Here is a 144,179-nt window from a genome sequence, read left to right as displayed (position 1 = left end):
TCCAATACCTTGACTTTGTTGTCCATAAGCCATTTTGCCACAACTTTAGAAGTATGCTTGGGGTCATTGTCCATTTGGAAGAACCATTTGCAACCAAGCATTAACTTCCTGACTGATGTCTTGAGATGTTGCTTCAATATATCCACATAATTTTCCCTCTTCGTGATGCCATCTATTTTGTGAAGTGCACCAGTCCCTCCTGCAGCAAAGCACCCTCACAACATGATGCTTCCACCCCGTGCTTCACAGTTGGGATGGTGTTCTTCGGGCTTGCAAGCCTCCCCCTTTTTCCTCCAAACATAACAATGGTCATTATGGCCAAACAGTTCTATTTTTGTTTCATCAGACCAGAGGACATTTCTCCAAAAAGAACGATCTTTGTCCCCATGTGCAGTTGCAAACCGTAGTCTGGATTTTTTATGGCGGTTTTGGAGCAGTGGCTTCTTCCTTGCTGAGCGGCCATTCAGGTTATGTCAATATAGGACTCGTTTTACTATGGATATAGATCTTTTGTACCTGTTTCCTCCAGCATCTTCACAAGGTCCTTTGCTGTTGTTCTGGGATTGATTTGCACTTTTCACACCAAAGTACGTTCATCTCTAGGAGACAGAACGCGTCTCCTTCCTGAGCGGTATGACAGCTGCATGGTCCCATGGTGTTTATACTTGCGTACTATTGTTTGTACAGATGAACGTGGTACCTTCAGGCGTTTGGAAATTGCTCCCAAGGATGAACCAGACTTGTGGAGGTCTACAATTTTTTTCTGAGGTCTTGAATGATTTCTTTCGATTTTCCCATGATGTCAAGCCAAGAGGCACTGAGTTTGAAGGAAGGCCTTGAAATACATCCACAGGTACACCTCCAATTGACTCAAATGGTGTCAATTAGCCTATCAGAAGCTTCTAGCCATGACATCATTTTCTGGAATTTTCCAAGCTGTTTAAAGGCACAGTCAACTTAGTGTATATAAACTTCTGACCCACTGGAATTGTGATACAGTGAATTATAAGTGAAATAATCAGTTTGTAAACAATTGTTGGAAAAATGACTTGTGTCATGCACAAAGTAGATGTTCTAACCGACTTGCCAAAACTATAGTTTGTTAACAAGACATTTGTGGAGAAGGTTGAATAACGAGTTTTAATGACTCCAATTTAAGTGTATGTAAACTTACAACTTCAACTGTACATTGTTTTAGTGGCATCCATCCTGCTCCCCTTAATAAACAAAGCTAGTCATTTTCTGAAGGGAGAGAGACCATAGTGACTCGTTAAAGGTATCGCTATGCACTGTAGTGGGACTAGGACGGGTAACTTTTGTTCAACAAAAAACTAGACAAAGCCATTTAGGTAAGCTTTGAGTCAACAAAACCAGAGTCTTTCTCTCACTAGGGTACATACATTGGTGAGCAACAAGTTCTCCATAAAATAAACTGGAACACACTAAACACGCTAGCCAACATTTCACAATGTAGGAAGACGGGGTAAATCCAAATCTTGCCCACAATAAGCAGATGTGTACAGCTCAGATAGAGAATGCATTGCAGGAGTTTACAGAACAAGAACATCAATGTGGGTAATATTGCACCTCAAATAAATAATACATTTTCTCTTTGGATAAAATGCAAGAGACATTAGGTATACAGTAAGACAGACGGACACTGTTAATGTATAAATAATAAACAAAATATATAAATACATACAAGTAAACAACACCTACAAGATTTCAAATATACGATTGCTTAGTTCAGCCAGGGTTTCTCAAACTCGGTCCTGAGGACCCAAAGGGCTGCATGTTTTGGTTTTTGCCCAAACAATACATAGTCAATTAAAATGATCAACTCTTGATGATTAGTTGATTATTTGAATCAGCTGTGTAGTACTAGGGCAAAAACCAAAACGTGCAACCCTTGGGGTCCCGAGGACCGAGTTTGGGAAACCCTGGCTTATTTCTCTTCCATGGACAATAAATAAGCATACACTTTATATACAATATGAACAGTATTCTGTGGCTGAACTGAAACACTATTCAGCTATTGAGTTTTTATCATCCAGGCTGTATTCGAGGACATTTTGATTAAGAAAATCCTAGTTTTCCTGCTCTTAATCCTTCCCCTCTTCCTCAAGCTTCCCTGTCTGATGACGGATATATGGAAGAACAAATTGTCTACTAGCAGTTGCATCATTGACCCTAACAACAGCACAGAATCTCACTGCAACATTAAGCATCATTGACCCTAACAACAGCACAGAATCTCACTGCAACATTAAGCATCATTGACCCTAACAACAGCACAGAATCTCACTGCAACATTAAGCATCATTGACCCTAACAACAGCACAGAATCTCACTGCGACATTAAGCATCATTGACCCTAACAACAGCACAGAATCTCACTGCACCATTAAGCATCATTGACCCTAACAACAGCACAGAATCTCACTGCAACATTAAGCATCATTGACCCTAACAACAGCACAGAATCTCACAGCAAAATTAAGCATAATTTTTTATTTCTTTTATTTAATTTTACTAGGCAAGTCAGTTAAGAACAAATTCTTATTTTCAATGACGGCCTAGGAACAGTGGGTTAACTGCCTTGTTCAGGGGCAGAACGACAGATTTTTATCTTGTCAGCTCGGGGATTCGATCTTGCAACCTTTCAGTTACTAGTCCAACGCTCTAACCATTACTAACGCTCTAACTAACTACTAGTCCAATGCTCTAACCACCGCCCCATTGACCCTAACAACAGCACAGAATCACACTGCAACAGTAAGCTTATTTTCCTTGACTTGATTCACTGACAGTCTGCTTCTCTTCTTCCATGGACCAGAGTATGGGACATAAAGAAAAGTGATTGTGGTTTTGAGAGAGGCTGGAGGCTGAGAGGGGGGGCTGGGCTGGGCAGTGGGGTGATGGTTTAAACCTGGTTTAAACCTGAAAACAGAGAGAACAGAACAGGGCTCATATACGCATCTTTATAACACAATACAACTTAATTTGATGCACAAGACAGGGGTCCAGGACCAATTTCTACAAAGGACCACCCTGTTGGAGTGTATTTGCCCTCAGAAAAGATTTATCTCCAAAACAAACAGCCACAGGCAGATGTAGAAAACCCCATCCAAAAAGTAACCCATCCAAAACCCAGTCCTCATAATCCACATGCTGAAATAATTTAATTACAGCAACATTACTGTTTACAGGAGAAAAACGAGGCATTGTTGTAATTAGAGGGAGGATAAGCTGAGAGACACATGATCTATGTTATGAGTGAACCAAACATCATGGGAACAACAGAATAGCGGTAAACTATGAAGTGAGAGAGAGAGAGAGAGCGAGAGAGAGAGAGAGAGAGAGAGAGAGAGAGAGAGAGAGAGAGAGAGAGAGAGAGAGAGAGAGAGAGAGAGAGAGAGAGAGAGAGAGAGAGAGAGAGAGAGAGAGAGAGAGAGAGAGAGAGAGAGAGAGAGAGAGAGAGAGAGAGAGAGAGAGAGAGAGAGAGAGAGAGAGATGTTTTTGTGTACGTGGCTTTGACACAGAGGCAACTAAGTAAGGGATAAAAAGACGACGTTCTGTACATTACATTGGAAGCCTACATTACCTTGAAAATAATGGACAGAGGTAATGTAGGCTTGGAGTTCCAAGTTAATGTAAGCTACAGAACAGAGGCGTTTATCCCGCTTACAACCAAAGTTTTCAAAGAAAACAATATTCAGCACAAATTCTTCAGTAGTAATATTTTTTGTTATTGTTGATATTTTTATTTTATAAGCGAATTCATACTTTTTCATGTTTTCTTTGATTAGTTTGATATATATGGATGCGACCCAGTCGCTTGTTCTTTACGTTCTTATCCCTTGCTTGCTAGCTAGCCAACTAGCTACGGCTAACAGTCACAACCTCTGCAGTCAGAATAACAGAAAAGTAGCTGCATTTGCATTTGTTTTAAGCTGTTTCCTATTGACATGAATTTGGATACATCCAAATGAATGACGGTGCCTGATTTGGCCTGGCATAGCTATAAACGTTTGCCTTCTCGTCAGGACACTCAACATAGTTCATTACGAGGAGATTGCATTGCATATCAAACACTAGGCTAGAAGCTAGCTAAATAGTTTGTTGCTAGCAAACCTGCCAATATGACAACCTAATTCAAAAATATCAGTTGCTGAAAACAGCTGGCCGAAAATTCGGCTTAAGTGAAAGTTAGGATTTAACCCTCAATTATGACTTTGGGTAAAGTGACTGAGGAAAAGCCTGTTTTGGAGTTTAAGACACTTTCTCATAAGTTCTCAGTGGGTGCGTCGCTGTGCTGCACAGTGTAGGGAATAGGGTGTCATTTCACGCATCAACCGTAGACTTACAGTTGCAGGATCCTGAGTGTTTGACCTCCAGGTGACGCTGCTGAGCGCATGCGCCCTGCCTCATGGAACACTCGCTGGGATAGGTGTTGTTGTCGCTGGAGCACACACTCTCACCCGGGTGACTCTCCGGACATGGCTCGTCACACACAGAGCAGCGTCCGCGGCCACTCGCTTCATCCCACAGACACCTTTTCGCTCCCCGACACATGATGTCGCCACATGACCGGGCGTCTAGAGAGGAGACACACACAGAAAGCATCAGACAATATTATCACACTCCCACACAGACCCAGGCCAGCGCTGATCTATTTCTGATTCACACAGACACCATGATTCTGGTGATGGAGGTAGACCTAGTGTCCTGTCTGTGTGTATGAGAACAGACAGAACAGACATGTTTTGGATGCTTAGTAGGCCTACTACTCTGGTATGTTCTGACAAAGGTCTTGGCGCATCAAAACACTGAAATCTTCATTGATCTAAGTGTGATGTATCAACTTTACAAACGGCACCCCATATTGATGCTCCAGTACTTACCGATGCATTTCCCTTCGTACGCCACGCCGATGGACCTTCCCAGGATGCACGTGGCTCTCCTCAGATGACAGGCGCTGGCATAAACAACGCCGTCGTTGCCACACAGGTACTGGTCAGGTGACTTCACCTCTGGACACTGGTGATTACAGGTCACACAGTAGGCATTGTTGGTCTGGTCCACGACACATGACGCGGAGCCAGGGCAGCGAACTCCATGACACGTCTCTGTGGATGGAAAGACACACACACACATGTAGAGGCATGACTCACATGTGACACTATTCATGTCATGTGAAACATTAAAATTACACACAATTTAAACATTTCACTTCACAACTCTCAGGTTACACCAGGTAAATATTCCCCCACCTGTGATGTTCATTTTTCCTTGCTGATAGTCTATCTATACGCTTTCTTACTGCCTAAGTTTGACTTAGCCTATCTGTGATATCAGATGGCAGACTCCACCTCACACTTCTGGTCTTTTTTGGACCTGCAGACAGGGCCGGCTCCAGGCATAAGCAACATAACAGGTCTATTGAGAGTAAAAATAGTCAAATACACCAGGTGCAATTTCGAAATTTGGTTGTGGATCAGTAGTTTTTCTCTTGTTATGTCAGTCATTCAATTAGCTGACAATTAGCCATGTCAATTTTTGATTGGTAGTTAGTCTAGCCAGCTATCTAAACTTGTAGCAATCATGGCTGAGTTCCGACTGTGCCCAGGGGCCCTGACTTTCAAGGGGCCCCCATTGATTTTTTTGTCATTTTCACTCAGATATCATATTAACATGGCATAAGTCATGGCAGAATGTGTAAAGTTATAGGAATTTAGCTTTAAAGGCCCCCAATAGAGGGCAATGTCGCCACTATTTTGACATCATTCCTGTCCAATAGCAGAAATTCTTGTTTACGTTCCACCTCCGAAGAATGACGCAGGCTGATAATACATATTCACGAATTGAGGGATGGAACATTGTGGTGGTTTCAAGATGGAGTGGAGAAATAATAGCAAGCAGGGCACTGACATCCATCAGTGTACCTAGCTAGCATGCTAACCTTATATAGCTAGCTAATGTTACTAATTGCCTCATTCAGCGCGACACATCTCCTTCACATAGAGTTGATCAGGCTGTTGATTGTGGCCTGTGGAATGTTGTTCCACTCCTCTTCAATGGCTGTGCAAAGTTGCTGGATATTGGCGGGAACTGGAGCACGTTGTCGTACACGTCGAGCCAGATGATCCCAAACGTGCTCAATGGGTGACATGTCTGGTGGGTATGCAGGCAACGGAAGAAATGGGACATTTTTAGCTTCTAGGAATTGTGTACAGATCCTTGCAACATGGGGCTGTGCATTATCATGCTGAAACATGAGGTGATGGTGGCGGATGAATGGCACGACAATGGGCCTCAGGATAACATACAATTGTGTTCATTGTCCATAGCTTATGCCTGCCCATACCATAACCCCACCGCCACCATGGGGCACTCTGTTCACAATGTTGGCATTAGCAAACCGCTCGCCCACACAGTCTGCCATCTGCCCAGTACAGTTTAAACTGGGATTCATCCGTGAAGAGCACACTTCTCCAGCGTGCCAGTGGCTATCGAAGGTGAGCATTTGCCCACTGAAGTCGGATATGACGCTGAACTGCAGTCAATCCAAGACCCTGATGAGGACGACAAGCAAGCAGATGAGCTTCCCTGAGATGGTTTCTGACAGTTTCTGCAGAAATTCTTCGGTTGTGCAAACCCACAGTTTCATCTCCGGGTGGCTGGTCTCAGACGATCCCGCAGGTGAAGAAGCCAGATGTTTACACGTGGCCTGCGGTTGTGAGGCGGTTGGACGTATTGCCAAATTCTCTAAAATGACGGTGGAGGTGGCTTATGGTAGAGAAATGAACATTCAATTCTCTGGAAACCGCTTTGGTGGACATTCCTGCAGTCAGTATGCCAAATGCACACTCGCTCAAAACTTGAGACATCTATGGCATTGTGTTATGTGACAAAACTGCACACAAGGTGCACCTGTGTAATGGTCATGCTGTTTAATCAGCTTCTTGATATGTCACACCTGTCAGGTGGATGGATTATCTTGGCAAAGGAGAAATGCTCGCTAACAGGGATGTAAACAAATGTGTGAAATTTTTGGGGGAGAAATAAGCTTTTCATGCATATGGAACATTTCGGGGATCTTTTATTTCAGCTCATGAAACATTGGACCAACACTTTACACGTTGCGTTTATATATTTTTTCAGTATAGATAAACAAGTTTGTGGAATCTGCACCAATCAAAGCAGTGGAATGTGGTCAAAACCATTCATCTTCGGGGGTGCGGGGTTCCAAAATGCAGTCATATCACACGCAATTTTACAATTTATAAAATGGTCATATATATTTTTTTAATACAGACTAGCTCAAAAATAAGTAAAACTTGACAAATTATCCAATGGGTTATGATAAAAAAGTGGAGTTGCAAAAACATAAGTGTGCACACCCTATTTTAATTTGCTCCATGGCTCAGGCAGCCAAATGTAGACTACAGCGAAAAACTGTTCGGCTCAGCCAAACATGATCTATTGTATTGCTCAGCTCAATCGCAACTCGTGAAGAGGAAGAACTTTGCAGGTGTTTCTGATTAGCCATGCTGGTGGGTGGTAACATTCAAACAAAACCCAGCCCTGAAAAGAAATGTAGACAGGAAAGTATTAGCACGTCCTATCACAGGGGAAACACACAGCATTGGTACTGAAAACATCCAAAGTTACTACTTCAACCCAAAATATATCATACTTTGACTTAATGTTTTACTTATTGATTGAAATCGTTGTGCAACATCATGGGCATCGTATTTCAGCTGAAAAAAAAGTGAATTTCCGCGCTTCTGGGCCTTTAAAACTGCTAAAATGTTCTCTCCACCCCATGGCAAAATGGTTTGAATTGCAGGAAATTAGCTGTAAAACTGCAAATTTCTTCTCTCTGCCCCATGGCAAAATTAGTAGAGTTGCATAAAATGTGTTATAACATTTCAAAAAAATCTCTCCGCACCAAGGCAAAATGTGTAGAATTGCAGGAAATTAACTTCAAAACTAAAATGCTTCTCTCCGTCGTACAGAGAGGGACCACTAAAATCTCGGTTAGGGCCTCCAAGTGGCTAGAGTGGCCTAAGTGTAGTCTACTGCCTCCAAACCATGTTACTGTAATGTCTAGTCTACTGCCTCCAGAGCACGGTACTGTAATGTCTAGTCTACTGCCTCCAAACCATGTTACTGTAATGCCTAGTCTACTGCCTCCAGACCATGGTACTGTAATGTCTAGTCTACTGCCTCCAAACCTAATGTCTAGTCTACTGCCTCCAGACCATGGTACTGTAATGTCTAGTCTACTGCCTCCAGACCATGGTACTGTAATGTCTAGTCTACTGCCTCCAGACCACGGTACTGTAATGTCTAGTCTACTGCCTCCAGACCACGGTACTGTAATGTCTAGTCTACTGCCTCCAGAACACGGTACTGTAATGTCTAGTCTACTGCCTCCAGACCATGTTACTGTAATGTCTAATCTACTGCCTCCAAACCATGTTACTGTAATGTCTAGTCTACTGCCTCCAGACCATGGTACTGTAATGTCTAGTCTACTGCCTCCAGACCATGGTACTGTAATGTCTAGTCTACTGCCTCCAGACCATGGTACTGTAATGTCTAGTCTACTGCCTCCAGACCATGGTACTGTAATGTCTAGTCTACTGCCTCCAGACCATGGTACTGTAATGTCTAGTCTACTGCCTCCAGACCATGGTACTGTAATGTCTAGTCTACTGCCTCCAGACCATGTTACTGTAATGTCTAGTCTACTGCCTCCAGACCATGGTACTGTAATGTCTAGTCTACTGCCTCCAGACCATGGTACTGTAATGTCTAGTCTACTGCCTCCAGACCACGGTACTGTAATGTCTAGTCTACTGCCTCCAGACCACGGTACTGTAATGTCTAGTCTACTGCCTCCAGACCATGGTACTGTAATGTCTAGTCTACTGCCTCCAAACCATGTTACTGTAATGTCTAGTCTACTGCCTCCAGACCACGGTACTGTAATGTCTAGTCTACTGCCTCCAGACCATGGTACTGTAATGTCTAGTCTACTGCCTCCAGACCATGGTACTGTAATGTCTAGTCTACTGCCTCCAAACCTAATGTCTAGTCTACTGCCTCCAGACCATGGTACTGTAATGTCTAGTCTACTGCCTCCAAACCATGGTACTGTAATGTCTAGTCTACTGCCTCCAAACCATGGTACTGTAATGTCTAGTCTACTGCCTCCAGACCATGGTACTGTAATGTCTAGTCTACTGCCTCCAAACCATGGTACTGTAATGTCTAGTCTACTGCCTCCAGACCATGGTACTGTAATGTCTAGTCTACTGCCTCCAGACCATGGTACTGTAATGTCTAGTCTACTGCCTCCAGACCACGGTACTGTAATGTCTAGTCTACTGCCTCCAAACCACGGTACTGTAATGTCTAGTCTACTGCCTCCAGACCATGGTACTGTAATGTCTAGTCTACTGCCTCCAGACCATGGTACTGTAATGTCTAGTCTACTGCCTCCAGACCATGGTACTGTAATGTCTAGTCTACTGCCTCCAGACCATGGTACTGTAATGTCTAGTCTACTGCCTCCAGACCATGGTACTGTAATGTCTAGTCTACTGCCTCCAGACCATGGTACTGTAATGTCTAGTCTACTGCCTCCAAACCATGGTACTGTAATGTCTAGTCTACTGCCTCCAAACCATGGTACTGTAATGTCTAGTCTACTGCCTCCAAACCATGGTACTGTAATGTCTAGTCTACTGCCTCCAGACCACGGTACTGTAATGTCTAGTCTACTGCCTCCAGACCACGGTACTGTAATGTCTAGTCTACTGCCTCCAGACCACGGTACTGTAATGTCTAGTCTACTGCCTCCAAACCATGTTACTGTAATGTCTAGTCTACTGCCTCCAGACCACGGTACTGTAATGTCTAGTCTACTGCCTCCAGACCATGGTACTGTAATGTCTAGTCTACTGCCTCCAGACCATGGTACTGTAATGTCTAGTCTACTGCCTCCAAACCTAATGTCTAGTCTACTGCCTCCAGACCATGGTACTGTAATGTCTAGTCTACTGCCTCCAAACCATGGTACTGTAATGTCTAGTCTACTGCCTCCAAACCATGGTACTGTAATGTCTAGTCTACTGCCTCCAGACCATGGTACTGTAATGTCTAGTCTACTGCCTCCAAACCATGGTACTGTAATGTCTAGTCTACTGCCTCCAGACCATGGTACTGTAATGTCTAGTCTACTGCCTCCAGACCATGGTACTGTAATGTCTAGTCTACTGCCTCCAGACCATGGTACTGTAATGTCTAGTCTACTGCCTCCAGACCACGGTACTGTAATGTCTAGTCTACTGCCTCCAGACCACGGTACTGTAATGTTTAGTCTACTGCCTCCAGACCATGGTACTGTAATGTCTAGTCTACTGCCTCCAGACCATGTTACTGTAATGTCTAGTCTACTGCCTCCAGACCACGGTACTGTAATGTCTAGTCTACTGCCTCCAGACCACGGTACTGTAATGTCTAGTCTACTGCCTCCAGACCATGGTACTGTAATGTCTAGTCTACTGCCTCCAGACCATGTTACTGTAATGTCTAGTCTACTGCCTCCAGACCATGGTACTGTAATGTCTAGTCTACTGCCTCCAGACCATGGTACTGTAATGTCTAGTCTACTGCCTCCAGACCACGGTACTGTAATGTCTAGTCTACTGCCTCCAGACCACGGTACTGTAATGTCTAGTCTACTGCCTCCAGACCATGGTACTGTAATGTCTAGTCTACTGCCTCCAAACCATGTTACTGTAATGTCTAGTCTACTGCCTCCAGACCATGGTACTGTAATGTCTAGTCTACTGCCTCCAGACCATGGTACTGTAATGTCTAGTCTACTGCCTCCAAACCTAATGTCTAGTCTACTGCCTCCAGACCATGGTACTGTAATGTCTAGTCTACTGCCTCCAAACCATGGTACTGTAATGTCTAGTCTACTGCCTCCAAACCATGGTACTGTAATGTCTAGTCTACTGCCTCCAGACCATGGTACTGTAATGTCTAGTCTACTGCCTCCAAACCATGGTACTGTAATGTCTAGTCTACTGCCTCCAGACCATGGTACTGTAATGTCTAGTCTACTGCCTCCAGACCATGGTACTGTAATGTCTAGTCTACTGCCTCCAGACCATGGTACTGTAATGTCTAGTCTACTGCCTCCAGACCACGGTACTGTAATGTCTAGTCTACTGCCTCCAGACCATGGTACTGTAATGTCTAGTCTACTGCTTCCAGACCATGGTACTGTAATGTCTAGTCTACTGCCTCCAGACCATGGTACTGTAATGTCTAGTCTACTGCCTCCAAACCATGGTACTGTAATGTCTAGTCTACTGCCTCCAGACCACGGTACTGTAATGTCTAGTCTACTGCCTCCAAACCATGGTACTGTAATGTCTAGTCTACTGCCTCCAAACCATGGTACTGTAATGTCTAGTCTACTGCCTCCAGACCACGGTACTGTAATGTCTAGTCTACTGCCTCCAAACCATGGTACTGTAATGTCTAGTCTACTGCCTCCAGACCATGGTACTGTAATGTCTAGTCTACTGCCTCCAGACCATGGTACTGTAATGTCTAGTCTACTGCCTCCAGACCATGGTACTGTAATGTCTAGTCTACTGCCTCCAGACCATGGTACTGTAATGTCTAGTCTACTGCCTCCAGACCATGGTACTGTAATGTCTAGTCTACTGCCTCCAGACCATGGTACTGTAATGTCTAGTCTACTGCCTCCAAACCATGGTACTGTAATGTCTAGTCTACTGCCTCCAAACCATGGTACTGTAATGTCTAGTCTACTGCCTCCAAACCATGGTACTGTAATGTCTAGTCTACTGCCTCCAAACCATGGTACTGTAATGTCTAGTCTACTGCCTCCAGACCATGGTACTGTAATGTCTAGTCTACTGCCTCCAGACCATGGTACTGTAATGTCTAGTCTACTGCCTTCAGACCATGGTACTGTAATGTCTAGTCTACTGCCTCCAGACCATGGTACTGTAATGTCTAGTCTACTGCCTCCAGACCACGGTACTGTAATGTCTAGTCTACTGCCTCCAGACCATGTTACTGTAATGTCTAGTCTACTGCCTTCAGACCATGGTACTGTAATGTCTTGTCTACTGCCTCCAGACCATGGTACTGTAATGTCTAGTCTACTGCCTCCAGACCATATACAGGCAGTACAGTTACCCCCTTGTGCCATACATGGGAAAACAATCGCTTAACCCAAGTCTGGAATAGTCTCACAAGTCAGATAATTATTTCAGAAATATCAGTTATATGTGATAGACTGGAAATGAAAACCAAGTCTGGCAATGGTACTCACTGACCCTTATACACATACTTTATAATCAATTGCAAAATTCATGAAACGTTCCCAAAATTCTTAGAATCAGGATGGAATAAACAGGGATGGAATCCTCCAACCGGGATATCTGGAAAACTTGGGAATTTTCGGGAACGTTTCATGAATTTTGCTACCTTAATCCTGAGGGGGACTTACTGCGGCATCGCCCGTGGTATTGGACCTCCAGGTCAGGATGGTTCCTGCAGCGGGCCCTGAGCATTGTACACTCATCCTTGTAGGATTTTCCATCCGACCCACAGATGGACCCCCTCCTTGTGACGTTGGAGCAGTCCGGAGCACACACACACCTGGGCTTGTTCCTCTTGTTCATCTTGCATCTCTTCCCAGGACCACAGTCAACGCTATCGCATGTTTCTGGGATGGATGGATGGATGGATGGATGGATGGATGGATGGATGGGTGGATGGATGGATGGATGGATGGATGGATGGATGGATGGATGGATGGATGGATGGATGGATGGATGGGTGTATTAATTGAGGAACAAATCAAGTCATCATACATAATGAATATGATATAAGGCCAAATTCTTTATCAAAACCCATTATAGCAGAAAGTAATTATAGTTCATTAACATATGACATGCCATACACATGATAACATGTTGGAATTTTTTGTAAGAAGTTCCACCAGAATAAGTTCCATCAGAATAATGTTGCACCACTTAAAGTAATGATATTGATCATCACTCACCTTTACAAGGTATGCAATTAGGCGCGCCTCCATTGAAGATCATCCATCGGAACAGCGTGCTGTTGGGCACATCTTCCTCGGTCCATGCGGTGCCCAGACGGCCACTCCGGCAGCAGTCCTCCCGGGTCATCCCGGACATGTAGAGCACTTGGCACCGGCCGTTCTTTCCCTGCTGCAACCAGCAGTTACCCGCTGGAGAGAGACGGTCCGTGTCCAATTAAAGTATCGTATGCGCACGCGTATAACGGTAGAGTATTGCCTTATTTGAGCATGCTAAATCTTAAACAACGCCAACTTTTCCCCATAGCACCCTATATCCATTTCTACTTTTTTGTTTAGAGAAAAGTTCTACAATACAGGTTATGCCAAATGTGTTCTGATTGCGTAAAGACCAATAAATCCCAATGCAGCGGGATTTCACCGGAGGACGCAAGGGTGGAGCAGCGTGTACTCACTCACTCACTCCTTGGGACCCACCAGTCCATCTGTCTCAGGCTATCAGCTCAGCTTGTAGGAGAATGACCCACTTGTAAGAGGTATAGGAAGTCACATTGACTAATCTCCGACCTAATTATGCAATAAAGCTTGTACATGTCCGTTTACCAATTGGTCATAGATTTTCTTTCAGACTAGGCCTACCCGTGCGTCATTTTATGATTGATCGCATGTTTTGATGAACTACATTAGATCCAACATATTTTGATTTAGACACAATCCCAATCATTCAAGACAAATATGAGCACACAACCCACACAACCCACACAACCCACCCTATAACCCATATTTTCTTATGAGGTATTTGGAAGATACATGTACTGATCAGCTTGGCTGATGCTTCAATGTCGCCTACAATTTGACCTTAAAAAGTTATACCATCCCTACTCAACAATATAACTGGTCACATAATCAATCACAGCATACTCACCCTGAACTTTGTAGTCGTCCATAAAGTGAGTGAACCACATGAAAAGCGCAATCACGCCTTGACGGAGCTGTGGTGTTTGTAGCATCCTAAACATGGGAACGGATGGCATAGTGGCGCGAACGACTGCAGTCCTGACGCGCAGCGGAGAAGTTGTGTCTGTGCGCACGCGATGCAAAGCTCAGTGAGTGACTGTCAAACTGTCTGACTCCGTCTCTCTTTTAAAATCTTTAAGGGTCTCTAGCTAAATATCTGAAGTGGGCGGTCTTCAAATTGGTAGGGTGGGGGATATCTTTTTTGGTATAGTTCTCCCTTCATCAGGTCCTGAACAGTAACTAGACTCTATAGAGTTTCTCAATAGTGAGTGTGCATTAAAGGATTTTAAAGAATGGTTTCGGGGCAGGAGTACTGACGACATTGGTGGGTAAAGAGATTGTCAAGAACACAATGTTGATCAGAGGGCATTCAACACACATGTTTAATTCTGATCGACGGTTGTACCTGTGTCATTAATTGTACACCTACTGAAACGACATTCATTTGCTGTTGTTTGCACAAATATTTTAGTTGCGTAAAATTTCATAACAGCTGTTTTGAGATGTCATTAAAAGTTCGTATGATGCAGTATATTCGTTATCAGAGTTATTCGCAAGAAATACAAATACAATAGGGTTAAATATATGTGAATTTCTTTCTCCAAGTGGGCTAGTACACCCACCGGCCCACGCCGGTTTTGGTTATGCGTTAATCTTTCTAAGTTCTCCATTGCTGTGGATAGATAGCCTATAAGAAATGATAATAATAGCCACAGGAATACAACCATTCCAATAATAGATTGGTGAGTAGTTTGGCCCTCGCTCTCTGGGGTCAAACATATAAATATAGGCTGTCCAATCCCGTCTACAAAGAGGCTTTTAAAGATAAACATATACATTAGCCAACGCTTAGCTGTTGAGCTGCCTTAGTGTGAATAGCTTCCCCCATATGTCGCAACGCCTTAACAGGTGGCATCTCACATGTGCCACCTCTGGACAGGTAGACTAGATTTACGTCCTCAACCATAAAGGCTCTGCTTTCAAATTGTGATATCGTGCGCCCTCCATTGGTAGACATCTAGAACTGCACCTCACCTGGTCCAGTGTCTGAGTGCTTGTGCCAAGGGTGTGCCAAGAGAGCAATGATTTTGTGATAGTTGAAATTATCGAATCGAATGACCTAACCTCTAATAATCAGTGAAATGGTTAAATTGACATTTCTAACGTTTTGCAACCGATACATAATAGTCAGAGTTTATATACAAGACCATGGTGCTTGCCTACGGAGCTGTGAGGGGAACGGCACCTCCGTACCTTCAGGCTCTGATCAGGCCCTACACCCAAACAAGGGCACTGCGTTCATCCACCTCTGGCCTGCTCGCCTCCCTACCTCTGAGGAAGTACAGTTCCCGCTCAGCCCAGTCAAAACTGTTCGCTGCTCTGGCACCCCAATGGTGGAACAAACTCCCTCACGACGCCAGGTCAGCGGAGTCAATCACCACCTTCCGGAGACACCTGAAACCCCACCTCTTTAAGGAATACCTAGGATAGGATAAAGTAATCCTTCTAACCCCCCCCCCCCTTAAAAGAGTTAGATGCACTATTGTAAAGTGGTTGTTCCACTGGATATCATAAGGTGAATGCACCAATTTGTAAGTCGCTCTGGATAAGAGCGTCTGCTAAATGACTTAAATGTAAATGTAATATAGGCTAAACCTCAAATAGCAACACAACATAGACAGAATAAAAAGTGAGCATGGCATATCAACTATGCATGATAGAGGGGAAAATGTGGTTTCAAATTTTCTTTATGGCATAATTTTGATTTGTTTGGGTCTAGCCTACATGCGTTAGGGGGACATCTAGTGGTCTGTCCGCTAGAATGATATTGGAGTGAATGTGTACGCCTCCTATTTCCTGCATACCAGTCAGCTGACTGCGAGGATGAGCGACTGGGGAGGTAAATACACATGGTCCAGGGTCTGGCAGTAATAACATAGTAGCCTACATTAATTTGATCAATTTTGCGGATACAACTTCATTCATGACTACCGAAGTAAGCGCAACAGGCTGTTTAAGAGTGTTGAGCTGTCACTGTCATGTTGGAGAGTTCTGCAAATACTGGTTTCAAATAGCCTGGCAAATGAACACTCTTAAACAGCCTATTGCGCTAATTTGAAACCAGTATTTGCAGAACTCTCCAACATGACAGTGACAGCTCAAGGTTTATCTGAATTGTTTGCGTCTCTCTGTCATGAGTGGAACTACAATTGATTAGTGTCTTGCTGTCTTTACGTTTATAATAGATGTCAGTGTTGTATTTCGCCAAAAGTGCTGAGTTGACGGGACACAAATCAGAGACGATCAGGGTCCTTTCAGAACTGATGAACCTTGAGCTGTGGGAGGACCTTGTCAACAGACACCCCAGGTAAATAAGAGACCATACAAGTTGAATTCGAAGAGCTATTTTTCGTTTAACTCATGATGTAATGTATTGTCTTTATTCCCCAGACTGTTTGCAGTGCACCATTCATTTGTTTTGGCTGTGCGTCAGGAGTATGTGACCCTTGGGGACCAGCGCAAGAGCCTGAGGGACGGTGGCGAGGTTGCTGTCATTCCACCTCTAAGGGGGGGGGGGATAAATAGGCCTCTTAATTCAGGTGAGACATGTTGCTGTCAACAATAGCCTACCAGAACTCAAACACACAATAGTTAATTACACCATCTCAGAATATCGAGGTGAATTCTGATCTCAATTTCATCTAGTGTATAGTTTATTTTTCCAGCAGAAATCTATCTATCTCCACCAATTTCAGTTTTACTTATATGACCCCCTGACTGCTTATTTTTAGCTTCCTCATCCCTCATTCCTAACACAGAGATGTCTGAGGAAGGAGGAAGGGGTCCGAGGGACCTGGTCAAGGTGACCCATGACAAGCTCTCTGTGGATGCAGTGTCAGACTCCTCACCGGCCCCTCCTGTGGTGCTATTTCCATCTTCATAGGTGAGTAGGGACTTTACACATATCTCATCTTCATATACAGTACCAGTCAAAAGTTTGGACTTCTCATTCAAGGGTTTTTCTTTATTTTTACTATTTTCTATATTGTAGAATAGTAGTGAAGACATCAAAACTATGAAATAACACATATGGAATCATGTAGTAACCAAAAAAAGGGTTCTCACGAGGACTGCTCTCACGAGGACTGCCACAGGAAAGGAAGACCCAGAGTTACCTCTGCTGCAGAGGATAAGTTCATTAGAGTTACCAGCCTCAGAAATTGCAGCCCAAATAAATGCTTCACAGAGTTCAAGTAACAGACACATCTCAACATCAACTATTCAGAGAAGACCGTGTGAATCAGGCCTTCATGGTCGAATTGTTGCAAAGAAACCACTACTAAAGGACACCAAAAAGAAGAAGAGGCTTGCTTGGGCCAAGAAACACAAGGAATGGATATTAGACTGGTGTCCTTTGGTCTGATGAGTCCAATTTCAGGGACGACAAGGAACAATTTTGAGGGGAAGAAGGTGGTGCAGTTGGAGTATGAAGCCTATGTCCCCATGGCCCAATCAGAACTCAGGAAGATCTACACAGACATCAGGGCAAGATGGCCCACTGTCAGGAACATCTGTGTCCATCATCGACTGGGGTGAGCTTCACACCACTCTCCTTGTCACATTCCTGGTAAACTAACTAACTAACTAACTATCTACCTAATAACAGTGTTGTAACTCTGAGACAGTAACTATGTTACTATGTGAGACTATGTGTGGGGAACTGTAACTTTATGAGAGACTGCTACAAGACTAAGTTTATTCTTCTGTTTTCCAGGCTGGTGCCTGTGAATGAGGCCAGTGTGATCATCGGCATCTCATCTCCTCACCGAGGGAACTCTCTGGAGGCAGTGCAGTTCTGTATAGACACCCTGAAAGCCACCCTGTCCATTCGGAAGAAGGTAAAAACACCCTGAAAGCCACCCTGTCCATTCGGAAGAAGGTAAAAACACCCTGAAAGCCACCGTGCCCATATGGAAGAAGGTAAAAACACCTGATCATGTAGTTACAGACAGATAATCTAATATATAATAATAATATAATAATATATGCCATTTAACAGATTTTTTATCCAAATGCGACTTAGTCATGCGTGCATACAGTATGGGTGGTCCTGGCAATCAAAGCAACTTTCCTGGCGTTGCAAGCACCATGATCTACCAACTGAGATACAAACACCATGATCTACCAACTGAGTTACAAACACCATGATCTACCAACTGAGTTACAAACACCATGATCTACCAACTGAGTTACAAACACCATGATCTACCAACTGAGTTACAAGCACCATGATCTACCAACTGAGATACAAACACCATGATCTACCAACTGAGATACAAACACCATGATCTACCAACTGAGATACAAACACCATGATCTACCAACTGAGTTACAAACACCATGATCTACCAACTGAGTTACAAACACCATGATCTACCAACTGAGTTACAAACACCATGATCTACCAACTGAGTTACAAACACCATGATCTACCAACTGAGTTACAAACACCATGATCTACCAACTGAGTTACAAACACCATGATCTACCAACTGAGTTACAAACACCATGATCTACCAACTGAGTTACAAGCACCATGATCTACCAACTGAGTTACAAACACCATGATCTACCAACTGAGTTACAAGCACCATGCTCTACCAACTGAGTTACAAGCACCATGATCTACCAACTGAGTTACAAACACCATGATCTACCAACTGAGTTACAAACACCATGATCTACCAACTGAGTTACAAACACCATGATCTACCAACTGAGTTACAAGCACCATGATCTACCAACTGAGTTACAAGCACCATGATCTACCAACTGAGTTACAAGCACCATGCTCTACCAACTGAGTTACAAGCACCATGCTCTACCAACTGTGTTACAAGCACCATGATCTACCAACTGAGTTACAAACACCATGATCTACCAACTGAGTTACAAACACCATGATCTACCAACTGAGTTACAAACACCATGATCTACCAACTGAGTTACAAACACCATGATCTACCAACTGAGTTACAAGCACCATGATCTACCAACTGAGTTACAAGCACCATGATCTACCAACTGAGTTACAAGCACCATGCTCTACCAACTGAGATACAAACACCATGATCTACCAACTGAAATACAGATGACCAGTTATTGTCATCACGGAAATGCTATATGTGTTAATACAATGTTGTTACAGTATTATAGTAATAATTACATTTTTACTACACAGGTATAAGAGCAACTTAATGTAAAGTGTTTACAAAATGTATGTATGGTGTACTTGGTACAATGCTCTGCATAATGATCACAAGGCATAGGTTATTCATTAAGTAAGAGTTGCGTGAAACTAATCATTGTCAAGTGACAGACACGGCTCCAGAGCCTGTCTGAAGCCTGTCTGACACAGTTTGAATATGTGCATTATGCTGAATTCATAACCAAGTGAGAAGGTGGTATTTACCACATTGGACTTGGAATAATCTAATTGAACGCCCCTCCAACTGGTAATTACTAGTGGGTAACTTCTATCATCCTGATCACAGACTTCTCCTACATGCTGACCTCTGACAGGACCTACTAAAGAAATTACCTCTATAACAGAATTCTCGGCAGTTTAATGTAACAACAAAACATTTAGTCATAAAAAGCTATCTATTAATATGTTTTTTTAACATTATAATTTGTTTAATATCATAATAGCTGTGGTTTAAGGTTGACGCAGCTTGTTGGCCATTAGCCAATCAGCGTTTCTCAATGAGTTCAAAGCACATGAATGCATCCAACTGCTATTTACGAATTCTCAACTGGTAATTACCACCTTCCACTTGGTTATGACGCAGCATTAGTTCAACGGGAAGCTAATACTGGGGGATTTTTTCTGTCTTTGATAGGAGGTGTATGAAGCTGACGAGTCCTGTTGGAAAGAGAACACGGAGTGCCAGTGGACAGGACAGAGTTGACCTCTGACCTCATCTAGGAGCTTTTCTATGACAAATATTATATCACACACAGTATCAGTAAATCTAAAGCTGTCCAAAACAATACAAAAATGAAGTCATTCACACCTTTATGTATGTAAACTTTTAATGAAATAAAATTCCCCATCAGCATATTTACAACACAAAATCAAAAGGTTCAATGAACACAATAACATTGTCATTAAAAAAATGAATGCTCGAAAATCGTAATGAAGGAAGTGGTATGTACCCTTTGAAATAACACCTGTAAAACTATCAGTGCAAAAATATATGTCATAAACATTATCTCAGAGAGTTTACTCTTTGCTACCGTCTGTATCCTACAATGAATTAGTTGCTGTTGTTTCTCTCAATCATGATACAATGACTGTACAAAATAAACAGATTAACCGGTAAGTGCTTCAAACATTGCATTTTCACCATAGCTATGTAAGGAATAAGTAAAACACTTGTTTAAGTGTTATGTTTTATCTATTGATAATAAAATATTTGAATGATACATATTTAATATAGAAACCACACAATAAATATACTTATTTTCTACACATTCAATAACTCTGCCTTTCTTTGATTAATATCACTACATTTTTACAAATAGTACAATGAATCAATTTTTACATTAATCTGATGTATATTCTAAAGACAGCATCGTCACAGTGTCTCCCAAGGCAGTTGTATGGCTGGGGTAATTATACAGCGTTGTCTCTGTAAAACAGTGACTGAGATACTCAAAGCCAGGAAGTGCCTCAGTGAAAGTAGAAAAGATTGGTTGTTGATGTTCTGTTATTATTTTGATATTCAAGTAAATTTCTCCTTGACAAATAAGGATGCCTCGGCATCAACATAATGCCAAACCCCTCCCACTGCAATGTAAAGCACCGAGAACGTCATATGCTAGCATATGATAACATGCTATGATATGATAATGTCCATAATCTCTCATGTGTAAACTATTGTCTATATCCATTTGAAAGGCTATTTACAGTGTACTACTGTGCTTTTCAACAATTGATATCAATAACATCAATTGATATGACAAATTACTCTACACAAGCTTCTTACTCAACAATAGGCCTCAACAAAGGAATACCAGTACTGAAGTATGAATTCAGCCAGCAAAAATGCACTGTAGATAAATAACTTCCCTATGGAGGATCCAAGATGGCCGACATAACGGGGTCTTCGCTTGGAAGTGTTTGGTGGTTAGAGAATCATGTTACCTCCACTAATAAAATCTGTTGTCTCTTTGGTCCCAATCAAGACACACTCTCTAACATGCTCAAACAATGTGTTTCTGTTCACTCCACAACCAAAACCATGTTAAAGTCACCACCCAAACAGCCCCTTCCACTAACAAGCCATTTGATCAATATGTATGAACAAATCACGTTTGTTCAGTTTGTGTGTGGTTGTGGTCTTTGGTCATTGTGTTCTCAGTCTGTTGGCACATTGTGGTTTCTAAGATGGGTTCTTTCCTGCGCCTGGTTCTCACGCTGCTGCGTTCTCCTGCAGACCCTCGGTCTCCGCCTGGTCTTCATCAGTGTTTTTCATCAGCTGCTGGTACTTTCTCCTGAAGAAACCAAACTGGGAGGAGAGACAGAGAGAGACAGAGCGAGAGTGAGACAGAGGGAGAGAAAGGCACACAAACAGAAGACGTGAAGGAAGAATAAGAGATGACGCAGGAGTATTTCATGTTTCACGTTTTTAATGACACATGCACAAGTGCCCGTGAAATGCCTTTCTTGCAAGCTCCAAACCTAACAATGCAGTAATCAATATCAATGTAACACTAAATATAACAAGGTAGAACAAAAACACACGCTAAGCAATAAGAACATGACAAAGTAAGAAGCTACGCTGCCCTCCATAATAATTGAGACAGTGAAGCATTTTTTTTATTTTTTATTTTGGCTCTATACTCCAAAAGTTTGGATTTGAAATCAAACAATGACTATGAGGTTAAAGTGCAGACAAATCCAAACCTTTGGAGTATAGAGCCAAAACAAGAAAAAATGCTTCACTGTCCCAATAATTACGGAGAGCGCTGTATATACAGGGTCAGTTCTAATACCATATTTACAATGTGGAAGGATACTGAGGTAAGGCTAGCTGGTCTTGTTAGGATAGCTCAGAGCATCTGCTATTTTTCAGTAGTTCAGTATAAGAGAGTTTTACATCATAAAGTGCAAAAGACTGGCACATACCTTCCAAAGCAGGCCAATGACGAGAGCCAATAGAAGCAGGCCTCCAATCACACTGCCCACAATAACGCCTACAGGGATCTCCCCTTTCACCCCTGGTTTACTGATGGTGACGCCAACCTGCAGACAGGTCAGGAGACAGATGACAGTGTTCAGGAGAAGACAGGATGTTTCACACCAGCAGTCAGGCAATACAAGGAGTGTAGCTGTTAATATGCTGGTCATCTAAACACATTGAACTTGTACAAATTAACAAACTCTGCCTGGACATCAAAGATATAACATTAAGGTGTATTGAAATGTATTTGATATATTAGTCCAGTACCGTCAGGTGCTTGTGAGAGATGACCAGCAGTTCAGGTTGGGAAGTCTCTATCTCTGTGCTCACAGTCAGCACAGTGGACTGGAATGAGGACTGCTCAGAGACAACACAAGAGGAGGATTAATGAGGTGATGTCTGGACACCATTAAAGAGGAGGAGAAGCAAGCATGTAAATGATGAGGAACAGATTAATTTGTCTATCTATACTTACAGCAGCAAAGGTACCGTTCCATATCCGTGTGGTCACGTTCACAAAGAAATCGCTCATCATCCCCATGTCTTTCAGGACACATTTCATAGGCTGGCACTTGGCTGTCTTACAGTTCTGGAAGAATCCGAAAACAATAGATGGGTAATTCCAACCATGCGGGGCCTTTTCTGTCCCGAGGAAATATCACTTCTGTTTTTAGTGTAAAATGTAAAATATATTTAATAAAATGTTAAATATAAGGTCAGGTGTCCTTTACCTTAAAAAAACAAAAATAAGGATCTTGAAAGGGAATTTTCTGCATTTTGAACACTTTGTTTCAGTGGATGTTGGTGTTTTTGCCATGTCCTCGCGTGTTATTCATCAACTTCCACAAGAAATATAAGCCTTAAAGTAATAACATAATTCAAATCTTTCTTCATTATTTTATAGCCCTATTTACATTCTCTCTCATCAATAATGTTTTTTCCTTCATGATTATTGTATTTATTATTATTTTATTTAAGATTTGCTGAGTGTCCCTGATATCCCTTTCCACCCTGTTAGTTTGTTTTAATTCTCAATTTAAGAAAACAACCCCTTCCTACAATGACACCACATTCAGGAAGTGTCATCATTTCTTTGGTGGGAAAACAATAGTGCTGTCACCCCGACCTAACCAAATAGAGAATAAAACGGCTCTCTAAGGGCAGGGCGTGACAAGTGCAAAGCTAAATAAATGTAAACACTCAGCTTTATCTATTCTTCCATGTTTCATGTTGTTAGTCTGTATGTCCCACTCATACATTTACACCCTGCTAGGCTTAATTATAGAGAAAAATCAACCACATTTCAAAATGTTAAAATATGTTTGATAGAGAAGTTAAAATCCTGTTCAAGTGTTCAACATTATGCTAGCTCAAACTTGCTTGCTCACAGAGCTATGGCTAATTTGAACAAAGATGGCGTTGACAGACATGACAGCACTGCTTCTAGCTCCTAAGCAACTTTGCAGTATTTTTCTTTTTTGTGTGTCATTTCTTGGCCATCACTAGCCGGCTACCACCTGGTAACTCAACCCTGCACATTAGAGGCTGCTGCCTTATGTACATGGAATCACTGGTCACATTAATAATGGAACACTAGTCACTGTAATAATGGAACACTAGCCACTGTAATAATGGAACACTAGTCACTGTAATAATGGAACACTAGTCACTGTAATAATGGAACACTAGTCACTGTAATAATGGAACACTAGTCACTGTAATAATGGAACACTAGTCACTGTAATAATGGAACACTAGTCACTGTAATAATGGAACACTAGTCACTGTAATAATGGAACACTAGCCACTGTAATAATGGAACACTAGCCACTGTAATAATGGAACACTAGTCACTGTAATAATGGAACACTAGTCACTGTAATAATGGAACACTAGTCACTGTAATAATGGAACACTAGTCACTGTAATAATGGAACACTAGTCACTGTAATAATGGAACACTAGTCACTGTAATAATGGAACACTAGTCACTGTAATAATGGAACACTAGTCACTGTAATAATGGAACACTAGTCACTGTAATAATGGAACACTAGCCACTGTAATAATGGAACACTAGTCACTGTAATAATGGAACACTAGTCACTGTAATAATGGAACACTAGTCACTGTAATAATGGAACACTAGTCACTGTAATAATGGAACACTAGTCACTGTAATAATGTTACATACTGCTTTACTCATTTCATATGTATATACTGTATTCTACTGTATTTTAGTCAATGCCACTCCAACATTGCTCGTCCTAAAATGTATATATTTCTTAATTCCATTCTTTTACTTTTAGATGTGTGCGTATTGTTGTGAATTGTTAGATACTACTGCAATGTTGGAGCTAGGAACACAAGCATTTCACTACACCCACAATAACATATGCTAAATATGTGTATGTGACCAATAACATTTGATTTTGATTTGATTTGAATTTGGGCTCCAAATGTCCACCCTGTTAGGATTATGCACCTGACAGGTTATAAAAAGAACCTGAAAAAACAAATAAGTGCCTGAGCTTGACCAATATGTTTTTCAATATGTCCTTTTTTCTGATTAGAATGCTATTTTTCTTTTAAATATATATACCTTTTCCTCAAAAGTTATGAGTTCCAAAAGGCACCTCATCGTAGGAATGACCCTGATATGCATTCAGAGGATATCATTAGATGTAAAACTGTGAACCATCGTAGGAATGACCCTGATATGCATTCAGAGGAGATCATTAGATGTAAAACTGTGAACCATCGTAGGAATGACCCTGATATGCATTCAGAGGAGATCATTAGATGTAAAACTGTGAACCATCGTAGGAATGACCCTGATATGCATTCAGAGGAGATCATTAGATGTAAAACTGTGAACCATCGTAGGAATGACCCTGATATGCATTCAGAGGATATCATTAGATGTAAAACTGTGAACCATCGTAGGAATGACCCTGATATGCATTCAGAGGATATCATTAGATGTAAAACTATGAACCTATCTTTGTCTCTCTCTGTCACAAAAAATACACACACAAACGCACCAGCTCCTCTGTGCCCATGAGGTTCTCCTTGGAGAAGGATGGTGTGTAGGGCTTCTCACTGATCTTCAGAGGATTGACGAGGCTGGCTACTTCACAGCTAACATCTCCAGCCTGCAGAACAACAAGAGGGCAACAGTCAATCTCTTTCAAATATAACTAAGTCCATCAGAAAGGTAATTCTTGACAGATTCTCCCCATCAAACCTGGGATTTGAACCAGCAACCCTGGGCCATGCCTAGTTATTTAGAGACAGGTTGACTGGTTATTTTTACTCACAGGTGCAGTGTTGACTCCTGTCACATACAGTAATGGGTTGCCTCCTGCTGTATCGCTGGGCAGTGAGACTGTGAGGTAGGCAATATTCACTGGGAAATTCCCTGTAGAAACCTGAACAGAAGAGAAAACACTTGTCTTACCATTTCTACCACAAGGGGGGGAAGTATTTTACCACTGACTGACACATTATGACTGTGTACCTGTTTGTGCATTATTTCTCACCTTCAGAGAGAATTTTAACTCAGGGCCGATGTCATTGAAAGTATTCACTGTGGTCTTCACCTCATTGTCCATGTCAACCACGTAGAAATTGAGATTTGCTTCCCTGGAGAGAGCGATCTCTGAGTCATAGTGGACAGGGATGGAGATAGAGGCGTGGTTGTCTGAGGGGTTCACCTCTGTGCTGTCACTGTAATAAGCACATGCAATCAATCAATCAGTCATGTAACAGAAGATCCATAGGACTAAGAGAGATTACTATGTAATCAACAAACAAGCAAGTTCTGTGTACTCCTACCTTAGAGCTTCAAAGCTCACGTCGGCTTCGGTCTGCAGTTGATTCAGGTTGAAGTCAAAGTTGATTACAAATGTCACCTGCAGGGAACAGATGTGTATTGTTTAGGAAACGACAACCCTGGCTGACAAGGAGAGAGAGAGAGAGCTACACACACGCTCATAGTCTTTCTGTTTGTCGTCAGGTCTTACCTCCTGGTTCTTCCTTAAAGCTGGGTATCCCACCTGGCACGAGAGGCTACGAGTCTCTCGGGTGGAGCTACACTTCACCTCTGTTTCATCACTCTGAAATTAATCACACAATTTTAGGGAATGTTTACTAATAAATATGCAAATAGTCATCCTATAGTGGGTGTCATGCTAAAAATCAAAGAGGCTGATCCATACTGGAGGAGTGATGGAGGCGTAGAAGAGGTTTTTGGAGTATGTGGCCATGACTCGGGTGTTGTATGCATTCTCCTTCTTGTTGGTCACAGACACAGTGAAGGACAGCCTCTTGTTCTTAAAGCTGACCAACATCTTAGATGAGCTGCAAAACACAACACTCATTTTACTCAAAACAATACAGAGGGGGTGAGAATGAATGTTAAAATATACCTGCAGTATGTGAGTGGGACTGTTCCAGTGCTTTATAATGAAGACAATATATAATGATGGGGTGAGACTGTTCCAGTGCTTTATAATGAAGACAATATATAATGATGGGGTGAGACTGTTCCAGTGCTTTATAATGAAGACAATATATAATGATGGGGTGAGACTGTTCCAGTGCTTTATAATGAAGACAATATATAATGATGGGGAATCCTTTAACAGTGTCACCATTAACTGGAGCAGTGAAAATAAAATATATCATGCTCTGATTGGCCGAGGTGCTGTCTGTCTGTACTGTCTGTCTGTCTGTCTGTAATGTCTGTCTGTTTGTCTGGTCTGTAATGTCTGTCTGTAATGTCTGTCTGTCTGTCTGGTCTGTAATGTATGTCTGTAATGTATGTCTGTAATGTCTGTCTGTAATGTCTGTCTGTCTGTCTGGTCTGTAATGTATGTCTGTAATGTCTGTCTGTACTGTCTGGTCTGTAATGTCTGTCTGTACTGTCTGTCTGGTCTGTACTGTCTGTCTGTCTGTCTGTCTGTCTGTCTGTCTGTCTGTCTGTCTGTCTGTAATGTCTGTACTGTCTGTCTGGTCTGTAATGTCTGTCTGCCTGTAATGTCTGTATGTCTGTCTGGTCTGTAATGTCTGTCTGTCTATTCTGTAATGTCTGTCTGTCTGTTCTGTAATGTCTGTCTGTCTGTCTGTCTGTCTCATCTGTAATGTATGTCTGTCTGTTCTGTCCTGTCTGTTCTGTACTGTCTGTCTGTCTGTCTGTACTGTGTGTCTGTACTGTCTGTCTGTACCATAATGACTCGCTGGGATTCAAACAAATCGCACTGCACTTAACTGTTAAAGGTAATTATGTTTGAGTCGACATCCAGAGTGTTTACTGTAAATGATATCATGTCAGGGAAATTGATTTTAAATGTCAAGTTCAGTACAATGTTGCTATATTGTGGTGTGTTTGAATCCTGGCCTCTGTCTTTCAATTTATGAAACAATCTGAATGTATTTTCTTTAACCAGCAAGGCTTGATAGAGGAAGTTTATTCCCACTAAAGCTGACCAGCAGAACAGAAAATGACTTATTTGTCCGGTCCCACAGAAAAACATTTTGGAATACTGTGTTTGTTATTCATGAGATCTTATGTTAATTTCTGATTTCTTATTTCACTTTTGTTTGTTGTGTTTCACATGCTTTGGCAATGTAAACATATGTTTCCGCTATGCCAATAAAGGCCAGGTAGCCTGCACCATTGAGCGCCGTGTTCAGTATGGATTTACTATGCTGGATTGAGAGTGTCAGATCTCACCTGGGAATCATCTCTCCTTTCTTGACGTTCAAGAGCAGGTCACTCTCACACAGCTCGTCAGAGCCACAGTCTTTGGAGAATGGGATCTGTGTTAAGTGTTGAGAGAGACATGACACTCTGTTTAGGGGTTGAATTGGGAATTCAGATGTGGAGGTGCCCTATCCCAGTTCTACATCCCAGTTCTACATCCCAGTTCTACATCCCATTTCAACTCTAACCTCAGCCTCAACCCAAACCCTCAACCACAACCCTAACCCTAGCCCTAACCCTAGCCCTAACCTCAACCCTAACCCTCAACCACAACCCTAACCCTAGCCCTAACCCTAACCTCAACCCTAGCCCTAACCCTAGCCTCAACCACAACCCTAACCCTAGCCCTAGCCCTAACCTCAACCCTAACCCTCAACCACAACCCTAACCCTAGCCCTAACCCTAGCCTCAACCACAACCCTAACCCTAGCCCTAACCCTAACCTCAACCACAACCCTAACCTCAACCACAACCACAACCACAACCCTAGCCCTATCCTCAACCACAAACCTAGTCTCAACCACAACCCTAGCCCTAACCCTAGCCCTAGCCTCAACCACAACCCTAGCCCTAACCCTAACCCTATCCTCAACCACAACCCTAACCCTAACCCTAGCCTCAACCACAACCCTAACCCTAGCCCTAGCCCTAACCCTAGCCTCAACCCTAACCCTAGCCCTAACCCTAGCCTCAACCACAACCCTAGCCCTAACCCTAGCCTCAACCACAACCCTAGCCTCAACCACAACCCTAGCCCTAACCATCAACCCTAGCCCTAACCCTAGCCTCAACCCTAACCCTAACCCTAGACTCAACCCTAACCCTAGCCCTAACCCTAGCCTCAACCACAACCCTAGCCCTAACCCTATCCTCAACCACAACCCTAGCCTCAACCACAACCCTAGCCCTAACCCTAGCCCTAGCCTCAACCACAACCCTAGCCCTAACCCTAACCCTATCCTCAACCACAACCCTAACCCTAACCCTAGCCTCAACCACAACCCTAACCCTAGCCCTAACCCTAGCCTCAACCCTAACCCTAGCCCTAACCCTAGCCTCAACCACAACCCTAGCCCTAACCCTAGCCTCAACCACAACCCTAGCCTCAACCACAACCCTAGCCCTAACCATCAACCCTAGCCCTAACCCTAGCCTCAACCCTAACCCTAACCCTAGACTCAACCCTAACCCTAGCCCTAACCCTAGCCTCAACCCTAACCCTAGCCCTAACCCTAGCCTCAACCACAACCCTAACCCTAGCCCTAGCCTCAACCACAACCCTAACCCTAGCCTCAACCACAACCCTAACCCTAGCCTCAACCCTAACCCTAACCCTAGCCTCAACCACAACCACAACCCTAACCCTAGCCTCAACCACAACCCTAACCCTAGCCTCAACCACAACCCTAACCCTAGCCCTAGCCTCAACCACAACCCTAACCCTAGCCCTAACCCTAACCTCAACCACAACCCTAACCTCAACCACAACCACAACCCTAGCCCTATCCTCAACCACAAACCTAGTCTCAACCACAACCCTAACCCTAGCCTCAACCACAACCCTAGCCCTAACCCTAGCCTCAACCACAACCCTAACCCTAGCCCTAGCCTCAACCACAACCCTAGCCCTAACCCTAGCCTCAACCACAAACCTAGTCTCAACCAGAACCCTAGCCCTAACCCTAGCCTCAACCCCAACCCTAACCCTAGCTCTAACCCTAACCCTAACCCTAGCCTTAGCCCTAACCCTAGCACTAACCTTAACCCTTAGCCCTAGCCCTAGCCTCAACCACAACCACAACCCCAACCCTAACACTAACACTAACACTAGCCCTAACCCTAGCCCTAACCCTAGCCCTAATCCTAGCCTCAACCACAACCCCAACCCTAACCCTAACCCTAACCCTAACCCTAGCCCTAATCCTAACCCTAACCCCAACCACAACCCTAACCCTAACCCTAGCCCTGCACTAACACATAAAGCACAGATACTACTATCAATAGACACTTAAAAAAACTTCAAGCAACTGCCAAGAGTGTGCAAAGCTGTCATCAAGGCAAAGGGTGGCTACTTTGAAGAATCTCAAATATAAAATGTTCTGATTTGTTTAACACTTTTGTGTTTACTACATTATTCCATATGTGTTATTTCTTCACTACTATTCTACAATGTAGAAAATAGTAAAAATAAAGACCCTGGAATGAGTAGGTGTGTCCAAACATTATACTGGTACTGTATGCTCTATCACATATTATTGAAACTCACAAAGAACTCCCATGAGGTAGGACGGAGGACATCTAGAACAGGACTGGAGTCTGGGTCATGCAGAGCGATGTCCACACGCAGCCCGATGGAGCTCACAAAGTCAGGGGCCTCCTGTCAGACAATAAGATAGGATTTATTTGATTCGTTTAATTCATTTGACTGGGAACATGTGCAACACAACAAACATTGTACAAGATTTTAGCTACATACTGTACATAGCTAATTCTCTGCAGGATCAGAACTTAGTAACATTATTGGAATTGTATAAGGAAAACCACATGAGAATACAGCAATGTAGTGTAATTTATATCCTTTTTAATGTTTATACATATATGAAAATATGAGTCTTGGCAATGTTCTTCAAATAATAATATATTTATTTTTTAAAGAGATTGATATATTAATGATATGTACCAATTGATTCTTGAAGAATATACAGTGGGGAGAACAAGTATTTGATACACTGCCGATTTTGCAGGTTTTCCTACTTACAAAGCATGTAGAGGTCTGTAATTTTTATCATAGGTACACTTCAACTGTGAGAGACGGAATCTAAAACAAAAATCCAGAAAATCACATTGTATGATTTTTAAGTAATTAATTTGCATTTTATTGCATGACATAAGTATTTGATCACCTACCAACCAGTAAGAATTCCGGCTCTCACAGACCTGTTCGTTCTTCTTTAAGAAGCCCTCCTGTTCTCCAATCATTACCTGTATTAACTGCACCTGTTTGAACTCGTTATCTGTATAAAAGACACCTGTCCACACACTCAATCAAACAGACTCCAACCGCTCCACAATGGCCAAGACCAAAGAGCTGTGTAAGGACATCAGGGCTAAAATTGTAGACCTGCACAAGGCTGGGATGGGCTACAGGACAATAGGCAAGCAGCTTGGTGAGAAGGCAACAACTGTTGGCGCAATTATTAGAAAATGGAAGAAGTTCAAGATGACGGTCAATCACCCTCGGCCTGGGGCTCCATGCAAGATCTCACCTCGTGGGGCATCAATGATCATGAGGAAGGTGAGGGATCAGCCCAGAACTACACGGCAGGACCTGGTCAATGACCTGAAGAGAGCTGGGACCACAGTCTCAAAGAAAACCATTAGTAACACACTACGCCGTCATGGATTAAAATCCTGCAGCGCACGCAAGGTCCCCCTGCTCAAGCCATCGCATGTCCAGTCCCGTCTGAAGTTTGCCAATGACCATCTGGATGATCCAGAGGAGGAATGGGAGAAGGTCATGTGGTCTGATGAGACAAAAATAAAGCTTTTTGGTCTAAACTCCACTCTCCGTGTTTGGAGGAAGAAGAAGGATGAGTACAACCCCAAGAACACCATCCCAACCGTGAAGCATGGAGGTGGAAACATCATTCTTTGGGGATGCTTTTCTGCAAAGGGGACAGGACGACTGCACCGTATTGAGGGGAGGATGGATGGGGCCATGTATCGCGAGATCTTGGCCAACAACCTCCTTCCCTCAGTAAGAGCATTGAAGATGGGTCGTGGCTGGGTCTTCCAGCATGACAATGACCCGAAACACACAGCCAGGGCATCTAAGGAGTGGCTCCGTAAGAAGCATCTCAAGGTCCTGGAGTGGCCTAGCCAGTCTCCAGAGATGAACCCAATAGAAAATCTTTGGAGGGAGCTGAAAGTCCGTATTGCCCAGCGACAGCCCCGAAACCTGAAGGATCTGGAGAAGGTCTGTATGGAGGAGTGGGCCAAAATCCCTGCTGCAGTGTGTGCAAACCTGGTAAAGAACTACAGGAAACGTATGATCTCTGTAATTGCAAACAAAGGTTTCTGTACCAAATATTAAGTTCTGCTTCTCTGATGTATCAAATACTTATGTCATGCAATAAAATGCAAATTAATTACTTAAAAATCATACAATGTGATTTTCTGGATTTTTGTTTTAGATTCCGTCTCTCACAGTTGAAGTGTACCTATGATAAAAATTACAGACCTCTACATGCTTTGTAAGTAGGAAAACCTGCAAAATCGGCAGTGTATCAAATACTTGTTCTCCCCACTGTAAATGCCTCATGAGCTTAGTTCAACTGTCGTACCCCATCAGTACCTTAAATATAAGCTTGTTTTACTCTAATGTTTGTAAACAATGTAAATGTGAACAACAACTGTATAGCCTCAAAACATGGTTTAAACTATACTTTTTATATCATGGATTGGTCAGTCCTTGCATCCATAGCTCTGTCTATGAATTTGAGAGTGCTTATGCTTTGTTATTGTTTCAACTGCGGATTGTCCCTTTAAGTGTTGTTGAAAGGATGCTTCCTCCATTCAAAATGAACACAGTAATTCAATAAGACCTGATGAAGGAGGAAAACCAGACACACTTCATTCAGCAAACCATCATCAAACCATTTCATATTATCTATCTTTACCTGAACAAAGACCTCATAGGTGTCACAGACCTCCCTGGTGGAAACCCTGATGTCTTTCTGCAGGACTCTCTCCGAGTTACTGAACTGACCTCTGGAGGTGACACGAGACGACTGGAGATCAGCATCCAGGGTCAGGTTGTACCTGAGAGCTGAGGTGAGACGTAACAGAGGCAACAAGACACAATTAGAGGGCGCTAAGACCATTGCTATGATGTGAGAAGCCCCTGTAATACTGAGCGTGACCACTGATATGACAGTGACTGTGGAGAGGGGAAGGGAGAGGGAGAGAGCAAGAGAAGGAGAGAGCGAGAGAGAGAGAGGGGGAGAGAGAGGAAGTGGAAGAGAAGGAGAAAGAGAGAGATAGATTGACACAGGAAAGCAGGGCTTACCTACAGGTCCTACAGATATGTTGGGCCTGAAGGTTGCACTGAAACAGACAGTGGTATTGAAGCAGGACACCAGCCTCCCACTGACCCTGCACGTCTTACTCAGGATGTTGACCTTGTCTGGGTTAAAGGTCGCCCTCGCTGTCACCACGGCCAGACCTCGAGACCTGGGAGAGGAACAATCTACTGAGTATTCTTGTCATAATCCTAATCATTAAGTCATACTGTAGGAGTCAACTTTAGATTGGTTGATTGATTCATTCCTGTATTGGTTAATTGATTGCTTAATTGGCTGACTGACTGATTGATTGATTCTTTAAATAATGATATATCAGCAGCTATGTAGAAGTGGCTTTAGCAGCAGTGTCAGACCCAGCGGGGAATGGACAGCATAGTATTTCAGCTAGCTGTTCTGCTCTTCATATGGAGTGGGACGAGATAACAACACTCAAGTAGTTCACACAGTTAAGACCAAGCTGTCCATGAGACAGCACATCTCCCTCAGTCAACTAAAACTTGAGGAGACAAGTATTGGATGTTTCTCTCACAACCTACTGTAATTCCATTGGTTTGGTTTAGAGTTACTGTCACCCAAAATAATTTGGCCAGCTGCTAAGAACAGCTGGCAACTTGAGTGGGACGTGTTGGAATTGTGGGAAACAAAATTATATAGTTGACCTCTGAAGAGGGGGAGTGGAACAGGGTTAAAACAAAGAAAAGAGAAGAAACTAGCGAATCTCACCAGAGCTGGACCACCTTCCCATAAGCCCCCACTGATACATCTGGGATGGTGTCATCGTTTAGGTCGGAGTTGGCGTCAAGGGACCGCCCAAAATACTTCAATGCAGGGTCCAGCTTGGAGCCCAGGATTCTCTGAAATGAACAGGATTAAAGATGATCTCACAACTGGATCTCACATCCAATGCTCACGTTGGCTGAATTCTAACAGCCTGAGTACCATCTGCATCATCAGCAGGTCTGTATTCAGAGGACAGTGTTGAGTCCTGTCGCTACCTGAGAACACTGTGTCCTCAGTTTCTTCTTGTCCCCGTTGAAGACATAAATGACCCCCCTGTTGTTGTCTTCCAGCGGGGCTCCCACCACTACATCACTGTAACCATCCATGTTGAGGTCAGGCACCGCTGAGATGGACATCCCAAAACGAGCGTTGTCCGCCGGGGACGGACCCTTCAGGATCCCCTGGTCACTTAGGATGCCCTAGAAACACCAATGCAAAATAATTCGTATTGAATATATTGTAAGTGTGCTCAGGATGATCTCTTTCACAATGTCCTGAACCACTGTGCTCAGAAGTTGTGGTGTGTACACCAACTTGAAAGCATTAGATGAAATATACAGTATTGGGTCTGCCCTCAAAAAAGAGATGAAAGGCTTTAGGAAGATGTGCCGGGCATTGTCATGAGAAAGCTTTGGGAGTAGGTTACAGTACCGTAGAGTAGAGTACACTATAGTAGAGTAGAGTACAGTACATATAGTAGACTGCAGTAGGTTACAGTATAGTAGAGTACAGTACAGTACATATAGTAGACTGCAGTAGGTTACAGTATAGTAGAGTAGAGTACAGTATAAAAAAACAAACATTGATTGAACCTTTATTTAACTAGGCAAGTCAGTTAAGAACAAATTCTTATTTACATTGACGGCCTACCAAAAGGCAAAAGGCTTCCTGCGGGGATGGGGGCAGGGATTAAAAATAATAATAAATAAAAAAATATAGGACAAAACACACATCACGACAAGAGAGACAACACTACATAAAGAGAGACCTAAGATTACAACATAGCATGACAGCAACACATGACAACACAGCATGGTAGCAACACGACATGACAACAACATAGTAGCAACACAACATGGCAGCAGCACAACATGGTAGCAGCACAAAACAGGGTACAAACATTGTTGGGCACAGACAACAGCACAAAGGGCAAGAAGGTAGAGACAACAATACATCACGCAAAGCAGCCACAACTGTCAGTAAGAGTGTCCATGATTGAGTTATTGAATGAAGAGATTGAGATAAAACTGTCCAGTTTGAGTGTTTGTTACAGCTCGTTCCAGTCGCTAGCTGCAGCAAACTGAAAAGACGAGTGACCCAGGGATGTGTGTGCTTTGGGGACCTTTAACAGAATGTGACTGGCAGAACGGGTGTTGTATGTGGAGGATGACGGCTGCAGTAGATATCTCAGAGTATCTCAAAGTACAGTACAGTAGACTACAGTAGGTTACAGTACAGTAGAGTACAGTACAGTAGATTACAGTACAGTAGATTACAGTACAGTAGACTACTGTAGGTTACAGTACAGTAGAGTACAGTACAGTAGACTACAGTAGGTTACAGTACAGTAGAGTAGAGTACAATACTGCACAGTAGAGTACAGTACAGTATACTACAGTAGGTCACAGTACAGTACAATACTGCACAGTAGAGTACAGCACAGTAGAGTACAGTACAGTAGAGTACAGTACAGTAGAATACAGCACTGTGCAGTACAGTAAAGTACAGCACAGTGCTGTACAGTAGAGTACAGTACAGTGCAGTAGAGTGCAGTATGTGTGGCTTACCTTGGTGAAAGAGAGGAGATAGACCTTCCCAGTCTCCTTCTTCTGTTCATTCATGAACATGGGAGCGCCGACCAGCAGTATATCAGACACACCATCTTTATCCACATCCAGAGGACAGAGTACACTGCCATAGTAGGAGCCTATCTACAGAATAGAAAGCACATGGAACACACAGTATCCTCAGAGCCTATCTACAGAATAGAAAGCACATGGAACACACAGTATCCTCAGAGCCTATCTACAGAATAGTAAGCACATGGAACACACAGTATCTTCAGAGCCAGTGAGCAGAAACAAAGGATAACAACATTAACAAGTCAGATATGATAGATCACACAGAGATAATAGAGAGAACAGAGATAATAGAAAGCTATGACATCTACCACCAGAAAAAAGGTACATGCTCTTCTCTGTACCTGATCTCCTCTCTGGGAGTCTATGACGGTGGGTTGTCCCTTGCTGTTGATGATGTACACTATGACCTGTCCAGTGTGGTTGGACCGAGGAGCGCCAGCCACGTAGTACTCCGTGCTGCCATCATTCAGCGTTGTCACAGAGTAGCCTGAACCGAACAGCCAAACAGAACATTATGGATTGTATCAATATCCAGTGCTAGAGGTCTTACTGCCAGTCACACTGTAAATCAAGATATATTTAGTTTGAGAGGCGTAAGATTGGCTTGGTGCTGTATGATAAACCAACAATAAAACAGCACTGCTTAAAATGAAGATAAAGGAGTAAATATTGACTTGTAAAACATATCAAACTCACATACCTAATAGTGAACTGTGGTTTCTGTCCTCTAGAATGTTCTCGAAGGCCGTCTTGGGGAAGATGTCTGATTTCTGAGGAGTGTAGTGAACCACAGTACCACTCCAGCCATAGGCCCCCACTGCACCCAGCATCATCATATTCTAGAACAATTGGGAGAGAATGGCTTGTTTAAACATGCTGAATAGTGGCTTACAGGTTGGAAATACATGTGGAGGTTTGTGTGATAGTATCCTTAGCCCATACATACCTGCTTCTTGGTTTGGTGTGCACTGAAGCCCACTTGGGACATCTCCATCTGAAAATCACCCCCTTTCCCAGTACCTGTCTCGAGACAACACACAATGAAAAGATTAGTGGCTTTGTTTACTGTCCTGTACAGAGTAAGACTGCTACCTTCTTAAAAGGTCTTGTCTTCAAGATCCATTCATATTGTTGGAATGTATATAGGTCGATATTTTTTCGTTATGGATACAAATTTGACCTCTATTAAAAATTCTGAATAAATGACTTTAGAAAACAGTAGTGTACCCTCTATATTGAAGATTCTGTCTCCCAGAGTTCCAGCGATCTCAAGTAGAGCTTCCTCAGCTGACACATTAAAGAAGTACCTGTCTGTCGGGGTACTGGCGATGGACTTGATCTCAGCAATCAGGTTTTTAGTGTCGATGTCATTCCTTATGTAATACCCGAGGACCTAGAAACATAATAAATAATACATTTTAAAGCGATTTATATTAGAATGAAAGGGACGATTAATAAAACATAAAAATGTCATGTTATAAAGGGATCAAACAGTAAATGTTAATACCTCACACTCAACACTGTATATACGTATACCTATGTGCCTTTTGCTAAAGAGAGACAAACCTAGATATATAAAGTCAAGCTAAATGTGATATTAACTTACAGCAATACCAAACCGGGTGATCTTCTCCTGCTCACACTTCCCGATGACGTCGTCTTTGAGGCCCTTGTCGTGAGACTCTCCATCCGTCACCACCACCATCACCTTGCTGGCTCCAGGTCGGGCACCGTTCGTAGGCAGGAACGCCTGCCGTCTGAGATACACACTCGATAGGTGTCAAACAGCAACATCCGTCTCAAACCCAAGTCAATAGCAATAAGCATGTAAAGAAATAGCTTCTAAAACGCTTGTTCTGAACACATTTTATTGTGTTGGATTCCATTGAATTCCATTCTTCCAAGTGTTCTATTCCTTTCTATTCTATTCCAGTGTTCCATTCTAACCTCCTCTTTGGGGGGTTTTCAGTTTGCAAATAGAGATTCTAATCCTTTTGTTCAAGTCTTTTTATAAATATGTTGAGTCAACAGAGGCAGGATCTGTTTATTTAGAATACATGAGGTCACAGTCACCTAAGGACCCATTGACTACCAGAAAACAAGAGGAAATGACTGAGAATGTTGGCATTGCAGGCAGGGAAAGTGTTGCTCACTGAGACGCACCTGGCAAATTCAATGGCCCGGAAGGTGTTAGTCTCCAGGCCTGACTTCTGGGGTATGTTCGCTGCGGCCGCAATGATTGAGTCTTTGGTTTTGTAGGAGTTCAGATAGAATTCAAAAGCCGGATCAACCGCGTACTGTATAATACTTACCTGAAAGCAAAAACATAAAGTCAACAAACAAACTGATAGGACAAATGCATGTCATTTACTTGGGCCAGGATTCAATCCGACAGTGGGTTGTCGGCAATGCGGCTTTTAAAGGCAATTTCTAAATATGCATTGTTTATCGTGAATGAGATCTCCTAGAACGCAGGAACATTCCCTTTAAAAGCTGCATTGTCGATTGCATCCGGCTTTTGACAATTCCTATAAATAAATGTCAGTCGTGGCATTTCATTCTACCTGAGCCCAGGTAGAAATGAATGTACAGTACACAACTGTGATCCCACTTACCTGAGTATTGTCAGGTCCAATATCCAAGTTCTCCAACAGTTTCTTGAGGAAAGCCACAACTGGTGGCCAGGGATATATACTGTTAGAGCCATCCAAGACAATAGCAATATCCATGGGACCCCCACAAGCTGGAAAGATGGTAGCCATGTATAACTCCAATTACAAAGGGGCGTTAAATATGGTATACAGTAGGACTTCATTTATACTTTTAATCAAAGGTGAAAACAATACAGAATTCTTATTCTAAGGATACACATGTAAAAATTATTGTGGACTCTTACTCTGAAGGGCAGGTGAGAATGAAGACAGGGGGTTGAAGAGAGGGTTGACTTCTGCACAGATCCCTGGGTAGTAATACTGACTGCCACATTTCTGAGCCCACAGAGGTCCACATGTCTACCAGAAAAAGACAAGACGACGCATGAGACAGACGGTAAAACATCCAAAACAACCTTTAGGCTATCAGCCAATCCCAAACTGATCTTCTAGGAGCTTTCCAACTGTACAATCAGATATAGGTTAAATCTGCTTACCATGAATACATTTCCCTTGTGACCGTGCGGGCTAGGGTTACGGTAGCTAGGGTTAGGGTAGCTAGGGTTAAGGTAGTTAGGGTATCTATGGTTAGGGTAGCTAGAGTTAGGATACCTAGGGTTATGGTATCTAGGGTTAGGGTAGCTAGGATTAGGACAGTTATGGTTAGGTTATCTAGGGTTAGGGTAGCTAGGGTTAGGTTATCTAGGGTTAGGGTAGCTAGGGTATCTAGGGTTAGGGTAACTAGGGTTAGGGTATCTAGGTTTAGGGTAGCTAGGATTAGGATAGTTATGGTTAGGTTATTTAGGTTTAGGGTAGCTAGAAGTAGGGGACCTAGGGCTAGGGTATCTAGGGTTAGGTTAGCTAGAATTAGGGTATCTAGGTTTAGGGTAGCTAGGATTAGGATAGTTATGGTTAGGTTATTTAGGTTTAGGGTAGCTAGAAGTAGGGGACCTAGGGTTAGGGTATCTAGGGTTAGGTTAGCTAGAATTAGGGTTAGGGTATCTAGGTTTAGGGTAGCTAGGATTAGGATAGTTATGGTTAGGTTATTTAGGGTTAGGGTAGCTAGGAGTAGGGTAACTAGGGTTAGGGTATCTAGAGTATCTAGGGTTAGGGTTTCTAGGGTTAGGGTATCAAGGGTTAGGGTATCTAGGGTTAGGGTAGCTATGGTTAGGGTTAGGGTATCTAGGGTTAGGGTAGCTTGGATTAGGGTATCTAGGGTTAGGGTATCTAGGGTTAGGGTAGCTAGGGCATGTAGGGTTAGGGTATCTAGGATTATGGTAGCTATGGGTTATGGTAGATAGGATTAGGGTTAGGGGAGCTAGGGTATCTAGGGTATCTAGGGTTAGGGTATCTAGGGTTAGGGTATCTAGGGTATCTAGGGTTAGGGTAGCTAGGGTTAGGGTAGCTAGGGTTAGGGTAGCTAGGGTTATGGTAGCTTTAGGTTATGGTAGCTATGGTTAGGGTTGGGGTAACTTGGGTATCTAGGGTTAGGGTAACTAGGGTTAGAGTATATAAGGTTAGGGTATCTAGGGTTAGGGTAGCTAGGGTATCTAGGGTTAGGGTATCTAGGGTTAGAGTATATAAGGTTAGGGTATCTAGGGTATCTAGGGTGAGGGTATCTAGTGTTATGGTAGCTAGGGTTATGGTAGCTAGGGTATCTAGGGTTAGGGTAGCTAGGGTATCTAGGGTTATGGTAGCTATGGGTTATGGTAGCTATGGTTAGGGTTAGGGTATCTAGGGTTAGGGTACCTAGTGTTAGGGTATCTAGGGTATCTAGGGTTAGGGTATCTAGGGTTAGGGTATCTATGGTTAGGGTGGCTAGGGTTAGGGTAGCTAGGGTTAGGGTTAGGGTAGCTAGGGTATCTAGGGTTAGGGTAGCTATGGTTAGGGTATCTAGGGTAACTAGGGTTAGGGTAGCTAGGGTTAGGGTATCTAGGGTTAGGGTGGCTAGGGTTAGGGTGGCTAGGGTTAAGGTTAGGGTGGCTAGGGTTAGGGTAGCTAGGGTTAGGGTGGCTAGGGTTAAGGTTAGGGTAGCCAGGGTATCTAGGGTTAGGGTAGCTAGGGTTAGGGTGGCTAGGGTTAAGGTTAGGGTAGCTAGGGTCAGGGTAGAACAAAGTCCTGGTTGGATCAGCACAATATTTTTTCTCTCACAGATTTGCTGAGGGAGACGAGGGTGGCTATGATCCTGTGCTTTAGCAGACACCTCCAGCAGTGTGTCTGCATTTACTCAATGTGTTTTTATAGTATGTGTTGGTCTTATGTATTTGGTGTGTCTAGTAAGCACGTATGGTGTATGTATGTGTTAGAATTTGGCAGACAGCAGAGCTTCTTTCTCCAGCAGCAGGTCGCCATATCTCTGTTGCAGCTCCTTCTCTCTCTCCTGCTGTCTCCCCACATCCTCCCTACAGCTGTACAGAAGTAGTGATGTAAAGTCTGCTTACCATAAATGTATCTTCTGTAGCTGTACGGGTTAGGGTCAGCCCCAGGCTCATGTTGACATTGACATTACTCACTGTTGATATGCTGACTGAGTCTGTAACAGGAGAGGAAGAACAGTTAGTACACTGTCCTTACAGGAAATAATTATGCGGGAATAAGAAAACACTTTAATATAAAGTGTTATTGAATACATTCTCATTGTGTAATTACAGAGGTTTACTAACATTCATTAAAACACAAAATGAGCACAGTGAGTTCAATGAGAACTCTCAACTCTGAACAAAATCCCATCCTAACTACTGTGGCCATCATTCTGACTGACAGACAGATTTGACAGGATTCAAAGAGATTTAAAGGACTGTTATGGTAAAACACAAGATAAGACTACATGAGTCACACAAGGATTGCTAAAAGAATAAGAGTTGTTTATAGAAAATAGCTGGAGCTGTCTTACTCTGCAGGTTGAGTCTCTGACATCCTGAACTGGCCCCTCTGATCTCACACTTGTAGACGTCTCCTTTCCTATCCTGGTTGTATCCACTCCAGGGCGAACCAACCAGCAACCTGGGGGAAAATACACACACACACACACACACACACACACACACACACACACACACACACACACACACACACACACACACACACACACACACACACACACACACACACACACACACACACACACACACACACACACACACACACACACACATTACAAATAATTACTTACAATGGTGTGAAGATCTAAATTACTTCATTAATGGCAACTACTGTAATACCATTGTCAGGAAATATTTGGATACAGTACCATACATTCACAACAAGACAATTAGAGTAACATGATCTGTAAGCAGAGTTTGTCCTTTTCTACAGGTGTGGAAGGTAAACACATACTCTACCAACATCATCACTAACAGTTAATCTTAGGGTGGAAGGTATAATAAGCACCTTAACCCTGAGGGGCAAAGTGCAGACATGTAGGGTCTTAATTTGATCACTCTTTTGTTGCAGAGAATTTTCCTGCACGGCAGGAAATGCAAACTTGTAGTGTGTTCGAGATTTAAAAAGGCTTCTAAAAATTGTAGTTTCCACTTTAAAATGTCCGACTTGATTTTCCCTATAAAAGAAATGTCCATTATAATCCACATAATAATTCACATTTCCTCTTGCTGCAGGATTATTTTCCTGCTGTAACAAACTGGCTGAAATGAAGATCCTACATCTGCAAGGGGATGTTTTCAGTCTCCTTCTGTTGCATGAGAAGGAGAGAGCCATAATCAGTGGCAGTCCCGTTGTCTGCTGCTGGTGGATCAGGAGCTGGGTAACCATGGTGATTACACAGCATTACCACCATGTGAGTCAGCCAGTCAGGACAAACATGCCCACTACATTACACAATGTGATGTCAAACACCCTCCCACAGAAACCAGCCACACATATTACCCTTTCTTGATTAGCTTATACACGCGCACACACACACACACACACACACACACACACACACACACACACACACACACACACACACACACACACACACACACACACACACACACACACACACACACACACACACACACACACACACCCCCCCAATCCATTACACATGACATGAGTGAAAGCCCCACCTTGCTAGACTACACAGTGTGGACAGACAGACCACCTAGCACTCCTAAACTGTTGACACACAGATGGACTCACTACAACATCCTGTGAGGTACAGTATAACAACACAACAGCACCACTCAGACTGAGAAAGAGTGGGCACAGACATACTGAAATGATGGTCATTGGGGTGTGACAGTGTGTCAGTGGAGTCTTGCTGTGTTTTGATTGGCCATTCATGGGAGTACATCTGGAGGTCTGGGAATACCTGTATGATATTCTATTGCAAACAAATCTATATGTTGGTGTGATATTAAACCTAGTAAAGACTGAATGAAAGTCCATGGCATCAGCTGGATGCAGGACTGGATGGCCAGTGGGCAAAGTTCTTCGCCAGCCTGGTGTCACAAAGAAGAGAAACATGCCTTCCACTGGCTACAGAATACACACTATTGTGTTGTGCTTCTCATTGCTGGTGTTAGATTAACTGTTACCATTAAGTATAAAATTCTTGGTATTTGTGTTCAATGTTGTTTCCTGGAATATTCCAAAACTCCCCTTATTTAATTGTGCTTCATAGGAATAGTGATTCAGCAAGTAGTGTGATTCAGAGGGTGATAAACATTCCCTGACTTTGTGTTAGAGCCAAAACCTACACTCTGAGACAGGAAGCAGCCAATTAGACAAAGAGAGTGTACTTTGACCCCGGATTTCTCTGTGATGTCATACATTCAGGCTTTCAATACAACAAGGCACCTCTATTCTTTGGGGTTCACAGGGACTCTGGGTTTTCCCTATATTGACTCACTGTTTTTTTTCTTTACCCTCCACGTTTCAAGTGGGGTATTTGTCAAGATTACAAATGACCAAACAATTCATCTCTACTAGTTTGAGAATCAGTCTCTGCTACCCAGGCTAAATCTCTACTGTTATTTTGTAATAGACCCAATGTCATCCACCAGCTGACTCTCTATCTGATGAATTAGCCCTGGGACGCTGTTAGTCAAAACCTGTTGAATTAGCCCTGGTACGAGGTTAGTCAAAACCTGTTGAATTAGCCCGGGGACGAGGTTAGTCAAAACCTGATGAATTAGCCCTGGTACGAGGTTAGTCAAAACCTGTTGAATTAGCCCGGGGACGAGGTTAGTCAAAACCTGTTGAATTAGCCCGGGGACGAGGTTAGTCAAAACCTTATGAATTAGCCCTGGTACGAGGTTAGTCAAAACCTGATGAATTAGCCCTGGTACGAGGTTAGTCAAAACCGATGAATTAGCCCTGGTACGAGGTTAGTCAAAACCTGTTGAATTAGCCCGGGGACGAGGTTAGTCAAAACCTGATGAATTAGCCCGGGGACGAGGTTAGTCAAAACCGATGAATTAGCCCTGGTACGAGGTTAGTCAAAACCTGATGAATTAGCCCGGGGACGCTGTTAGTCAAAACCTGTTGAATTAGCCCTGGTACGAGGTTAGTCAAAACCTGTTGAATTAGCCATGGTACGAGGTTAGTCAAAACCTGTTGAATTAGCCCGGGGACGAGGTTAGTCAAAACCTGTTGAATTAGCCCGGGGACGAGGTTAGTCAAAACCTGTTGAATTAGCCCGGGGACGAGGTTAGTCAAAACCTGATGAATTAGCCCTGGTACGAGGTTAGTCAAAACCTGATGAATTAGCCCTGGTACGAGGTTAGTCAAAACCTGATGAATTAGCCCTGGTACGAGGTTAGTCAAAACCTGTTGAATTAGCCCGGGGACGAGGTTAGTCAAAACCTGATGAATTAACCCGGGGACGAGGTTAGTCAAAACCGATGAATTAGCCCTGGTATGAGGTTAGTCAAAACCTGATGAATTAGCCCTGGTACGAGGTTAGTCAAAACCTGTTGAATTAGCCCTGGTACGAGGTTAGTCAAAACCTGATGAATTAGCCCTGGTACGAGGTTAGTCAAAACCTGTTGAATTAGCCCGGGGACGAGGTTAGTCAAAACCTGATGAATTAGCCCTGGTACGAGGTTAGTCAAAACCGATGAATTAGCCCTGGTACGAGGTTAGTCAAAACCTGATGAATTAGCCCTGGTACGAGGTTAGTCAAAACCTGTTGAATTAGCCCTGGTACGAGGTTAGTCAAAACCTGATGAATTAGCCCGGGGACGAGGTTAGTCAAAACCTGATGAATTAGCCCGGGGACGAGGTTAGTCAAAACCTGATGAATTAGCCCGGGGACGAGGTTAGTCAAAACCTGATGAATTAGCCCTGGTACGAGGTTAGTCAAAACCTGATGAATTAGCCCGGGGACGAGGTTAGTCAAAACCTGATGAATTAGCCCGGGGACGAGGTTAGTCAAAACCGATGAATTAGCCCTGGTACGAGGTTAGTCAAAACCTGATGAATTAGCCCTGGTACGAGGTTAGTCAAAACCTGTTGAATTAGCCCTGGTACGAGGTTAGTCAAAACCTGATGAATTAGCCCGGGGATGAGGTTAGTCAAAACCTGATGAATTAGCCCGGGGACGAGGTTAGTCAAAACCTGATGAATTAGCCCTGGTACGAGGTTAGTCAAAACCTGTTGAATTAGCCCGGGGACGAGGTTAGTCAAAACCTGTTGAATTAGCCCTGGTACGCTGTTAGTCAAAACCTGTTGAATTAGCCCAGGGGGAAGAGGTTAGTCAAAACCTGTTGAATTAGCCCTGGTACGAGGTTAGTCAAAACCTGATGAATTACCCCGGGGACGAGGTTAGTCAAAACCTGATGAATTAGCCTGGGGACGAGGTTAGTCAAAACCTGATGAATTACCCCGGGGACGAGGTTAGTCAAAACCTGATGAATTAGCCTGGGGACGAGGTTAGTCAAAACCTGTTGATTTAGCCCGGGGACAAGGTTAGTCAAAACCTGTTGATTTAGCCCGGGGACAAGGTTAGTCAAAACCTGATGAATTAGCCCGGGGACGAGGTTAGTCAAAACCTGATGATTTAGCCCGGGGAAGAGGTTAGTCAAAACCTGATGATTTAGCCCGGGGAAGAGGTTAGTCAAAACCATATAAAAAACGTCCACTTACAGGGCCTTGCAAAAGTATTGAGACCCCTTGGATTTCTTCATATTTTATTGTGTTACAAAGAGGGATTAAAATTGATTGAATTATCTTTTTTGTTAACAATCTACAAAAAATACTGTAATGTCAAAGTGGAAGAAAAATATGGCCCATGTTGACTCCCACAGTTGTGTCAAGTTGGCTGGATGTCCTTTGGGTGGTGGACCATTCTTTTGAGTGGTGGACACACAGGAAACTGTTGAGCATGACAAACCCAGCAGCATTGCAGTTCTTGACACAAACCGGTGCGCCTGGCACCTACTACCATACCCCGTTCAAAGGCACTTACATTTTTTGTCTGAATGGCACACATACACAATCCGTGTGTCAATTGTCTCAAGGCTTAAACATCCTTCTTTAATTAACCTGTCTCCTCCCTTTCATCTACACTGTTTGAAGTAAATTTAACAAGTGACATCAATAAGCGATCATATCTTTCACCTGGATTCACCTGGTCAGTCTATGTCATGGAAAGAGCAGGTGTTGTTAATGTTTTGTATAATCAGTGTAAGGTTGTTATAAAAAGTATTTTAAGCCTAAATTAGTTCAGGAGTAAAATTTGGATTAACAAATCACATAATAAGTTACATGGACTCAGTCTGTGTGAAATAATAGGGGTTTATATGATTTTCTTATGACTACCCCTTTTCTGTCCCCCATACATACAACATATGTAAGGTCACTCAGTCAAGTAGTGAATTTCAAGCACAGATTCAACTACAAAGACCAGGGAGCTTTTCGAAAGCCTCATAAAGAAGGACAGTGATTGGTAGATGGGTAACAATAACAAATCAGACATTGAATATCTCATTAAACATTGTCAAGTTAGTAATGATGCTGTGGATTGTGTATTTAACCACCCAGACAAATCAAAGATACAGGTGTCCTTCTGAACTAGGCTGCAGGACAGAAAGGAAACTGCTCAGTGATGTTACCATGAGGTCATTGGTCATTTTAAAAGAGCTACAGAGTTCAATGTCTGTGACGGGAGAAAACTGAGGATGGATCAACAACATTGTAGTGACTCCACAATAATGGCCTAAATGACAGATTGAAAATAATACAAATATATTGAATAAAAATACTCCAAAACATGCATCTTGTATGCAACTAAAGTACTACTGGAAAAAAAAACAGCAAAGGAATACACTTTTTGGCCTAAATGCAAAGCCGTATGTTCGGGGCAAATCCAACACAACACTGAGTAACTGATTCTCTTCATTTTCAAGCATGGTGTTGGCTGCATCATGGTGTGAGTATGCTTGACATCGACAATACTTAAATCTGCTTGATAATTGCTGGCTAGCCATGATCCCCAACATCTTGACAGAGCTTGAAGAATTTTGAAAAGAATAATGTGCAAATATTGCACAATCCAGGTGTGTAAAGCTCTTAGAGACGTACCCAAGAAGACTCACAGCTGTAATCAATGCAAAAGGTGTTTCTAACGTATTGACTTAGGGAGCTGAACACTTAGCCAACGACTGTATTTTAGTTATTTAATTTATATATTTTATACATTTTTATTACACTTTGACATTGCGGAGTATTTTGTGTAGATTGTAAAAAAAATGAAATACAATGAAATACATTTTAATCCCACTTTGTATTACAATAAAATATAAAGAAATCCAAGGGGTCTGAATGTTTTTGCAAGGCACTGTAAGTCCTTGGGGCAATTATACAACTCGTTATCATTATTTGTTCTGTTGGTTCATTTCCCACTTAACATCTCTGATGAAATGTTTGTCTAGTGGAGAGTGCAGACAGAGAAACATCTTCAGGCCCCTTTCCTTTGTTACCGACGTTTCCATCCACACAGAGATAGTTAATGTGACATAGGTTAAGCCTTAGTTTCCTTTGTTACCGACATTTCCTCCCACACAGAGATAGTTAATGTGACATAGGTTAAGCCTTAGTTTCCTTTGTTACCGACGTTTCCTCCCACACAGAGATAGTTAATGTGACATAGGTTAAGCCTTAGTTTCCTTTGTTACCGACGTTTCCTCCCACACAGAGATAGTTAATGTGACATAGGTTAAGCCTTAGTTTCCTTTGTTACCGACGTTTCCATCCACACAGAGATAGTTAATGTGACATAGGTTAAGCCTTAGTTTCCTTTGTTACCGACGTTTCCTCCCACACAGAGATAGTTAATGTGACATAGGTTAAGCCTTAGTTTCCTTTGTTACCGACGTTTCCTCCCACACAGAGATAGTTAATGTGACATAGGTTAAGCCTTAGTTTCCTTTGTTACCGACGTTTCCATCCACACAGAGATAGTTAATGTGACATAGGTTAAGCCTTAGTTTCCTTTGTTACCGACGTTTCCTCCCACACAGAGATAGTTAATGTGACATAGGTTAAGCCTTAGTTTCCTTTGTTACCGACGTTTCCTCCCACACAGAGATAGTTAATGTGACATAGGTTAAGCCTTAGTTTCCTTTGTTACCGACGTTTCCATCCACACAGAGATAGTTAATGTGACATAGGTTAAGCCTTAGTTTCCTTTGTTACCGACGTTTCCTCCCACACAGAGATAGTTAATGTGACATAGGTTAAGCCTTAGTTTCCTTTGTTACCGACGTTTCCTCCCACACAGAGATAGTTAATGTGACATAGGTTAAGCCTTAGTTTCCTTTGTTACCGACGTTTCCATCCACACAGAGATAGTTAATGTGACATAGGTTAAGCCTTAGTTTCCTTTGTTACCGGCGTTTCCTCCCACACAGAGATAGTTAATGTGACATAGGTTAAGCCTTAGTTTCCTTTGTTACCGGCGTTTCCTCCCACACAGAGATAGTTAATGTGACATAGGTTAAGCCTTAGTTTCCTTTGTTACCGACGTTTCCATCCACACAGAGATAGTTAATGTGACATAGGTTAAGCCTTAGTTTCCTTTGTTACCGGCGTTTCCTCCCACACAGAGATAGTTAATGTGACATAGGTTAAGCCTTAGTTTCCTTTGTTACCGGCGTTTCCTCCCACACAGAGATAGTTAATGTGACATAGGTTAAGCCTTAGTTTCCTTTGTTACCGACGTTTCCATCCACACAGAGATAGTTAATGTGACATAGGTTAAGCCTTAGTTTCCTTTGTTACTGACTTCTCCATCCACACAGAGAGAGTTAATAGGTTTAGCCTTAGTCTCCATGTTTATTTATGATGGGTAGGAAAGGAAGCAGAGACGTATTCAAAAGGAAAATATCTCCTCTGTAGTCGCCCGGATGCAGACAGACAGCATTACAGACCACAGGAAGTGAGTATGTGAGCAAAGACGTGAACCTAAGAGTCTAACTGTGATGTCTGCGCTGATCAGCAGACAACTGTATAACGTATGTGTGGTGGTTTGTCAAGGGTTTGTGTGTGTGTATATGTGTGTGTATCTGCGTGTGTATCTGTGTGTCACTACTGTGTTTGAAGTGTCTGCATCCAGCCCCGTTGCCAACTTTGCTGAGGGTCATGTGACCTAGTGGTAAGAATAGGAACAACAGTGGCTTGAGAAAATGGATGTTCCAAGTAGGGTTTCCGAACCCAGATACAACAGTAGGGTTTAGGTTAGCTCTGCTGGGGTGTGTTGTATGTCTGTGTGAGAGTGACTGGACACAGCAAAACATCAGCATAGTGTAGTACAGTGTACCATTATCATTATTCTATTCCTACCATGATTTAACTATCTTTAAGTTATGTCTGTGAAATAACAGAACCAAGTGCTTTCTACCACACAGTACTTTTGCATTGCGGCCTATGCAATGCATGACTCAGTAGCCTCACCATTTTCCCTGGTGATTCCTGAACTGTTGCACAGTGTATCCAAACTCCTCTACAGTAGGTTCAGAGAATACCTTGGCACCAGCAGTTCCCACATTAAAGGATAAGGACCTGGGGACGCTCCAACCTGCAGAGAGAGAGAGAGAGAGAGACAGAGAGAGAGACAGAGAGAGAGACAGAGACAGAGACAGAGACAGAGACAGAGACAGAGACAGAGAGAGAGAGAGAGAGAGAGAGAGAGAGAGAGAGAGAGAGAGAGAGAGAGAGAGAGAGAGAGAGAGAGAGAGAGAGAGAGAGAGAGAGAGAGAGAGAGAGAGAGATCACACCATCTTAAATAACAGACTCTCCTCCACATTACATGCTGCAGACAGCTAGGGTTCAGGGTTGGGTAAATCAGTAAGATAAATTGAATAACTTAAGCCTACACACTTTCATCACCTGTGATATGAGATATGAAGTGCTCAGTTTTTATGTGTGTTTGTGTGTGTGTGTGTGGGGCTGCGGAAGTGTGTGGGTGACTGTGTGTGTGTGTGTGTGTGTGTGTGTGTGTGTGTGTGTGTGTGTGTGTGTGTGTGTGTGTGTGTGTGTGTGTGTGTGTGTGTGTGTGTGTGTGTGTGTGTGTGTGTGGGTGGGTGTGTTTTCCCAGGGTCCTGCAGTAGTACACAAATAACAACAAGGACAACGACAACAACAACAACGTATACTGTATAGTACTATGCAACGTCAGGTAAGTGTCAGAGGGATCAAATGACACTTACAAACACATCCATCAAGACATAACAGCTTTTACGCATTCACAGTGAAACATGAAGAAAGTATTCTTCCACCCTGTTAACTTCAGGTCTGAATATAACGACAAAGATAATAACAATCAACTTCATGTTTAGACAACCTAGCTATTATAGATCACAATTCATACAGCAGCCTGAAGCTCAAATGTGATACTGCACATGTGCTAATTGTCCTATTGTAAAGCGAAGTAAGAATTTCAGATGCCTTAAATTTCCCGATCGCACTGACGATGGTGTATCTAGAGAATGGGGGAATCTGGCCGTGGGTGACTGTGTCAGTGATCACCTATCTGGACAAGTCGCAGCATGACAATGTGTACAGATTACTGGTCTGAGGAGCAGACCTGTTGGCGCAGTGGCTGGTCATAAGGAAAACACAGTATTTACAGGGGCCTACTGAGATGAGTGTGAGTGTTTATCAAACCACTACTTAGGCCTCCGAAGATAACAAAACAACACTCATGTCACGACACCATCCATCACAATAACAGAAACAACACAGAGAGACACCGAGGAACGCTAGAAACACTGGCAAAGTTATTTTCTTAATGTCACTGACTTCGCTGATAGCGTCTTTAATCAGGGAAATGTTTTACTTACTATGACTGTGATATGTGGTTGTCTTACCGAGCTACCTTAAGTTTAAAGAATTAACTGTAAGTCGCTTTGTGGTCTATCCTGGCTAAATGAAATGAATTACGATGAATGATGATGCTCTGGATAAGAGCGTCTGCTAAATGGATAAAATGTAAAATGTTAAATCTTCAGAACTGAACCAGCACAGAAATAATGAATGGGTTAGGATTTAGCCTTGCCCAATAAAGCATTTTCAAAAATCTACTCTTCACATACGCTGTGGGAGCCAATATAAATCGATTTAATAGACATTGTTCTGAACAAGGTGTATGAGCATTTTATACTGCAGACCAACAAAGAGCATTTTATACTGCAGACCAACAAAGAGCATTTTATACTGCAGACCAACAAAGAGCATTTTATACTGCAGACCAACAAAGAGCATTTTATACTGCAGACCAACAAAGAGCATTTTATACTGCAGACCAACAAAGAGTATTTTATACTGCAGACCAACAAAGAGCATTTTATACTGCAGACCAACAAAGAGTATTTTATACTGCAGACCAACAAAGAGCATTTTATACTGCAGACCAACAAAGAGTATTTTATACTGCAGACCAACAAAGAGCATTTTATACTGCAGACCAACAAAGAGTATTTTATACTGCAGACCAACAAAGAGCATTTTATACTGCAGACCAACAAAGAGCATTTTATACTGCAGACCAACAAAGAGCATTTTGCTAAGTAGGGTGGTGACACCAGAATCAGGTTCACATACCGTAACAAGACCCAACCCAACACAGGACAGGTGGACTTTACACTTCAAACAAATAGACAAATGAGGCTCACACTTCCATAACTGTAGCATTTTGCTGCATACTACTACACGGCTCAGATACTATAGGGTTAGGGACAAGATTATCAAATTGTAATACCACTGTTAATAACTCCACAAATATGACATAGACTGAGCAGGTGAATCCAGGTGAAAGCAATGATCCCTTATTGACGTCCCCTGTTAAATCCACTTCAATCAGTGTAGATGAAGGGGAGGAGACAGGTTATAGGATTTTTAATCCTTGAGACAATGGACACATGGATTGTGTATGTGTTCCATTCAGAGGGTGAATGGGCAAGACTAAAGATTGAAGTGCCTTTGAACAGGGTTTGGTAATAGGTGCCAGGCGCACCGGTTTGTGTCAAGAACTGCAACGCTGCTGGGTTTTTCCACACTCAACAGTTTCCTGTGTGATGGTCCACCACCCAAAGGACATCCAGCCAACTTGACCCAACTGTGGGAAGCATTGGAGTCAAAGTGGCCCAGCATCCCTGTGGAATGCTTTCAACACCTTGTGGAGTCCATGCCCCGATGAGCTGAGGCTGTTCTGAGGTGTTTATGTATGTTAACATTATGGAAACTTCATCATACACTATGACGATAGGATCAGATTGAAAAGTACAACTGAACTATTCCCTGGTGCTGTATTGGAATTGTTAACAGAATGTAAATACATACAAGCCCACACAGCTCACATCCATGTATTAGTCATTCTGGTAAAGACTTTCACAACTTCCTGTGTTGTCTCGTCGTCAGGTAACATTCTCTGTAGGCCCTAGCATGTTTACCATTGGTTGTCTTCTAACTAGTCAGTGAGTCACATCACAGACAAACACTAAAACAGGTCTGTAAGGGGGCCAACGTCTCCAAATGGCACCCATTTCCCAATATAGTGCACTCTCTATCACACCCAGTCTGTGACAGACAGACAGACAGACAGACAGACAGACAGACAGACAGACAGACAGACAGACAGACAGACAGACAGGATGGTTGTGATAGAGAGATGCAGAGAGAGAGAGAGAAAGAGAGGCAGACAGATAGTTTGGGTGTGATAGAGAGATGCAGAAAGAGACAGACAGACAGACAGACAGACAGACAGACAGACAGACAGACAGACAGACAGACAGACAGTATGGGTGATAGAGAGAGAGAGAGAAAGAGAGACATACAGACAGTATGGGTGTGATGGAGAGAGAAAGAGAGACAGACAGACAGACAGACAGACAGACAGACGGACAGACAGACAGACAGACGGACAGACAGACGGACGGACAGACGGACAGACAGTTTGGGTGTGATAGAGAGATGCAGAAAGAGACAGACAGACGACAGCATGGGTGTGATAGAGAGATGCAGAGAGAAAGAGAGAGAGAGAAAGAGAGAGAGAGAGAGAGAGAGAGAGAGAGAGAGAGAGAGAGAGAGAGAGAGAGAGAGAGAGAGAGAGAGAGAGAGACAGACAGACAGACAGGGTGAGAGAGAAATACAAAAAGAGACTGTCCCCACTGGCCCTCTGTAAACCTTGCTGATTCTGTCCCAATGTGGTTCCAGTCGGCTGAATGCTTTGTGTGCAGCAAGCTGGATAACCCACTGCTCTGTGACTGACTGACTGACTGAGCACCTCATTGGACACCGGCTGGGCAGCGGGGTCTCCGGTAAATCCATGTCTATTGGGAGTTCTTCCTTGTCAAGTCAGCTGGTCAGGACAAACTCTAGTCCCTGACCCAATCTATGCCGTCTTTTCACCTTCACTAACATCTCAAACAACAACCTATCATATGACATGATAGCAAACAGTTTGTTTTGACTGTGAGAACGGTAGTCAGCTGCTCTCTGAGGAAACCCTAAGAGGAATCATGAAGCCATATGTAGCGTAGACTAACTTCAGCGCTCACTTCACAGCTAGCTTGAAATGTCACTAATGGAGCTATCGAATTGGATCCATTTTCTATAACTCAACCGGTTTGTACGTTGTCAAGCGCGCGGTTACGTGTGTTGGCGAGGTAGAGGAACCTGATTCAAGTCAGAGGCAGGTTCAGGGAGGTAGCACGATAAGCTAAGATAGCACACGGTTACAAATACATCAATAAATATTACACTCTTAGAAATAAGGGTCCCTTTTGTGTTCCAGGAAGAACCCTCTGTGGAAAGGGTTTTACATGGAACCCAAAAGGGTTCTATCTAGAACCAAAAGGGGTTCTTCAAAGGATTCTCCTATGGGAACAGCCGAATAACCCTTTTTGGTTGTAGCTAGCACCTTTTTTTCAAAGAGTTTAATAGTAACTATGGTTTAACAACTATGCTTTGCATCTCTTCAGGCAAGAGTCTAATATACTGTGGGAGACTGCGTGTTTAGACCATTGTTGCAGCATGTTCATCCACACACCTCTACAAACCTCTGCCAGAGAATAAGGTGTATGTGCTCCCCCTTGGCACAGCCCATTGTAACCTCATCAAGATGATATATGAGCCTGGCTGGCATGAATGATTTTCATTGCTTCAGGCAACAGAATATCACATGGAGGATGTAAACACAGCTCTGACCTGACAACACATAAATATACAATAGAACCTGACCTAACCTTCTTTCCCAACACAGACTGTAGAAAACTTGCTCTTCCTAGCAGATAAATGGTCAGAAATAAAATAAATAAATATGCACTCCAAATACAGTATTTGATTCCTGATATCCATGATATTTAAAATATTTTAGTACCCCTCCATCTTCATCTATACTGGCATGATGTTTTCAAAGACATGGAAGGCTGACGGACCTAATTCAGAATGTCACTGGCAGATTGAAACAACATTGTCTTGTGGTCAGTTATCACAGAGGAGCCATTCAGCACTGTTATACTGTCCACAGAGGGCCAAGTTGCCTAATATGAAGTCAATGGCTCAGTGTTGATTAGTAAGTAGATCACGCACTTGGGATATCTGTGGCACTTGACGCTCGCTCCATGCAAAATAACGTTTTATAATCTCATACGGAATGTGCAAAAAAGTACTTACATTGGATGAAAATCAGCGTTAAAACAGTCCTCTTTGGATTAAACTCCATTGTTGCAAGAGTAAAAAGTAGGTGATGAAAGCGGGCGCCTCTTCGATTCCCGGATTTTAACTTCAGCGGACTTCTCACGGTTGGTAAAGTTCAGGACCGGGCGCTCTGGACTGTAGATATTGAGGACAGATAGGGTGTGGGTGTCCCTACGTCACAGCGCACTACCTGGCCCACAATTGCAGTACTCTTCCGAGGAGCGAAGGCTATAGCTCAATGATTGCGACATCTGGTTGGTTTGACCTTGCAAGGTAATATACTGTACCGTATGTAGTGCAGTGTTATCGTCTCAAATATGTTCGTGCTGCGATAAGTAAATTATTACACAACATTGACTGACTTGCAGGAGTTCCGTAATTAAAATATATATTTTTCGTGCATTGTAGTTACTTATTTTTCAATGTATCTTCCCCATTGTTCATGTATTCAAATGCAGGACTAAAATATGCCACGTTGATTTTTAACATGGGCTTTTATATGGAGAGAATGCCACCAACTTCACCAAGTCCATTTTAATATCCTTAATATTGACTTGTCTGAGTGAAAAGGCGCCTATGATGTAATTCTCTTCAATCCAGTATAGCCTAAAGCAGGGAACTTCAACAAGATTCAACCGCGGCCCGATTTTCTCTTGATCAGATGGTCGGGAACAATTTGTAGGCTACAAATTGAACTCAAGAATCCCAAATATATATCATATTTGACTAAAACGTAATCATTTCAAACCTTGCTTGCATTTGTATATGATTTGTTAGGCCCACCCGTGGGTGGAGCAACAGATCTTTCACAAAAAGCCCCTTCTCATTTTGTGGACTGTGGCTGATGATGATGACATCTCACATGATGACTGGATAACACCACTGCAGCTATACAGTCACACTAGGGGATTTGGGGAGGTATGAGTGGACAACTATGTCTGGAACCATTTACTGGTATCTACACAGACAGGAAGTGGCACTTTATCTTCTTTATACTCATCCATTCAAGAGAACACAATTCTGTACACTCAACAATACACTGATAAACCAAATGGTATGAACGGTGACCAATGACTCATGTTGTAGTAACTTGTCTGATTTAGTATTGACATTACGTCTGTGTCCATACAAATGTTAACTGTATATGTTTCCAGAGAATGATATACTGCATTTCAGTTTGAAAGGTGACTCTTGGGACTATTTGTTACCGACACACCCACCCCTGCCTGACCCCAGTCCCTTATAGTTACATCCATGAAGATTGCACACACACCATTTCCTATCAAGCTCTCTCTAAAAGTCTCCAACTATTCGGTCAGGTAGTAGATCCAAATATTAATATTTCTCCCAACATGTTTGGACAGAAAATGTGGTGAAGAAGGCATCTCTTCAACCTCAGGAGGCTGAAGAAGTTTGGCTTGTCACCTAAAACCCTCACAAACTTCTACAGATGCACAATTGAGAGCATCCTGTCGGGCTGTATCACCGCCTGGTACGGCAACTGCATCGCCCTCAACCGCAGGGCTCTCCAGAGGGTGGTGCGTTCTGCACAACACATCACCGGGGGCAAACTACCTGCCCTCCAGGACACCTACAGCACCCGATGTCACAGGAAGGCCAAAAAGATCATCAAGGACAACAATCACCTGAGCCACTGCCTGTTCGCCCCGCTACCATCCAGAAGGCGAGGTCAGTACAGGTGCATCAAAGCTGGGACCGAGAGACTGAAAAATAGTTTCTATCTCAAGGCCATCAGACTGGTAAACAGCCATCACTAACACAGAGAGGCTGCTGCCTACATACAGACTTGAAATCATTGGCCACTCTAACAAATGGATCACTAGTCACTTTATTAATGCCACTTTAATAATGATGTATACATATCTTGCACTACTCATCCCAGATGTATACACTGTATTTTATACCATCTATTGCATCTCGTCTATGCCGGTCGGTCAGGGCCCATCCATATATTTATATGTATATATTCTTATTCCATTCCTATACTTAGATTTGTGTGTATTAGGTAGTTGTTGTGGAATTGTTAGATTACATGTTAGATATTGCTGCCCTGTCGGAAACTAGAAGCACAAGCATTTTGCTACACTCGCAACAACATCTGCTAACCATGTGTATGTGACCAATACAATTTGATTTGATTTGATTTGACCGGAGTATCAGGGTGTGTCTGTTACAATCCCAAACCAACAGAACTCTGAGTGACTGGTTACCCAGCATCAGGCAGGTGTGGTTGAATAGGGGAGCAGAGAGCCATGCTGAATTCAATTTACATAGATCATCACTAGTGCCATAGGCCTTCTGAACCACACACAGTCTTATTGAATAGGTCTGTATCCCTACAGACAATCCCAGCTGCACTATAGTAACATTCTGACCCGTATGTTTGGTCTTAGGACACTGACTGATAGTGTACCACCGGGAAGAACCTGCTGAGATAAACACACAGCAAACAAGACCCATATAAAGACATTATTCCTTGAATAACAAACTCTTCCCCCCTCATATCTATAGACTTTTAGAGTCATAGTCAGTAGTACTATGGAAGCCCTGAGGCAGAGCAGTAGTCAGTAGTACTATGGAGGCCCTGAGGCAGAGCAGTAGTCAGTAGTACTATGGAAGCCCTGAGGCAGAGCAGTAGTCAGTAGTACTATGGAAGCCCTGAGGCAGAGCAGTAGTCAGTAGTACTATGGAGGCCCTGAGGCAGAGCAGTAGTCAGTAGTACTATGGAGGCCCTGAGGCAGAGCAGTAGTCAGTAGTACTATGGAGGCCCTGAGGCAGAGCAGTAGTCAGTAGTACTATGGAAGCCCTGAGGCAGAGCAGTAGTCAGTAGTACTATGGAAGCCCTGAGGCAGAGCAGTAGTCAGTAGTACTATGGAAGCCCTGAGGCAGAGCAGTAGTCAGTAGTACTATGGAAGCCCTGAGGCAGAGCAGTAGTCAGTAGTACTATGGAGGCCCTGAGGCAGAGCAGTAGTCAGTAGTACTATGGAAGCCCTGAGGCAGAGCAGTAGTCAGTAGTACTATGGAGGCCCTGAGGCAGAGCAGTAGTCAGTAGTACTATGGAAGCCCTGAGGCAGAGCAGTAGTCAGTAGTACTATGGAAGCCCAGAGGCAGAGCAGTAGTCAGTAGTACTATGGAAGCCCAGAGGCAGAGCAGTAGTCAGGGATCTCTCTCTCTCTCTCTCTCTGCCCCTCTCTCTATGATGTGTCTGTCTGTCCGTCTGTCTGTCTGTCACACACACACCACAGATTCCTAATGATATCCGAAAGCAAGTAAAATAGACAATACACAAAAGGGAAATAACAAGGAAATCTCTCTCTCTGTGTATGTCTCTCTCCCTGTCTCTCTCTCTCTCTGTGTATGTCTCTCTCCCTGTCTCTCTCTCTGTATGTCTCTCTCCCTGGCTCTCTCTCTCTGTATCTCTCTCCCTGTCTCTCTCTCTCTCTGTGTATGTCTCTCTCCCTGTCTCTCTCTCTGTATCTCTCTCTCCCTGTCTCTCTGTGTATGTCTCTCTCCCTGTCTCTCTCTCTCTGTGTGTATGTCTCTCTCCCTGTCTCTCTCTCTGTGTATGTCTCTCTCCCTGTCTCTCTCTCTCTGTGTATGTCTCTCTCCCTGTCTCTCTCTCTGTGTATGTCTCTCTCCCTGTCTCTCTCTCTCTCTGTATGTCTCTCTCCCTGTCTCTCTCTCTCTCTGCCTCTCTCTCTCTGATGTGTCTGTCTGTCTCGCTCTCTCAATTCAATTCAAGGCGCTTAATTGGCATGGATAACATATGTTAACATTGCCAAAGCAAGTGAAGTAGATAATATACAAAAGTTAAATAAACAATACAAATTTACAGTTAACATTATACTCACAGAAGTTCCAAAATAATAAAGACATTTCAAATGTATTATTATTATGTATATATATTATGTATATATACAGTGTTGTAACGATGTACAAATGGTTAAAGTACAAAAGGAAAAAGAAATAAACATAAATATGGGTTGTATTTACGATGGTGTTTGTTCTTCACTGGTTGACCTTTTCTTGTGGCAACAGGTCACCAATCTTGCTGCTGTGATGGCACTCTCTCTCCCTCTCTCTCTCTCTCTCTCACACACACACACACACAATGATATCCATGGGTTTAACATTAGCATTGTCATGAATCATTAACCCAAACTGTGGGAGTGCGTCTTTCTGCATGTCTACCTGTCTGTCTATGTTCATGTTTTGAGTTATTGTTCTGTAGGCACAAACACCTACAAAGAAAGGCAGATACCAGATGCAGAATCATACTGGAAGCTGTCTTACCCCTTTTCTCTCAGCTCGCAGTCAGAAACAATGAACCCCGTCTGTGTAATGGGGTCAGTATGCCTGCAGGGCCCAGACTGCCCACTGACTGAACAGGATCCAGATGAAAGGATCAACTAGTGTGTACAGTAATCCCAAACGCATGAGCAACCTATCTGCAGAAAAATAGCTCACCTGCTGCCTGCCCTGCAGAGGGAATGAACTTATGACTTCTTAGCATACAATGATCACACACACGCGCACACACACACACATCTGCTATACCACAATACTTATCCAGTGCTATGGCCATTGATGTCCAACATGTATTAATTACTTTTTTAAAATGTATTTATTGGCATAAGATCCTTGACAGCTTGTGCAATGCTTTCAAATCTGTGCTGATCAGAGTACATACACATGACAAACCAGTGTATTAAACTAACAGTTCACAGCAGTGTGTATGACTGGAGTACATCAGTCTGAAGCAGTCCTCTCTCTCTCTCTCTCTCTCTCGTCAAAGTACAGTAGGTTTTTGTCCCACATGTGCCATCACACCTGATACAACAAACAAAATCCTGTGACAGACTGTTAACACATGAACATACATTATAATACATGTCAAGTTGCATAGCTGGACAGCACACAAGATTTGGTTCTGGGTTCCAATTTAATTCATCAGCAATCAAATCTTCAAAGCCTTGATCAGCTGACTCTATCACTGCTGCGCTGTGACAAATAAGCTCTCCAGAAGGGGACAGTATGGAGGATCACCATGTTAAGGTTATCTTACACATTTTACAGATATTTATTCATTTATTACATGTGCTTTCAACAGTAATGGGTGAGCTGATGAGTGTCTCTTATATACAATAAAAAGTCAGGGGTCACACCGGACTGCCTGTGCAAAATATGTAAATATGCAGAGGAATGTAGGCAGAGAGAAAGCAGAAAGGATGCATAAATAAAACATTTCTACTCACAATCATGACAGTCGCTAGCACTCCGGCCATAACAGAGACTACAGGGCTTTAGGCATAACCTGGTGTTCATATGCATATCAGACCACCCCCTGTGTGTAACATTCAATGGCCTAGTTTGCAGAGTTTGACCTTCTCTGAGACAAACATCTCTTTGTTTTGTGGTACTGACAGGTTTGAACATCAGGAATCAAGTTACACTCCGCTGAGATACTTTTTGGATTACTCTATGTGACTGTAGACTACCTCACGAAATCACTCTCGCCCCAAAACAAAAGACAGAAAGAAAGATGAGTCCCAAAAAAAACATCTTAGCGAATGGATGCAAAATGCATTGAGTTCCAATACACATTTATCAAACATTTCAATTTTTATCAAAATATAAGACCAATATTTACATATTTTCATATTGTTTTTAAAGTATTTTATTTAAAAATACTACATTTGTTTGTTTTATCTAATTCATACTATCGCCATACTATCACCTTACTATCACCATACTATCACCATACTATCACCATACTATCACCATAATATCATCATACTATATCATAAGTAATACCTGAGAAATGTAGGAGCAAATTACTTATTTTATCTCTATTACTGATATATAGAGCCTTGGTGATACATGCTGGACTTAACTTGATCTTCAATTATAGGAATTATTGCAAACATAACTTTATGTACAAGCTTTACATTACATTTACAGGACAATCAAAGTTTTTCCTAATACTGTAAAGGAGCAATCTGTAAATTCTCTGCCCCCATGTGGTAACAAAATGAAACAAAAACTAGATTAAAGCCGTTGTATTTAAGTCAATAGCAAATGCATATATTCCTCCTCTTCTTTTATACTGAATATATATTTGGGGAGGGTACATTTGCATAGACCCCTTCAATATTCAAGAGAACACTTTTGTTCAAAAAAAATATATAGAATTTACAGATTGCGCTTGTAAGACCAGAAAAACACTCATGTGAAAATATCAGTGTTCCAAAAAGCAAACATTATGCTTAGAAGACGATGAATATGTTAAAATATAGGTAATAACACGTATCAAAATATACCAAACAAAAATAAATACAGTACATGGTATAGATTTACAGTATATTCGTAAAAAAGATCAAAAACTATAACACAGAATTCTAATCCATCGCAGAGTGCCTTGGACATTTGGACAACTTTGGTGTAATGCCATACTGTAATCTGAGGTGTTTTTAGTGTCTTTGGGATGTTGACGCTGTAAGTGAACCTGAGAACGTTTTGTATAAAGCTGGTGTGGCTGCATATGATCAGGTCTGAGTCAGCGTGCCATTATCCTTACGGTCTTCTGATTTCCCTTCTAGCTTAGGTATTTTAAGTCCAGGTCTTGGTACCCACATTGAATAGAGTGTACTGTACAAGTTCAATGTTTCCCCAGGCCTCCGTATCCACTGAATCAGACCAGGGTTTTAAGACTGGTAGATGGGCCACATCACATTCAGGTGAATGGTTGTTGAATAGCCATAAATAGACTGGCTTTTCTTCTGACCTGATGGTGTTCAGGAGAATTGGTTGATGGGGTATTTCCTATGGTATCTCCTCTGCCTGACCTGAAGACAGACCTGAAGACAGTGGGGCACATCTGTATGGTGGTGGAAGGATTAATCCTTCATGTCCTCGTTCTCCATGTCCTCTATGGATTTTCTCTTGAAAAATCCAGCCTGGTGGAGCACAGAAGACAACAGTGAACACAACATAATCCAGAATTCACATCCAAACCTAAGTCTCAAGTTTGAGTTCAAGTTTAATAGATTTAAAAGTGCATTTCACACATGTTGACCCTCTCCATAACACAAGCCTTGACCCATACTCTCCGAAGGTGTCTCAGAGAGAGTTGGGATATGGTGACCCTGGCTGTGACCCTACTCTTCGAAGGTGTCTCAGGGAGAGTTGGGATATGGTGACCCTGGCTGTGACCCTACTCTCCGAAGGTGTCTCAGGGAGAGTTGGGATATGGTGACCCTGGCTGTGACCCTACTCTCCGAAGGTGTCTCAGGGAGAGTTGGGATATGGTGACCCTGGCTGTGACCCTACTCTTCGAAGGTGTCTCAGAGAGAGTTGGGATATGGTGACCCTGGCTGTGACCCTACTCTCCGAAGGTGTCTCAGGGAGAGTTGGGATATGGTGACCCTGGCTGTGACCCTACTCTCCGAAGGTGTCTCAGGGAGAGTTGGGATATGGTGACCCTGGCTGTGACCCTACTCTTCGAAGGTGTCTCAGAGAGAGTTGGGATATGGTGACCCTGGCTGTGACCCTACTCTCCGAAGGTGTCTCAGGGAGAGTTGGGATATGGTGACCCTGGCTGTGACCCTACTCTCCGAAGGTGTCTCAGGGAGAGTTGGGATATGGTGACCCTGGCTGTGACCCTACTCTCCGAAGGTGTCTCAGGGAGAGTTGGGATATGGTGACCCTGGCTGTGACCCTACTCTCCGAAGGTGTCTCAGGGAGAGTTGGGATATGGTGACCCTGGCTGTGACCCTACTCTCCGAAGGTGTCTCAGGGAGAGTTGGGATATGGTGACCCTGGCTGTGACCCTACTCTCCGAAGGTGTCTCAGGGAGAGTTGGGATATGGTGACCCTGGCTGTGACCCTACTCTCCGAAGGTGTCTCAGGGAGAGTTGGGATATGGTGACCCTGGCTGTGACCCTACTCTCCGAAGGTGTCTCAGGGAGAGTTGGGATATGGTGACCCTGGCTGTGACCCTACTCTCCGAAGGTGTCTCAGGGAGAGTTGGGATATGGTGACCCTGGCTGTGACCCTACTCTCCGAAGGTGTCTCAGGGAGAGTTGGGATATGGTGACCCTGGCTGTGACCCTACTCTCCGAAGGTGTCTCAGGGAGAGTTGGGATATGGTGACCCTGGCTGTGACCCTACTCTCCGAAGGTGTCTCAGGGAGAGTTGGGATATGGTGACCCTGGCTGTGACCCTACTCTCCGAAGGTGTCTCAGGGAGAGTTGGGATATGGTGACCCTGGCTGTGACCCTACTCTCCGAAGGTGTCTCAGGGAGAGTTGGGATATGGTGACCCTGGCTGTGACCCTACTCTCCGAAGGTGTCTCAGGGAGAGTTGGGATATGGTGACCCTGGCTGTGACCCTACTCTCCGAAGGTGTCTCAGGGAGAGTTGGGATATGGTGACCCTGGCTGTGACCCTACTCTCCGAAGGTGTCTCAGGGAGAGTTGGGATATGGTGACCCTGGCTGTGACCCTACTCTCCGAAGGTGTCTCAGGGAGAGTTGGGATATGGTGACCCTGGCTGTGACCCTACTCTCCGAAGGTGTCTCAGGGAGAGTTGGGATATGGTGACCCTGGCTGTGACCCTACTCTCCGAAGGTGTCTCAGGGAGAGTTGGGATATGGTGACCCTGGCTGTGACCCTACTCTCCGAAGGTGTCTCAGGGAGAGTTGGGATATGGTGACCCTGGCTGTGACCCTACTCTCCGAAGGTGTCTCAGGGAGAGTTGGGATATGGTGACCCTGGCTGTGACCCTACTCTCCGAAGGTGTCTCAGGGAGAGTTGGGATATGGTGACCCTGGCTGTGACCCTACTCTCCGAAGGTGTCTCAGGGAGAGTTGGGATATGGTGACCCTGGCTGTGACCCTACTCTCCGAAGGTGTCTCAGGGAGAGTTGGGATATGGTGACCCTGGCTGTGACCCTACTCTCCGAAGGTGTCTCAGGGAAAGTTGAGATATGGTGACCCTGGCTGTGACCCTACTCTCCGAAGGTGTCTCAGGGAGAGTTGGGATATGGTGACCCTGGCTGTGACCCTACTCTTCGAGGGCGTCTCAGGGAAAGTTGAGATATGCAAAAAACTTGAATTTCCAATTCACACATGCATATTAATACACACTTGTACATGTGTGAGATAGGCCACATATAAGCACCCGCTAAAATATTATTATTATTATTGTTCTATTTGGGAAGATACAATTTATAATCGATTATAAGTTCCCTAACAGACACAAGCAGACAGAAGGTTGTGAACACACACATACCTTCCATAGAGCGAAGATGACCAGTGCCAGAATCATCAGTCCTATTAGTATACTGACTATAATGATCCACAGTGGTATACCTCCCAAAGCCTCTTTAGAGACCTGGATCTTCACCTGGATGGAAACAACAGTGTTAAAACAAGCAAAGGACAAAAAGCAAACAGATAAAGGCTGTGTTTACACAGGCAGCCCAATTTTGATATTTTGCCCAATTATTAGCAAAAAATCTCTTCTGATTGGTCTAAAGACCAATAATTGGTCAAAAGATCAAAATTGTGCTGCCTGTGTAAATGTAGCCGATCACATGAAAATGAATAGATAATTGCACTCACATCTCTGGCGTAATTGGTGGCACTCAACACGAAGAGATCCGTGTTCAGGTTCTCCAGAGTGGCATTAACAACCATATGAAGGCTGGAGAACTCTGCCTGTGGAGCCAAGAGCAATTCAATTCAGCACTCAATATACCAATACATTTGTCAATGAATAAATGTATCAATCAATCAATCAAAAACAATGAATGAACAAGTGACACTTCACTGTACTCACTTTGATAAAGGTGGGCTTCCATACCCGGAAGGTAACATTGACCTGGCTGTTGTTGACATGTGGGATGGAGCAGATAAATGACTTACACGGGTGGTCCTTACAGCCCTGCAAAGGAGAGTACACATACATGACTTACACGGGTGGTCCTTACAGCCCTGCAAAGGAGAGTACACATACATGACTTACACGGGTGGTCCTTACAGCCCTGCAAAGGAGAGTACACATACATGACTTACACGGGTGGTCCTTACAGCCCTGCAAAGGAGAGTACACATACATGACTTACACGGGTGGTCCTTACAGCCCTGCAAAGGAGAGTACACATACATGACTTACACGGGTGGTCCTTACAGCCCTGCAAAGGAGAGTACACACACACACACTCACGTACACACATACACTCATACTCACACTCATACTCACACTCACACACAGTAGTGTTGACTCACCACCAGGAAGACACTGAGGGTCTCTTTTTTAGGATTGATGGTGTGCGTGTTGTTGTTGTTGATCTTTAAAGGGTTAATCAGGTCCCTGACGTGACATCTCACATCCTGTGGGAGAGAGAAAAGATCCATCAATCAATTATCAATCAATCAATCACATTTGGATCAACTTGATCCACACCACCACAGTTCTGCAGAGTGTTTGACTTCACCGTGTGATTGTCTGTTGACTGGTAGAGAACCATGTGCAGGGGATACTGGTAGACTGTCTACCTCTATGGTACAGTACACAGTAGAGAAGCCTTACCTGTGAGGAGGTGACATGTGTCAGGTATAGCAGGATGTTCTCACTAGGTGATAGGTACGGGTACATCACCCTCAGCTTTAGAGGAGGAGTCTCCATATCCACATCCTTTTTAACCTGGAGACCAGAGAGAGAGACAGGAAGTCACAGGTCTTTCAGTCAAAAAGTAACCACATGTTGGTTTTTTCGAGCTTTGGCAACTTAGAATAAGTATCTTACTTTGGGTATATAATCAGTTAATTGCAGCCTTCTCAGTCACTTTTTATAGCTACTATACAGAGTTCCCTGAATTCCTATTGGACCTCGTAGTCATGGCAGATAATATTAAAATCTTTGGTAACTTCAATATTCACATGGAGAAGTCCACAGCCCTCAATCCTGCTGAATCAGCCTACTTTATCAACCTGATTGAGGAGAGTAAAAATAATCAAACATTTATTTTTGATACAGTCGCAAAGCTAACTAAAAATAAGCATTCCCCAAGTGAGGATGGCCTTCAGTTCAGCAGTGATGAATTCATGAACTTCTTCGATCGTTCATGATCATTAGAAAGCAAATTCTTTGAGTATGCATATTTCACCAAAACTCTGTTTTCCTGAGTCTGCACAGAACTGCCAAGACCGCGGGATCAAAGTTTTTGTATCCTGTATCTCTCGTCACATTCATGAAAATAGTCATGGCCTCTAAACCTTCCAGCTGGCTACTGGACCCTATTCCAGCTAAACTACTGAAAGAGCTACTTCCTGTACTTGGCCCTCCAATGTAGAACATAATAAACGGATCCCTATCCTCTGAATGTGTACCAAACTCACTAAACGCGGCAGTAGTAAAGCCTCTCCCGAAAAAGCCGAACCTTGACCTAGATTTTTGTTTTACTATCGGCCTATATTGAATCTCCCATTCCTCTATTATTATTGTTTTTTAAAGTTGTTGCTCAGCAACTCACTGCCTTCCTGGAGACAAATAATGTATACAAAATGCTCCAGTCTGGTTTTAGACTCCATCATAGTACTGAGACCGCACTTGTGAAGGTGGCAAATGACCTTTTAATTGTGTCAGACTAAGGTTCTGCGTCCGTCCTTGTGCTCCTAGAACTTAGTGTCACTTTTTAAACCATCGATCACCACATTCTTTTGGACAGATTGGAAACCCAAATTGGTCCATACCAGCGGTTCTTAAACTTTTTCAGCCTGGGACCCAGATGAGAAATTCTGTGTTTACCTGGGACCCAGATGAGAAATTCTGTTTTCCTGGGACCCAGATGAGAAATTCTGTGTTGACCCAAGCTTAGAAAAACTACACATAAATATCTGTACATTTCATTGCCCTTATGCCTAAAACGAATGCAATATATACAAAAACAAATAACAATGAAATTAAATATCCATATTAATATCTATTAATGTTTATTTTCCCCCATTAAAAACACTCTTACATATATCTGTCTAGGTTGGAACTGTTGCTGTTAAAATACAATAAATCATTTCATTCTGAACTGGAATAAACTGACTGATCACATCACACAGATGTATAACAGAACACACACAGGCTTTTTGATAGTGCAACCCCAAGTAACAGTACAGATGAAAAAGGATCAGGCCTACTGTACATCTTACTGTAGAAATTATTGTTGAAAGAAAGTCTAGGTTGGAACTGTTGCTGTTAAAATACAATACATATTTTTTATTCTGAACTGGAATAAACTGATTGATCACATCACACAGATGTAGACCAGAAAACACACACAAACAGTCCTAATGAGAGCATTTCTATTCTGGGCTCTGTTTTTGACAGTGCAACACTGAGGTCATGCTCAGCCTTGAAACTGTTTCTGTACTTGTTTTATAAGTATGTCAGAGTTGAGAACCCTGACTCACACAGGTATGTGGTGCCAAACTGGACCAGAACATCTACTGCTTTCTCAGTCAGGCAGGAGACCGCTTCCTGCTGAAGTGTGTTTGCCTCAAAAAGAATCTTGCTTCAATCAGTTTATTCCAGTTAAGAATAACAATTATAATTGTATTTTAACAGCAACAGTTCCAACCTAGACTAGTTTTCAACAATAATTTATACAGTAAGATGTACAGTAGGCCTGACAATTGTTCATATTTCTTCATCTGTACTGTTACTAGGGTTGCGCTATCAGTAGCTTGCTTGCTTTGGCAAATGTTAGCTATTAGCTGTGTAAAAGGCCAGGGGATTGTTGGAAAGAGAAACTCACATCTACTACTACGAGAGTTAGTTAGTACTCCTTTATTTCTGCTTATTATCATCTGTTATAAAATGACAACAATGCCTTGCTAGCTGACTTACTTTTCCTCTGTCGAAGCACTGTTTCCTGAAGCATTCTGCCCTGTTCTGAAAGAACTCCCTGGGTTTACCATCATGCTGTGGATGTTTGGTCAGGACGTGTTGTTTTATTAATTTGTTCATTATGAGAGACTCATTACTAAGCACTTCCACACACAAAACACACGGTGGGCTCTCCTCGTTATAAGTTTGTATGAAAGAGAGAGAAACTCATCGTTGTATATGCGTTTCATGACAATTGAGCTCAGACAGAACTTGTGGCTAGCATGAGTCCATTTGATGACAGCGGTGAGTGATGGCGAGTGGGAATGACAAGTTAGTGGCTGACAGCGCATCATCTGCTGCTTGAATGACAGCGCTGCATCATGTGTGTCACAGAGTGATCTTGAAGAAAAATCTGGTAAACCGCGAAGCACACGGGCATCTCCCTCTCACACTCGCGCAGCAGCCAAACTGAGCAGAGACCGCTGCTTAAGCAGAAAGCGCACTGAACAGAGAGCGCAGATGCACTTGGCCAAACCAATTCCAGTAATTGATGAAATAATTATAAATTTACACTGACACGTCGCGATCCACCATTAACAGGTCCCACTTTGGGTCGCGAACAATACTTTAAGAAAGGCTGGTCTACACAGAAAAGTTCTTGCCTGGTTTAGATCTCATCTGTCGGTAAGATATTAGTTCATCTTTGTGGATGGTTCGTCTCTGACAAATCAATGGTAAGTTTCGGTGTTCCTCAAGGTTCCGTTTTAGGACCACTATTGTTTTCACTATATATTCTACCTCTTAGTGACTTTACCTGCTATGTAGACGACACACAGCTGTACATTTCGATGAAACATGGTGAAGCCTCAAAATTGCCTAGCCTGGAAGCCTGTGTTTCAGACATAAGGAAGTGTGATGGCGGCAAATGTTTTCAAATCAAATTGTATTAATCACATGCGCCGAATACAACAGGTGTAGACCTTACAGTGAAATGCTTACTTACAAGCCCCTAACCAACAATGCAGTTTAAAAAATACGAATAAGAATAAGAAATAAAAGGAACAAGTAATTAAAGAGTAGCAGTAAAATAACAATAGCGAGACTATATACAGGGGGTACCGGTACAGAGTCAATGTGCGGGGGAACCTGTTAGTTGAGGTAATTGAGGTAATATGCCAGCTCCCCTCTTTCTACTGTGATTCTCTGCCTCTGACCCTATAGAGTACCACAGTATGAAACACAGCACTTATTTTAAGTGTTTCTAAAATCCCCTATGGGAAAAATGAATGGTGGAAAAAATGATTGGAACCATTTCCCTGTTTGACCGCTAGGTTTTATGGGTATTATGATGCTTCCACTGTGGGGCTCTATTACGGGGACTGAGTCAGTGGCTTGCTAGTGCTCTCCCATGCTTTCCCTAGGAGGGGTGAATCACATCTTGCCAGGCATTTTTTGCTATATTTGACTTGAGTGGGTTGAGTCACTGACGTTATGGGTGAGATCTTCGTGGGCTATACTCCGCCTTGTCTCTGGGTAGTAAGTTGGTGATCTGTTGATATCCCTCTAGTGGTGTGGGGGCTGTGATTTGGCAAAGTGGGTGGGGTTATACCCTGCCTGCTTGGTCTTGTCCAGGGGTATTCTCGAAAGGGGCCACAGTGTCCCCCGACCCCCCCGTCTCAGTCCCCAATATCTATGCTGCAATAGACTATGTGCTGGGGGGCTGGGGTCAGTCTGTCCTATCTAGTGAATTTCTCATGTCTTATCTGATGTCCTGTGTGATCTTCAGTGTGCTCCCTCTAATTATCCTAACTCTCTCTCTCCCCTTGGACCAGGCCTCAGGACTACCTGGCCTGACAACTTCTGGCTGTACCCATCCCCAGTCCACCTGGTCAGGCTGCTGATCCAGTTTCTACTGTTCTGCCTGTGGCTATGGAAACCTGACCTGTTCACCGGACCTGCTACCTTATCCCGGACCTGCTGTTTCAACCCTCTCTCTCTCTACCACACCTGCTGTCAGGTGCGGTAGAGAGCCAACTGACATTTACTCATGAGGTGCTGACCTGTTGCATTCTCTACAACCACTGTGATTATTATTTGACTCTGCTGGTCATCTATGAACATTTGAACATCTTTAAGAACGATCTAGCCTTAATGGCCATGTACTCTTACCCTCTCCACTAGCCACTTCTCAGAGCCTGGTTCCTCTCTACCCAGTACAGCCAGAAGAGGACTGGCCACCCCTCAGAGCCTGGTTCCTCTCTACCCAGTACAGCCAGAAGAGCACTGGCCACCCCTCAGAGCCTGGTTCCTCTCTAGGTTTCTTCCTAGGTTCCTGCCTTTCTAGGGAGTTTTTCCTAGCCACCATGCTTCTACATCTGCATTGCTTGCTGTTTGGGGTTTTAGGCTGGGTTTCTGTATAAGAACTTTGTGACATCTGCTGATGTATAAAGGGCTTTATAAATACATTTAATTGAATTGCTCTTATCCCCTGGCCTTATCTAAGCAGGTATTACTACGGTCTACAGTATGTGGGTCTTACCGTATAGATGATCTTGACCTCTTCTCCTATCACACTGGTGTGGTTGAAGACGCTGGGGTACTGCTCTCCCTCTTTCACTATGATGTGGTCCTCCTTCATATGCCTGTCGCTGAGAGATAGAGGGATGATGGATGGAGAGATGGAGGGATGAGACAGGAGATGGAAAAATGAGAAAGGAGATGGAAAGATGAGAAAGGAGATGGAAAGATTTGAAAAAAGGTCATACTCTGATACTGTACCTGTATTTTTTATGTAAATAAAAATGTCCTGTTTTCGTGTTGTAGCTGCTGCTGTCTGTACTCACGCAGTGAATCTGAGTCCAGCCTCGTACTTCACAGGGATGGAGATTCTCACAGAGTTGTCATGGAGGGTGGTCTTCAATTCCTCACTGTCACTGTAGGAATGAGAAAAGTCATTGCATTAGAATTTTGACATTTTAAATTTTTCTTCTTTGCTCACTCATTTATTTTAAATTGTTGAGATTTAGCATGGAACTCGGGACTCCCTGGAAAACACTAGCCATTGTTACTGTGTGGACTATCCTGGCTAAATAAATAAAATGAATGAATGAACACCATGGCTTACTGTACCTGGATGCAGTTACGTTGATCTGAATTTCTTTCCAGACGTGTGCAGGGTTGACTTCAAACAGGATCTCAAACACCTCCTGGAGGGAGAACAAGCAAAACCGATCAGTGGCCTATTCATCACAAAATGAAACATGAAGTACATAGTGAGTCTTATGGTACGAGGATAAATACGTGTGATTGCAAGAATTGTCTCACCTCTACATTGCTTTTGAGGAATGGATATCCCACAGCACACTCAACTTTGGTATTATTCAGACTGCAGACTTTGTCATTGGCCTGCAGAGTAAACGGTTGAAATCACATATAATGTCAATGTCAAAACTCATACTGACGTCCTAATTCCCAACATCCAAGTAATCAATGTAAATCAATGGATCTCACCTTGACTTTGACGTAGTTTATGTTTTCAGTAAAGCTGAGCATGACTTTGGTATTGTAGGCATTGTCTTGACTGTTTCTAATGGTAATGAGCACATGGAACTTTTCCTTGTTGGCTTTGATCACAAGACTGGAAAGAATAGGAAAGTTATTACTGTAGCAGGGCAGATGTTACTGTAATATTATTACTGCTCCAGGGCAGATTTTACTGTAATGTTATTACTGTAGCAGGGCAGATTTTACAGTAATATTATTACTGCTCCAGTGCAGATTTTACTGTAATGTTATTACTATGCCAGGGCAGATGTTACTGTAATGTTATTACCGTAGCAGGGTAGATTTTACTGTAATGTTATTACTGTAGCAGAGCAGATTTTACTGTAATGCTGTGACACTTCATCTGGGCCAACACAAGAGGGCGCTAAAGTAAAATACAAGGGCAACATAGCTGTCAATGAACTACCACGCAACTGCCATAAAATCATGACAGTTAGATGGATTGAAAGAATACAATCTTTGTGACAATACCTTTGTATACTTGGCACAGCCTTCAGGGATAGGTCAGCTATGCACTTGTCATCGCTCCCACAGTCCACCAAAGGAATCTGAATGACGTGAGCATAGTTACAAGCAGTATGGAATAGACCATGTACAAGACAGTTCTATCAATGAAGCAGTCGAAAACTGCTTACATGTACCTACATGTACATATTACCTCAATTACCTCAACACCGGTGCCCCAGCACATTGACTCTGTACCGGTACCCCCTGTATATAGCCCCGCTACTGTTATTTACTGCTGCTCTTTAATTATTGTTATTCTTATCTCTTACTTTTTTTAAAGGTATTTTCTTAAAACTGTGTTATCATCCTGTTCTACCACTGTGTTAACATCCTGTTCTACCACGGTGTTAACATCCTGTTCTACCACGGTGTTAACATCCTGTTCTACCACGGTGTTAACATCCTGTTCTACCACAGTGTTAACATCCTGGTCTACCACGGTGTTAACATCCTGTTCTACCACGGTGTTAACATCCTGTTCTACCACGGTGTTAACATCCTGTTCTACCACGGTGTTAACATCCTGTTCTACCACGGTGTTAACATCCAGCCACATGTTTTGTCTCCCTCTGTCCCTCTGTCCCTCTGCCAAACAACTCATTAAAACTATGTGTGTGTGAGCTGCACCATTGGAACTGGATAACAGTCTGTCAGTGTTTTAGAGCCTCTGATAGGAACTAGTGATGGATGGAGGACAGCCGTTGGAGAGAATATTCACCCTCTACAGCGCTGGAAGGAGCCAGATTGTATGAGTGTGTAAAGTACTGATTACTGACTCTGCTCACACAGTGCCTATTCACTGTTGCAATAAATGATAGCTGAGGTCTAAAGTAAGGTAAGAAAATCAGATGTGTGCATGCACACACGTATTGTTAGCCAAGTAGGGCCTGTAGTGGCTAAAGAGGGAAGCAAGCCAAGGTATACAAAATTCATGGAAAGCCAAAAGTTACTGGTGTGTGTGTGTGCTTGTGTGTTAAATCTGCCACATTGTGGTTCATTTTACCGTTTTGTTGAGTGACGTTGGTAAGTCTCCATCCAGGACGGGGCCTGTGTCCTCAGCCAGACCAAACTCTAGGGAGACCATGATTGGGTCCCTGAAGTCCAGATTAGCCTGAGGAGATAATATCATTATATGAACAGTGTATCTACTGCACACTCTTAGCTGTACTTAGACAAGCTTTTGCTAACTGACAGAGTACTGTATCGTTTTTTTAAAAATGCATTTTTATCAAACGTCAGTATTTCTCATCTTATGTACCAGTGGAGGCTCCTCAGAGGAGGAAGGGGAGGACCATCTTCCTCAGTGAATTTAATAAATTAAAAAAATTGTAAAACATTAAAAAAGTTATCCTTTTAGATTAAACTACACAAAATATAATCATGTCACCAAATAACTGTTTCGCATTGAAGGTCTGCCGTAGCCTCAACAGCACTCTGTAGGGTAGCAGGGTAGGATCAGAGAATTAATCTAGTACTGAAAGCATAAAATACATCTAGCTGGCACTGCAGTGTATAAAATGTGATGAGTAGATGGCTCAAAGAGAGAGAAAGACAATAGTTGAACACTTTTGAACAAATTAATTTCTTCCAACATGAAGGCGAAGCAAGAGAGAAATAGAGAGATTTCGTCATTTTTTTTCACTTTCAGTTTCATTTACAGTACTTAGCTGTATCAAACAGGCCTGGAAAGGACTGCCTATAACGCCTCTCACATATTGTGCTCTTATAGTGTAAATGTTCAGAGAATTCTTGTGGAAAGGTAGAGATAGGACTACAACAGGAAAGAGTAACGTTCATCTTGAAAAGTTCGAAAAAGGCTTATCTTGCAAGGAGGATGCGATCTGATAAATATTATTCCCATTCCAAATGAGTTCCTTCTCCCGTGTCAAAGATTTAACATCCAATAAGTTAAGCCTACTGAAACACCCTGCTCAAACAGGGGGATGCTATGTTAGCTAGCTGGCTATGACTTTCCAACACAACACTGGAACTCTTCCAAGTCAAGGTCATCTTTTGGTATTACTAATTTATTGCCACCAGGGCCCACCGGTGTAACTGCTTACTGACTGTACACTAAAGTTACTGCATGATTGTAGCAAGTTTACTAACACGTTAGTTCTATTAGATATACTAGCTATGACGTTACTTCAGCTTGATCAGGGGTGTATTCATTCCGCCAATTCTGTTGAAAAACGTTTCTTGAACTAAAGCAAACGGAACAAAGCGTGGATAAACATACCTGCATTTGTCCAATAGAAACTCTTGTTTGCAACTGTTGGACTAATGTTTACACCCTATATCAGCTAGATGCAGGCAAGAGTGTGCAAGGCACTATTGAATGTCACTGTCTGTCACCTCAAATTTGTCTCTCGACCTGTGTGCACACCTACGTCGTAAACCTTCATTCATAGGCTAGGTTGTAACAACCTCATGATGGGTATAGGGAAAATTGACTATCATGTAATAGCCTAAACGTATCGCTGTTACATTGAACTGGGGGAATGAAATATGAATGACAGTCATTCAATATCGTGTAATAGAAATAAGACCATGCTCATAAAAAAATGTGTCCTCCCTCATCTTAAACGGCACTGACCGCAACTGTTATGTACTGTAGGCTTCTGTATGCCTTAGATCTAATTTGCGGTATCAAATCAAAATCAAATCAAATGTTATTGGTCGCATACACATAATTAGCAGATGTTATTGCGGGTGTCGCGAAATGTTTGTGTTCCTAGCTCCAAAAGTGCAGTAGTATTTAACAATACACAACGATACACATGTACAGTGGAAGTTTACATACACATTAGCCAAATACATTTAAACTCAGTTTTTCACAATTCCTGACATTTAATCCTAGTAAAAATTCCCTGTCTTAGGTCAGTTAGGATCACCACTTTATTTTAAGAATGTGAAATGTCAGAATAATAGTAGAGAGAATTATTTATTTCAGCTTTTATTTCTTTCATCACATTCCCAGTGGGTCAGAAGTTTACATACACTCAATTAGTATTTGGTAGCATTGCCTTTAAATTGATTAACTTGCGTCAAACGTTTCGGGTAGCCTTCCACAAGCTTCCCACAATAAGTTGAGTGAATTTTGGCCCATTCCTCCTGACAGAGCTGGTGTAACTGAGTCAGGTTTATAGGCCTCCTTGCTTGCACACGGTTTTTCAGTTCTGCCCACAACTTTTCTATAGGATTGAGGTCAGGGCTTTGTGATGGCCACTCCAATACCTTGACTTTGTTGTCCTTAAGCCATTTTGCCACAACTTTGGATGTATGCTTGGGGTCATTGTCCATTTGGAAGACCCATTTGCGACCAAGCTTTAACTTCCTGACAGATGTCTTGAGATGTTGCTTCAACAACTACCTCTCCCCCTACTGTATTTATTTATTTATTTTGCACCCCCTTATATATATATATATATCTCTACTTTGCACATTCTTCCACTGTAAATCTACCATTCCAGTGTTTTACTTGCTATATTGTATTTACTTCGCCACCATGGCCTTTTTTTTGCCTTTACCTCCCTTATCTCACCTCATTTGCTCACATTGTATATAGACTTATTTTTCTACTGTATCATTGACTGTATGTTTGTTTTACTCCATGTGTAACTCTGTGTTGTATGTGTCGAACTGCTTTGCTTTATCTTGGCCAGGTCGCCATTGTAAATGAGAACTTGTTCTCAACTTGCCTACCTGGTTAAATCAAGGTGATTTTAAAAAAAATATATATATTTATATATTCACATAATTTTCCTTCCTCAGGATGCCATCTATTTTGTGAAGTGCACCAGTCCCTCCTGCAGCAAAGCACCCCCCACAACATGATGCTGCCACCCCCGTGCATCACGGTTGGGATGGTGTTCTTCGGCTTGCAAGCTTCGAAACATAACGATGGTCATTATGGCCAAACAGTTCTATTTTTGTTTCATCAGACCAGAGGACATTTCTCCAAAAAGTATGATCTTTGTCTCCATGTGCAGTTGCAAACCATAGTCTGGCTTTTTTATGAAGATTTTGGAACAGTAGCTTCTTCCTTGCTGAGCGGCCTTTCAGGTTATGTCGATGTAGGACTCGTTTTACTGTAGATATAGATACTTTTGTACCTGTTTCCTCCAGCATCTTCACAAGGTCCTTTGCTGTTGTTCTGGGATTGATTGGCACTTTTCGCACCAAAGTACGTTCATCTCTAGGAGACAGACCGCGTCTTCTTCCTGAGCGGTATGACGGCTGCGTGGTCCCATGGTGTTTATATTTGCATACTATTGTTTGTACAGATGAACGTGGTACCTTCAGGATGAAGGATGAACCAGACTTGTGGAGGTGTCCAATTTTTTTTCTGAGGTCTTGACTGATTTCTTTTGATTTTCCCATGATGTCAAGCAAAGAGGCACTGAGTTTGAAGGTCGGCCTTAAAATACATCCACAGGTACACCTCCAATTGACTCAAATTATGTCAATTAGCCTATCAGAAGCTTCTAAAGCCATGACATAATTTTCTGGAATTTTCCAAGCTGTTTAAAGGCACAGTCAACTTAGTGTATGTACATTTCTGACCCACTGGAATTGCGATACAGTGAATTATAAGTGAAATAATCTGTCTGTAAACAATTGTTGGAAAAATTACTTTAAGTCCTAACCGACTTGCCAAAACTATAGTTTGTTAACAAGAAATGTGTGGAGTGGTTGAAAAACGAGTTTTAATGACTCCATCCTAAGTGTATGTAAACTTCCGACTTCAACTGTATAACCCGTAGTGTTATCAGTAGTCCCTTTGGATTATGAGGGCTGCATGTCAATTAGTTCTCCTCCTGGGAGGACATGTGGGTTATGTGTGTCCCTATCAGACAGCATCTATGTTCCAGTTGGGATGGACAGCATGTGATCTGTCTGGCTACATTGTGTACCAGATCACTAGGGGATATCTCCACTGGAATGCATTGTGTGTGTGTGCTCTCTCTCTCTCTCTCTCTCTCTCTCTCTCTCTCTCTCTCTCTCTCTCTCTCTCTCTCTCTCTCTCTCTCTCTCTCTCTCTCTCTCTCTCTCTCTCTCTCTCTCTCTCTCTCTCTCTCTCTCTCTCTCTCTCTCTCTCTCTCTCTCTCTCTCTCTCTCTCTCTCTCTCTCTCTCTCTCTCTCTCTCTCTCTCTCTCTCTCTCTCTCTCTCTCTCTCTCTCTCTCTCTCTCTCTCTCTCTCTCTCTCTCTCTCTCTCTCTCTCTCTCTCTCTCTCTCTCGTACTGGGGGTGGTTAACCAGTCATTGTCGAGGCATTCTCTCTGGTTCCCATTACAGTCAAAGTCTTCTGTCTAATTAAACCTCTGTTCTTTTCATCTGCATCCTCAATAAAACTTTATATTGTACTGCTATTTGCTACAAAACAATCAATGTAATGTGAATCGATTTCTAGGCCTCTTTTAAGCCGAATACTTGTATATACAGTAATGGGCCTTTTGGAAAAGGGGTTGTTTTATTGGAGATGCTTTTCCTTTGATCAAGGGAAGGAGATCTGTCTCCACTTTCATGTTAAGAGCTTTCCTACCATGAATCAATTCCAGAGCAACTTGGCTTCCTACTGTACGTCCATCCAATACATTCACTGGCCAGTCTACTGAGATACTAATAGCCATTTAGCCTGGTCCCAGGCTTTGTGCTGTCTTGCCTATCAACTCCTATGGTCATTGTCATGCCAAACATAAGAGTTGGCTATACAGCACAAACCGATCTGGAGCCAGGCTAAAAACTTTCTCTGATGCAATCATAATGAAAATTGAAACACATATCCCCTCTCTGGTTCAAACTCTGCAGCCAGTAACACATTCAACTGTGTTCTACTAGTATGTAAGAGACAGAGTTTTTCTATGGGGCCGTTCTCTCTCTCTCTCTGCCTCTCTCTGCCTCTCTATGCTTCTCATGTCTCTCTCTCTCTCTCTCTCTCTGTCTGTCTGTCTCTCGCTCTCTTTCTTCCTCTCTCTCTCCGCCCCCTCTCTATCTCACCCTCCTCTCTTCCTCTCTCCATGTTGACCAGGCTGATTGAGGAAGGATTTACTTGCCTTCATGGCAAAGGAATGCTCCAGACACAGAGCATCTATGATGTTGGCGGTGACCTGGACCTTCCTCTCACTCTTCTCGTCAGGGTTGACAAACGCTGCCCTCGACTTTGCCCTCAGAGAGTCCAGAGTCAGGTTGTACTTAATGGCTGAAACACAACAAACACCAAATCCGGTAACTTTCTTATATTTCCCAGGTTTTCCAGAAACCCTGGAGAAAAGACTGTCTGGTTTACAGTTTATATTTTACTCCTTTAGTAGATGCTCTTATCCAGAGTCAGTTACAATCATGGCATTTAATTGAAGTGTTTACACTGTAAACATTCAAACATACTGGAAGTGTGTTTATCAGACTCTCACCTGTGCCCAAGTTAGTGTGGTCCTTCTCAGACTTGACACTGTAGTTAAAGCAGACCCTGGTCTTCACACACACAGTGGCTCTCTCACCCAGCACACAATCTTCAGAGGGCTGCTGTAGGTTGATCTTGTTTGGGTCAAAGGTCATGTTGGCATAAAGCACAGCAACATCCTTCGACCTGGATGACAAACAACAGAAATTCAGAAACTTGTAACTGGCATATGAAACTGTTACAATAATCAATGAACTGTTAATGAAACCATTTTTTTTTTTATCTACAAAAATATAAAGAGGAGAAGCCAAAATGGTATAGCTATAGTTCTTTATACAGTAAACCTCAAAATCAAATGAAAAGCACATTATTAATTTATTATGTAAAGATGTGTGCAAGCACTCTATAAACCACGTCGCCGGCCATTTAAATCTTCAACAAAAAGGGTCAGATGACAATTAGGGGAAAGAAAAAATAAATCTATTGAAGCTCCCTCTGAGGAGATCTGTGGTGCTCTCCATCCTGATTGCTTCAGGAAAGTATGTGATAAGAGGGAGTCTCTACAAAAGGATCCATAGCCAAGTTATACAGTGCATTCGGAAAGTATTCAGACCCCTTGAATTGTTCCATATTTTGTTACATTACATCCTTATTCTAAAATGGATTAAATACCCCATAAATATCAGAAAACTGAAATATCACATTTACAAAAGTATTCAGACCCTTTACTCAGTACTTTGTCAAAGCACCTGGGGCAACGATTACAGCCTTTGAGTCTTCTTGAGTATGACTTGGCACACCTGTATTTGGGGAGTTTCTCCCATTCTTCTCTGCAGATCCTCTCAAGCTCTATCAGGTTGGATGGGGAGCGTCGCTGCACAGCTATATTCAGCTCTCTCCAGAGATGTTCGATAGGGTTCAAGTCTGGGCTGTGGCTGGGCCACTCAAGGACATTCAGAGACTTTTTATTATTATTATTTATTTTTTCTGTGGTGGATCAGCTTTAATATTGCAGAAAGATTGTTGCTTCCATCAATTAAATTGTCTACATCATTTCCAATCCCATTCAGTCCCATTCAGAGACTTGCCCCCAAGCCACTCCTGCATCGGTTTGGCTGTGTGCTTAGGGTCGTTGTCCTGTTGCAAGGTGAACCTTCGCTCCAGTCTAAGGTCCTGAGCGCTCTGGAGCATGTTTTCATCAAGAATCTCTGTGCTTTGCTCTGTTCATCTTTCCCTCAAACCTGACTTGTCTCCCAGTCCCTGCTGCTGAAAAACATCCCTACAGCATGATGCTGCCACCACCATGCTTCACAGTAGGGATGGTGCCAGGTTTCCTCCAGACGTGACACTTGACATTCAGGCCAAAGAGTTCAATCTTGGTTTCAGTAGACCAGAGAATCTTGTTCCTCATGGTCTGAGAGTCTTTTAGGTGCCTTTAGGCAAACTCCAAGCAGGCTGTCATGTGCCTTTTACTGAGTAGCTTCCATCTGGCCACTCTACCATGAAGGCCTGATTAGTGGAATGCTGCAGAGATGGTTGTCCTTCTGGAAGGTTCTCCCAGGCTGACAGTTCTCCCAGTTCTGTCAGCCTGACCATCGGGTTCTTGGTCACTTCCCTGACCAAGAGCCTTTTTTTTTTCATTTTTTTTTTCACCTTTATTTAACCAGGTAGGCTAGTTGAGAACAAGTTCTCATTTGCAACTGCGACCTGGCCAAGATAAAGCATAGCAGTGTGAACAGACAACAACACAGAGTTACACATGGAGTAAACAATAAACAAGTCAATAACATGGTAGAAAAAAAGAGAATCTATATACAATGTGTGCAAAAGGCATGAGGAGGTAGGCAATAAATCGAATAATTACAATTTAGCAGATTAACACGAGTGATAAATCATCAGATGATCATGTGCAAGTAGAGATACTGGTGTGCAAAAGAGCAGAAAAGTAAATAAATAAAAGCAGTATGGGGGGTGGGGTAGGTAAATTGGGTGGGCTATATACCGATGGACTATGTACAGCTGCAGCGATCGGTTAGCTGCTCGGATAGCAGATGTTTAAAGTTGTTGAGGGAGATAAAAGTCTCCAACTTCAGAGATTTTTGCAATTCGTTCCAGTCGCAGGCAGCAGAGAACTGGAAGGAAAGGCGTCCAAATGAGGTTTTGGCTTTAGGGATGATCAGTGAGATACACCTGCTGGAGCGCGTGCTACGGGTGGGTGTAGCCATCGTGACCAGTGAACTGAGATAAGGCGGCACTTTACCTAGCATAGCCTTGTAGATGACCTGGAGCCAGTGGGTCTGACGACGAACATGTAGCGAGGGCCAGCCGACTAGGGCATACAGGTCGCAGTGGTGGGTCGTATAAGGTGCTTTAGTAACAAAACGGATGGCACTGTGATAAACTGCATCCAGTTTGCTGAGTAGAGTATTGGAAGCTATTTTGTAGATGACATCGCCGAAGTCGAGGATCGGTAGGATAGTCAGTTTTACTAGGGTAAGTTTGGCGGCGTGAGTGAAGGAGGCTTTGTTGCGAAATAGAAAGCCGACTCTAGATTTGATTTTGGATTCGAAATGTTTGATATGAGTCTGGAAGGAGAGTTTGCAGTCTAGCCAGACACCTAGGTACTTATAGATGTCCACATATTCTAGGTCGGAACCGTCCAGGGTGGTGATGCTAGTCGGGCGTGCGGGTGCAGGCAGCGAACGGTTGAAAAACATGCATTTGGTTTTACTAGCGTTTAAGAGCAGTTGGAGGCCACGGAAGGAGTGTTGTATGGCATTGAAGCTCGTTTGGAGGTTAGATAGCACAGTGTCCAAGAAAGGGCCAGAAGTATACAGAATGGTGTCGTCTGCGTAGAGGTGGATCAGGGAATCGCCCGCAGCAAGAGCAACATCATTGATATATACAGAGAAAAGAGTCGGCCCGAGAATTGAACCCTGTGGTACCCCCATAGAGACTGCCAGAGGACCGGACAACATGCCCTCCGATTTGACACACTGAACTCTGTCTGCAAAGTAGTTGGTGAACCAGGCAAGGCAGTCATTAGAAAAACCGAGGCTACTGAGTCTGCCGATAAGAATATGGTGATTGACAGAGTCGAAAGCCTTGGCCAGGTCGATGAAGACGGCTGCACAGTACTGTCTTTTATCGATGCCAGTTATGATATCATTTAGTACCTTGAGCGTGGCTGAGGTGCACCCGTGACCGGCTCGGAAACCGGATTGCACAGCAGAGAAGGTACGGTGGGATTCGAGATGGTCAGTGATCTGTTTGTTGACTTGGCTTTCGAAGACCTTAGATAGGCAGGGCAGGATGGATATAGGTCTGTAACAGTTTGGGTCCAGGGTGTCTCCCCCTTTGAAGAGGGGGATGACCGCGGCAGCTTTCCAATCCTTGGGGATCTCAGATGATACGAAGGAGAGGTTGAACAGGCTGGTAATAGGGGGTGCGACAATGGCGGCGGACAGTTTCAGAAATAGGGGGTCCAGATTGTAAAGCCCAGCTGATTTGTATGGGTCCAGGTTTTCCAGCTCCTTCTCCCCTGATTGCTCAGTTTGGCCGGGTTGCCAGCTCTAGGATGAGTCTTGGTGGTTCCAAACTTTTTCCATTTAAGAATGATGGAGGCCACTGTGTTCTTGGAGACCTTCAATGCTGCATAAATTTTTTGGTACCCTTCCCCAGATCTGTGCCTTGACAGAATCCTGTCTCGGAGCTCTACGGACAATTCCTTCGACCTCATGGCTTGATTTTTGCTCTGACATGCTCTGTCAACTGTGCGACCTTATATAGACAGGTGTGTGCCTTTCGAAATCATGTCCAATTAATTGAATTAACCACAGGTGGACTCCAATCCAGTTGTAGAAACATCTGAAAGATGATCAATGGAAACAGGATGCACCTGAGCTCAATTTTGAGTCTCATAGAAAAGGGTCTGAATACTTGGGTTTAAGGAAAAAAAATGCAATACTTTTCCAAAACTTTCTATAAACCTGTTTTCACTTTGCCATTATGGGGTATTTTGTGTAGATTGATGAAGGGAAATTTTGGAATAAGGCTGTAACGTAACAAAATGGGGAAAAGGGTATTGGGTCTGAATACTTTCCGAATGCATTGTCTCCAGCTGCAGTATCAAACTGTTAGGGCCACTGCCATGGATGCTCTGGAATTAGGGAGTGACTCTCTAACTATCTACAGTGACGTTCTGTTAAGCAGAGTAGTCACTCCCACTCTCTCTACAGCCATGCTCTGTTAAGCAGAGGAGTGAGTCCCACTCTCTCTACAGCCATGCTCTGTTAAGCAGAGGAGTGACTCCCGCTCTCTCTACAGCTATGCTCTGTTAAGCAAAGGGCCAAGAGCCCAGGAGGAAGGGCTGCCAAATCATGTTTTAAGAGCTTTGCTTCCTGGGAGTTTGAGTTTTTCACATAGCCCTTGGTCAGCTAGGCCTGTTCCAGCTGAAACTGAGTGGGCGGATCCCTGGTCCCTGTGGTATGAAATGTTGGCTCAACTCCAGAAGAGAAGAGACAAGAGGACAGGACAGGACAGGTTCCATGAGAGAAGAGGAGGAACAGGGGTTTGAACAAGGAGAGGAAGGTGTTGTTGGTTCAAATCCAGAAAGGGACACAGCTGTATAAACCAAAGTGACAGTCTTTGATAGACGAGATAATGTTATAATAATAAAGTTTTGTGAGATGATATTTGAGGTTACTGCTATTACTAATAGTTCAAGTGGAGTGTGTGTGTGTGCGTGAATGTGTGTGTGTGCATGCGTGTGTTTGATACTGAACGCTGAGGCACTAAACACTCACCAGAACAGAGAAGCCCCTCCCAGCCCTCCGATGGTAATGTCTATAATTCCGTCTCCGTTCAGATCCATGACTCCGTGGATCGACTGGCCAAAGAACTTAGTCTTCACCCCGTCTCCAGGGCCTGGGATACGCTGAAACCACACCAACACACACACTTTCAGAAGGCTAACATTAACGACTCTCACTTTTACTGTGTACTCTTAATACTGTAATATTGTAATCTTACTGTAACTTACTGTAGAACAGTCGGAGAACACATGGTCTTGTCCTTCTTTACCTGCACATATTTTTCCTTGATGGTCTTCTTGGCTCCATGGTAGACGTAGACTGCCCCTTTGTGGTCGTTCTCCAGTGGCGCCCCGATGGCCACGTCCCGGTTCCCGTCCAGGTCCAGGTCACTGACCTCTGCGATGGCGGTGCCGAAGCGGGCGCCACACGGGCCGTTGGTGTTGACGATGGTGCAACCGTGGGAGTGGGCCGAGGTACAACACGTCTGGTTGTCTGGCTTCAGCGTGGTCTGGTGCTCAAATAGGCCCTTCTAGGTAGGAAGGGAGGGAGATGGAGAGACAGAGGGGGGGGTAGAGAAATATTGAGTAACAGATAGATGTTTGGTGCACATATGTCTCTGTCCCTTCATACTATAACACACAGATATATAATTCAGCAGGCTGAAGAAATTCAGCTTGGCCCCTAAAACCCTCACAAACTTTTACAGATGCACAATTGAGAGCATCCTGTTGGACTGTAACCCCGCCTGCAGTCTGCAACTGCAGACTTTTAAAAAGCCATCACTAGCCAGCTACCACCCGGTTACTCAACCCTGCACCTTAGAGGCTGATGCCCTATATACATAGCCATAGAATCACTGGTCACTTTAATAATGAAACACTAGTCACTTTAATAATGTTTACATACTGTTTTACTAATTTCATATGTATATACTGTATTCAATGCCACTCCAACATTGCTCATCCTAATATTTATATAATTGTTAATACTTCTTTTACTTTTATATTTGTGTGTATTGTTGTGAATTGTTAGATAATACTGCACTGTTGGAGCTTGGAACAGAAGCATTTCACTACACCCACAATAACATCTGCTACATATATGTATGAGACCAATAAACTTTGATTTGATTTGATTTGAATTGTATTTCTATGATAACACACATACCCCCAAAGTGCACCAACAATATAGTAGTAAAGTTAAATAGTTACATTAATTATATGACCGTTTGAACATTATTTACTACCTGTCCCAGACCTGCTGTTTTCAACTCTCTAGAGACAGCAGGAGCGGTAGAGATACTCTCAATGATCAGCTATGAAAAGCCAACTGACATTTACTCCTGAGGTGCTGACCTGTTGCACCCTCGACAACCACTGTGATTATTATTATTTGACCCTGCTGGTCATCTATGAACATTTGATCATCTTGGCCATGTTCTGTTATAATCTCCACCCGGCACAGCCAGAAGAGGACTGGCCACCCCTCATAGCCTGGTTCCTCTCTAGGTTTCTTCCTAGGTTCTGGCCTTTCTAGGGAGTTTTTCCTAGCCACCGTGCTTCTACACCTGCATTGCTTGCTGTTTGGGGTTATAGGCTGGGTTTCTGTACAACACTTTGTGACATCAGCTGATGTAGGAAGGGCTTTATAAATACATTTGACTGATTGATTGATTGATGAATCAGGTCAACTACACACACAGTACACCACACACCTCATTGAGTTTGTAGACGTAAACCTGTCCCTGTTCCTCCCTCTCTGGGCCCATGAACATAGGAGCTCCCACCAGCAGGATGTCTGTGTAGGAGTCCTGGTCAACATCCACCGTCTGGAGCACGCTGCCAAAGTAGGAGCCAATCTACAGGAGATAAACAGAGGTCAAAGTAGGAGACAATCAACAGGAGACAGACAGAGGTCAAAGTAGGAGACAATCTACAGGAGACAGACAGAGGTCAAAGTAGGAGACAATCTACAGGAGACAGATGGAGGTCAAAGTAGGAGACAATCTACAGGAGACAGATGGAGGTCAAAGTAGGAGACAATCTACAGGAGATAAACAGAGGTCAAAGTAGGAGACAATCTACAGGAGACAGACGGAGGTCAAAGTAGGAGACAATCTACAGGAGACAGACAGAGGTCAAAGTAGGAGACAATCTACAGGAGACAGACAGAGGTCAAAGTAGGAGACAATCTACAGGAGACAGACAGAGGTCAAAGTAGGAGACAATCTACAGGAGACAGATGGAGGTCAAAGTAGGAGACAATCTACAGGAGACAGATGGAGGTCAAAGTAGGAGACAATCTACAGGAGACAGATGGAGGTCAAAGTAGGAGACAATCTACAGGAGACAGATGGAGGTCAAAGTAGGAGACAATCTACAGGAGACAGATGGAGGTCAAAGTAGGAGACAATCTACAGGAGACAGATGGAGGTCAAAGTAGGAGACAATCTACAGGAGACAGATGGAGGTCAAAGTAGGAGACAATCTACAGGAGACAGATGGAGGTCAAAGTAGGAGACAATCTACAGGAGACAGATGGAGGTCAAAGTAGAAGACAATCTACAGGAGACAGATGGAGGTCAAAGTAGGAGTTAATCTACAGGAGACAGATGGAGGTCAAAGTAGGAGACAATCTACAGGAGACAGATGGAGGTCAAAGTAGGAGACAATCTACAGGAGACAGATGGAGGTCAAAGTAGGAGACAATCTACAGGAGACAGATGGAGGTCAAAGTAGGAGACAATCTACAGGAGACAGATGGAGGTCAAAGTAGGAGACAATCTACAGGAGACAGATGGAGGTCAAAGTAGGAGACAATCTACAGGAGACAGATGGAGGTCAAAGTAGAAGACAATCTACAGGAGACAGATGGAGGTCAAAGTAGGAGACAATCTACAGGAGACAGATGGAGGTCAAAGTAGGAGACAATCTACAGGAGACAGATGGAGGTCACACTACGTTATAATCACTCAGCCTGAAATAGAAACGCGGTGTGAGATGCTTTCATTTAATTAAGCTATAATGTCAGAGGGGATGTGGTAGATGTGGTGTACAAAACATTAAGAACACCTGCTCTTTCCATAGACCAGGTGCAACTCAATATTAGGAAGGTGTTCCTAATGTTTGGTATACTCAGCGTGGAGTGCAACGTGGAGTCAATCAAATGTATTTATAAAGCCCAGTTTTACATCAGCCCATGTCTATACAGCGCTGTACAGAAACCCAGCCTACAACCCCAAACAGCAAGCAATGCAGATGTAGAAGAATGGTGGCTTGGAAAAACTCCCTAGAAAGGCCGGAACCTAAGAAGAAACCAGGCTCTGAGGGGTGGCCAGTCCTCTTCTGCAGTGCCTGGACACAGCCCTTAGCCATGGTATATTGTCTCATATACCACAGCTTTAAGCCACTCAGCATCCAGGGCTTGAACAACCCAGTTTATAATATAACTAGGCAAGTCAGTTAAGTTAATTCTTATTTACAATGACTGCATACCCTGGCCAAACCTGGACGACACTGGGCCAATTGTGCACCACTCTATGGGACTCCAAATCACAGCCAGATGTGATACAACCTGGATTTGAAACAGGGACTATAGTGACACCTCTTGCACTGAGATACAGTGCCTTAGACCACTGCGCCACTCAGGAGCCCACTATAATCTTAACCTCTACTGAATCTCAAACTAAAGTAGAAACACGGTATGAGCTCATGCCTTGACATCAGGGACCTAATCTGAATTTTATGCTTTCAAATACAATTAGGCACCTAATTGTAGTATTTCAGTGCATTTCTATCTAATGTATACGAATTATGTCCTCAACCAGTTTGTGTCGCGTTGGTTACAGAATGTATAGTCTCTTCCCACACTGCGGTGTCTAACCCTAACCCATGAGTTTGGCAAAGCAACCTACATAATGTAAAGATGTGTATTATGATGATGGTGGAAGATTGATGAATGACAACTGAACACACCTGCTCTCCTTTCAGTACTTGTGTGACTGTGATGCTTTCCCCATCCAGTTTGTACACGATGACTCTGCCTGTGTGGTTGTACCGCGGTGCTCCTGTGATGTATAATACACCATTAGGGGTTGAGGCTGACTGTACAGCATAACCTGCAGGGAGGGCAGACACACACACATATTAGAGCAGTTTATGATCTTAAGGACAGAGCATGTCCCTATTAGTGGGTTATTTTAGTGCGTCTTCCTCCTGGCATTAGTTCACTTTAGTCTCATTGTTAAGAGGATGTGACCTTGGGACTATAAGGTTCTATGTGCGCAAAGCATAGTTCTGAGATATTGAGCATACATGTTTTCACATACCAGATCTCAGAACTGTTTTGTAGTGAATTCTTCTTTCTTAACCCATTAAGGTCCTCACCTAAAGTGCAGAGTATCAAAATCCTGAGACATTTGTAAATCAGTTTTTTTCGGGGGGTGTAATCGCAGATAGATCCTTATGGCTCTGAAATGTCAATCTGGGTTGAGCCATATGGTTCTATTTGACACTTCTGAATTAGACATGTCTGTTTTCAAGAAAACTGTAGCTATTTGAATCCAGAAATGATAGAATAACACTATTTTACCACGATAGAGTCAGAACACATCATTGAATACATAAATAAATGCATTATGATCATCAGACAAATTACTGTTATCACTGAACAACGATGTGACAACAGGGAGATGGCAAAGACGTGTTCTGATTGGTCCGTCTGTATTTGTTCAGGCTTGTGATTGGATTGCAAATAAAAACTTATAGCGCCAAGTTCAAATGGGTTTATGCAGACAGAACTTTCTAGTAAAAAATAATTTTACCTTAAAATGTACTTTAAAAAAATCTAACTTCACAGATATGAAGAAGCATCTCAAGATCAATTATAGGTGACTAACACATTTTTGCCAATAATGTCAGCTAGAACCTTATAGTCCCAAGGTCTCGAGGAAGCAGTAAAACATTGAAGAACAGAGAGGAGTGTGTGTGTGTGTGTGTGTGTGTGTGTGTGTGTGTGTGTGTGTGTGTGTGTGTGTGTGTGTGTGTGTGTCACAGTGTCTGTGTGTGTCACAGTGTCTGTGTGTGTGGTTCATTCTCTGAGCACTGTACCGAAGAGAGTTTTTAATGATCTGCTGTAACTCTGCCAGTGTTTGAGTTTGTCTGAAACGAACAACCACACAGATTGTTCTCGATGACACTTTAATTAAATAACATTATTCTTGAATCCCTCACAGCGTCTTCACTGTGGCCCAATGCCCCTTGTGCCCCCTACTGCTGGTCAGGTGTATTTATTTGAATGATAGGTATGATGTGCAATGAATGGATTGCATTTTAAGGTCGAAATGTGAAATTAATATGGTTGATTTTTAAGGTTTGGGAGAAGTGCAGTGAATAGTGCCACTTTTTAGGATGTCAACATAAATTAATGTATTTATTTTAATTTTGTCTTGCCTTTTAATCATTATATGTGTTATTGTTTTAACCATCAAGGACCACTTTGGAAACAAACATTTTAATTAATACTTTTAATTGATGTCCTCTGGGTCCACATTGTACATTTTGTTGTATCGGTTTGTTACCCAAAGTAAATTCAATTCAATTCGAAAAGTACTAGTGGGTGAGGTGTGCTACTGTTAACCCTGTGTGTCTGTTATTTCAGTTAGAGTATAAGCATGTCAGCATCCCAAAAGCCACCCTTTTCCCTATATAGTGCACTACACTTGACCAGGGCCCATAGCACTCTGGTCAAAAGTAGAGCAATATAAATGGAACAGGAAGCCGTATGGGATGCAGTCCATGTTTCTGTCTATTTCAGAGTAATGGTGCTGGACCTGTGCTGTTTATACAGGAGCTGGGAGGAACGAAGGACTTGCACCACTGTCCAGTTTCCAGTGCCAGTACAGGTTGTCATTGCACCACTGTCCAGTTTCCAGTGCCAGTACAGGTTGTCATTGCACCACTGTCCAGTTTCCAGTGCCAGTACAGGTTGTCATTGGACCACTGTCCAGTTTCCAGTGCCAGTACAGGTTGTCATTGGACCACTGTCCAGTTTCCAGTGCCAATACAGGTTGTCATTGGACCACTGTCCAGTTTCCAGTGCCAGTACAGGTTGTCATTGGACCACTGTCCAGTTTCCAGTGCCAGTACAGGTTGTCATTGGACCACTGTCCAGTTTCCAGTGCCAGTACAGGCTGTCATTGCACCACTGTCTAGTTTCCAGTGCCAGTACACGTTGTCATTGGACCACTGTCCAGTTTCCAGTGCCAGTACAGGATGTCATTGGACCACTGTCCAGTTTCCAGTGCCAGTACAGGCTGTCATTGGACCACTGTCCAGTTTCCAGTGCCAGTACAGGATGTCATTGGACCACTGTCCAGTTTCCAGTGCCAGTACAGGCTGTCATTGGACCACTGTCCAGTTTCCAGTGCCAGTACAGGCTGTCATTGGACCACTGTCCAGTTTCCAGTGCCAGTACAGGTTGTCATTGGACCACTGTCCAGTTTCCAGTGCCAGTACAGGATGTCATTGGACCACTGTCCAGTTTCCAGTGCCAGTACAGGTTGTCATTGGACCACTGTCTAGTTTCCAGTGCCAGTACACGTTGTCATTGGACCACTGTCCAGTTTCCAGTGCCAGTACAGGTTGTCATTGCACCACTGTCCAGTTTCCATTGCCAGTACAGGCTGTCATTGGACCACTGTCTAGTTTCCAGTGCCAGTACAGGTTGTCATTGGACCACTATCTAGTTTCCAGTGCCAGTACAAGTTGTCATTGGACCACTGTCCAGTATCCAGTGCCAGTCTGGTCTGGTCTGGACTGCTATGTACTTACCCACGTACCCCGCCAGGCTCTCCTTCCTCTCATCCAGGGGGTCTTGGAAGTCTGCGTTTAGAGGAACCACGGTACCCTGGTCGGTATGCATCACTACTGTCCCGTTCCACTCATACGCCCCCACAGCACCCAGCATCACACCCTCCTACGAAAGAGAGAATTAGTGAATCAATTAATGAATGTCTTTTTATTTAACAAATGTAAAATACATACTGAGTAGCCACACGTGAGTACAACAATAAAGTCAGATACAAAACTCAATAAAGTCAGATAAGACAACTTATTTCCATTGTGGTCCTCGTTATTAGACAGGCAACAGAATGACAAGCGCATAGAGATACTAGGCAGCTCATCTCCTGTCTTTGTAATGGCGTCTTCTGTGACAGCATTGGCAGCGCCATTGAGGGCCTCTATCCAACTCTATGGGACAGCTATGCTACAGCACAGGAAACATGAAGAGATCCCACAGGAAGTGGAAAAGTCTCAGTGGAGTAGAGCTAAATGGGACCAGAGTCACAATGCACCGTGTCAAGAAGACTCTGTTGCGGTAGATACAGGAAGACAGGGTAAAGTATTTCACAAGAGGGAGATGTTCTTCGAGTATGAGTGAGACTGGGGTTGGACACAGGGCTTACGATAAGTGATTCAGGACACCCGCTTAACATCCCATCTGAAAGACAGCACCCTACACAGGGCACCGTACCCAATCACTGCCCTGGGGAATTGGGATTTCTTTTTAGACACAAGGAAAGACAGCCTCCTACTGGCCCTCCAACACCACTTCCAGCAGCATCTGGTCTCCCATCCAGGGACCAACCTTGCTTAACTTCAGAGGAAAGCCAGCAGTGAGATGCAGGGTGGTATGCTGCTGGCCCTGTATGTCTGGGTCTATAAACATTGCGTAAGTGATATGAGGCATTGGCAGGGGAGGAGAGGGCAGGGGAGGAGAGGGCAGGGGAGGAGAGGTCAGGGGAGGAGAGGTCAGGGGCCCTGATACAGCTTCAGCTGGGAGTGACGGTGTTTATACTAGGTGACGTAGGAGGAGGGGGAGAGAGAGACAGAGACGGAGGAAGAGAGGGGGAGAGAGAGAGAGACAGATAGAGCCGGAGGGAGAAAGAGAGAGAGAGAGAGAGTGACGCTGACTCAGGAGGACTGGAGGAAAGCATGTTTGCTCACACTCTGATGAATGCACCCAAAGTTTGGACATCCTCTCACAGAAAATACATATATTTTTTAGTTCTTCCCTCTCTTCCCCCACAGCACAGCACAGGTCTCTCTGGGCTGAGAGAGAAAAGAGAGTCCTTACGTCTCCAGAACATTTGTTGGATCACAGTGAAACAGGGATAGATGAGATGGTGAATGACAGATAACACAACACACACCATCGTTCTGCACTGTATCTGACTGGAGGCGATCAGTGGGCAGTAACACATTCACAAACATGTGATCTCCTATAAACTGATCCCCATGGTAATATGCTGCACCCTTTAGCCCAGTTGACAAGTAGGAGTTAATACACTATTAAAATAAAGTATTTTGAAATATATATTTTTAAAATAAATTCTTGCAACTATTGCCTCCGGGTGTTTTGGTTTTTGGGAAAGAAGACTTGCATATTTTAAAACCCTTTTTCTTTTAACAGTGTAGGGCAGTGGAGTGCAGGGGTGGAAACAGGAGAAGAGGTGCGGGCACTGAAACTATCCTGGATTACAGTTAGAGTTAGTATGAGTTAGTTAGTAGGACAGAGGAAAGGAAAGCAGAGATAGAAACAGACTTACTTTAGAGGTGTGGGCACTAAATCCAGCCTGGGACATCTCCATCTCAAAAGACGAGGTGTAGTTACCTGACGTTGCTGTGGAAAGGACATTCACATTGATCGGTTATTACATTATTACATGGTCTTGTTATCACAATGGGTATTAAAGACCATGTAGAGATGATATGAATCTGATCAATTTCACCAGTATTTAGGCCTGTAGAGAGGAGGAAATCTAGTGTAGAGGTTAGCATTGGGCTTCAAGTACTGTCGCCCTGACCCAGAAATGCCTTGGCTTTTTGGGTCAGTAGTATTGATGGTGCTTATTGAATGATGATGTGCTATAGTGAGTAGGTGAGAATTAACACTGCCATTTTTATCACCGAGTTCAAACATAGAACGTGATTAATGAGGGAGTCATCCTACCCTCCAAGGCAAAGATCCTGCTGCCCAGGGCATCTACGATGTTCAGCAAGGCAAACTCATCCGACACGTTGAAGAAGTGATCTCCCACAGGATCGCTGGAGATCGACTGGATCTCCTCAATGAATTTCTTCACCTCCTTGATGCTTCTGTTGTTCCTGTTGTAATCACCAAGCACCTAAAAACATATATTTATGTTTTATTTATCTAAACATTTATTTATTTATCCTACATTTTCAATGACGATATCAAGTCTGAGAAACAGTACTTAATATATACCGAGTATACAAAACATTAAGAACACCTGCTCTTTCCATGACATAGACTGACCAGGTGAATCCAGGTGAAAGCTATGATCGCTTATTGATGTCACCTGTTAAATCCACCTCAATCAGTGTAGATGAAGGGGAGGAGACAGGTTAAAGAAGGATTTTTAAGCCTTGAGACAATTGAGACATGGATTGTGTATGTGTGCCAATCAGAGGGTGAATGGGCAAGACAAAACATTTAAGTGTCTTTAAACGAGGTATGGTATTTTTTATTTATTTAACCTTTAAGATAATTTAACCTTTAAAATAAGAACAAATTCTTATTTACAATGACGGCCTACACCGGCCAAACCCGGACAACGCTGGGCCAATTGTGTGCCGCCCTATGGGACTCCCAATCATGACCGGTTGTGATACAGTCTGGATTCAAACCAGGGTGTATGTAGTGACGCCTCTAGCACTGAGATGCAGTTCCTTAGACTGCTGCGCTACTCGGGAGTCCACTCGGGAGCCCACTCGGGTATAAGGTGCCAGTCACACCGGTTTGTGTCAAGAACTGCAACGCTGCTGTTTTTCACGCTCAACAGTCTCCTGTGTGTATCAAGAATGGTCCACCACCCAAAGGACATCCAGCCAACTTGACCCAACTGTGGGAAGCATTGGAGTCAACATGGGCCAGTATTCCAGTGGAAAACACGTGTAGAGACCATGCCCTGATGAACTGAGGCTGTTCTGAGGGCAAAAGGAGGGGGGTGCTACTCAATATTAGGAAGGTGTTCCTAATGTTTGGTATACTCAGTGTACAGAATGTGGTCCATGTAAGAAATAGGACTTGAACCCATAACCCTGGTCCTGCCGCGGCTGGAAAATTCCCAGTTAGAGGATTCCCTTCCTGCTTATTCTCTCCTGATTCCAGGATTTCTGGAAAACCTGGGCATTTTGGGAAAGTTTTGCAACCCTTATCCTGCCTGCACCAAGCTAGCGAACCATCTAAAATAGGTGATGATGGTGTGTTTATTTGAAGTATGTCAAAGGACCTGGATGTGAGCTTGTCCTGACTACAAGGTCTGTTACAGCTCTGCTCTCACTGAGGTGAGGAATATGATGGATGAGGTATTGTGGTTATTGAGGTATTATGGCCTTACACTTTTGAGATGGCCTCATACTCACAGCGATACCGAACCTCTCGATATCGTCCTCCTCACATTCTTTGATGACTTTGTCGAGGTTATAAAAGTCATGTGACTCTCCGTCCGTCACAATTATCATGACCTTCTTGACCCCCGGCCGCGCCCCTCGCTCCACAGTGAAGGCCTCTTTCCTGAAGGGACAACAGGGTCGATCAGAGGTCAAATGTCAAAGGTCATGGCATAAGTAGTGACATCCCTGTGATCATGAGATGTGAAAAATAGCATTTTATCTAGTACAACAAAGGAAAAAGTGTGTTTCCGCGTTCAGGACACACAAACCATTAGGCATTACAATATTTAATTTAATTGTATATCTATGACGCAAACACCCATTAATTCGAGACATTAAGAGAGAGCAACACCTTGAAAATACTTCATTCATTTTCACTCACTTCACACAGTACAAGAAATAGACATGCTTAATTAACTGATTGGAACATTCAACTGAACTCAATTCAATTAAGTGGAATTGAAGTAAATTGAGCAGGACTAAACTGGACCAGACAACCCTGGTTTACTGTTGTACTGTACCTTGCAGTGTCAATTCCCAGGGCGGTCATAGTCTTGAAACCTGTTTGCTGGGGAAGTTTCTCCACTTTGGCCAGGAGGGATTGAGTGGTATCAAACTGGCTGAGGTTGACATTGTGAGTGACTTCCTCTCCATACGACACAATGCCCACCTGGAACAGAAATCTTATATTCAGACAGACGGACACTCACTCAAATACTCATTTCATCTTACTCACTCTCTTCCCTTCAACCTCCTTTACCCACATCTCACTCTCTCCAATTCCCTCTTTTCTAACTGTCCCTTCATGTGACACACTTCAATGCTCCGAGACAGTCTGGTTTGGGAGTATTTGTGGTTTGGTCTGGTGATTCTAATGTGATGTCATTCTCTTTATAAAGCAGGGAGGATACTTATCCGGCTATGGAATATGGGATCTACAAAGGGAGAACTTCATAGGACAATATTTTCCAGCGCCGCACAGAGGAAAATGGTTATTTCACCATTAAACTAAACCACTGTGAACCAGCTCCTCTCCAGGGTCCGGGGTATTCTGAAGAGGAATCTCTACATAATGCCTTTGGACATTAAACTAATAACAGTATGGATGATGATTTAACAGTGGTTATTGTGAGACTAATGAACAATGAATAGATGATCACAATAATCATAGAACTCAAAAGCAAGACGGTGACATACTACGCTGTTAAATAATGAGAAGATAGTGAATTGCATCAGTAGAACGTGACGACCCAGTTTATCAGTAGAATGTGACGACCCAGTTTATCAGTAGAATGTGACGACCCAGTTTATCAGTAGAACGTGACGACCCAGTTTATCAGTAGAACGTGACGACCCAGTTTATCAGTAGAATGTGACGACCCAGTTTATCAGTAGAATGTGACGACCCAGTTTATCAGTAGAATGTGACGAACCAGTTTATCAGTAGAATGTGACGACCCAGTTTATCAGTAGAATGTGACGACCCAGTTTATCAGTAGAATGTGACGACCCAGTTTATCAGTAGAATGTGACAACCCAGTTTATGAGGTTAATGAGCTGGTGGTTCTTTATATCCTCTCTATTTCCTTCCTCTATTCTCTATTCTATCCTCTATCCCAACCTTCTATTCCTCTATTCTCTATTCTATCCTCTATCCCAACCTTCTATTCCTCTATTCTCTATTCTATCCTCTATCCTAACCTTCTATTCCTCTATTCTCTATTCTATCCTCTATCCTAAACTTCTATCCCTCTATTCTCTATTATATCCTCTATCCTAACCTTCTATTCCTCTATTCTCTATTCTATCCTCTATCCTAACCTTCTATTCCTCTATTCTCTATTCTATCCTCTATCCTAATCTTCTATTCCTCTATTCTCTATTCTATCCTCTATCCTAACCTTCTATTCCTCTATTCTTGATTCTATCCTCTATCCTAACCTTCTATTCCTCTATTCTCTATTCTATCCTCTATCCTAACCTTCTATCCCTCTATTCTCTATTCTATACTCTATCCTAACATTCCATCCCTCTATTCTCTATTCTATCCTCTATCCTAATCTTCTATTCCTCTATTCTCTATTCTATCCTCTATCCTAACCTTCTATCCCTCTATTCTCTATTCTATCCTCTATCCTAACATTCCATCCCTCTATTCTCTATTCTATCCTCTATCCTAATCTTCTATTCCTCTATTCTCTATTCTATCCTCTATCCTAACCTTCTATTCCTCTATTCTCCATTCTATCCTCTATCCTAACATTCCATCCCTCTATTCTCTATTCTATCCTCTATCCTAATCTTCTATTCCTCTATTCTCTATTCTATCCTCTATCCCAACCTTCTATTCCTCTATTCTCTATTCTATCCTCTATCCTAACCTTCTATTCCTCTATTCTCTATTCTATCCTCTATCCTAACATTATATCCCTATATTCTCTACTCTATCCTCTATCCTAACCTTCTATTCCTCTATTCTCTATTCTATCCTCTATCCTAACTGTCTATCCCTCTATTCTCTATTCTATCCTCAATCCTAACCTTCTATTCCTCTTCTCTATTCTATCCTCTATCCTAAACTTCTATCCCTCTATTCTCTATTCTATCCTAACATTCTATCCCTATATTCTCTATTCTATCCTCTATCCTAACCTTCTATTCCTCTATTCTCTATTCTATCCTCTATCCTAACATTCTATCCCTATATTCTCTATTCTATCCTCTATCCTAACATTCTATTCCTCTATTCTCTATTCTATCCTCTATCCTAACCTTCTATTCCTCTATTCTCTATTCTATCCGCTATATCAACCTTATATTCCTCTATTCTCTATTCTATCCTATTTCATAACGTTCTATCCCTCTATTCTCTATTCTACCCTCAATCCCAACCTTCTATTCCTCTATTCTTTACTCTATTCCTCTATCCTAGCCTTCTATCCCTCTCTCATTCATGGGCCAGAGTAGTTGATACTGGGTTCTTAAAGGGTTCTTTGATGAAAATGTTCTACCTGTTTGGAACCATAAATGGTTCTTCTACAGTGACAAAGTGGACCTTCATCTAAGGTGTTACCCATGTTTTCTAGTGTACTGAAAGGAGAAATCACCTGGGACAGTTTAGCTCCAATTTCGATATTCTTCAGAAACTTGACCAGGAATTCAATGATGCTGGTCCAGGGCCAGATACTGTTGGAGCCGTCAAGAACCATGACAATGTCAAGCTCTTTGGCACACTCTGCAACACAAGAGGGGTTCAAATAATGGGGCAGTTATTATTGGTGTAACACAACCAATATACAGTATCACATATCACATACAATGTAGAAGTCCCGTGTGGCTCAGTTGGTAGAGCATGGCGCTTGCAACGCCAGGGTTGTGGGTTCATTCCCCACGGGGGGACCAGGATGAATATGTATGAACTTTCCAATTTGTAAGTCGCTCTGGATAAGAGCGTCTGCTAAATGACTTAAATGTAAATGTAAGTCCATTAAAGAATATTACATGTGTGTTTTGTACATTATTGTTTAAACTATAGTTGACAGTTGACAACAGTTTTGACAATAAATGCATTAAATAGTTGGTTTGTGCTGTGGAGAGAGATGGAGAGAGGTGGAGAGAGGAGAAAGATGGAGAGAGGAGGATAGAGGTGGAGAGAGGAGTGAGGTGGAGAGAGGTGAAGAGAGGTGGAGAGAGATGGAGAGGTGGAGAGAGGAGGAGAGAGGTGGAGAGAGGAGGAGTGAGGTGGAGAGAGGTGGAGAGAGGAGGAGAGAGAGGTGAAGAGAGGTGGAGAGAGGAGGAGAGAGGTGGAGAGGTGGAGAGAGGAGGAGTGAGGTGGAGAGAGGTGAAGAGAGTGAAGAGAGGTGGAGAGAGGAGGAGTGAGGTGGAGAGGGGTGGAGAGAGGTGGAGAGAGGAGGAGTGAGAGGGAGAGAGGGGGAGAGAGGAGGTGTGAGGTGGAGAGAGGAGGAGTGAGGTGGACAGAGGAGGAGAGAGGTGGAGAGAGGAGGAGTGAGGTGGACAGAGGAGGAGAGAGGTGAAGAGAGGTGGAGAGAGGAGGAGTGAGGTGGAGAGAGGTGGAGAGAGGAGGAGTGAGGTGGAGTGAGATGGACAGAGGAGGAGTGAGGTGAAGAGAGATGGAGAGAGGAGGAGTGAGGTGGAGAAAGGAGGAGTGAGGTGGAGAGAGGAGGAGTGAGGTGGAGAGAGGTGGAGAGGTGGAGAGAGGAGGAGAGAGGAGGAGTGAGGTGGAGAGAGGTGGAGAGAGGAGGAGTGAGGTGGACAGAGGAGGAGAGAGGTGGAGAGAGGTGGAGAGAGGAGGAGAGAGGAGGAGTGAGGTGGAGAGAGGTGGAGAGAGGAGGAGTGAGGTGGAGAGAGGTGGAGAGAGGAGGAGTGAGGTGGAGAGAGGTGGAGAGAGGTGGAGTGAGGTGGAGAGGAGGAGAGAGGTGAAGAGAGGGAGAATGCTACAACACAGCTCTCCCATCTAGTCCCTCTAAGACCTGTAAAAATATTTTTTACTTATATTTTATAAGTAATGTAATGGACATGCCTTTTAAGTGGTATGCTGGTATGGATATTGAAACACATTCACAGGCTACATTAGAACCCACTTAGAATTCATGTCCATTACTGTGCCTAAAACTACAGAGTGGTGAGGAGCTGTGGAGTTCACTGTACTGTTTACCCTCACTCACTGATCCCTCAGTGTGGAGAGAAGACAGAGATGACAACTCACTAAACTCGGTCCTAACTTGGGCATGCATGGGGGAGTTGAGAGACCGGATAGTAGTTTACGCTAAGCGGAATGTTCTTATGTACACAAGTGATGTCTCTCTCTGGCCACGTGGCTCTGAGGTGTGGGAGTGGAGGGATGCTCAGAGAGGAATGGAGAGTGTTGGGGCGGGGTGGAGAGAGATGGTGAGTAGAGGTTTGAGGGATAGTGTTTCTCTGGTCTGTGTTTTATTTATAATTTTTTATTTAACCTTCATTTAACTAGGCAAGTCAGTTAAAAACTCATTCTTATTTACAATGACGGCCTACCAAAAGGCAAAAGGCATTCTGCGGGGACGGTGGCCTGGGATTCAAATAAATAAATAAATACAATATAAATATAGAACAAAACACACATCACAACAAGAGAGACACAACACTACATAAAGAGAGACCTAAGACAACAACATAACAGCAAAACAGCATGGTATCAACACAACATGACAAAACAGCATGGTATCTACATAACATGACAAAACAACATGGTATCAACATAACATGACAACACAGCATGGTATCAACACAACATGACAAAACAGCATGGTATCAACACAACATGACAAAACAACATGGTATCAACATAACATGACAAAACAGCATGGTATCAACATAACATGACAAAACAGCATGGTATCAACATAACATGACAACACAGCATGGTATCAACACAACATGACAAAACAGCATGGTATCAACATAACATGACAACACAGCATGGTATCAACACAACATGACAACACAGCATGGTATCAACACAACATGACAACACAGCATGGTATCAACACAACATGACAACACAGCATGGTATCAACACAACATGACAAAACAGCATGGTATCAACACAACATGACAACACAGCATGGTATCAACACAACATGACAACACAGCATGGTATCAACACAACATGACAAAACAGCATGGTATCAACACAACATGACAAAACAGCATGGTATCAACATAACATGACAAAACAGCATGGTATCAACATAACATGACAAAACAGCATGGTATCAACACAACATGACAGAACAGCATGGTATCAACACAACATGACAACAACATTAAAATGTGTTCTGTGTTCTGTATTCTGTGTTCTGTGCCTTGGGGTGGAGGGATGTTGAGAGGAATAGAGGGTGTAGCAGCACGGTTGCTCAAGATTGACTTCGAAATTAGACGTCCATCCATGTCTTAAGGACATTGAGAGACGCCTTCAAAACCCGCCACTAGGGGCAGCGTTGAGCGCGATGTAATTACCATCAAGTAGGCTTGGGTTTTGCTAGGGTGCTGTGGATCAGGATGGCAGATGGGCGTAAGCCGCGAACTCCGGCTCCGAGGGTCATGTGTTTAATAACCCTAACCCAATCCCAAACCTTAACCATTAACTTAACCAATTGGAAGGAATGCCTAAACTTAACAGTGTAGTTGTTTCTGTGTGTAAAGGGAGGAGTGCGAGGGGTACTGTCGTCTAGCTAGAGTTAGGGTGAACTTGTACCTTGCACAGCCGGGGCGATAGAGTTGAGCACCTGGAAGGTTGAGCTGACGTTGGTACAGACCCCAGAGATGTACGTCTGCTGACCACACATGTAGCCGTACTGGGGACCACAGGCCTGGAAGACAAGAGCACACACGTGCGCACACACACACACTTGTCACGGCGGGATCTGAAACAGGGTTTGCCACAGGAAAAACCTTAACTCTTAGCCCAATAGGAAATGCACACAAACACACACACACCGGGTTAAGGTGTTTAATTTGGACTCAAAGTAACTGTATCTCTGAAGTACATGATCTGATTGGTTAAGACTCTCTATTCAACAGTCCTTATATGAGCAGTGAGGTATAAGCCCAGTAAAAGGCAGAGGGGAAAGTTCTGGTCAGACCCGGGCCTTGTAATTAATCTCTTATAATGTCATCATTATAAATACTCAGACCCATTCAGAGTGAGAGAGAGACAGACAGACAGACAGACAGACAGACAGACAGACAGACAGACAGACAGACAGACAGACAGACAGACAGACAGACAGACAGACAGACAGACAGACAGACAGACAGACAGACAGACAGACAGACAGAGAGTTAGAGAGAGAGAGGGAGATGGGGGTCTGCAATTGCAAACAAAATTTGTAAAATGGAATTACTTTAATACTATAACTCTTCCAGATTATGTCCTTAGTGTTTTCCTACAGTTTACTCCCCAACTCTACATATGAGGGATTTAGCAGTTTACGACTCAAACCAGTATTGATGAATCTGTTTTGTTTACAGTATACTATATGTCAGCTCTACATATAGTAACAACTGTACAGTGTGTGTAATGTTTATGTCAGCTCTACATACAGTAACAACTGTACAGTGTGTGTAATGTATATGTCAGCTCTACATATAGTAACAACTGTACAGTGTGTGTAATGTATATGTCAGCTCTACATATAGTAACAACTGTACAGTGTGTGTAATGTATATGTCAGCTCTCCATACAGTAACAACTGTACAGTCCACTGGCTCTTGCAGTCCAGGGCTGACATCTACATTGTCAAGTGTCCTCTTACCAGAAAGCCTCCTTGAGGGTTGGTAACCAACGTCGTTCCCATGGTCATGTTTTCCTTGACTTCGTGTAAGTTAGGAATTGTTGTGTTTTCTGGGAAAATATGGAATAAAGTCAGTGAAAGAAAGAAAAAACAGCTGCTCAAATTCCTGTATCATTTTCCCATAGAAAGACAGACAGACCAACCCTCAAGCCCCTCTTGAACCCCTCCGGACTTCACTTTTAACAATGTGCACTATTGACATGTAGTTATTTATAGGATCGTTCATTACTTGAGCTATGATCTATCTCTACAGTCTTCATATTTTGTTTTCCAGCATAAATACTGTAGTCTGGTAAGAGCATGACTCTAGCTATGCCAGGGTTGTGGGTTTTGATTCCAGCTGGGCTCACAGATACTCAAATGTATGCATGCTCTCTGTTGTAAGCCTGTTAGGGTGAACGTGTCTGCTAAATGGTATATCCTCTATGTATAATTACATGTGATCTCTGTCTAGCAGCGTTTTTTTAAAGTCATCTCATCAGTAATCATGTAGGCTACTCTCATTATGTACTTTCTCTCTGTAGGTATTCTCATATTCACATAATTCACATCACCTCCAGTGGCTGCAGAACAAAGCGGCCATCCAGCTATAGGACAATACAGCCATTGTAAGACTGGCACTGTATATGACCAGATTGTCATGTGGAGGACAGATATCCTTATCTCTTACAACCTTTAGCAGGTTATACATAAACAATGCATTTTCTACAGATACCAAAACAACAGATAATGTTCATGTTAAATATATTTAAAATTATATCATGTACCCCAAATGTAATTGATTAAATTCCATTAAATTGATTTAGTAATCCTACTAAGCTCAACCCATGGGGCAGCGCACAATTGGCCAAGCGTCGTCCGGGTTAGGTGAGGGTTTGACCGGGGTAGTCCGTCATTGTAAAATAAGAATTTGTTCTTAATTAAGTGACTTTCCTAGTTCAATAAATGTTCAATGAAATCAATAATAAACCTTGCCTGCTGGAAGTGAGTCAGGATCAGGCTTGGTGTCAAATCCATTTAATTTCAGTCAATGGCGTTTCCTTCCTTAATTTACTTTACTGAAATGGAATTGACCCCAACCTTGTTCAGTATTGAGTCAGCGTCATTAGAAGGCCAGAAGCTGAAGCATGAAGCAGTGGAGTGGAGTCATATGGGTTATCTGGTTAGTTAATGATAATACAGTTGTGAGTGGATGAGAAGAGACATTAAAATCCTGTTTATGTAGTGTCTTCCTGTTCTGCTGTCGTGCTGCTGTCACGTCCTGTCCAGCACATTGCCAGGGAGGGAGGGAGGCAGGGAGTCCCAGACCAGAGCAGCACACCATACAATATTAGAGGCTATGCCTTAGATCAGCTAGTGCTAACAACTGGATCAGCTAGTGCTAACAACTGGAGGATCAATAACGCAGTTTCATTGACACATAAATACACACACACGTGCGCACATATGCAAATGAAAACACACACACACACGTTTGTGTAACTATCCTACCCTAACCCTTAACCTAACACCAAACTTAAACCTAACCCCTAACCCTTACCCTAATTGTAATCCTAACCCTAATTGTAACCCTAACCCTAGTTGTAACCTTAACCCTAAACCTAACCCGTAAGCCTAAAATAGCCTCTTTCCTTGTGGGGACCGGCGAAATGTCCCCAGTTGTCAGAGTTTTCCTTGTTTTACTATACTTGACCTCACAAGGATAGTTAAAACACACACATGCAGACACACACACACACACACACACACACACACACACACACACACACACACACACACACACACACACACACACACACACACACACACACACACACACACACACACACACACACACACACACACACACACACACGTTCTCACCAGGCAGCTCCAGTTTGATACATTTAGGGTTTGGTCCTTGACCCACACGGCATTTGTAGACATCTCCAGTCCGTTTGGCTGGCTGGCCGGCCAGGGGAGAACCAATCAGCACCCTTTTAAGAGAGACAGAGGAGAGAGGTTAGCAGACTATTCCATACCCCAGCCACCATAAATTTGACAGGATTTGGTGACATTGTAAGCAACAACTGGAGATCACCTCATGACCAGGGCTTGAATTTTTGGTTTTCTCACTAACAAAACACTTTATAAGAAAATGTATCTGAAAAAGTGCCGTGGAAAGTATACATTTGAACAATTAGGCCTACGATGTTTACTCATCATTACTATGTTTACATGTTCTGAGTGAGTAACCCACACTCTGCGTTGCAATACAGCTTGTTAGCTGAGTGCAATAACAAACTCCAGCTGGGCTTGGTTCTCTCTCAGAAATCTTTTGAGTAGGATACGAGTCTAAACTATGCTAGTTATCTGCTAGCATGTAAACAGTCCGCTAATTAACATTCCACCCTCCTAATGGCCCCTGATCACCTAAAGAGGGAGCCAGCAGAGGAACACACACACACACACACACACACACACACACACACACACACACACACACACACACACACACACACACACACACACACACACACACACACACACACACACACACACACACACACACACACACACACACACACACACACACACACACACACACACACACAGCCATCTGAGAGAGAGAAAGCTGTAATCATCTCAGATCTCACAGCTACAGTTACATACTGTAAAGACATCTGTGCCTGACCCTCACTGACCTAGAACTCTGTCCAAGCACACTGACCTAGCACACTGTCCTAGCACACTGTCCTAGCACACTGTCCTAGCACACTGACCTAACTGTCCTAGCACACTGACCTAGCACACTGACCTAGCTGTCCTAGCACACTGTCCTAGCACACACTGTCCTAGCACACTGACCTAGCACATTGACCTAGCTGTCCTAGCACACTGTCCTAGCACACTGACCTAGCACACTGTCCTAGCACACTGACCTTGCACACTGACCTTGCACACTGACCTAGCTCACTGACCTAGCACACTGACCAAGCACACTGTCCTAACACACTGACCTAGCACACTGACCAAGCACACTGTCCTAACACACTGTCCTAGCTGTCCTAGCACACTGACTTAGCACACTGTCCTAGCTGTCCTAGCACACTGACCTAGCACAATGACCTAGCACACTGTCCTAGCTGTCCTAGCACACTGACCTAGCACACTGTCCTAGCACACTGTCCTAGCACACTGACCTGGCTCACTGACCTAGCTGTCCTAGCACACTGTCCTTGCACACTGACCTAGCACACTGACCTAGCACACTGTCCTAGCATACTGACCTAGCACACTGTCCTAGCACACTGACCTAGCTGTCCTAGCACACTGACCTAGCACACTGACCTAGCACACTGACCTAGCACACTGATCTAGCACACTGTCCTAGCTGTCATAGCACACTGACCTAGCTGTCCTAGCACACTGACCTAGCACACTGACCTAGCACACTGATCTAGCACACTGTCCTAGCTGTCATAGCACACTGACCTAGCACACTGTCCTAGCTGTCATAGCACACTGACCTAGCACACTGATCTAGCACACTGACCTAGCACACTGACCTAGCACACTGACCTAGCACACTGACCTAGCACACTGTCCTAGCTGTCCTAGCACACTGACCTGGCTGTCCTAGCACACTGACCTGGCTGAACTAGCACACTGACAAAACACACTGTTCTAGCACACTATCCTAGCGCACTGATCTAGCACACTGACCTAGCACACGGACATAGTACACTGTCCTAACTGTCCTAGCACATTGACCTAGCACACTGTCCTAGCACACTATCCTAGCTGACCTAGCACACTGACCTAGCACACTGACCTAGCACACTGACCTAGCACACTGTCCTAACTGACCTAGCACACTGTCCTAACTGACCTAGCACACTGACCTAGCACACTGTCCTAACTGACCTAGCACACTGACCTAGCACACTGTCCTAGCACACTGACCTAGCACACTGACCTAGCACACTGACCTAGCACACTGACCTAGCACACTGACCTAGCACACTATCCTAGCTGACCTAGCACACTGACCTAGCACACTGTCCTAGCTGTCCTAGCACATTGACCCGAGAACACTGACAAAGCACACTGTCCTAGCACACTGACCTAGCACACTGACCTAACACACTGTCCTAGCACACTGACCTAGCACACTGACCTAGCACACTGACCTAGCACACTGTCCTAGCACACTGTCCTAGCACACTGACCTAGCACACTGTCCTAGCACACTGTCCTAGCACACTGACCTAGCACACTGTCCTAACTGTCCAGCACATTGACCTAGCACACTGTCCTAGCTGTCCTAGCACACTGTCCTAGCACACTGACCTAGCTCACTGACCTAGCTGTCATTGCACACTGTCCTAGCACACTGACCTAGCACATTGACCTAGCTGTCCTAGCACACTGTCCTAGCACACTGACCTAGCACACTGTCCTAACTGTCCAGCACATTGACCTAGCACACTGTCCTAGCTGTCCTAGCACACTGACCTAACACACTGACCTAGCACACTGTCCTAGCACACTGACCTAGCACACTGACCTAGCTCACCGACCTAGCTGTCGTAGCACACTGTCCTAGCACACTGACCTAGCACACTGTCCTAGCACACTGACCTAACACACTGTCCTAGCTGTCCTAGCACACTGACCTAGCACACTGACCTAACACACTGTCCTAGCACACTGACCTAGCACACTGACCTAGCACACTGACCTAGCACACTGACCTAGCACACTGACCTAGCACACTGGCCTAGCACACTGACCTAGCACACTGACCTCGCCCTTGCTTTGAGTGAGAGGTGTCTAATGGTGCCATTCCATCTGTGAATCATCACTCACCTACAGTAACCCAGGTTAAGCTCACTCACCTCACACCTACAGTAACCCAGGTTACGATCACACACCTCATATTTACAGTAACCCAGGTTAAGATCACTTACCTCACATCTACAGTAACCCAGGTTAAGATCACTGACCTCACATCTACAGTAACCCAGGTTAAGTAACGTAGGCATCTAGGCACAATTTCTCTCTCTTTCTCTCTCTCACTCTCTCTCCCTTTCTCTCTCTCTCTCTCTGACTTTAAGGGAGGTTTGTGTAAATTATCAGCCCAATCAAGGCTCTGCTCCAATATCAACACATACTGCTAGCATATGTCTTAAAATGAAACTAGTGTCAGGCATGCATTCTATGGTATGGTATGTTAGCATGTGTAGTATTTGTGCACTAGAAAGTAACTGGAACTATCAGGTCTTGCTTTAACATGATCTTTGGGTGAAATTCCAAGTGTAAACATGCCTTCAAGTGGTATGCAAGTGTGGATATTGGAACAAACACATAACTTGCCCTCGTCACTCTTATACAGTGGTTTCTATCTGTGTACACGTGAGAGTAACTGGAGCCATCAGGGAATTCTCTACATGAACTCTGTAAAAGAAGAAAGCTGTGGGATCGTTCATCGTTCCTCATCACAGCTGCTCCTGCTGATTGAGAAGGACTGAATTACTGTAACTGGTTCCATATGAGTTTAATAAGCCCATTCCAGCTGAATGTATGGGGATAGTTAGCTAGTTAGAGGTTGAGTCCCAAATGCCCCCCTATTCCCTATTTAGGTAGTAGTGTACTGTGTAGGGAATAGGGTGCCATTTAGGACACACCCAGAGGCTCACACTGTCAGGGCCTCCGTAGGAGAACTATAGGGGCCGACTGTCTCTCTCTGTCTGAGGGAACAGTACCTTTCTCTAAAGGGGGGCAGACGTAGTTTACTAGCATGTAAATATGTGTTCTTTGACCAATTAAGAGAGGGATCATGGTTTCACGGTGTCTTTACTGGCGGGCTGAGTGGATACTCTGGTAGGTTGTGTTCACTTAACAGGCGGAGGGAGGGACTCTTTATATGAGACAGACGGTGTTAGGCTGCAGGCCTAACTGATACAAGCGGGAATGGGATGGGGAGTTGGGGGTGTAGAACAACCTCTTTTTGTTTCTCTTTTCTTTACATACCAATTTTATTATTACAAAATCCTGTATGTTCAATATGTTAATTTCTCTATAAAGGAAAAAATTATGAAATTGTCAAATTTACAGGGAGGGACACATAAGTCACGATATGATTGCAATCGGTATTGCAAGATACTGTATCTCAATGTTGAACTTGTTCAGCTAACAGGACACCAAACTACTGTCAGGGTTGGGGTCAATTCCATTTAAATTCCAGTCAATTCAGAAACTAACCCAAATTCCAATTCCAAGTGAAAATGTTCCTCATTGAAATTCATTGAAGAGATTTAGAATTGGAATTTCAGTGTACTTCTTGAATTGATTGGAATTTAAATGGAATTGACCCCAACCCCAACTACCAGTACTGACTGATTTCAACCACAAGGCAGGAGAGATAAGTGGAAAAAGACAGTGGCCTTGTCTGATATCTGTCTTGCCTACTACTTACTAAAACTACATACTGTGTGTGTACTAATCGTACTACATCATTTTTTGGAAAGCAGTTAGTCAAAAACGAATACAGTGAGCAACAAATAACGCACTAGGCTCACCCATCATGAGAATGTGTTATCCAATGTGCACGCTATTCGTTACATTTATTAAAGAGCGTCCTCTTATCTCATTATCAGCTGATGATAAGCTGCTGTCAAACACAGGTGAGTCTGGAAAGCCCATTCCCTTCCTCAAAAGTGTGCAGTGAATTCTACTCAATGAAAAGCCGAAATCATCTAAATTAGTATAACATCCTGCAATTGAAAGCATACTCGATTATCGAGATGTCACATACCCAACGTTCTATTTTCGCATACCTAAAATGTTACTACTTAGAACGCAAGTATGGGTATTCAGACATGGCCAGTGACAAGTGTTAGAGTGGGTTCAAATAGACCTGGGTTCAAATAGTATTTGTTTTCTCTTTAAATACTTTCAGTGTTTTATTGAGCCTGTCTGGAATGCCAGTTGGGCTGCGTTTGCTGTTTAAACTTTTGGGACTATTTCATTGATTCCATGGAACCAGGCAAGCTTAATCAAGTGCAGCTAAAGTATTTGAAAGAAAACAGACACTATGTGAACCCAGGTCTTGTGGATGATAACACGAATGGACTCACCACTTCCCCTCACTGTTCTCAAACTGCTGGACTGAGTATCCAAACATGTCCTCCAGCGGACCATTGAAAGTCTCCCCATTCTTGTCATCCACGTTAAATGACAACACACACGGTAGCAACACTGCAAGAAAAGAACTGTTGTTACTACAGAGAAAACAAACACTTTTATTTGAGAAAAGATCTAGATGCAGTCAAAAACGTGATTTTCATGAGTTTTAACACTATGAGGTTCTGAAAATTATGATAATGCCATTTTAGTGTAACAGCTGTTTGAAAAGACCGCCTGAAATTTAAGCCTGTTTTGTTGGGATGGAGTTTTGGCATTCCATGGTGACATCACCAGGAGGTAAATCAGTTAGTAGACCAAAAAAGAAAGAGAGACCTCTCTGCCAATAACAGCTAGTTTTCAGTGTTCCCCTCCCCACTCAGACCACTCCCAGACAGAACTAGCTAAATTCTTGCTTGAGAAATTGCTCTTTGCTAAGAAGCTATTATTGTTCCTTTTTGACCATTTTAATTGAAAACAATCACAGTAAGGTACGTAATTATTACCCAAAAATGATATGATAATGAGATAGAAATGTCATTTTGGTCAAATATTGCAGTGTCAATGATCTTCCCTCATATTTACAGAGAAGTTATTGGCAAGCAGGAAAAATCTAAACCATCAATATTTACACAATATGTTACACAAACTACAAGCACTGAAAAGTCAGCTGCAGAAATGCAGGATGAAAAACGGCTCACTTTTCCCACTATTAGCACCATTTTGTTATTACAAGTTCCATGGGTGGATCAGGATATCCCCCTGCATATCTTACATGTTCCTAAATAGGGTTTTTACTTGTGTTTTGTTGCCTTCGCAATACAAATGTAATGTTTGTCATGCCAATAAAGCATTTCGAATTGACCCGTATAGAATACAGAAGGCAGTGAGATGGACGTACTATAAGGAAATCATAACCACTGTAGAGAGAGAGAGAGAGAGATTTGTGACTTGTTGCCACAAGAAAAGGTCAACAAGTGAAGAACAAACACCATTGTAAATACAACCCATATTAATGCGTCTTTATTTTCCCCTTTGTACTTTAACCATTTGTACATCGTTACAACTGTATATATACATTATATGACATTTGTAATGCCTTTATTATTTTGGAACTTCTGTGAGTGTAATGTTTACTGTTCATTTTTATTGTTTATTTCACTTTTGTATATTATCTACCTCACTTGCTTTGGCAATGTTAACATATGTTTCCCATGCTAATAAAGCCCCTTGAATTGAATTGAATTGAGAGTGAGAAAGAGAGAAAGAGAAAGTGAGAAAGAGAGAAAGAAAGAGAGAAAGTGAGAGAGAGAGAGAAAGTGAGAGAGAGAGAAAGAGAGAGAGAAAAGTGAGAGAGAGAGAGAAAGTGTGTGAGAGAGAGAAAGTGTGAGAGAGAGAGAAAGAGAGAGCCCTTCCTGTGTTCATAGAAGACAGAGGAATGTCATCATAGAATGCTAAGAGAGTTCTGTCTGTCAGAGACCCCTCTGCCTCCTCTGACCTCTAACATCTGACCCCTTCAAGACAATGCTGTCTTCACCAGACCTCCCCAGTCCGCTATTTAGCTACTGTGAACTATAGACCCACTAAATATCTAAATATAGACTTTGAACGTCTCATTGTGCTTCCGCCAACAACGACACTTTTCATTTTTAGTGTGCCATGGAATTCCTCCAAGAAATGTATTCAATTCCTGGATTTGTGAGGGGGATGTGAGGATTAGCAGAGCACTGCAACATGGGCCAAGAGACTGAGTAATAGAGGAGAGAGACAAAACACGAAGACCACCAAACACACAGAGAATGAATACTGGACACAACACAGACTTGTCTTCTAGTGATGAGGACTGAGCATCCCACAGCCAAACATCACAAAAACATACTGTACTGATGCCTACAGTATGGAGATCAGCTGTGGGAGTACACATTCACTTTATGCTACACTTGGAGGTGGACACGGCGCCATGCAGGAAGCCTTAACACTGGTCGATTATGTATTTGTCACAGACAAACAGAAGCAGACAGAAGAACCAGTGTACTGTACTGAGTGTCAGAGAGCAGAGCAGACATGGTTAATATGAATGGTCCACGTGCAGCCAGTTAGCCACAGGCCATCCATTCAAAGCTCACTGTAAGACTTCCAAGCCACTTTCCATTTCCAGTGCTTCATCTACTTTGTCTGCAGCATATTCTGTAGGTCTTTTACAGAGGACTCTTATTAAAACGTATTACGCTGTCTGTACACTGCAACCACTTGGACACCACTGGCCTTTCTCCAAATGAGTCATTCTGTTCGCACCAACTCTGACCTGTCCTGAGTTTTAGACAGCATTATGAGAGCAAGACCAGAGCAAGACCATATGCCCCTACGTGGTCATGGTAATCAGGTTCTGTTTTCTATACACCACCTCCATGAATGCCCCTACACTACAGAACATTCCTAAGACCAGACTGGACTTGGTGAGTCATATTCAGGTTCTGTTTTCTATACACCACCTCCTGTCCTAGTCTAGTGAGCCAGACACTTCCTCCCCAACAATTCCTTTGTCAACAATTAGCCTGGGGACGAGGTTACTTCTGTCCAGTCCTGAGTTTGAATACCCTAACCAGTATGTGTCTGGGACCAGAGTATGAATGCCTCTATATCCCCGGGACCAGACTGGATGGACGTGTTCCCGAGTGGCGCAGCGGTCTAAGGCACTGCATCTCAGTGCAAGAGGTGACACTACAGTCCCTGGTTTGAATCCAGGCTGAATCACATCCAGCCGTGATTGGGAGTCCCATAGGGCGACGCACAATTGGACCAGTGTCGTCCGGGTTTGGCCGTGGTAAGCCGTCATTGTAAATAAGAATTTGTTCTTAACTGACTTGCCTAGTTAAATAAATGTTAAAATGGGTCATTGCCCTTTGTTATTTTAGGGAGCAACCTTTTTTTCTAGGGAGCTGTTCATTGCACCATCTCTGTCCTGTCCTGACTTTGAATGTGTCCGTGAGCATCAGCACGGATATCATGGCTGGTTATTATCAGCCTGTTGCCTTTGGGAGCATCTACTTCGTTTTGGGGTGCTAGATAAACATGATGAGCTTCCTCTGCAATCTCCGATGTGGCTTGTAAACAGGAGCCATAGCTGTGTCCTGATCGGCACCCTACTCCCTATGTAGTGCACTATACAGAGTCCATAAAGATCTGGTCAAACGTAGTGCACTAAATAGGGAATAGGGTGCCATATGGGACGCAGCCACAGACACGGCCAGAGACACAGATATACCCTGAGGTGCCTCCCAGAACAGTCAATCTCAGATCCATCGTCTGGACACTGAGAACAGGATGGAGAAGTAAGTCATTACACATCCCATAATGAAATAATACACTAATGCATGTTACAGGGTGATAGGGCCAAACGGTGGTAATGCATATAACAGGGTGATAGGGCCACATGATGGTAATGCATGTAACAGAGTGATAGGGCCACACAGTGAAAATGCATGTAACAGGGTGATAGGGCCACAGGGTGGTAATGCATGTTACAGGGTGATAGGGCTTAACAGCCTAGTGCTACCCCCAGGCACACAAACATATCTGAACCAAATGAACGACACACACGCGTGTGGTAGAGGATAACCATGGTCCTGATGGAGTAAAGGGTTTAAGAAAGGCCATCCTCAGGGCCCAAGCCAATTCAAGAAACATACTGGAGGATTTTTTTATATGATATTGCTGCTGATGCAGTATCATATAAAATGTTCCTCTCCATTCCACCTTCCGTTCTGCCTGTATTAAATAAAGTCACCATCCCTGTATATCTATTTGATTAATGATGAGTACAGTTCATAGTTGAGAGAGAGACAGAGAGAGATTGTGAGAGAGACAGAGAGACAGAGACAGAGACAGAGACAGAGACAGACAGAGAGAGAGAGAGAGAGAGAGAGAGAGAGAGAACTGCAGAGACTGGAACACCAGCCAGGTAAGCCTCCTCTCCCACGTCCCCGCCAGAAAACACTGCTCATTTAGCTGATTCAAGATGGCCTCAAGCTAGTGAGGCCTTTTCCACTGATCACATTCAGGTCTGGATGGTGTAGAGCAGTGGTTCCCAAACTTTTTATAGTCCCGTACCCCTTCAAACATTCAACCTCCAGATGCGTACCCCCTCTAGCACCAGATTCAGCGCATCCTCAAATGTTGTTTATTTCCATCATTGTAAGCCTGCCACACACACACTATACGATACATTTATTAAACATAAGAATGAGGGTGAGTTTGTCACAATCCAGCTCGTGGGAAGTGACAAAGAGCTCTTATAGGACCAGGGCACAAATAATAATATAATAATAATCAATAATTTTGCTCTTTATTTAGCCATCTTACATATAAAACGTTATTTGTTCATCAAAAATTGTGAATAACTCAACACAGGTTAATGAGAAGAGTGAGCTTGAAAGGATGCACATAACTCTGCAATGTTGGGTTGTATTGGAGAGAGTCTCAGTCTTAAATAATTTTCCACACACAGTCTGTGTCTGTATTTAGTTTTCATTTTAGTGAGGGCCGAGAATCCACTCTCACATAGGTACGTGGTTGCAAAGGGCATCAGTGTCTTAACAGCGCGATTTGCCAAGGCAAGAAACTCTGAGCGCAGCCCTATCCAGAAATCTGGCAGTGGCTTCTGATGAAATAAAATTTTCACAGAACCGCTTGTTGCAATTTCGATGAGGCTCTCTTGTTCAGATATTGGTAAGTAGACTGGAGGCATGCATGAAAGGGATAACGAATCCAGTTGTTTGTGTTGTCCGCTTCGGGAAAGTACCTGCGTAATTGCGCACCCAACTCACTCAGGTGCTTCGCTATATCACATTTGACATTGTCCGTAAGCTTGAGTTCACTGATGCGTGAAACAGTGTTGTTTGATGAAGGCATTGTCTGTGTATAATGTTTTTGGCTTTTTCCCCAGCATTGTCCCAGCCATATCCGCAGCAGGGGGAACAAGAATTAAGTCCTCCACAATAGTATGGGGCTTGCCTGTCCTAGCAATTCGGTAGCTCACCATATAAGACGCTTCTAGCCCCTTCTTATTAATGGTATCTGTTGCTTTTATACATATCTTACTACTCGAAAGTCGTCTTTATTCTCGCTCAAAAAACTCCTGTGGCTTATTTTTCAAATTGTTATGTTTCGTTTCTAAATGTCTGCGCAGAGTGAAGGTTTCCCGCGAGAGAATAACAGTTAATGTGATTGGATGTTAATTATTTGACTAGGCTACCTGTATTTGACATTGTGTTGTTATTTCGCTGAACACTAGATAATTTCATTTTATTTTTGGCAGTGAAACGAAGATACTCAGGCGAGAAAAAAACCTCACCCAAATGTATAGCCCCGTTGGAAAATATAAATGTACCGTTTGAAAATGTGAAGAAAAAATGTTTATAATGTTTTTTTTATTTTAATCACATTTTTATTTGGCGTACCCCCGGCGGCATTGCGTGTACCCCAGTTTGGGAATACCTGATGTGTAGGAGACATGCTGCACTGAGGGGAACAGAAGAGGAACGTTTCCTTCCACTGGCCAGCCCTGCCTCCCACTAAGAATATCACAACATCTTGCATGTGTGTCGCGTCTTTAGGTGATTGAATTGAACAAGCACAACACACACATGCACACACAATAAACACCACACACACACACACACACACACACACACACACACACACACACACACACACACACACACACACACACACACACACACACACACACACACACACACACACACACACACACACACACACACACACACACAAAATCTAGAAGTGACTTAACACTCCCAGTGAGAGGCACTCAAATCCTTTCAGCACGTCTCAGATGAAATCCAGTCCTCCTCTGATGTGGGGTGATATATATACCAACCAGACCGACACCCTTTCTGCGTCATGTCTGTGGTCGCCCCCGACCTGTCAGCCATGCTTAGCCACAATAAAGCCCACCTTAAATCAGCACTACAGGCCTGTTAGCCAGACGTAACCATAAAACTGATCCCCAATCAGTGTTAGAAGTGTGATCAGCCACACTTGACAAAAGTAAAACTAACTGACCCTGTTGAAAATATCAAACTTCAGGACTGGTAGCCATTAAGTGGAGCAACCTGACATTGATCTTACATATCAGTTCAGGTTAGGTGGTGAGGTGAGCCGTGGTTAAACTGATCCTAAGTCAGCGTCTGGTGTTTGACCCTCCGAGCCAGATGTGATCACTAACTCAGTTCAGGCTAGCGGTGAGCCGTGATAAAAAACTGATCCTAAATCAGTTCGCTATAATCTGATCATTCCGGGAAGCAGTGTTCACTAACTCATTCCAGGCTGTGGTAAAACTGATCCTAAATCAGTTGGCAGGCAGTGGTAGTCAGGGAAAGAATTAAGAGACGTCAGCAGCACAGTGATCTGCTCTCTAATGAGAAGGATAGTCTGACACTGCTTCTCTGAGACATATGTTGGCATGGACCAGGAGCACATTATCATACTCTCTATCCACCCCCCACCCCTCTCTCTCTCTGTCCCTCTCTCTCGTCCTGACTGCTTGGTCACTGTGTTCTGGGGAACACTCTCTTGGGTTGTTTTCTTTATTATGGGTTCTGATATTGGTTCTCTCTTGGGTTCTGATATTGGTTCTCTCTTGGGTTCTATTGGGTTCTGATATTGGTTCTCTCTTGGCTTGTATTGGGTTCTGATATTGGTTCTCTCTTGGCTTGTATTGGGTTCTGATATTGGTTCTCTCTTGGGTTCTAGTGGGTTCTGATATTGGTTCTCTCTTGGGCTCTATTGGGTTCTGATATTGGTTCTCTCTTGGGCTCTACTGGGTTCTGATATTGGTTCTCTCTTGGGCTCTACTGGGTTCTGATATTGGTTCTCTCTTGGGCTCTATTGGGTTCCGATATTGGTTCTCTCTTGGGTTCTATTGGTTCTCTCTTGGGTTCTATTGGGTTCTGATATTGGTTCTCTCTTGGGTTCTATTGGGTTCTGACACTGGTTCTCTCTTGGGTTCCTTTGGGTTATGAAATTGGTTCTCTCTTGGGTTCTATTGGGTTATGAAATTGGTTCCCTCTTGGGTCCTATTGGGTTCTGAAATTGGTTCTCTCTTGGGCTCTATTGGGTTCTGATATTGGTTCTCTCTTGGGCTCTACTGGGTTCTGACATTGGTTCTCTCTTGGGTTCTATTGGGTTATGAAGTTGGTTTTTACTCCAACTGGAGAGACTTCAACTTCTGCTGTGATCACTTCATTATGTTCACAGTAAAATTAATCTATTTGCTTAGGCACTGTTTTATGCGCCACCGCGGCGCCAATCAGCTCCCGAGTGGTGCAGCGGTCTAAGGCACTTCATCTCAGTGCAAGAGGTGTCACTGCAGCTCCTGGTTTGTATCCAGGCTGCATCACATCCGGCTGTGATTGGGCGGCACACAATTGGCCCGGAGTAGGCCGTCATTGTAAATAAGATGACTTGCCTAGTTAAATAAAAAATTAATTAATGTATTGTTATATGATTAGGCTACAAAGTCATCTCTACCCATAGATGTGGCTGTCTATTTAGAGTCCCTATAAATCTCAGTGGAAAGTCATTTAATGTGTGCGTAGGATGTAACAGAATGTGTGTAGGTTGTGCTCAAACACAGACGTGTCTTAATATGCAATGAAGACAGGACTGAGAAAACATAAGATGAGTCCTATTGGTCAAGTCAAGTGTTAGCTGGAATGGATGTAGGCAGAGGACGCTGTACATTAAACAAGAACAACATTGGCAGCCATACAGTAACATAATGCCTCAGAGTCAATTGGAACGTACCCCATTGACCCATTCATTCAACAGGGACTGTTCCCCATTAACCAATTCATTCAACAGGGACTGTTCCCCATTAACCAATTCATTCAACAGGGACTGTTCCCCATTGACCCATTCATTCAACAGGGACTGTTCCCCATAGACCCATTCATTCAACAGGGACTGTACCCCATTAACCAATTCATTCAACAGGGACTGTTCCCCATTAACCAATTCATTCAACAGGGACTGTTCCCCATTAACCAATTCATTCAACAGGGACTGTACCCCATTAACCAATTCATTCAACAGGGACTGTTCCCCATTAACCAATTCATTCAACAGGGACTGTTCCCCATTAACCAATTCATTCAACAGGGACTGTTCCCCATTAACCAATTCATTCAACAGGGACTGTTCCCCATTAACCAATTCATTCAACAGGGACTGTTCCCCGTTAACCAATTCATTCAACAGGGACTGTTCCCCATTAACCAATTCATTCAACAGGGACTGTTCCCCATTAACCAATTCATTCAACAGGGACTGTTCCCCGTTAACCAATTCATTCAATAGGGACCGTTCCCCATAGACCCATTCATTCAACAGGGACTGTTCCCCATTAACCAATTCATTCAACAGGGACTGTTCCCCATTAACCAATTCATTCAACAGGGACTGTTCCCCATTAACCAATTCATTCAACAGGGACTGTTCCCCGTTAACCAATTCATTCAATAGGGACCGTTCCCCATAGACCCATTCATTCAACAGGGACTGTTCCCCGTTAACCAATTCATTCAACAGGGACTGTTCCCCATTAACCAATTCATTCAACAGGGACTGTTCCCCATTAACCAATTCATTCAACAGGGACTGTTCCCCGTTAACCAATTCATTCAACAGGGACTGTTCCCCATTGACCCATTCATTCAATAGGGACTGTTCCCCATTAACCAATTCATTCAACAGGGACTGTTCCCCGTTAACCAATTCATTCAACAGGGACTGCTCCCCATTAACCAATTCATTCAACAGGGACTGTTCCCCATTAACCAATTCATTCAACAGGGACTGTTCCCCGTTAAACAATTCATTCAACAGGGACTGTTCCCCGTTAACCAATTCATTCAACAGGGACTGTTCCCCGTTAACCAATTCATTCAACAGGGACTGTTCCCCATTAACCAATTCATTCAACAGGGACTGTTCCCCATTAACCAATTCATTCAACAGGGACTGTTCCCCGTTAACCAATTCATTCAACAGGGACTGTTCCCCGTTAACCAATTCATTCAATAGGGACCGTTCCCCATAGACCCATTCAATCAACAGGGACTGTTCCCCATTAACCAATTCATTCAACAGGGACTGTTCCCCATTAACCAATTCATTCAACAGGGACTGTTCCCCATTAACCAATTCATTCAACAGGGACTGTTCCCCGTTAACCAATTCATTCAACAGGGACTGTTCCCCGTTAACCAATTCATTCAATAGGGACTGTTCCCCGTTAACCAATTCATTCAATAGGGACTGATCCCCATAGACCCATTCATTCAGTAGGGATCGTTCCCCATTGACCAATTCATTCAATAGGGACTGTTCCCAATTTACCAATTCATTCAATAAGGACCGTTCCCATTCATTCACTGTGTGTCCATCTACAGTATGCACTGTATGTGAAGTCCATGGAGCTGCCTGCCATATCTGATTCCATATTGGAACTGGAACTTCCAAATCTATTCATTGGACCGCTGATTTTTAAAGGCCTGGAACAAGGAATAGGAATACAAGTCACCACCCACGGAATTACATAATTCTCCCTGCTGGTTGTCAAGGATTTCATGCCAGAATCTTCCCCATCCCCAATCGTGCTCTATCACACACCCACAAACTCATCCTAACCCTCATCCAAATATTACTAACAACCAACTCATGTTCAAAAGTGCTGATCACAAAGCTTTTTATCAGCGGAGCTAACTTGCAACACAAAGCTGGGATAGGAGTTAAGGGAGCTGCTGCGCTCGATTAAACATTTCAGAGAAATACACCCCGTGATGAGGTTACAGGGTTCACTTCTTCTATCTCCCGTAGGCAACCTTCCTCTCCCAGTAGGCAACCTTCATCTCCCCGTAGGCAACCTTCATCTCCCCTTTGGCAACCTTCATCTCCCCTTTGGCAACCTTCATCTCCCCGTAGGAAACCCTTCATCTCCCCTTAGGCAACCTTCCTCTCCCCGTAGGCAACCTTCCTCTCCCCGTAGGCAACCTTCATCTCCCCGTAGGAAACCCTTCATCTCCCCGTAGGCAACCTTCATCTCCCCGTAGGGCAACCTTCCTCTCCCCGTAGGCAACCTTCCTCTCCCCGTAGGCAACCTTCATCTCCCCTTTGGCAACCTTCCTCTCCCCGTAGGAAACCCTTCATCTCCCTGTAGGCAACCTTCATCTCCCCTTTGGCAACCTTCATCTCCCTTTGGCAACCTTCATCTCCCCTTTGGCAACCTTCATCTCCCCTTAGGCAACCTTCCTCTCCCCGTAGGAAACCCTTCATCTCCCCTTTGGCAACCTTCATCTCCCCGTAGGAAACCCTTCATCTCCCTGTAGGAAACCCTTCATCTCCCCTTTGGCAACCTTCATCTCCCCGTAGGAAACCCTTCATCTCCCCTTTGGCAACCTTTCATCTCCCCGTAGGCAACCTTCATCTCCCCGTAGGCAACCTTTCATCTCCCCGTAGGCAACCTTTCATGTCCCCGTAGGCAACCTTTCATGTCCCCGTAGGCAACCTTTCATGTCCCCGTAGGCAACCTTTCATGTCCCCTTAGGCAACCTTCATCTCCCCTTAGGCAACTTTCATCTCCCCTTAGGCAACTTTCATCTCCCCTTAGGCAACTTTCATCTCCCCTTAGGCAACTTTCATCTCCCCTTAGGCAACTTTCATCTCCCCTTAGGCAACTTTCATCTCCCCTTAGGCAACCTTCATCTCCCCTTAGGCAACCTTCATCTCCCCTTAGGCAACCTTCATCTCCCCATAGGCAACCTTCATCTCCACTTAGGCAACCTAAAGCAAATAATCAGCAGTGTAATTTTAGAGAGAGTCAGTGAGCAGCAAAAGTTTGTGGGTAAACAGTCCACAAGAAACTGTTAACTGTAAATTGATTCATAAACCATAAGCATACTGTAGCAGATCGCCCTATTTGACAATGGTGTCAATATGTAGACTATAAAATAAATGAAAGCTTTGTTATCTCAGCCAATAGGCAATATTGCAGTGGGCCTCTCTCTTTCTCTCTTGTGCTCAACAGACAATGAGGGATGAGAAAAGAGAACATGTATTGTCTATCCTTTCATTTCATTAGATAGGCATTTTTTATTTCATAATTTGTCCACAGACAGTGACATTTTTATGCTTTGTTTCATAAGTCTCCAAGCATAAAAATCCACTTGCATTCCACTGCGTTACAATGCATTACACTGTTTCCTTTTTCTGCTACACTGGAACTGTGTTGTAATGATTTGGGCTCCCGAGTGTCGCAGTGGTCTAAGGCACTGCATCTCAGTGCTAGAGCTGTCACTACTGACCCTGGTTCGATTCCAAGCTGTATCACAACTGGCCAAGATTTGGAGTCCCATAGGGCGACGCACAATTGGTCCTGCGTTGTTAGGGTTTGGCTGGGGTAGACCGTCATTGTAAATAATAATTTGTTCTTAACTGACTCGCCTAGTTAAATAAAAATCTGTACAACACTGTGAAGGTTGGATTTCACAGCGAGGAGATAACAATGCAGAACTGATTTCTTGCCCAGAATGAGGCATTTTTATGAAGTGCCGATAAAGACCGGCTACTGTACAATATCTACAAAAAATTAACTGGACCTTTCAACACAAGAAAAAAATTATAATAATCAAATACAGCTTCAAAAGAAGAGAGCAGTAAGTGTACGTTTAAATTAGGCAGCATGCCGGCCTATTCCCTGCCGCTCTCAAAGAAAAAACAGGATTCTTATAAGAATACCCACTATGCATCAGCCAATGGGAATACGTTTCACACATTGATCAATTAACAAACAAGGGAAACCATTACATTATATACCTGTTCATATTATAAACATACATTTATTTCCATAGCACACACACTTCAATTAAGGTGCTACACCATGCATTAAGTACAAATTGAAGTTAGGGATATGAACATATACGCCCTGGGAATAAGCTACATCCGCATATCTCGTACCATGAAAAACCTTGCGCTCGAACCGACCCTCATTTCAATGTCAAATCTCTGACCAGGAAATGGATAGAACTCTTCAATCACAATAAACAAGGTAATAATTCAAATTTAGGTAGATTCAGCTTAACGTTTCATTTACTAAACATGATCACATTATAGAGGTAACTTCTGATTGTTACATACATGATAAGAAATAATAAAATGTTACTGCGTAGACACCACGGATTGGAACATATTCAAGGACAACAATGCCAACATACACGACTCCACAGACAGGTTCACATCCTAAATCAATTCATAGGAAGAGAACTGCATACCATCAAATATGTTTCTATTACACAGCAATGACTTGCCATTGTTCACTGGTGAGCTTAGGGCTCTCCGCAGTGCCAAAGAGGAAGACCACACGAGCAAGACCAGGGACCTCTATAGAGAGGCCAAGAAAAAGGTACCCTCATGAATTCAGCCAAACAGCAGTACAAAGACAGGATAGAGCAACAGCTCTCCAGCTAATTTTTATCAGCATGTTAAATGTGCAACCAGAGGGAAAAAAATTATAGACCATCTTTACTCCACACAGAGACGTGTACAAAGCTCTCCCTTGCAATCCATTTGGTAAATCTGACCATAACTCTATCCTCCTGATTCCTGCTTGCAAGCAAAAATTAAAGCAGGAAGCACCAGTGACTCGGTCTATAAAAAAGTGGTCAGATGAAGCAGATGCTAAACTACAGGACTGTTTTGCTAGCACAGGCAGATTCTTCTGATGGCATTGAGGAGTACGCCACATCAGTCACTGGCTTTATCAATAAGTGCAACGAGGACGTCGTCCCCACAGTGACTACGTACATACCCCAACCAGAAGCCATGGATTACAGGCAACATTCTCACTGAGCTAAGAGTACAGTTGCAGCTTTCAAGGAGCGGAACTCTAACACGGAAGCTTATAAGAAACCCCGCTATGCCCTCCGACGAACCATCAAACAGGCAAAGCGTCAATACAGGACTAAGATCGAATCGTACTACACCGGCTCCGACGCTCGTCGGATGTAGCACGGCTTGCAAACTATTATAGACTACAAAGGGAAGCACAGCCGAGAGCTGCCCAGTGACACGAGCCTACCAGATGAGCTAAATGACTTCTATGCTCACTTCGAGGTAAGTAACACTGAAACATGCATGAGAGCATCAGCTGTTCTGGACGACTGTGTGATCACGCTCTCCGCAGCCGATGTGAGTGAGACCTTTAAACAGGTCAACATTTACAAGGCCGCAGGGCCAGACGGATTACCAGGACATGTACTCCGAGCATGCGCTGACCAACTGGCAAGTGTCTTCACTGACATTTTCAACCTCTCCCTGTCTGAGTCTGTAATACCAACATGTTTCAAGCAGACCACTATAGTCCCTGTGCCCAAGAACACTAAGGTAACCTGCCTAAATGACTACTGACCCGTAGCACTCACGAGTGTAGCCATGAAATGCTTTGAAAGGCTGGTCATGGCTCACATCAACACCATTATCCCAGAAACCCTAGAGCCACTCCAATTTGCATACCGCCCTAACAGATCCACAGATGATGCCATCTCTATTGCACCCCACACTGCCCTTTCCCACCTGGACAAAAGGAACACCTATGTGAGAATGCTATTCATTGACTACAGTTCAGCGTTCAACACCATAGTGCCCTCAAAGCTCATCACTAATCTAAGGACCCTGGGACTTAACACCTCCCTCTGCAACTGGATCTTGGACTTCCTGACGGGCCGCCCCCAGGTGGTAAGGGTAGGTAACAACACATCCGCCACGCTGATCCTCAACACGGGGGCCCCTCAGGGGTGCGTGCTCAGTCTCCTCTTGTACTCCCTGTTCACTCATGACTGCACGGACAGGCACGACTCCAACACCATCATTTAGTTTGCTGATGACACAACAGTGGTAGGCCTGATCACCGACAATGATGAGACAGCCTATAGGGAGGAGGTCAGAGACCTGACCATGTGGTGCAAGGACAACAACCTCTCCCTCAACGTGATCAAGGAGATGATTGTGGACTACAGGAAAAAGAGGACCGAGCACGCCCCCATTCTCATCGACAGGGCTGTAGTGGAGCAGGTTGAGAGCTTCAAGTTCCTTGGTGTCCACATCACCAACAAACTAACATGGTCCAAGCACACCAAGACCGTCGTGAAGAGGGCACGACAAAACCTATTCCCCCTCAGGAGACTGAAAAGATTTGTCATGGGTCCTCAGATCCTCAATAGGTTTTACAGCTGCACCATCGAGAGCATCCTGACGGGTTGCATCACTGCCTGGTATGGCAACTTCTCGGCCTCCGACCGCAAGGCACTGCAGAGGGTAGTGAGTACGGCCCAGTACATCACCGGGGCCAAGCTTCCTGCCATCCAGGACCTCTACACCAGGCAGTGTCAGAGGAAGGCCCTAAAAATTGTCAAAGACTCCAGCCACCATAGTCATAGACTGTTCTCTCTGCTACCGCACAGCAAGCGGTACCGGAGGGCCAAGTCTAGGTCCAAGAGATTTCTAAACAGCTTCTACCCCCAAGCCATAAGACTGCTGAACAGCTAATCAAATGGCTACCCAGACTATTTGCATTGCCCCCCCCCCCCCCCCCCATACACTGCTGCTACTCTCTGTTATTATCTATGCATAGCCACTTTAATAACTCTACCTACATTTACATAATAACCTCAATTACCTCGACACCGGTGCCCTCGCACATTGACACATTGACTCTGTACCGGTACCCCCTGCATATACCCCCGCTATTTACTGCTGCTCTTTAAATATGACTTTTTGGGCGGTATTTTCTTAAAACTGCATTGTTGGTTAAGGGCTTGTAAGTAAGCATTTCACTGCAAGGTCTACACCTGTTGTATTTGCCACAAGTGACAAATACATTTGATTTGAAAAACACCTTTCGGACTCTTTATCCCTCCGCACTGGTGCGCCGCAAGGCTGCGTGCTCTCACCTCTACTCTACTCATTCGACACCAACGACTGCACTTCCAACAACGCATCTGTCAAACTACTAAAGTTTGCAGATAAAAACCACTCTGATCGGTCTCATCACCGACAGCGATGAGTCCATGTACCGTGGAGAGGTCGACCGGCTAGTCGCAATAACCTATAAGTCAACACAGAAAAAACTGTAGAAATGGTGGTTGACTTCAGAAAACGCCTCCCACCATCTCTCCCCCTCAAGATTGATGGCTCAGCACAGCTGAATTATTCAAATTCCTGGGCACAATCATCTCCCAAAACGTCAAGTGGGTGGATAACATCACAGCGGTCACCAAGAAGGCACAAAGGCATATGTATTACTTGCGGCAGCTGAAAAAATCTCCCTGACAATCCTGATCCGGTTTTACAGATCAGTCCATCCTCACCTCCTCCATCACCATCTGGTTTGGGTCTGCGTCTGCCTGCTGCACTATGCAATGGGGCAGGTAGCATTCTCCTGACATCCGCCAACCCCAGATTCGACCGTCGGACCGAGTCCAATGGCGGTGAGCCTTACACCACTCCAGCCGACGCTTGGCATTGCGCATGGTGATCTTAGGCTTGTGTGCTGCTGCTCGGCCATGGAAACCCATTTCATTAAGCTCCCAACAAACAATTGTTGTGCTGTTGCTTCCAGAGGCAGTTTGGAACTCGATAGTTAGTGTTGCAACCGACAGACAATTTTTACGCGCTACGCTCTTCAGCACTTGTTGGTCCCGTTCTGTGAGCTTGTGTGGCCTACTACTTCGTGGCTGAGCTGTTCTTGGTCCTAGACGTTTCCACTTCACAATAACAACACTTACATTTGACCGGGGCAGCTCTAGCAGGGTAGAAATTTTATGAACTGACTTGTTGGAAAGGTGGCATCCTATGACGGTGCCACGTTGAAAGTCACTGAGCTCTTCAGTAAGGCCATTATACTGCCAATGTTTGTCTATGGAGATTGCATGGATGTGTGCTCAATTTTACATACCTGTCAGCAAAGGGTGTGGCTGAAATAGCCGAATTTGAAGGAGTGTTCACATACTTTTGAATATATAGTGTATGAGCCGTCCTCCCCTCAGCAGCCTCCACTGGTATACCCACTGTACATGTGTATATCTGCTCATTCTCTTATAGCTCTATGCTCACTCTACCTAGTTGTATATAATGTATGCAAACTTTGTGTCAACTTCGCTGTCTGTGTTCTGTCTCTAAATGTTGTCTATCACTAGCAGCACCATATCACTAAGTAACATTCTGAGTATGTTGTCTATCACTAGCAGCACCATATCACCAAGTAACATTCTGAGTATGTTGTCTATCACTAGCAGCACCATATCACCAAGTAACATTCTGAGTATGTTGTCTATATCACTAGCAGCACCATATCACCAGGTAACATTCTGAGTATGTTGTATATCACTAGCAGCACCATATCACCAAGTAACATTCTGAGTATGTTGGATATCACTAGCAGCACCATATCACCAATCACTAGCGGCACCATATCACCAATCACTAGCAGCACCATATCACCAATCACTAGCAGCACCATATCACCAAGTAACATTCTGAGTATGTTGTCTATATCACTAGCAGCACCATATCACCAAGTAACATTCTGAGTAGGTTGGCTATATCACTAGCAGCACCATATCACCAAGTAACATTCTGAGTGTGTTCGATATTACTAGCAGCACCATATCACCAATCACTAGCGGCACCATATCACCAATCACTAGCAGCACCATATCACCAATCACTAGCAGCACCATATCACCAAGTAACATTCTGAGTATGTTGTCTATATCACTAGCAGCACCATATCACCAGGTAACATTCTGAGTATGTTGTCTATATCACTAGCAGCACCATATCACCAAGTAACATTCTGAGTATGTTGTATATCACTAGCAGCACCATATCACCAAGTAACATTCTGAGTATGTTGGATATCACTAGCAGCACCATATCACCAAGTAACATTCTGAGTATGTTGTCTATATCACTAGCAGCACCATATCACCAAGTAACATTCTGAGTATGTTGTATATCACTAGCAGCACCATATCACCAAGTAACATTCTGAGTAGGTTGTCTATATCACTAGCAGCACCATATCACCAAGTAACATTCTGAGTAGGTTGTCTATATCACTAGCAGCACCATATCACCAAGTAACATTCTGAGTATGTTGTCTATATCACTAGCAGCACCATATCACCAAGTAACATTCTGAGTATGTTGTCTATATCACTAGCAGCACCATATCACCAGGTAACATTCTGAGTATGTTGTCTATATCACTAGCAGCACCATATCACCAAGTAACATTCTGAGTATGTTGTATATCACTAGCAGCACCATATCACCAAGTAACATTCTGAGTATGTTGGATATCACTAGCAGCACCATATCACCAAGTAACATTCTGAGTATGTTGGATATCACTAGCAGCACCATATCACCAAGTAACATTCTGACTGTGTCAATGTAATTAGTGAATATCGGTGATTCTGATTCCGAAACGCTCAACAATGGGTTTCGGCGCAAAACCATATGCTGACGCTCCAAACTCAAACTCTAATACATGTTTCTCATATTTTACAGGTGATCAGCAACAATCAAGAGGACATTTCTAACCCACATCATTATCAATAAATAGATGTGCTTCTCATCAACTGTAAATCATCTGTAACTATACAGTAATAACTTAGTGTAGGAACTGTGTAAACTTGAACTAGCTAACTTTTCTAGGGTTCCATGGGTCAAAGTTCAGAGGCATGTACATAAGCCAGGCAGATCAATCATGAAGAATGTCTAAATGCTTTGCAAGTAGGTTTCCCTGACCCGAAAGTGCAACAATTTAGAAAAAAAACATTTGTCTTGAAGAAAAAACTGAGTGTGTGTTGCATTGTTGCCCTCCTGGCCTAGATCAGAAGAGAAAATCAGAATTAAAAAAACATTTGTTTTGGAGAAGAACAACATGGTGGTGCAGTGGATTGTGTGTTGCCCTGCAGTAGCTGAGGACTGTGGATAATGTGAACGAGGTGCCCCGTGCAGCCTGTACATCATCTCAGTGTGATGCCACAGTGATGGATGGGTCTGGCCTCTTGCTGCTGGGGGTGAGAGGAAAGAGAGGGGGGTTGGGTGGCAGGTCTGATCACTGCTCTGAGGCCTGGTGCACAGATGATGCAGGGCTGAAGCACACACAGAAACACACACAGACACACACACAGATACAGATGCACGCACGCATGCAGACATTTATGCACACACACACACACATACACCCCTCAGGGGCCTTGTGTATCTGCTGACAGCCTCTGATCCTCTGTGTGTGTGTGTGTGTGTGTGTGTGTGTGTGTGTGTGTGTGTTTCTTTTGGTGGCGTGTTGATAGTGCATCTGGAACACCAGAGAACACCAGAACACCAGAGTACCATGGACAGAGTTTTCTGTTTTCAAAGCATTGAAGCATTGTGTAAAACAGGATTAACACAATCAAGACATACCAGAATTTTTTTTTCCATGGCCGGATTATTACATTTCATCAGAAAAAAAAGCTAAATGTCTACTATCTTATATCTTGACATTTGAAGAGCTTGACTTTCCTTCCCCTCAGAGCTTTGTGGAGCTTCTTATCTTTTCTCAGAGCTGGTGTTTGTTTGTGAACCTAACGACCCTGGTTGCTGTAGCTGGTGCCTGGCGTCTCTCTAGCCTCTCTCCCACTGTTGTTGTTCTTATTGTTGTTCTAAAGTGAAGATAACCAACCTCCCACACCTCCTCACCTCCCACAGTCCTCTTCCCCTCCTCCTCCTTCTCACCCATCCTCCCCACCTCTCCTTCCCAGTTTTATGTGAGGTGGGTCTCTTGAGGCTCTGGGACCGGGGTCACCGGAGGTCACGACCTTGGGGTTGCTAGATGAGTGGACTCTAAATGTGCCGTCACACCTGCTCCAGTCCCACCAGAGAGTCACGGTTGTTCTTTTAAAATAATTAAGGGAGAAACTTGGCTTTTAACCCTAATATGTTTCATTACATTGGGATTACTCCAACACATGGTGGAATCCAACACATGAGGAGACCAAAAGCACTGCTTTTTGACACATTGCTTCCTTATCCGGAAGCCAGACGCACCAATGTATTGGAGGAAACCGTGTCCAACTGGCGAAACAAAGTAATTTTGCAGGTGCCCGGCCCACCACAAGGAGTCGCTAGAGCACAATTTGACAAGGAAATCCCGGCTGGCCAAACCCTCCCCTAACCTGGACGAGGCTGGGCCAATTGTGCGTTGCCTCATGGGTCTCCCGGTCAAGGCCGTGCTTTCAGTGTTGCGCGAATGCTGCCATCTATCCACAGTTTTTGGTTTGTTACATTTTAATCATCACAGTAGGAACAACATCCTCTATGCACTATCTGATGAGCCCAGTGACAGAGTCAGTGTAGTTGTCGATGTTATTTCCAGAGGTGACCCAGAACATTTCCCAGTCCACGTGATCGAGAAACAGTCCTGTAGCATGAATTCTGATTGGTCAGACCAACGCTGAACAGTCCTTATCACGGGTGCTTCTTGTTTAAATTTCTGTATATATGCGGGGAAGAGCAGAATGGAGGCGTGATCTGATTTGCCAAAGGGGGAGGGTCTTGTAGCTGTCATGGAAGGGAGAATAACAATGGTCACGCGTCCTCTCTCCACGTGTAACACAGGAGATGTGTTGGTGGAATTTCAGGAAATGTTTTCCTATAAATTCTACTAAGGTTTCCTGACCGCAAGATTGTCATATTTTACATTCAGCACAAAGGTTTTGATATTTCCAAACCAATTATTTGTCCGGTTAAATGATTGCAAGTGTATAGACATGAAACTCCTACAAAGCATTATAGTTGGCTGCTTTCCAAGCCAGTAATTGTGTCTACTGGCATACAGTGATGTTTGATAGAGGTTGTTTGGTATGCCTGAGCTAAACCCTTTCACAAGGTAATTTTTCTCAATGGCAAACATTACTCATCTGAGCTCTTAAAAGCTTTGTCAACACCAGTATATGGGATCTGTCAAGACATGGGATCAGCTTACAGTGGGCTAGGCCGCTTATTGGGACTGTGGACACACATGGTCTTGATTATTTTACCTGATGTCTTGTTACAGTCAGTAGATACTAGACACTACATACTATTCCCTGGACACACATGGTATTGTTTATTTTACCTGATGTCTTGTTACAATATTTACATGTTGACTGTTTGTGGAGTCTCATGAAGTCATATTTAGTCATATTTTTCAGTTCTCGTATTTCTTTTCTGGGACTGCCATACCATATTGATGTAACCTCTCAAAGAAAACCTTCATGATATCTATACTCTTAGAAAAAGGGTCCTATCTAGAACCTAAAAGGGTTCTTTGGCTGTCCCCATAGGAGAACCCATTGAAGAACCATTTTTGGTTCTAGGTAGAACACTTTTGTGTTACATGTCGAACCCTCTCCACAGAAGGTTATACATGGAACCTAAAAGGGTTCTCCTATGGGGACAACCGAAGAACAATTCTGGAACACTTTTTTCTAAGAGTGTAGTTTCTAGTTCTCAGTAACAAACAACAAGCTGCTTGCTTCCAGTGTTTCATGTGAGCCAATAAAAGACAAGACAGTAGACAGTGGGTCAGCCCGTCAGACAGCCAGTAAAGGAATGTGTTTTTTTAGGCTCCAAGTATGGAGGGAGACGTTCAGAGTGAGATCTTCTGGGAGATCTGGGGCTTCTGCCAGGGGATGCTCTGGATTTACGACCGACCAAGCAAAGGGGGAGAAGAGACCCTCAATGCCAGGGCCAGGGTTAAGGGGACTGAGTGGCAGCCTGTCTGTTGGACAAAGCTTGACCATCACTCCTTCTCTCACTCCACTGGTATACCCTGACCTGGGTTCAAAATGATTTCAAATACTTTTATTGAACTTGCCTGGAGAGACAGATGGGCGGGTTTGCACTTTTGGGACTATTCCATTGGTTCCATTGAATGAGGCATGCTGGAGTTCACTGAATGAAAATAAATGACGATCTCATTTTTGGAATATACAGTGCATATTAAATTAGCAGCGGTTGCAAACATCTACTGTATCTGCATAGTGAACTACTTATAGAGGATGATGCTGCTATGGGAGAGATTCAGACTGTCGGGCTGTGGGTTCAGTTCAGACTGGCTCCTCTTCTCCAGACTCATAAATACAGCCAGACCACTAATGTCTTCAGACAAACTGCCCAGCCTCCACCCCTTCACTCATCTTCAAACAGCCAATGAATTAGCTCTTTAATCAAATCAGCTGCAGCAGCATTCCATACATAAAGGAACCTTCAGACAGTGAAAGAAATTAAGAGTTAATTTACAAAATGCTATATGCACCAATTTTTTATATATATATATTTTTCACCAGAAATGATTGCTTATGGATATTTTGTGTGTAAAATGTATCTATTCTCAGATTTTTTATTCATAGATTTAAGACAGTGTTTTTTATTTTGCTAAACGCTATATATCCATTGTTTAGCTGGAATGGAATGTTCGTATCCTGTATATTTGACTGTGATATGTGATTGTCTCACCTAGCTATCTTAAGATGAATGTACTTACTGTAAGCTGCTCTGATAAGAGCATATGCTAAATGACTAAAACAAATGAAAAAAGTTTTACATTGATGTCACAAATGTATAATTTTTACATTTCTTTATAAAAAATTTACTTATTTGTTACATTTGTGTAAAACCTAGCATTATTTGTCTCTGAAATGAAAACCAGTGAATCTGTCACGTTCTGACCATAGTTCTTGTGTGTTTTACTTGTTTTAGTGTTGGTCAGGACGTGAGCTGGGTGGGCATTCTATGTTGTGTGTCTAGTTTGTCTGTTTCTATGTTTGGCCTAATATGGTTCTCAATCAGAGGCAGGTGTTTTGTGTTGTCTCTGATTGGGAATCATATTTAGGTGGCTTGTTTTGTGTTGGGGTTTGTGGGTGGTTGTTTCCTGTCTTTGTGTTCATTTCACCAGAGAGGACTGTTTCGGTTTGCCACGTTTGTTATTTTGTAAGTGTTCACGTTATCGTCTTAATTAAATCATGTTGAGCACAGACTACGCTGCGTCTTGGTCCGATCCCTGCTATACCTCCTCTTCAGACGAGGAGGAAGGCTGCCGTTACAGAATCCAAGATTTTAAACAAATACATGTCTGTCATTGAACAACCGCATGACATCAATAGATAGTAAAAAAACACACCAATCTATTTGATAATTTCTTGAAATAAAAAAGCAAATTTACCATCTTTTTGGAATGAAACCCTAAAAATGTATTGTCACGACTTCCGCCGAAGTCGGTCCCTCTCCTTGTTCGGGCGGTGTTCGGCGGTCGACGTCACCAACCTTCTAGCCATCACTGACCCATTTTTCATTTTCCATTGGTTTTGTCTTGTCTTCCTTCACACCTGGTTCCAATCCCATCAATTACATGTTGTGTATTTAACCCTCTGTTTCCCCTCATGTCCTTGTCAGAGATTGTTTTACTGTATGTGATTGTGCTAGTATGTGTTGGTGTGCGACGGGTTTTTGTTATTTTTGTATATTTTGGTTTTTGGAGTTTGGTCAGCACTCATTAAACGACTCTGTTTATACCAAGTTCGTTCTCCTGCGCCTGACTTCCCTGCCACCAACACGCACCCATTACATGTATACTGTTGGTGGAGAGATGGGTGATACACTGTGGAGAGGGAGATACACTGTGGTCCTATTTACACCTGCTGATATACGGCGATGGGAACAATCTCACTTCTCTAAAGAATGCTGAGGATTCGCTTCTCTGTGTATTTTTGAGTGCGTTCCCTCAAATTTCAGTTGAAAGGCATAAAACATTACTCCTTGATTGCATATGTGAACAGATGTACAGATGTTCAATGAACACCCTTTGTAAGTATCATACCACACACATCTGTGAGTAACATGAATACGTGAATGTACACAATGTGTTATTACGAGTCGGCTACATAAGCCCTACTGTACATACCATAAATTGATTAGCGACATTGAGACTGACAAAAAAAACATAATGACAGAATCTGAGATATAAGAAACAATCTGTAATGTATGAATACACACTCTTGTGTATCATGTTCTGCCTGATGTGTTACAACCACCGTGGCTAAAGATTATGAGCAAGAAGACCACCATAAATAATCCCTCGACACCTTCATCCTCAAGAACAAACATCACTGTAATCTACATGTCCAAGAGCTTTGTGTGTCCATTCTGTATAAGAGTTAGAACATCAGTGTGTGCGGTCGGATTGTGTGCGTGTGTTCTTACATTCATATGGCTAAGCATATCCGCGTGTTTTCAAGTGTCCAGAGTAAGTTGACTTGTCCCAGTCCCACACACCCCTGATTGAAGCCAGATGAGCTCTCCTCGAGGTCCCAAACCAAAAGCACCTGTACTCCCATCTCCGTTAGGAATTTATACGGTTCAAATGCCGCCACTACAATAACCACATGTGGGCCCCTGGGCCACGCTGGAGCGGCACTCCTAGCTTAACATGGGATTTCTGAGTATGGTCCCAACCAGTAGGTTCCAGCCAAGCCCCCCTCATTCATAAACAATCAGGCAGCTCACAGAGGTAGACAAGGTCATTGATTGGTTCAATACTCAGGACGAGTAGCTCGGACAATAACCACTAAACAAAGCTCCTCACAAATGCATTATTCCAAGGAGGGGAGGGGTGAGGGAGGGGGCATGGAACTGATGAGATATGAGTTATCCCACTACTATAGATGTGTTCCATCTGAACTAAAGAAGTCTAGGGTCAGATTCATTAGGTCATGGAACGGAAAATGTTTTGCAGCAGAAAATGTAAAAGTAGTCTCTCCCTGTTAACTTCTGTTTACTTCCATTTGGTGTTTAATGAACTGGGTCTGAGTATGCAGTCAGTGGTCTGTGGGGAGAGGACCCAGAGCCTAAGTAGGGAGACTCTTGGTCTTTGCACCAAATGGCACCCTATTCCCTATTTACGGACCCTGCTCAAAAGTAGTGCACTAACTGGGGAATAGGATACCATTTGGGACGCAAACTTGGTGTGATGTGATAGCGGCTAATGTGAGCCTCTAACTCAATTCTCTAATGACGGTCACGAGCCGGTGACGAGCCGATGTCACATGTGAGCGTAGGAATCTGAGAATAAGAGGGACGCTCACACTGTTGACTTTACAGTAACAGAGGAGCATTTCAAGGTTTCAGACCCAGTCCCAGGCTGCGCCCCAAATGGCAACCTATTCCCTATGTATTGAACTACTTTTGACCAAGGCCCATAAGGCTCTGATCAAAAGTAGGCCATTATATGGGGAATGGTGCCATTTAGGAAGCAGACCCAGTCTCAAATACATTGTTGGTACTTTCCCCCCTTTTAGAACTACAGGAACATGACCTGAGAAGTTAATTCAGTACTGCTGGACTTATAACTGAGTGTTCAGTCACAAGTCACTGCGGGACTTCCCACACCAGCAACAGGCATATCTGTTTTCAAATACACACCGGTACAAAATAGGCTTTAAAAGTGTCTGAAAATTAAATGAGTTCATATTGATAAGCCCAGAGTTCCAAATGTGCAAACTTTCAATAATTGGTCTTTGGAATATTGAAAATGAAATTATATTGATAATTTATTACATCACCGGCAGTGTCAGAAATCCTACACCTGGTTGCGTGACATGAGGTCTGGCTTTGGACTAACACCACACAGGAACTCCATTTAATTCACTTCAGATTACTTATTATTACTGTAGGTACTTACCCATTTTATCTCAGCACTGATTGTATTCCGAAATACAAGACATCACAATTTAGACAAAAACCAAAATTGTTGATAAATATATTCCTACATAGTGCCTTCAGAAAGTATTCACACCCCCATTGACTTTTTCCAGATTTTGTTGTGTACCAGGCCCCACAAAACATCATAATGTCAGAGAGGAATTATGTTTTTCAACATTTTGACAAATTACTTAAAAATGAAAAGCTGAAATGTATTGAGTCAATAAGTATTCAACCCCTTTGTTACGATAAGCCTAAATAAGTTCAGGAGTAAAAAATGAACAAGTCACATAATAAGTTGTATAGACTCACTCTGTGTGCAATAATAGTGTTTAACATCGTTTTTTCATGACTACCTCATCTCTGTACCTGTAACGGTTTTCTTCCATTGGTGAAGGAGAGGACCAAAATGCAGCGCGGCTAGTGTTCAACATATTTAATAAACAAAGAGACGAATACGTGAACACTATACAAAATACAAAATAACAAATGTGAAAACCGAGACAGACCTATCTGGTGCAGAACACAAACACAGAGACAGGAAACAACCACCCACAAAATCCCAACACAAAACAAGCCACCTATATATGATTCTCAATCAGGGACAACGATTGACAGCTGCCTCTGATTGAGAACCATATTAGGCTGAACACAGAAACAGACAAACTAGACACACAACATAGAAATGCCCACCCAGCTCACGTCCTGACCAACACTAAAACAAGCACAACACATAAGAACTCTGGTCAGGACGTGACAGTACCGCACATAGTCAATTATCTGTAAGGTCTGTCAGTTGAGCAGTTTTTTTTTTTTTTATCCATTTGAGTTCAGTCTGTAACACAATAAAATTTGGAATAAGTCAAAGGGGTCTGAATACTTTTTGAAGGCACAGCAAAAAGCAATCCAAGCAATCCGTCCCCTCGCCCCGACACGGGCGCGAACCAGGGACCCTCTGCACACATCAACAACGGTCGCCCACGAAGCATCGTTACCCATCGCGCCACAAAGGCCGCGGCCCTTGCAGAGCAAGGGGAAACCCTACTTCAGGTCTCAGAGCAAGTGACGTAACCGATTGAAATGCTATTAGCGCGTACCCGCTAACTAGCTAGCCATTTCACATCCGTTACATGTGTGCCTGTGGGACGCGCACAGGAACCTGAATAGTGGACACACACAAGTTAAAACATGCGCGCGCGACAGACTGTTCGCTTGTAGGTTAATAAACTGGTGATAACATGCATATTCAGAGAAAATATCACCTACCGAGTGCTGTCGTTAATTTCAAATATTGCATTTGCCGGAGCATCTTGGAATAATCAGTTTCCACGGCGGCTGGAGCTGGTATTCTTCGACCCTTCCCGTCAGACGCGCAATATTCAACTGAAGACAGAACTCTCTAGAGGCGTGAGGGGTGATTGAAATAATCTGAGAATTAGTCTGGCATTTCCTGCATGCTAGCATCTGCGTTTGAAGTATTTTAAATTTACAAGAGGAACCCTGTAACTGTCACTTAAAGACGGGCATTTATTCCGTTTTTAAAAATAAGTGTTATTATTCTCCTGGTCTCCCGGCACATCACTGCTCCATATCCTCTTCTGCTGCGTAGGCTACTGTGTGGAGTGGACGGTGCCGGGAGAAGAAGTCAGGACCCAAGACTTCAGTTCACCCTGATATCATAGGCACTGAGTGTGTGGGAGTTGGCTTGCCAAGTCGACCCATGGGAAAATCTTACCATGCAAATAAAACCAGTGACAGAGACGTCCGACTCTGGAAATAATAGCGGTTAGTTATTTTGGAATGGGGAATCGCTACCAAACCAATTTGTCTTGGAAATGTCAACCTTTTTTGCCAGTACTCCACCACCACCAGTGTTGTGTTCCATACCCTATTTCAAAAGATATTCATTTGCTACAACTTGTGGAATTAGGGGAAAATAGCAGGTGCCCCCAGCCCTATACCTAATACTTCACATTTAAATAGGCAACTGGCAACATTTTTTCTTTAACCCTTATTTTACCAGGTAGGCTGACTGAGAACACATTATCATTTACAGCAACAACCTGGGGAATAGTTACAGGGGAGAGGATAAATGAGCCAATTGTAGACTGGGGATGATTAGGTGACCATGATGGTATGAGGGCCAGATTGGGAATTTAGCCAGGACACCAGGGTTAACACCCCTACTCTTACAGTAAGTGCCATGGGGATCTTTAGTGCCACAGAGAGTCAGGACACCAGGGTTAACACCCCTACTCTTACAGTAAGTGCCATGGGGATCTTTAGTGACCACAGAGAGTCAGGACACCAGGGTTAACACCCCTACTCTTACAGTAAGTGCCAGGACACACAACTATATACCAGGAAGACACTGATTAGTGGTCATATTTTATCCTCCCTTTCTACCCCACCCCACCTATGTCCGTTCCCACTGTCACTGCCTGTTATGGGAGATGTATCGTAGAATAGGAAATATACATACTACAGACAGCTTATGAAGATGCTTGTCCTGAGCAAATCCTTTATAAATGAAGGAAATTTGTTTAGATTGTGTATCCTAACAGGAAGATATTTGCCTACTGGACTACCAGTCACCAAATTAGCGTAATGCCACAGTAAAGTAAATCCCTGCTTATTTCATATTCCCTGTAGTGAATGGGATTTTCACTGAACAACTAGGAGTCTGTTACATACAAGGAACCTGGAATATACATAAGAAACTGGAGCTTGTATTTTATGTGTGTTATGTTTGCTTTTATGTATTCTGGATGGTTGACATCTCACTGATTAAACCACCACTAAACACTGAACTCTGTGGTATTTTCATATTCTCAAAATACTCATCTCAGAACCCAGATCCAAATCTCCCGGATGTTGGAAGAGATGAAGGAAGAGGTCAATCAGGAACTATAAAACAATAAAATGTTAGTTAATGTGAATGACTAAAGATGGAAGATAGATAGAGCGAATTAAGTTCCCCTCTCTGAATCAAATAATCAAATTAGTCATGACAGAAATAAGAAAAGACAGTAAGAAGTTTGCTTTCTCTTATTTCATTTATTTACTGCTTTCTTGTCTCTCCCTCCCTCGCTCTCTGACCATTTTTAAAACCCTGAATCCACTCCCTGTTAAAGATGAATACCGCAGGCTAGGGAAACCCTGTTTAGCTCAATGTGGATATTGAGTCAGTAACCTTTTCCTACACAGGGGACATGGATTGGAAAGGGTTCAAACCATTTTCTGACAACTCAGCATGAAATAAAGCAGAGTGATTCTACTGATTCTATTCTCAGAACTATGACGGAGAAGAAAGGCAATGTAAACATGAACCAGACATGGGAGGGGTGATGAGTCATCTTGTTCTCAAAGAGAAACTAGACTTTTCCCTTTTTTACTTCCTTGTTTCAGCCTAATTTAGGAACAGTATTTGGATAGTTAGTTTAAAACGCGTTGCACATACCCAATAAACAGGAAATGCCTTTTAGGGAATGGCAGCTGTGATTTCCAAGGTGATACAATGAATCACCAACATCAGTGCTTTACTTTCTGGGTTTGACGAGACACAACTTATCTTGGCCAATTAGAGCCATGTAAACACTCTGGCCCCGCCCCATGTACCCTCCTCAGGCCCCTGGAGGCCCTATCTGCTCCTCTGTCCTAATGGCCATGCCTAGGACATCAGGGTGCTGTGGCATTTCGGTTTTGTCAACAATGGCTCAAACATAGCCTCTCGTCTCTCTCTCTCTTAAATCTTCTTGACGCACGGATCCCTTTAGCGGGATCATTTTCATCAACAACCGCTGAATTGCAGAGCGCCAAATAAAATAAAAAATTTGCTAAAAATATTTATATTCATGAAATCACAAGTGCAATATAGCAAAACACAGTTTAGCTTGTTGTTAATCCACCTGTCGTGTCAAATTTTGAAAATATGATTTACAGCGAAAGCAATCCAAGCATTTGTGTGAGTTTATCGATCACTAGACAAAACATTACAAACACCTAGCAGCAATGTAGATTGGTCACGAAAGTCAGAAAAGCAATCAAATTAATCGCTTACCTTTGATGATCTTCAGATGTTTGCACTCACGAGACTCCCAGTTACACAATAAATGTTCCTTTTGTTCGATAAAGATTATTTTTATATCAAAAAACCTCCATTTGTTTGGCGCGTTATGTTCAGTATTCCACAGCCTTAGGCAGGTCATCAAGGGTTGACGAAAATTCCAAATAGTATCCGTAAAGTTCGTAGAAACATGTCAAACGTTTTTAATAATCAATCCTCAGGTTGTTTTTAACATAAATAATCGATAATATTTCAACCGGACGGTAAACTATTCAATAACAGAGATAAAGAAAATGTCGAGCTACAACTTTCGCGCGCATGAACTAATGGAAGGACATTCAGCTATCCACTGACGCGATTTGATAAATCTCGCTCATTTTTCAGAATAAAAGCTTGAAACTATGTCTAAAGACTGTTCACACCCTGAGGAAGCCATAGGAAAAGGAATCTGGTTGATATCCCTTTAAATGGACGAAAGGCAGGCAATGGAACAGTGATTTTTCAAAATAAGAGTCACTTCCAGGTTGGATTTCATCAGGTTTTCGCCTGCAAAATCAGTTCTGTTATACTCACAGACAATATTTTGACAGTTTTGGAAACTTTAGAGTGTTTTCTATCCTACTCTGTCAATTATATGCATATTCTAGCATCTGGACCTGAGAAATAGGCAGCTTACATTGGGAACGTTATTTTTCCAAACATAAAAATTCTGCCCCCTAGCTTCAAGAGGTTTAATAATATCCCCCTAATGTCGATTGACGCTCTACCGCATCAAACAGTGACATAATTTTGAATCTTGAATAGATCCCCGTGGGTTTATGCTAGAGACTTATCGTTTCTTGTAGTGGCTGCAGCTCAATCCCCTCTTTCTCCCATTATAAATTATGCACCTATTCCATAACATGTGGCTTGGGAAAGCGGCATTTTTCTACACATGAGAGGATCTGGACAAGAAAATCGCCATGCAATCATCTGTAAAACCCGAACCGTGTGAGCTACAAACTAATATGTCACCAATACCGAAAGGGGAGACTTTCAGGAACATGACAGCGTCAGTTGTTTAGCTCTACGACATCCACATGCTTTATGGCAGTCGTCTCAACTCTCTGTCCTGGACATCCTGATTTCGAAGAGATCTTCTCACAAAACCGACTGTCCAGACCGATCCGGTTTGATCTGCTCTATGACACACACAAGCTTCAGGGGAGTTCCGAAGGTAACCCAGGACCAGGCTGTACAAATTGCAAAAAATGAAAAAGTTAATAAGAGGTAAAATGAGCCAAAAATAAACATAGTTCTACATTAGTATTATAGTTGTCTTATATTTTAGATAAAGGACAGACATTTCAAAACCTTTTTCCTTAATATCAATTTTTTGACTTTGTGTTGCCTTTCATTAACGTGTTATTCAATGACTTTCTATGGGCTATAGCGGTAAAGGCAAAATTCAATGTTTCATACATTTTTTATATATGTATATATATTTTTATACCTAAAGGGGTCCTAAAATGCAAAATCAAATGGCTAAATTATACATTTTATGACCCCCTTAAAACAATTCCATAGCTTAGCTTAGTAGATATTGCGATCTAAGGGCTTAGACATACAAGGGTTTTAATCGCTCAAACATCATCTCTCTCTCTCTCTCTCTTTCTCTCTCTCTGTCTTTCTCTCCCTCTCTTTCTCTGTCTCTCTTTCTGTCTTTCTCACTTTCTCTCCCTCTCTGTCTCTCTGTCTTTCTCACTTTCTCTCCCTCTTTCTCTGTCTCTCTTTCTTTCTCTATCTTTCTGTCTTTCTTCAACTCTCTCTCTATTTCTTCAACTCTCTCTCTCTTTCTTCAACTCTCTCTCTCTCTTTCTTCAACTCTCTCTCTCTCTTTCTTCAACTCCCTCTCTCTCTCTCTTCAACTCCCTCTCTCTCTCTCTCTTTCTACAACTCTCTCTCTCTTTCTTCAACTCTCTCTCTATCTTTCTTCAACTCTCTCTCTTTCTTCAACTCTCTCTCTCTATCTCTCTTCAACTCCCTCTCTCTTTCTTCAACTCCCTCTCTATTTCTTCAACTCTCTCTCTCTTTCTTCAACTCTCTCTCTCTCTTTCTTCAACTCTCTCTCTCTCTCTTTCTTCAACTCCCTCTCTCTCTCTCTTCAACTCCCTCTCTCTCTCTCTTTCTTCAACTCTCTCTCTCTTTCTTCAACTCTCTCTCTATCTTTCTTCAACTCTCTCTCTTTCTTCAACTCTCTCTCTCTCTCTCTTTCTTCAACTCCCTCTCTCTATCTCTTTCTTCAACTCCCTCTCTCTTTCTTCAACTCCCTCTCTCTCTCCCTTTCTTCAACTCCCTCTCTCTCTCTTTCTTCAACTCTCTCTCTCTCTCTTTCTTCAACTCCCTCTCTCTCTCTTTCTTCAACTCCCTCTCTCTCTCTTTAACTCTCTCTCTCTCTCTCTCTCTTCAACTCTCTCTTTCTTCAACTCTCCTCTTCATCTCTTTCTCTCTTTCTTCAACTCCCTCTCTCTCTCTCTCTCTCTCTTTCTTCAACTCCCTCTCTCTCTCTCTCTTTCTTCAACTCCCTCTCTCTCTCTTTCTTCAACTCCCTCTCTCTCTCTCTTTAACTCTCTCTCTCTCTCTCTCTCTCTCTTCAACTCTCTCTTTCTTCAACTCTCCTCTTCATCTCTTTCTCTCTTTCTTCAACTCTCTCTCTCTCTCTCTCTCTCTCTCTCTCGATGTCCCTATTTCTCACTCTCTTTCTTCAACTTTCTCTCTCTCTCTCTCTCTTTCTGTCTGTCACCTTCTCTTTCACTCGCGCTCTGTTTTCACGACCATGCCTAGGCTATCAGCGTGCCCTTGCCTTTTGACTCTGTCAACAATAGTTCAAAGCTGGGGGTTACAGCAAGGGCATAACCTCTCTCCCCTCTCTCCCAGTTACTTTTGGTGTTGTGAAACATGTTCTCTCTCTGAGTCGTTTACAGTTGACAGATTTTATGGGGCTAAATTGGATTGTTGTGAAGGAGCGTTCCAAAGTTGGAAGCCAAGCCATTATGAAATTCAATGCATTTTGCCATTGATCCTAAGTCACTGCATGCTGTGAACTTTGTTATTCAGATCTAAGTGAACTCTCTCTTTGTTTTTACGAAAGCTACTTCTACCGGCACCCATAAAAAAACAAATCCCCTCTTCCAGTAATTTGTTGTAAGTGGGGTGAACAGTAAAGGATGCCAAGCTACACCTCAGCAGTAACTTTCCCCCCAACGTGCAGTTTCACACCAATCGTATTCACAGGGTTGCAGCATGCAAGCAGTGGTTCTGTGAGGTATTGTCATAGGAATTCAGAGGCTACCAGTCTACTACACAATTGTTTGCAACGTGACATTACATTCAGTGCATTTCCATCGCTCATTGCAATTGGAGGATATCAGATTCTTCTTGGGCAGCAGTTCTGAACAGGAGAAGCCCCAAGCGTGACATATGACATGAGTAGAGAAGTGGTCAGAGGATCAGACTTGTGACCGCAAGTTCAATCCCTAAAAATGATACGGCTTCTAGAATTTAGACCCCTTGAGCAAAGCATTTAAAATATTTATGTTGAATACATGGGTGGCCCTTTGTAAAGCACAACATTAACAACATAGGCAATGGCATGAACATCAACTGGACATCACACTGTACAGTGATGCTGCTTACTGTTGCGCTGCATTTTATACTTTGACTAATTTAATTGACTAACATCTGATCCACTCAGGATCAGTGACAGTCTGACTGGATCCTCTATTTTTGACTTCCTTCTGGTTTGACAGCTTTCCTCTGGTCATGGTGAGTTCAATCTGCCCAGGGCTGTGTGTCATTAAAATTGATACACTTCAGGGGAGTCAAATCTCCTCAAGTGTCTGCAGCATTGCTTTCCGGTGTTGGGGAATTGACCCATGTTGTAGAGTATAGATCTGACCCATGCTAAATTGCCTCGACTCGAGTAACGAGACATGATTGAGATCATAAGGTCTCCATGCTCCCTCGTGGTGCTCAAATTAAGATGACTTTTACCCCCTCTAACTCCTTCATTTTGGATTGAAACACATATTAGCCTTTGATACTTTGACCAGAGATAGAGAGCAGCCTGAGGGAAGGGTTATCCGTAGATAGCTAGCCTATGGGCTGGAGGGCAGGGTCATCCTGGGTAGAAAGAGGACCAAAACAGGCTCATCCTGGTAGAGATGAAATAGAAGATTAGCCTTCGCACTGCAGTTCTGTGTTCAACTCTCTATGGTCTTTCGGGCTTGGCATGCAGGTCTAGAATTAAGTTAGGTTCTCTATCGTTCTCCTGAAGGGTGCATTTCCTCCCTCCCTCTGATGGATTTAGCCTCATTGGTAACTCCCACCAGTCAATGTTAACACGAATACAATGCTTTTACTGCAAATCCATGACAGGGAGAAGACCATACCTCAGCAGAAGACCATACTTCAGCAGAAGACCATACTTCAGCAGAAGACCATACTTCAGCAGAAGACCATACTTCAGCAGAAGACCATACTTCAGCAGAAGACCATACTTCAGCAGAAGACCATACTTCAGGAGAAGACCATACTTCAGCAGAAGACCATACTTCAGCAGAAGACCATACTTCAGCAGAAGACCATACTTCAGCAGAAGACCATACTTCAGGAGAAGACCATACTTCAGGAGAAGACCATACTTCAGCAGAAGACCATACTTCAGCAGAAGACCATACTTCAGCAGAAGACCATACTTCAGGAGAAGACCATACTTCAGGAGAAGACCATACTTCAGCAGAAGACCATACTTCAGCAGAAGACCATACTTCAGCAGAAGACCATACTTCAGCAGAAGACCATACTTCAGGAGAAGACCATACTTCAGGAGAAGACCATACTTCAGCAGAAGACCATACCTCAGCAGAAGACCATACTTCAGGAGAAGACCATACTTCAGGAGAAGACCATACTTCAGCAGAAGACCATACTTCAGCAGAAGACCATACTTCAGGAGAAGACCATACTTCAGGAGAAGACCATACTTCAGCAGAAGACCATACTTCAGGAGAAGACCATACTTCAGGAGAAGACCATACTTCAGCAGAAGACCATACTTCAGCAGAAGACCATACTTCAGCAGAAGACCATACTTCAGGAGAAGACCATACTTCAGGAGAAGACCATACTTCAGCAGAAGACCATACTTCAGGAGAAGACCATACTTCAGCAGAAGACCATACTTCAGGAGAAGACCATACTTCAGCAGAAGACCATACTTCAGGAGAAGACCATACTTCAGGAGAAGACCATACTTCAGGAGAAGACCATACTTCAGCAGAAGACCATACTTCAGCAGAAGACCATACTTCAGGAGAAGACCATACTTCAGCAGAAGACCATACTTCAGGAGAAGACCATACTTCAGCAGAAGACCATACTTCAGGAGAAGACCATACTTCAGCAGAAGACCATACTTCAGGAGAAGACCATACTTCAGCAGAAGACCATACTTCAGGAGAAGACCATACTTCAGCAGAAGACCATACTTCAGCAGAAGACCATACTTCAGGAGAAGACCATACTTCAGCAGAAGACCATACTTCAGCAGAAGACCATACTTCAGGAGAAGACCATACTTCAGCAGAAGACCATACTTCAGGAGAAGACCATACTTCAGCAGAAGACCATACTTCAGCAGAAGACCATACTTCAGCAGAAGACCATACTTCAGGAGAAGACCATACCTCAGCAGAAGACCATACCTCAGCAGAAGACCATACCTCAGCAGAAGACCATACCTCAGCAGAAGACCATACTTCAGCAGAAGACCATACTTCAGGAGAAGACCATACTTCAGCAGAAGACCATACCTCAGCAGAAGACCATACTTCAGCAGAAGACCATACTTCAGCAGAAGACCATACTTCAGGAGAAGACCATACTTCAGCAGAAGACCATACTTCAGGAGAAGACCATACTTCAGCAGAAGACCATACCTCAGCAGAAGACCATACTTCAGCAGAAGACCATACTTCAGCAGAAGACCATACTTCAGGAGAAGACCATACCTCAGCAGAAGACCATACTTCAGCAGAAGACCATACTTCAGCAGAAGACCATACTTCAGGAGAAGACCATACTTCAGGAGAAGACCATACCTCAGCAGAAGACCATACTTCAGCAGAAGACCATACTTCAGCAGAAGACCATACTTCAGGAGAAGACCATACTTCAGCAGAAGACCATACTTCAGGAGAAGACCATACTTCAGCAGAAGACCATACTTCAGGAGAAGACCATACTTCAGCAGAAGACCATACTTCAGGTGAAGACCATACTTCAGCAGAAGACCATACTTCAGGAGAAGACCATACCTCAGCAGAAGACCATACCTCAGCAGAAGACCATACTTCAGGAGAAGACCATACTTCAGCAGAAGACCATACTTCAGGAGAAGACCATACTTCAGCAGAAGACCATACTTCAGGAGAAGACCATACTTCAGGAGAAGACCATACTTCAGCAGAAGACCATACTTCAGGAGAAGACCATTCTTCAGCAGAAGACCATACTTCAGGAGAAGACCATACTTCAGGAGAAGACCATACTTCAGGAGAAGACCATACTTCAGCAGAAGACCATACTTCAGGAGAAGACCATACTTCAGCAGAAGACCATACTTCAGGAGAAGACCATACTTCAGCAGAAGACCATACTTCAGGAGAAGACCATTCTTCAGCAGAAGACCATACTTCAGCAGAAGACCATACTTCAGGAGAAGACCATACTTCAGGAGAAGACCATTCTTCAGCAGAAGACCATACTTCAGCAGAAGACCATACTTCAGGAGAAGACCATACTTCAGCAGAAGACCATACCTCAGGAGAAGACCATACTTCAGGAGAAGGGAAGAGAATCGGGAAGCAGTCTTAGTCAAGGGAATAGAGATTAGGACATTTGACTAGACTTTCTATACAATATGTTCTCTACCCTTCTATACGATATGTTTTCTAACTTTCTATACGATATGTTCTCTACCCTTCTATACGATATGTTCTCCACCCTTCAATTTAAGTGTGTATTTACACACTACCTCTCATGGATTTAGTAATGGTGTAAACCCCTCCCCTCCAGCCAATGCTTACGCAAAACTTTGGGTGAAGTGTAGAAAGCCGGGAAGCAACCCTAGTCTGTGTGTGTGTGTGTGTGTGTGTGTGTGTGTGTGTGTGTGTGTGTGTGTGTGTGTGTGTGTGTGTGTGTGTGTGTGTGTGTGTGTGTGTGTGTGTGTGTGTGTGTGTGTGTGTGTGTGTGTGTGTGTGTGTGTGTGTGTGTGTGTGTGTGGCAGTAGGGTTCTATTGTTAAGTTTCCTGAGCTGATCCACTGGGGCTGGAGA

General features: G+C 43.3%; 5 protein-coding genes across 10 annotated transcripts in view; 2 read left to right on the top strand and 3 right to left on the bottom strand.

Moving 5' to 3' along the window:
• The window catches only part of LOC139537876 (follistatin-A-like), a 15,269-nt gene extending 988 nt beyond the window's left edge, over positions 1-14,281 (bottom strand). The window contains exons 1-6 of the mRNA XM_071339741.1: positions 14,055-14,281; positions 13,130-13,321; positions 12,572-12,790; positions 4,905-5,129; positions 4,368-4,598; positions 1-2,940 (exon numbers count right to left, since the gene is read on the bottom strand). The exon at positions 1-2,940 is cut by the window's left edge and continues 988 nt beyond it. Of these exons, the coding sequence (XP_071195842.1) occupies positions 2,924-2,940; positions 4,368-4,598; positions 4,905-5,129; positions 12,572-12,790; positions 13,130-13,321; positions 14,055-14,163 (993 nt within the window). The 5' untranslated portion in view covers positions 14,164-14,281 and the 3' untranslated portion in view covers positions 1-2,923. The remainder of the gene's footprint in view (positions 2,941-4,367; positions 4,599-4,904; positions 5,130-12,571; positions 12,791-13,129; positions 13,322-14,054) is intronic.
• A 1,735-nt stretch (positions 14,282-16,016) lies between these two features.
• On the top strand, positions 16,017-20,686 carry mocs2 (molybdenum cofactor synthesis 2). 4 transcript variants are annotated; one of them, XM_071339708.1, is made up of 5 exons: positions 16,017-16,046; positions 16,393-16,514; positions 16,598-16,746; positions 16,939-17,090; positions 20,050-20,686. In XM_071339708.1, the coding sequence occupies exons 2-4, from the start codon at positions 16,393-16,395 to the stop codon at positions 17,088-17,090; spliced, it is 423 nt and encodes a 140-aa protein (XP_071195809.1). In that variant the 5' UTR covers positions 16,017-16,046; the 3' UTR covers positions 20,050-20,686. The 4 variants fall into 4 exon arrangements, with proteins under 4 accessions (XP_071195809.1, XP_071195817.1, XP_071195792.1 ...); XM_071339716.1 differs by having other exon boundaries at positions 16,041-16,142; positions 16,966-17,090; XM_071339691.1 differs by having other exon boundaries at positions 16,041-16,142.
• LOC139537869 (molybdopterin synthase catalytic subunit-like) lies at positions 17,540-20,532 on the top strand. Its single transcript, XM_071339728.1, has 3 exons — positions 17,540-17,739; positions 17,922-18,045; positions 20,050-20,532. Exons 1-3 carry the CDS (start codon positions 17,540-17,542, stop codon positions 20,116-20,118), a joined length of 393 nt encoding a protein of 130 aa, XP_071195829.1. The 3' UTR covers positions 20,119-20,532.
• itga2.2 (integrin, alpha 2 (CD49B, alpha 2 subunit of VLA-2 receptor), tandem duplicate 2) lies at positions 19,974-55,302 on the bottom strand. Its single transcript, XM_071339677.1, has 29 exons — positions 54,659-55,302; positions 49,439-49,562; positions 41,433-41,542; positions 40,981-41,072; positions 38,785-38,899; positions 38,504-38,631; positions 38,052-38,200; positions 37,495-37,645; positions 37,116-37,281; positions 36,835-36,908; positions 36,589-36,727; positions 36,230-36,375; positions 35,814-35,957; positions 34,242-34,445; positions 33,970-34,100; positions 33,231-33,394; positions 32,842-32,990; positions 30,429-30,539; positions 28,133-28,218; positions 26,616-26,757; positions 26,421-26,513; positions 26,233-26,309; positions 25,938-26,124; positions 25,716-25,826; positions 25,440-25,550; positions 22,871-22,984; positions 22,663-22,752; positions 22,341-22,457; positions 19,974-21,720 (listed from the first exon to the last, which is right to left on the bottom strand). Exons 1-29 carry the CDS (start codon positions 54,705-54,707, stop codon positions 21,625-21,627), a joined length of 3,570 nt encoding a protein of 1,189 aa, XP_071195778.1. The 5' UTR covers positions 54,708-55,302; the 3' UTR covers positions 19,974-21,624.
• Positions 55,303-59,308: 4,006 nt separating this feature from the next.
• Positions 59,309-134,419, bottom strand: itga1 (integrin, alpha 1). Of its 3 annotated transcripts, none has more exons than XM_071339648.1 (30): positions 134,005-134,416; positions 107,826-107,946; positions 102,568-102,680; positions 100,666-100,754; positions 99,606-99,720; positions 96,460-96,587; positions 93,874-94,022; positions 93,323-93,473; positions 91,887-92,061; positions 91,483-91,556; positions 89,705-89,849; positions 86,849-86,991; positions 84,589-84,732; positions 83,143-83,403; positions 82,866-82,996; positions 78,071-78,246; positions 77,714-77,859; positions 72,661-72,768; positions 71,622-71,698; positions 71,097-71,223; positions 70,911-70,991; positions 70,716-70,792; positions 70,430-70,519; positions 70,126-70,234; positions 65,295-65,408; positions 64,991-65,095; positions 64,542-64,646; positions 64,325-64,420; positions 63,993-64,106; positions 59,309-61,659 (listed from the first exon to the last, which is right to left on the bottom strand). In XM_071339648.1, exons 1-30 carry the CDS (start codon positions 134,045-134,047, stop codon positions 61,600-61,602), a joined length of 3,567 nt encoding a protein of 1,188 aa, XP_071195749.1. In that variant the 5' UTR covers positions 134,048-134,416; the 3' UTR covers positions 59,309-61,599. The 3 variants fall into 3 exon arrangements, with proteins under 3 accessions (XP_071195749.1, XP_071195758.1, XP_071195765.1); XM_071339657.1 differs by having other exon boundaries at positions 83,143-83,400; XM_071339664.1 differs by lacking the exons at positions 59,309-61,659; positions 63,993-64,106; positions 64,325-64,420; positions 64,542-64,646 and adding an exon at positions 64,657-64,896 and having other exon boundaries at positions 134,005-134,419.
• Between the last annotated feature and the right edge of the window lie 9,760 nt (positions 134,420-144,179).

This window comes from Salvelinus alpinus, chromosome 1, assembly GCF_045679555.1.
Source record: "Salvelinus alpinus chromosome 1, SLU_Salpinus.1, whole genome shotgun sequence".
In the NCBI taxonomy this organism is placed as follows: Eukaryota; Metazoa; Chordata; class Actinopteri; order Salmoniformes; family Salmonidae; genus Salvelinus; species Salvelinus alpinus.
The sequence above is the reverse complement of the archived record's forward strand: the minus strand, read 5'-3'. Positions and strand labels throughout refer to the sequence as shown.

Excerpts from the sequence above, each read along its gene's own strand:
- mocs2 (XM_071339691.1), top strand. Across the intron at positions 16,515-16,597 it reads CTTGTCAACAGACACCCCAG|ACTGTTTGCAGTGCACCATT; the intron begins GTAAATAAGAGA and ends TTTATTCCCCAG. Across the intron at positions 16,747-16,938 it reads AAATAGGCCTCTTAATTCAG|CTTCCTCATCCCTCATTCCT; the intron begins GTGAGACATGTT and ends GCTTATTTTTAG.
- itga1 (XM_071339648.1), bottom strand. The coding sequence starts at position 134,047 with ATGCTCCGGCAAATGCAATATTTGAAATTAACGACAGCACTCG. Across the intron at positions 70,992-71,096 it reads TAAACTACGTCAAAGTCAAG|GCCAATGACAAAGTCTGCAG; the intron begins GTGAGATCCATT and ends TTTACTCTGCAG. Across the intron at positions 64,107-64,324 it reads CCACCAATTACGCCAGAGAT|GTGAAGATCCAGGTCTCTAA; the intron begins GTGAGTGCAATT and ends GTTTCCATCCAG.
- LOC139537869 (XM_071339728.1), top strand. The coding sequence starts at position 17,540 with ATGGATATTAGACTGGTGTCCTTTGGTCTGATGAGTCCAATTTCAGGG. Across the intron at positions 17,740-17,921 it reads TGTGTCCATCATCGACTGGG|GCTGGTGCCTGTGAATGAGG; the intron begins GTGAGCTTCACA and ends TCTGTTTTCCAG. Across the intron at positions 18,046-20,049 it reads CCCTGTCCATTCGGAAGAAG|GAGGTGTATGAAGCTGACGA; the intron begins GTAAAAACACCC and ends TGTCTTTGATAG.
- itga2.2 (XM_071339677.1), bottom strand. The coding sequence starts at position 54,707 with ATGGAGTTTAATCCAAAGAGGACTGTTTTAACGCTGATTTTCATCCAA. Across the intron at positions 38,900-40,980 it reads CTACAGAAGATACATTTATG|ACATGTGGACCTCTGTGGGC; the intron begins GTAAGCAGACTT and ends TTTTTCTGGTAG. Across the intron at positions 38,201-38,503 it reads TTGGACCTGACAATACTCAG|GTAAGTATTATACAGTACGC; the intron begins GTAAGTGGGATC and ends TTTTGCTTTCAG.